This window comes from Acanthochromis polyacanthus, chromosome 16 (genome assembly GCF_021347895.1).
Source record: "Acanthochromis polyacanthus isolate Apoly-LR-REF ecotype Palm Island chromosome 16, KAUST_Apoly_ChrSc, whole genome shotgun sequence".
Classification (NCBI taxonomy): Eukaryota; Metazoa; Chordata; class Actinopteri; family Pomacentridae; genus Acanthochromis; species Acanthochromis polyacanthus.
The window spans coordinates 37,548,175-37,688,081 of NC_067128.1; the positions used below are offsets into that span (position 1 = coordinate 37,548,175).

General features: G+C 41.3%; 4 protein-coding genes across 6 annotated transcripts; 2 read left to right on the plus strand and 2 right to left on the minus strand.

Moving 5' to 3' along the window:
• Positions 1-13,036: 13,036 nt before the first annotated feature.
• tcf21 (transcription factor 21) lies at positions 13,037-15,335 on the plus strand. Its single transcript, XM_022221190.2, has 2 exons — positions 13,037-13,832; positions 15,015-15,335. The coding sequence occupies exons 1-2, from the start codon at positions 13,401-13,403 to the stop codon at positions 15,102-15,104; spliced, it is 522 nt and encodes a 173-aa protein (XP_022076882.1). The 5' UTR covers positions 13,037-13,400; the 3' UTR covers positions 15,105-15,335.
• A 35,391-nt stretch (positions 15,336-50,726) lies between these two features.
• Positions 50,727-109,833, plus strand: eya4 (EYA transcriptional coactivator and phosphatase 4). Of its 3 annotated transcripts, none has more exons than XM_051936940.1 (20): positions 50,727-51,031; positions 53,936-53,991; positions 80,283-80,332; positions 83,712-83,824; positions 86,541-86,624; positions 86,953-87,030; positions 89,215-89,281; positions 89,374-89,516; positions 89,667-89,810; positions 89,902-89,984; positions 93,739-93,913; positions 96,578-96,714; positions 98,005-98,088; positions 103,107-103,196; positions 103,928-103,986; positions 104,464-104,624; positions 104,701-104,815; positions 105,056-105,177; positions 106,587-106,687; positions 109,036-109,833. In XM_051936940.1, the coding sequence occupies exons 2-20, from the start codon at positions 53,959-53,961 to the stop codon at positions 109,114-109,116; spliced, it is 1,920 nt and encodes a 639-aa protein (XP_051792900.1). In that variant the 5' UTR covers positions 50,727-51,031; positions 53,936-53,958; the 3' UTR covers positions 109,117-109,833. The 3 variants fall into 3 exon arrangements, with proteins under 3 accessions (XP_051792900.1, XP_051792901.1, XP_051792902.1); XM_051936941.1 differs by lacking the exon at positions 106,587-106,687 and adding an exon at positions 106,758-106,858; XM_051936942.1 differs by lacking the exons at positions 86,541-86,624; positions 106,587-106,687 and adding an exon at positions 106,758-106,858.
• A 2,650-nt stretch (positions 109,834-112,483) lies between these two features.
• On the minus strand, positions 112,484-115,299 carry LOC127530334 (GTPase IMAP family member 9-like). Its single transcript, XM_051936975.1, has 2 exons — positions 115,275-115,299; positions 112,484-113,843 (listed from the first exon to the last, which is right to left on the minus strand). Exons 1-2 carry the CDS (start codon positions 115,297-115,299, stop codon positions 112,903-112,905), a joined length of 966 nt encoding a protein of 321 aa, XP_051792935.1. The 3' UTR covers positions 112,484-112,902.
• A 3,987-nt stretch (positions 115,300-119,286) lies between these two features.
• Positions 119,287-121,602, minus strand: LOC127530336 (GTPase IMAP family member 9-like). The gene is made up of 2 exons (XM_051936978.1): positions 121,578-121,602; positions 119,287-120,164 (listed from the first exon to the last, which is right to left on the minus strand). Exons 1-2 carry the CDS (start codon positions 121,600-121,602, stop codon positions 119,287-119,289), a joined length of 903 nt encoding a protein of 300 aa, XP_051792938.1.
• Between the last annotated feature and the right edge of the window lie 18,305 nt (positions 121,603-139,907).

Sequence of the window (139,907 nt, forward strand, 5' to 3'; positions counted from 1 at the left end):
AAAAGTACTGAAATTACCACAAAAACTGCCAAATTTAGCATGAAAACTACCCCAAAAGGAGTGAAATTACACCAGAAACTAAAATTTGGCACAAAAAACATGCAAAATATTTACAAATGCATCCATATTTACCACAAAAATGACCAAAACTACCATAAAGCAGGTGAAATTACGACAAACAAAAACTCAAATTTTGTGACAAAAATTCAGCTTTGGCCCCAAAAAACTCACAAAATTACCACAAAAAGAGCCAAGACTGGCCTGAAAGGTTCCAATATGCCAGGAGAAACACCGAAGATCACCAGAAAAAGAAGCAGAATTGCCACAAAACAGGTGAAATTGTGACAAAAACACAAATTTGGTACGAAAAAAATCACAAAAAGACACAAAATCATCCAGAAAAGAACCAAAACGACCTTGAAAGGTTCAAATATGCCAGGAAAACCACGCAAAATCACCACAAAAAGTACCAGAATTACTACAAAACAGATGAAATTGTGACAAAAATTCAATTTCAGCACAAAAACCAAAAAAAAGTGAAAATTACCCCAAAATCATCACGAAAGTGGCCAAACGTACCAGAAAAAAGCACCAAAACTGCCATAAAACAGCTGAAATTGCAACAAAAACTCAAATTGGGCCCAAAAAACATACAAAATCACCACAGAACAATCAAAGTTACCACAGACAGACACGAAACTACCTTCATTTCAGGAAAAACACCCAAAATCATCACAAAACTGGTGAAACTGCAACAAAAACTCAAATTCAGCACAAAAAAATCAACCAAATAGGACTAAAGTTCCTTTCTGACCTCCTCAGAACATCTTCATCTCCAGTAACCTGATCACTGATCAGAGACTTCAGACTGGAAATATTTCCAGAGTTCCAGGTCCTTGAAGTCCATAGAGGAGAACATCCCCTGGAGAAAGTTCTGGAGTAGAATCTCTAGAACTTTCTCCAGGTGTTGGTAGGTCTACTCTAGAACTTTCTCCAGTTATCAGTAGGTCTACTCTAGAACTTTCTCCAGTTGTCAGTAGGTCTACTCTAGAACTTTCTCCAGTTGTCAGTAGGTCTACTCTAGAACTTTCTCCAGGTGTCAGTAGGTCTACTCTAGAACTTTCTCCAGTTATCAGTAGGTCTACTCTAGAACTTTCTCCAGTTGTCAGTAGGTCTACTCTAGAACTTTCTCCAGTTGTCAGTAGTTCTACTCTAGAACTTTCTCCAGGTGTCAGTAGGTCTACTCTAGAACTTTCTCCAGGTGTCGGTAGGTCTACTCTAGAACTTTCTCCAGGTGTCAGTAGGTCTACTCTAGAACTTTTTCCTGGTGTCGGTAGGTCTACTCTAGAACTTTCTCCAGTTGTCAGTAGTTCTACTCTAGAACTTTCTCCAGGTGTCAGTAGGTCTACTCTAGAACTTTCTCCAGGTGTCGGTAGGTCTACTCTAAAACTTTCTCCAGGTGTCAGTAGGTCTACTCTAGAACTTTTTCCTGGTGTCGGTAGGTCTACTCTAGAACTTTCTCCAGTTGTCAGTAGTTCCACTCTAGAACTTTCTCCAGGTGTCGGTAGGTCTACTCTAGAACTTTCTCCAGGTGTCGGTAGGTCTACTCTAGAACTTTCTCCAGGTGTCAGTAGGTCTACTCTAGAACTTTCTCCAGGTGTCGGTAGGTCTACTCTAGAACTTTCTCCAGGTGTCGGTAGGTCTACTCTAGAACTTTCTCCTGGGGACATTCTCCTTTCCTGCTTCCAGTCTTTAAGTTTAGTCTCACTTAGAACGTTCAGAACTGGACTCTTTTACATGCCTCCAGGTGTCTTAGTCTTAACTTTTGGAATCATTTTAACAATTTTCATGCCGTCCATAACACATTTAGTCTTTTCAGATCAATTTTAAAGTCACTGTGGACGATTATTAAATCATCATGGATTATGTTTGGACAATCTTTGGTCATTTCTACAAATCTTGTGTCATTTTGGGAAATTTTTGAGCAACCAAATTAATTTCATATCATTCTGAGCAATTTTTCGTTCATTTTGGAGAAATCTTGAATGGGATGTGCGTGCAGCTTTGACAGTTTAAACAGGATTAAGTGTTTGGTGTGTTCTCGTTGTGAGTCTGTTTGTTTGCTCACTGAGCGACATGAAGCAGCAGAAACATGAAGAGCAGCTTCCATCTGTGTTAATGGAGACCAGAGTCCTGCTGATGTCTACCATCACAAACACAAACACACTCAGACTGCAGCTGCAACACGTCACAGGAACTTCAGACTGGAAGCTGGTTAGCAACACAACCAACACACAACACACTGAAAACACACAGTAACACAACCAACACACAACACACTGAAAACACACAGTAACACAACCAACACACAACACACTGAAAACACACAGTAACACAACCAACACACAACACACTGAAAACACACAGTAACACAACCAACACACAACACACTGAAAACACACAGTAACACAACCAACACACAACACACTGAAAACACACAGTAACACAACCAACACACAACACACTGAAAACACACAGTAACACAACCAACACACAACACACTGAAAACACACAGTAACACAGCCAACACACAACACACTGAAAACACACAGTAACACAACCAACACACAACACACTGAAAACACACAGTAACACAACCAACACACAACACACTGAAAACACACAGTAACACAACCAACACACAACACACTGAAAACACACAGTAACACAACCAACACACAACACACTGAAAACACACAGTAACACAGCCAACACACAACACACTGAAAACACACAGTAACACAACCAACACACAACACACTGAAAACACACAATAACACAACCAATACATAACACACTGAAAACACACAACCAAGTGCAGCTGATGATCCAGAGTTTCCATCCTCTATAAAGTCCATGTTCATCATCAGTCTTTAGTGACTCCTAGAACTCTGCATTTATGATGAACCATTGAAACGTGAATCTTTGTCACTGAAACAATCCTGTATTTTGGTTCTTTATAGATTTATTAAAGGTTTTCTGTAAATATGGATCATAAATAAACAAATGTTAATATTTGGTTAAATGTGTCCGTTTCCTCCTCAGTTCGTTCTTCTGGTTTCAGTCTTTTGGTTTATCTTTGACTCCTCTGGACTCTATACCTACCATCAGGCATGGAGGTGGCGGTATCATTATAATATCAGTTTAACTGACTCAAGTCTGAGACAGAAAGACCACAAATGTAGTGGAACGGCACCAATTCTGGTTCACTTCCACTACATGTGTGGTCTTTCTGACCTGGTTCTTCAGGTTCTTGATGGGTCTAAGTCAGGACTTTGGGGAGACCAGTCTAAAACCTTCATTCTAGAACCTTCATTCCAGCCTGATGGAACCATTTCTTTACCGCGTCTGATGTGTGTTTGGACTCATTGTCTGTTTGAAACATCCAACTGTGTTCAAGATCAACCTTCTGCTGATGGTTTTAGGTTCTCCTGAAGAACGTGGAGGTGATCCTCCTTCCTCATTATTCCATGTACTTTGTGGAAAGCTCCAGTTCCACAGGGCATGATGCTGCCTCCTCCATGCTTGATGGTAGGTTTGGTGTTCTTGGGGTTGAAGGTCTCACCTTCAGCTTTTGTTCCATCTGACCACAGAACTTCTTCAGATCTTTGCTGAGCTCCTCAGACTTTCCCCCTGTAGAGTTTGAGTCTAATGAGTGGATCTAATGGTTCTGTTTAAACTGGATCAGAGTCAGCAGCTGTAGTCAAATGGAATCACTCAGGAGAAGTTAAGAGGTCATGAAGCTCAGAAAACTAGATGAACACAACTTAAAGCATCAGTAACACTCATGATTGAAGTTACTGTTTGTTTATTAATGATCCACATGTTCAGAAGACCTTTAAAAAATCTATGAAGGAACCAAAATACTGGATTGTTTTAGTGACAAAGATTCACGTTTCAGTGAAGGTGTGATGTCTTTAGTTTTAGAAATGTAATTTTTCCATCATAAAGTTGTGATTTGATGATCAAATGTTCCAGTTTAGTCTCTGGTAGCTTTGGTTTGTTGTTTCCAGATGAACAGTTTTTCTGTTTTCTGGTTGATTCCGTATCTTAAAGAGGACTCCTGGCATTCCTTCATAGGATCACAACTTTAGCAGCTCAGTCTGGAAACACCCCGTCTCCATGGAAACAGCCCTCTGATTGGTCTGTCGGTGTCTGTGCATCCATCAGGTTGTGAAACTCCAGACCAGTGGTTCCTCCTCAAGGACTTCCAGGTCATTCACCTCCCAGTGACTCTGGATCAGCTTCATTCTGCTCCGGATGTCAGAAGATCACAGCTCAGAGTTCTCCTCAAAGTTCTTCTCCTCCTCCCAGAGAACTCCATAACTCCCTGTTAGTGTCATCTAAACGTGCACTCCCTCATCTAGACGTGCACTCCTTCATCTAAACGTGCACTCCTTCATCTAAACGTGCACTCTTTCATCTAAACGTGCACTCCCTCATCTAAACGTGCACTCCCTCATCTAAACGTGCACTCTTTCATCTAGACGTGCACTCCCTCATCTAAACGTGCACTCCTTCATCTAAACGTGCACTCCTTCATCTGAACGTGCACTCTTTCATCTAAACGTGCACTTCCTCATCTAGACGTGCACTCCTTCATCTAAACGTGCACTCCCTCATCTAGACGTGCACTCCTTCATCTAGACGTGCACTCCCTCATCTAGACGTGCACTCCCTCATCTAGACGTGCACTCTTTCATCTAGACGTGCACTCCCTCATCTAAACGTGCACTCCTTCATCTAAACGTGCACTCCCTCATCTAAACGTGCACTCCTTCATCTAAACGTGCACTCCTTCATCTGAACGTGCACTCTTTCATCTAAACGTGCACTTCCTCATCTAGACGTGCACTCCTTCATCTAAACGTGCACTCCTTCATCTAAACGTGCACTCCTTCATCTGAACGTGCACTCCCTCATCTAAACGTGCACTCCTTCATCTAAACGTGCACTCCTTCATCTAAACGTGCACTCTTTCATCTAGACGTGCACTCCCTCATCTAAACGTGCACTCCTTCATCTAAACGTGCACTCCTTCATCTGAACGTGCACTCCTTCATCTAAACGTGCACTCCCTCATCTAAACGTGCACTCCTTCATCTGAACGTGCACTCCTTCATCTAAACGTGCACTCCCTCATCTAAACGTGCACTCTTTCATCTAAACGTGCACTCCCTCATCTAAACGTGCACTCCCTCATCTAAACGTGCACTCTTTCATCTAGACGTGCACTCCCTCATCTAGACGTGCACTCCCTCATCTAAACGTGCACTCCTTCATCTAAACGTGCACTCCCTCATCTAAACGTGCACTCCTTCATCTGAACGTGCACTCCCTCATCTAAACGTGCACTCCCTCATCTAAACGTGCACTCCTTCATCTAAACGTGCACTCCTTCATCTGAACGTGCACTCTTTCATCTAAACGTGCACTCCCTCATCTAAACGTGCACTCCTTCATCTAAACGTGCACTCCTTCATCTAAACGTGCACTCCTTCATCTGAACGTGCACTCCCTCATCTAAACGTGCACTCCTTCATCTAAACGTGCACTCCTTCATCTAAACGTGCACTCCCTCATCTAAACGTGCACTCCTTCATCTAAACGTGCACTCCTTCATCTGAACGTGCACTCCTTCATCTAAACGTGCACTCCCTCATCTAAACGTGCACTCCTTCATCTGAACGTGCACTCCTTCATCTAAACGTGCACTCCCTCATCTAAACGTGCACTCTTTCATCTAAACGTGCACTCCCTCATCTAAACGTGCACTCCCTCATCTAAACGTGCACTCTTTCATCTAGACGTGCACTCCCTCATCTAGACGTGCACTCCCTCATCTAAACGTGCACTCCTTCATCTAAACGTGCACTCCCTCATCTAAACGTGCACTCCTTCATCTGAACGTGCACTCCCTCATCTAAACGTGCACTCCCTCATCTAAACGTGCACTCCTTCATCTAAACGTGCACTCCTTCATCTGAACGTGCACTCTTTCATCTAAACGTGCACTCCCTCATCTAAACGTGCACTCCTTCATCTAAACGTGCACTCCTTCATCTAAACGTGCACTCCTTCATCTGAACGTGCACTCCCTCATCTAAACGTGCACTCCTTCATCTAAACGTGCACTCCTTCATCTAAACGTGCACTCTTTCATCTAGACGTGCACTCCCTCATCTAAACGTGCACTCCCTCATCTAAACGTGCACTCCTTCATCTAAACGTGCACTCCTTCATCTGAACGTGCACTCCCTCATCTAAACGTGCACTCTTTCATCTAGACGTGCACTCCCTCATCTAAACGTGCACTCCCTCATCTAAACGTGCACTCCTTCATCTAAACGTGCACTCCCTCATCTAAACGTGCACTCCTTCATCTAGACGTGCACTCCTTCATCTAAACGTGCACTCCCTCATCTAAACGTGCACTCCTTCATCTGAACGTGCACTCCTTCATCTAAACGTGCACTCCCTCATCTAAACGTGCACTCTTTCATCTAAACGTGCACTCCCTCATCTAAACGTGCACTCCCTCATCTAAACGTGCACTCTTTCATCTAGACGTGCACTCCCTCATCTAGACGTGCACTCCCTCATCTAAACGTGCACTCCTTCATCTAAACGTGCACTCCCTCATCTAAACGTGCACTCCTTCATCTGAACGTGCACTCCCTCATCTAAACGTGCACTCCTTCATCTAAACGTGCACTCCTTCATCTGAACGTGCACTCTTTCATCTAAACGTGCACTCCCTCATCTAAACGTGCACTCCTTCATCTAAACGTGCACTCCTTCATCTAAACGTGCACTCCTTCATCTGAACGTGCACTCCCTCATCTAAACGTGCACTCCTTCATCTAAACGTGCACTCCTTCATCTAAACGTGCACTCTTTCATCTAGACGTGCACTCCCTCATCTAAACGTGCACTCCCTCATCTAAACGTGCACTCCTTCATCTAAACGTGCACTCCTTCATCTGAACGTGCACTCCCTCATCTAAACGTGCACTCTTTCATCTAGACGTGCACTCCCTCATCTAAACGTGCACTCCCTCATCTAAACGTGCACTCCTTCATCTAAACGTGCACTCCCTCATCTAAACGTGCACTCCTTCATCTAGACGTGCACTCCTTCATCTAAACGTGCACTCCCTCATCTAGACGTGCACTCCCTCATCTAAACGTGCACTCCTTCATCTAAACGTGCACTCCCTCATCTAAACGTGCACTCCTTCATCTAAACGTGCACTCTTTCATCTAGACGTGCACTCCCTCATCTAAACGTGCACTCCCTCATCTAAACGTGCACTCCCTCATCTAAACGTGCACTCCTTCATCTAAACGTGCACTCCCTCATCTAAACGTGCACTCCTTCATCTAGACGTGCACTCCCTCATCTAAACGTGCACTCCCTCATCTAAACGTGCACTCCTTCATCTAAACGTGCACTCCTTCATCTAGACGTGCACTCCTTCATCTAGACGTGCACTCCCTTATCTAAACGTGCACTCCCTCATCTAAACGTGCACTCCCTCATCTAAACGTGCACTCCTTCATCTAAACGTGCACTCCTTCATCTAAACGTGCACTTCCTCATCTGAACGTGCACTCCCTCATCTAAACGTGCACTCCTTCATCTAAACGTGCACTCCCTCATCTAAACGTGCACTCTTTCATCTAGACGTGCACTCCCTCATCTAAACGTGCACTCCCTCATCTAAACGTGCACTCTTTCATCTAGACGTGCACTCCCTCATCTAAACGTGCACTCCCTCATCTAGACGTGCACTCCTTCATCTAAACGTGCACTCCCTCATCGAGACGTGCACTCCCTCATCTAAACGTGCACTCCTTCATCTAAACGTGCACTCTTTCATCTAGACGTGCACTCCCTCATCTAGACGTGCACTCTTTCATCTAGACGTGCACTCCCTCATCTAAACGTGCACTCCTTCATCTAAACGTGCACTTGGTTTGATTTTAGTTTTTTCACAGGCACTTTAACTGAAGTGTCTGTTGTGTGTCTGTTGTGTAGTTGGGATGTGATGAGCTTCAGGGATCCGTCATAGTGTTACTGTGTTGTTAGGCTGTGTATCTGGAGCGCCTTCATAGTGTTGTTATTGTGTATCTGTTGTATAGTTGTGTAGTTGGGTTGTGTGTCTGTTGTGTATCTGTAGCTCTGTCGTTGTGTTATTATTTTGTATCTGTTGTATAGTTGTGTAGTTGGGTTGTGTGTCTGTTGTGTATCTGTAGCTCTGTCGTAGATTGATGATGTTTTTTTTCTCCTTCAGCTCAGAAACTTTGTGTTGTTTTTCTTCGTTCAGATTCTCCGTCTGGATGTTTGTCCTCTAAATAATCTTCATCAGTCAGACTTTAACGTGTCCTCCTGAACTAAATAATCTGGATTTATCTTCATACATCAGTCAGAGATTAATGTTTTCAGGAAACACAAAGTTCAGAACAACCGACTCGAGGAGCTGAAACTAAAACCAGCAGAAACTCACTGAAGCTGAGTCTTTAAACGAACAGGAGTTTATCTCACTTCTGTTTAAGGAACTATAATGTAGAATTTAACACACTTCTGTTCCTTTTGTGTTGTTATTGTGCTGTTATTGTGTGTCTGTTGGTTTCTGCTGGTTAATGGACGTCTGAACCGACTTTCCAAACACCTCCGGACCAGAAGATAAGAGCTGAGGGTTTGTTATGTTTGGAAAGACGGATGAAGAAAAAAATCCTGCAAAAAAAAAAAAATTGGCAGCAAAAACCACATAAATAAAAGCAGGGAGCTGTGAAGATCCCAGCAAATATCACTGAAATAATGTGTGATGTAAAAACACCAATAAATGCAGTAAAACACCGATTTTATCAAAGTTATTTACAGATTTGAGTTTTTTCAAAACCTGTTGGACCACAAATAACCAATAAGGAGCTGGAATCATCAGTTTATTCATGTACTAAGTTGTCTTAATCTAGTTTTCTGAGCTTCATGACCTCTTAACTTCTCCTGAGTGATTCCAGTTGACTACAGCTGCTGACTCCTCTGATCCAGTTTAAACAGAACCATTAGATCCACTCATTAGACTCAAACTCTACAGAGGGAAAGTCTGAGGAGCTCAGCAAAGATCTGAAGAAGAAGATCATTGACTTGAACTCAAACGTTGCCCAAGTTGAGGCAAAAATTGCCCAAAAATGTCCACATTGACTCTAGAACAGCCTAAACTGATTGAAAAGATGTCTATATGGACATAAATTCCCTCAACAATGATCCAAAGTGACCAAAAACACGTCTGAAATGATCAAAAACGCCCAGATTGATGCAAAAACTGTTAAAGTCGACTAAAAATGAGTCAACATTGTACACAGAACTTTTCCAAGGTGGCTGAAAACATTTCAATTATGATTCGAAACCTGCGGGAACTGATGCTAAAATTCACCAAATTATCTCAAATAAATGCTCAAATTGATTCAAAAATAGTCCAAGGTGGTTGGAAATATGTCTACAAATATTTAAAAGTTGCCTGAGATGATGCACAAATTGACCAAAACTGTTAAAATTGGCTCAAAAATGGTCCAAACTGACTGCAGAGAGGTCTACAATAACTCATAAATTCCCTCAACAATTGTCCAAATTGACTAACATATGTATACAATGTATAAAGACTTGCCCAAATTGACAAAAAAAATAGTCAAAGTTGCCCCAGAATTTGTCCAAATGTAAGCAAAACTGTTCCAAAGTGACTGAAAACATACAGAAAGACTCAAAAACTGCCCAAATTGATGCTAAAATTGTACAGATTGACTCCAGAATAGTCCAAGGAGGCTGGAAACGTGTCTGAAATGGCTCAGGTCAGAAAGTCACCTGGACCTGTTTGAAAGCAGTCATAAAAGCAAGTAAAGAAATGGTTCCATCAGGCTGGAATGAAGGTTCTGGAATGAAGGTTCTAGAATGAAGGTTCTAGACTGGTCTCCCCAAAGTCCTGACTTAGACCCATCAAGAACCTGAAGAACCAGGTCAGAAAGACAACACATGTAGTTGAAATGAACCAATTCTGGTTCCGTTCCACTACATTTGTGGTCTTTCTGAGTCAGACTTGAGTCAGTTAAACTGATATTATGATGATACCGCCACCTCCATGCCTGATGGTAGGTAGAGAGTCCAGAGGAGTCAAAGATAAACCAGAAGACTGAAACCAGAAGAATGAACTGAGGAGGAAACGGACACATTTAACCAAACATTAACATTTGTGTTTCCTGCATGGAGGTGGCGGTATTATAATGGAGGAGAACCTAAAAAAACAGTTGAATGTTTCAGATTCTCCTTGAGTCTCATTAAACTTCCTGTTTTGGTTTAAACTATGTCTAAAGTGACTCGGTTCTCGGGGGACAACATCTGGATCTCGTCCCTTGGAGGTGACATCATAGCGGTCTGACCTCTGACCCTGAATCGGCCAATTAGCAGCCTGTTGCCGGGCGGATCTCCGTCCACCTGTCGCCTCCCGTCAAGAACAAACTGAACATTTGAGATTGTGTTCCTGTGTGAATGAAGGCGCTCCTGCAGGTCTGGGTTTTTCTGTCGGAGCAGTTTTAGCTCCTCTGGTGGATCCGTGGATCTCCGAGGCGACCATCAATCTAACAGACTCTATTATTGCTTCTCCTCTAAGTGCTTTGATTCTCGGCCCACCCAGGAGATCTTTCCTCCCCCTCACCTCAGCCTCTCTCCAGTTTCTAAACTTTTCCACAGTTCACAGAGCTGGAAATCAAGTTTAATGCAGCTTGTTGAGCAGTTCCCTCTTTAGATGAAAAATACACGTTAGAAAACATCCAGCAGGAGGAAATACAGACCCAGACCCAGACCCAGGACCAGGACCAGGACCAGGACCAGGACCAGGACCAGGACCAGGACCTGACCCAGGACCAGGACCAGGACCAGGACCAGACCCAGGACCAGGACCAGGACCAGGACCAGGACCAGGACCAGGACCAGACCCAGACCCAGACCCAGACCCAGACCCAGACCCAGGACCAGACCCAGACCCAGACCCAGACCCAGGACCAGGACCAGGACCAGGACCAGGACCAGGACCAGAAAGATTTTACTGTTCCACAAACACAGGATGAAATCAGGAACAACTCTCTGAACAACAGACACACAACCTGTAAAGAAACAGTCTGATAATAAATAAAACACAAAGAATCCTGTGAACACCATGTTTATCAAAAAGAAACTGTTTTTAAAATGTAAACTATAAATTAATACTGACGTAAAACACTTCTAAACTGTTTTTGAACACTTTACTTTCTGCAGATTTTTTAAACATTAAAATCATTCATTTAATGACTGTTAGAAAAACCGTTTTTTGTACGTTACAAAGTTTCATCATTTACTTTTTTATGGCTCCCAGATTTCATATTTCTTTCAGTTTTTACATGCCTACACTTTTTCTTGTTAAATTACAGATAATATCTAGTTTTTTCATTTTTAATTCACATGATTGTAAATTATAAAATAAAATAAAAACAGGTGCAAACTGTGAATAACGTCCACATCAAAAATCTGCCTTTATTGAATCCCAGCCTTCAGTTTCCTTCTATATATATTGTTATTTTTATAATTCCCTCCCTGTAGTGTTCTGCAGGTCTCCTCTGAGGTTCTGCTGATAAATCAGATGAAGCTTGTTTAGACGCTCCGTGACTCCGGAAGCTCAGAGGTTAGAGGTCGACCCTCCAGAGACCCGATCTGATGCCTGCAGAGGACAGCACACTCCAGAAGAAACACCTTCACAAGAAACATCTCCAGAGTTCTGCTCCATCAGAGGTTCTGGTGGAGGTTCCTGAGTGGAACACTGATCCAGGACTGTAGAAGGATCTGTCCTTCAGATTCCAGCCTTACCCAGACCTCTGAGGTTCTCTGAGGTTCTCTGAGGTTCTCTGAGGTTCTCTGAAGAATCGTTTCCATCTGAGACCTGAAACCTCCAGAATCCTGTTTCTTCTTACGTGTTGAACGTTCTGAGCTCTAAGAGAAGAACCTGTCAGGGTTGGAACGTTCCCTCTGATCCAGAAAATAACAACTGACTGATTTAAAGAGCTGCTGGCAGAATAAACGCTGTCAGGCTTTAGATTTAAAGTCAGAATAAATAAATTCAGGCTGAAGAAACGTCATTAAAGCAGGTTCTTAATGTTCCTTCTTAAGTTTAAACTCGTTCTCAGAATTTAATCAAATCTTTTTATGCAAATCCTCTGAATAACTAGAAAATACTTCATTTTACAAGTAATTAACTTCAGTTTATGCTTCTAATCAATAAAAACACATGATTGGAGGAGAAAAGTTGATTCTTTAGTGGTTGGATCATTTATTAGAAGAAAGTGAAAGAATGAAAGCAAACATCATTTATTCTGTTAAACTGCCTCTAATTGATCTTTTTAATGAATGATTTGGTGAATTTCTGACACACTGACAAAGTGAATGTCATAAAACAAACTAACAGCTTCACTTCCAATTTAACTTCTGCTTTTATGAAGTCAGATGAACAGAAAACAAGTTTGAACCAAACAATGAAGAAATCTGAATTAATCTAAAGGAAAAGTCCACGACTATTTAAACTGAGTTCAAACAGCAGCTAAAAGAATAAATCAAACCAACGACAGACATTTAATGTTAAATGTTCAGTGAAACAAAAGAAGGTGAACTGAACTCAAAATGTTTTACTTTTAATTTGAAGGCAGAATATTAAAAACATCTCACATGTTAACGGTTATTAAAAGCTGAAATATATGAATTTAGGATTTATAGTGAAAAATATGACTTTATAAGATCCAAATGGAAACAATTTTATGTCCATAAATGATTTAAATATGAGCAGAATTATTTAAATTGAGTGAAAATGAGCTGAATCCAGTAATGACCCAGAATCTGTAAAATCACTTCAGATTTGTTCACAATGATGAGAAAATGTTTAAAATGCTGAAAAAAAGTTTTTTCTCTGATTTTGTTGATTTATTTGGTGGTAACTTTGCTATTTTCAGGTTTTTCTGCTGATTCTGAGCTTTGATCAGATGTTTGATCGTTTCTGTGATGATTTCTTAAAAATCTTTTTAGGATTTTATTTCATTTCCTGCGTGTTTGTAATTTTTATTCGTTTCACAGCTTTTTTTCTCGGTGATTCTGAAACTTTTCTCGCTCTTTCTGCAGCTTTCTGTCTTTCCTCCAGGCTCCTCTCCGGTTCTCCGGTTCTCCGGTGTCTCCTCCCAGCAGCAGGTTCCGCCTCTTTCGTTCCGCAGATAAAACTCCGCTGTCTGTGCGCTTTTCCCGCACAGGCGCGTCCCGGAGCTGCACCATGTCCACCGGATCTCTCAGCGACGTGGACGACGAGCTGCTGGACGGAATCCTGAAGTTCTCCTCCGGGAAGGACTCCACGGAGAGCACCGGGGAGAGCTCCAACTGCGAGGGCTCCGGAGCCGGCGAGGAGCGCGGCGACGCTCCGGGGAAACGGCGCAAAGCGGCGACCCGCAAATCCGCTCCGAAGGGCGCGGCGCAGCAGGAGGGCAAACAGGTGCAGAGGAACGCGGCCAACGCGCGGGAGCGAGCCCGGATGCGCGTGCTGTCCAAAGCCTTCTCCCGCCTGAAGACGTCCCTGCCCTGGGTGCCTCCGGACACCAAGCTGTCCAAGCTGGACACGCTGCGCCTCGCGTCCTCCTACATCGCTCATCTGCGCCAGATTCTGGCCAACGACAAATACGAGAACGGATTTATTCACCCGGTCAACCTGGTGAGGCCCGGGCGGGGATAGAGCGGTTCTTAAAGAGGGTCAAAATCCAGAGAAAAGAGGAGCCGTTAAAATGTTTCTTAAATGTGTGGAGCTGAAGAGGATCAGTTCAGAGTTTTAATGCGTAAAAAGGAAACAACAAGTTCAGTTGAAATGATTCCGCTGCTCTGAGGTCAGAATAGAAATCATTTACGGTCAGATTTTCATCATCTTCAGAAACAGGAGAAACTCTGAGCAGCTTCACTTCCGTTTGGAGCGTTTTTAGCACAAAGCAGGAAACAAAAAGCTGTTTAAAAACTTTAACACATGTCAGAGAATTATTCTTTATGAAGCTGATTTAATATTTACATTACAGAAAGTAAGAGAACAGCTTTGGAGCTCCGCAGATAAAAGTCCGTTTAATTTGCTGCAAAGTCATCAGGAGGTTTCTGATTCCAGCAGGAGAAACACTTTTAGTTCATTTATTGATCTGTGGATTCATTCATTTAATTATTGATCCTGTAGATTTATTAATTTAATTATTGATCTGTGGATTCATTCATTTAATTATTGATCCTGTAGATTTATTAATTTAATTATTGATCTGTGGATTCATTCATTTCTTTTTTCTTTACCCTCCCATTACTACTAATAATTAATGTTTCCTGATCCCTGACAGGAAACATTTTCTCTGCACCGTGACAGTGTAACCCTGAGTGTCTGTAGTTTATTTATTGATCTGTGGATTCATTTAATTATTGATCATGTGGATTTATGTAATTATTGATCCTGTAGATTAATTAATTTAATAATCACTTATTGATCGTGTGCATTAATTTAATAATCACTTATTGATCGTGTGCATTAATTAATTATCACTTATTGATCGTGTGCATTAATTAATTATCACTTATTGATCGTGTGCATTAATTAATTATCACTTATTGATCGTGTGCATTAATTAATTATCACTTATTGATCGTGTGCATTAATTAATTATCACTTATTGATCGTGTGCATTAATTAATTATCACTTATTGATCGTGTGCATTAATTTAATAATCACTTATTGATCGTGTGCATTAATTAATTATCACTTATTGATCGTGTGCATTAATTAATTATCACTTATTGATCGTGTGCATTAATTAATTATCACTTATTGATCGTGTGCATTAATTCTGACCTCTCTGTGTTTCTCTGCAGACGTGGCCCTTCATGGTTGCTGGTAAACCAGAGACGGATCTGAAGGAGATGCTGAACTCCACGCGGCTCTGTGGAACCACCGCGTCCTGATGGAACCTTTAGAACGCCTTAAAACGGAACCTTTAGAACCCTGTCCAGAGGAACATTTAGAACTTCTTAAACGGAACCTTTCTCTGTGCAGAACCCTGAAGAACCGTCTTCTGAGTGGAACCACCGCAGCTGAAGGACTTAACTTAATGAATCTTTGCTGGTCCAAAGATGATCTCATTTGTACAGTTTTTTTTCTATGATGAACTTCTGTGTATAAAATGTATTTGTTCAGAGCTGACTGCTGCTTCTTCATTGATCAACAGTTCTGATATGAAGGCGTTCGTTAAAACACATTAATTCACTTTAAACAGAAGAATTAACTTCATCTCGCTGCTCATTAAAGCAGAAAACATTCATTTAAGTTTATTTAAACAAACTGTTCCACAATAAAAGCAAAAATCTTTCAAAATAAATCACACTTTCTGCTTCAGATGATCTAAAAACAAACTTTATTTTAATGTTTGACAGAATAAATCTGCATTAAATTAATACTGTTTTCATTTAAACTGAAGTTTCTGCATAATTTGGTTTAAAACTAAATTCATTGACTTAATCAGTAAATTAACTTGAGAACTTTACATTTTTTCAGCTTGTCTTCAGGATTTCAGGACATTTTCAGACGATCGAACTAAAAAAAACAGAATTCAAGAATTAAATGAGGCAAATAAAATATGAAAAAACAGGAAAAATTTGAAAATTATTTAAAATATTGAATCAAAATAAAACTGGAATTTGACAGTAAATCATTTTTACTGACATTAAACTGAATTTTAATGTAAACATTATTGACAGTTTTGCTTTGTTTATTGTCATTAAAATTACAGCAACATTAATATTACATTATTTATGATTTTACCATCTACAGAAACATTATCTGCAATTTAACAAAGCAAGAAAAATCTGTAAAAAAAAACTATGTATAAAATCATTAGAATATAACAAATTATTCTATATTTATATTAGAATATAAATAGATTCAAATATTTTAAACATAATTTTCTTTCAAAAACAAAAAAATTTGTCAAATATCAGCAAAAAGAAAAAAACTTGTGAATTTAAATTCATTAAAAACAAAAAATAGATTTTTGATAAAATGCAGTAAAAGCATGAATTAAATGTTCCGTATTTATTTTCAATATTTAGTTTTGGTCTTTTATTTACAGTTAAAAAAATTAATTAGATTATTTTCTGTGATTTTAATCTGTAATTGAACAAAACATAATAAATCTATAAAATAACAGCAGTTTAAAACGTGTTTTTTTTACATCTTAATTAAAATATTTGTGATTTGTGGAGAAAAACTAAAAGCTTTGATGGTTCAACATCATTTAATGAGACATTTTCAGAGCTCAGACAGATTTAAGTTGTAAATAAACTGTTTCATCGTGTTCTGGTGCAGGAATCATAAATCAAATATTTTCATGTCATTATAAAAGTTCTTATTATCAGGTGAAGCTTTTATTTTGAAGAACTAAAACTCAACTTTACTGACTTCCTGTTTCCATCAATCAGAATTATTCAGCTTCAGCCAATCAGGAGCGAGGATGGAACCACGTCAGGTTTTAATAAGGTTGTCTAAAGGCTGTCTGTAGGTTTTATTAAGGGGGCCCAAAGGTTCCATTAAGGTTATTTTAAGGTTGTTTTGAGGTTTTACACTGCAGCTGCTCCGGTTCTGCAGACCGTCCACCAGGACCCGCAGATCGTCCACCGACAAGGACCGACCAGCTGGAGCTCCGGCTCTCTGGGATTCCCACACGCTGTAATTGTTTAGTTGGACCGCTGCCCGGGATGATGTGGAAAAGCTCTTCAGCCTGGAGGAGGAACCAGGAACCGACCCAGATGATCCATTCTGGTCCAGAAGATCCATTCTGGTCCAGATGATCCTTAAACTGGTCCAGATGATCCATTCTGGTCCAGATGGTCCTTAAACTGGTCCAGATGATCTCCTGGTTCATCTCTAGCTTCCTGTTTCCTGTCTGCAGCATAGTGATGCTGCCCCCTGCTGGACACTCATAAAACTTCAAACTCAGATAAACCCTGAACATGTTGAATGATTCAGACCAGCAGGGGGCAGCAGAGGAATGAAGAAAAGCTGGAATAAAAGAAGACCAACATCAGTCATTAAATCTGATGATTCTCATTCTAACATCACCTTTTCCTACACTGGATCTGAACATTGATTATTTATTGATTATTTATTGAGTCGTTTTGCTTTTTTTCTTTCCGTCTGTGGCACCAATCAGAGCAGCTCCTTTAACTTTGTTCCATTTTTGCTCAATAGAACGACAATAACAGCTTTGTGCTTCTTTTTTCTAAGCAGATGTTGTATAAATGTGATATTTTTGAACTATTAAGTGAATCATAAATAATAATTTTGCAGTTTTCACACACAGTTCTCAGTCTGCAGCAAACAAATAAATAAAAACTTACCAGCTTACATCAAATTTCTGGATGAAATTATGTTCAAACGACAAACTAAACTGAAAGGAATCAGTTCTTCCTCTGTGATCAAATACATATTGATTCATTTCATGATTAGTAGAATAAACACGTTTCAGTTGATTATTCTTAAAAAGAAATGAGTTTATCAGGAAGATTCCATTAAAGTTACACCAACTTAAATGGAGTTTAAATAAAAGAATATTAATCTGAAACAACTTTATGATAACAGTCATTAGAATTATGTCTGGAAATGAAAGGCTTTATGTAAATCATGCGTTTACATTTCATAGATATCATTTATACATTTCTTTATCTAATCTTACCTGATTATAAAGAACGGAGCAGGTTGTTGGAGACCCTTCCAGTATGGAGGAACATCTACTGATGGAGGAACATCTACTGATGGAGGAACATCTACTGATGGAGGAACATCTACTGATGGAGGAACATCTGCTGATGGAGAAACATCTGCTGATGGAGGAACATCTACTGATGGAGGAACATCTACTGATGGAGGAACATCTACTGATGGAGAAACATCTGCTGATGGAGGAACATCTACTGATGGAGGAACATCTACTGATGGAGGAACATCTGCTGATGGAGAAACATCTGCTGATGGAGGAACATCTGCTGATGGAGAAACATCTGCTGATGGAGGAACATCTACTGATGGAGGAACATCTGCTGATGGAGAAACATCTGCTGATGGAGGAACATCTACTGATGGAGGAACATCTACTGATGGAGGAACATCTGCTGATGGAGAAACATCTGCTGATGGAGGAACATCTACTGATGGAGGAACATCTACTGATGGAGGAACATCTACTGATGGAGAAACATCTGCTGATGGAGGAACATCTACTGATGGAGGAACATCTACTGATGGAGGAACATCTGCTGATGGAGAAACATCTGCTGATGGAGGAACATCTGCTGATGGAGAAACATCTGCTGATGGAGGAACATCTACTGATGGAGGAACATCTACTGATGGAGGAACATCTGCTGATGGAGGAACATCTGCTGATGGAGGAACATCTGCTGATGGAGAAACATCTGCTGATGGAGGAACATCTGCTGATGGAGGAACATCTGCTGATGGAGGAACATCTGCTGATGGAGGAACATCTGCTGATGGAGAAACATCTGCTGATGGAGGAACATCTGCTGATGGAGGAACATCTACTGATGGAGGAACATCTGCTGATGGAGAAACATCTGCTGATGGAGGAACATCTGCTGATGGAGGAACATCTACTGATGGAGGAACATCTACTGATGGAGGAACATCTGCTGATGGAGGAACATCTGCTGATGGAGGAACATCTACTGATGGAGGAACATCTGCTGATGGAGAAACATCTGCTGATGGAGGAACATCTGCTGATGGAGGAACATCTACTGATGGAGGAACATCTGCTGATGGAGAAACATCTGCTGATGGAGGAACATCTGCTGATGGAGGAACATCTACTGATGGAGGAACATCTCCTGATGGAGGAACATCTGCTGATGGAGGAACATCTGCTGATGGAGGAACATCTGCTGATGGAGGAACATCTGCTGATGGAGGAACATCTGCTGATGGAGGAACATCTACTGATGGAGAAACATCTGCTGATGGAGGAACATCTGCTGATGGAGGAACATCTACTGATGGAGAAACATCTACTGATGGAGGAACATCTGCTGATGATGAGCAGAAGAATGGAAACATGGAGATAAAAAATATCCATGAGGCACGAAATGAAAGAAACGGGACAGAAAAGGTAAAAAAGTAGACATAAAACCACAAAAAAACTGTCACAAAATGACCCAAATAAGACGCAAAATGACAAAAACTAGACCAAAAAAAAGACAAAAAACAGGGCAAAGTGACAGAAGCACGACAAAAAACACCACAAATTAGACTCACAATTACAAAATGAGACAGAGTGCCACAAAACAAAAAGAAAACTAGAGAAATGTGACACAAAGTGAGACAACAAAAAACACGACAAGCTGGCAAAAACAGACACACAATGACAAAAACTAGACAAAATGACAAAAACAGACACAAAATGAGATAAATGAGATACAAAACGGCAAAAGGAACATTCAGAAATGTGTATTTCATTTTTTATCCGTTCTCACTCAGCAGTATCCCCATAGTGGTATTTTACTGCTATCTGCAGCTGAACAGAGACAATAAATGTTCTAAATCTTAAACCAGTTAGATCTGCTCTTGCAGCAGCTCTCTGTATATTTATGACAGATTTAACTCTATAATAATAAAAGCAGCCACTGTCTGTCTTCATAATGGGTGTTTATTTCCTATTTATTCCTAATTTAACTGAAGTTCTTCCTGTTTTTACAGATTTATGAGTAAAGGATCATTAGTCTGTCAGACTGTAGTTCTGCTGCTTTCCTCTAGAGGACGCTGCAGATGAACAGAATCAGAGAGCATTAATAACAGACACAGCAGCGGATCACTGATGTTTTACTGGTTTAAATTCTCACTTTTCTGAAGTTAGTTTTCTTATTTCCTGACTGGATGTGAGCAGATGGAGCTGAACAGCTGGATGTGTGAAAACCTAAAACCTGCTGATTATCCAGGTCACACTGCTGTTAAAGAAGCAAAGAAAACCACTAAAAGGTCTCCGTTCATCAGATAGAAACCCTGAACACTGAAGCAACTTAACCCTGCTGCTGTCTTCATTTATGGGCACCAAAAACGTTGTTTCTTTGTCTGAAAATAGTCAAAAATTCAGCCAAAAACTCCCCATTTTCTGAAAATTTGCAAAACCTTCAGGAACAAAATTCCAATAACTCCTTAAAAGTTTCCCTTAAAAATTTTATTTTTAAAAAATCCCCTAAATTTGGCAAGAAAATTCTTGTAAATATTTTTTTAAATGAGTAAAAATCTTCCAAAAAAATCCTAAAAATATCTGAAGTGATTCCATATAGATCAGGAAAACTTCTAATGTTTTATTTGAGAACATTCACATGAATTTACTGGATTTTGGTTGATTTTCATGTGAATGTTCTTAAGAAACATTTTTAACATTTAGTTTTTTTCACCAAAAATATTCAATGATTTCCCAAAAATGTTGACATCAGAAGTTTCACTGTGAAAATACACATTTATATTTTCCACTTTCAAACTTTAAAGCAGATGAGTTTGAGCCAGAGGACGACACCAGGGTCAAACTGTCAGAGATATGAGGATGTTTTACTGACATGTTTAGCTTCACTGTGATGAAACCTGCAGCGATTTTCACTGGAACGAGTCTGTAGTTCTTTTAGCTTGGAAAGATCTAATGGAGGAGGAGATAATCACATCAAACATATAAAAGAAATGTCAAATAAAAACTGAAAAAGCAGTTTGTGTATTTTAAAGTGGAGGAAGTGCTGATATAGTTCTGCTGTGTTAGAAACTAGGAGGTCCACCCTGCAGACCTTCAGACCTTCAGCAGGAACATGGACCTGTTCATTCTGTTCTTCTGCTCAGCTTTCAGCTCCAGACTGAATGTTAAAGTTCAGTTTATCGTCTGGTTTCAGCTGCAGTTTGTTAAAAAGACGTTTAAAGACGTTTGACCTTCTTCCTCACAGCAGACATTTCATCCCGTCAAACAGGAAACAGCCTCAGAGCTGCTCTCTTATTGGCTCCCTGAGCAGGTGGACCTCAGGTGTGATTGGACGACAGCTGTGTCCTGATTGGTCAGTTTGAATGTAGGATGATGCAGGATGGTTTGTTCAGGAGAACTTCCAGCTGTTGCAGGACTTTTTTTGTAAGTTTTCTTCTAGTTTTTTTTCTCACTGTCTTTGTTTCTTTTGCTTCCTTTTAGTTTTATTATTTATTTGTTTACTGAAGAAAGATCAGACATCTTTCATCAAAATAGTTTTACATCTAAAGTGACTTCAGGAACCAGAAGCTGCTGGAAGACAAGAAACTGATCAAAACTAAGAACTACATTAAATCAAGGTTTAATACACAAACACATTTAAAACCAGATGAATTTACCAAAGTGCTGCACGTTCTAACAGTCAGGCAGCAACAGAAACACGTGTTCCTCTGGATGGTCCTGGATGAGGACTGGTTTCAGGCTGTTTTAGGAACAGTTTAGGTTTGGGTTTGGTCCTGATACTGTACTGGTGGTTGTCTTCTTTAGAACTGTATTCTCATTGGTTCTGGTTTAGATTTGATCTTAATCCTGGTTTTAAACCTTTTTCAGACTGGTTTAGGACTGGTCTCTGGTGGTGTTGGGTGGGTCTTTTTCTAACCCCAAGAACACCAAACCTACCATCAAGCATCATGCTCTGTGGCTTTCTAGAAGAGCTTCAAGAGGTTCATGCTTGGTTTCAGTCTCGTTTCTCCTGGTTTTGGATGTGATTTAAAGTTGGTTACTAACTTGGTGGTAAAGAAATGGTTTCATGAGGGTAGAATGAAGGTTCTAGACTGATCTCACCAAAGTTCTGACTAAAACCCATCAAGAACCTGAAGAACCAAGTCAGAATGTAGTGGAAGTGAACCAGAATCGGTGCCATTCCACTCCATTTGTTGTCTTTCTGTGACAAAAACGGGGCACAATGACAAAAAGGAGACACAAAGCAACAAAAGTGAGGCATAAAATAACAAACTACATTTGTTGTCATTCTGTTTTTGTTGCTGTGTGCCTCATTTTTGTAATTTTGACCCGTTTTGTTGTCTCGTTTTTGTCATTTTGTATCTTGTTTTTTAATTTCGTCTTGTTATTGTCATTTTGTGTCTCGTTTTTGTCATTTTGTATCTTGTTTTATGTCTCATTTTTGTTGCTTTCTGTCTTGATATTATCATTTTCTGTCTTGTTTTTGTCGTTTTCTGTCTTGTTTTGTGTTTTGTGTCTTGTATTTGTCATTTTGTGTCTAATTTTTGTCGTTTTGTGTCTCATTTTGTCACTTTATGTCTCGTTTTTGTTGCAGACAGACAACAAATGTCAGTATACTGCCCATTGTGGTGCCGTTTCACTGCATTTGTGGTCTTTCTGTCTCAGACTTCACTCAGTTAAATCGATACTATAGTAATACCACCACCTCCATGCTTTAGTTTTTGATTCAATTAATTCGCTGTTATTGGACAGATTCTCCCAGTTTTTCATCCATCACTACAGCACACTTCCATGATTTTCACGTGTTATTTCTTGCAGACAGACATCCTGAGGTTTGTTGTTTCAGAGTCTGTTAACCGTACAGTTGGTCTGAAACAGTCGGCCTGAAACGGTCGAACTGAAACGGTCGGACTGAAACGGTCGGCCTGAAACGGTCGAACTGAAACGGTCGGACTGAAACGGTCGGCCTGAAACGGTCGGCCTGAAACGGTCGGCCTGAAACGGTCGGCCTGAAACGGTCGGACTGAAACGGTCGGTCTGAAACGGTCGGTCTGAAACGGTCGGCCTGAAACGGTCGGCCTGAAACGGTCGGCCTGAAACGGTCGGCCTGAAACGGTCGGCCTGAAACGGTCGAACTGAAACGGTCGATCTGAAACGGTCGATCAAAAACGGTCGGTCTGAAACGGTCGGCCTGAAACGGTCGGCCTGAAACGGTCGGCCTGAAACGGTCGAACTGAAACGGTCGGCCTGAAACGGTCGGTCTGAAACGGTCGAACTGAAACGGTCGGTCTGAAACGGTCGGCCTGAAACGGTCGGTCTGAAACGGTCGAACTGAAACGGTCGGCCTGAAACGGTCGGTCTGAAACGGTCGATCAAAAACGGTCGGTCTGAAACGGTCGGTCTGAAACGGTCGGTCTGAAACGGTCGAACTGAAACGGTCGGCCTGAAACGGTCGGTCTGAAACGGTCGGCCTGAAACGGTCGGCCTGAAACGGTCGGTCTGAAACGGTCGATCAAAAACGGTCGGTCTGAAACGGTCGGTCTGAAACGGTCGGTCTGAAACGGTCGAACTGAAACGGTCGGCCTGAAACGGTCGGTCTGAAACGGTCGAACTGAAACGGTCGGTCTGAAACGGTCGGCCTGAAACGGTCGGCCTGAAACGGTCGGACTGAAACGGTCGGCCTGAAACGGTCGGACTGAAACGGTCGGACTGAAAAGGTCAGTCTGAAACGGTCGGTCTGAAACGGTCGAACTGAAACGGTCGGTCTGAAACGGTCGAACTGAAACGGTCGGTCTGAAACGGTCGAACTGAAACGGTCGGTCTGAAACGGTCGAACTGAAACGGTCGGTCTGAAACGGTCGAACTGAAACGGTCGAACTGAAACGGTCGGTCTGAAACGGTCGGTCTGAAACGGTCGGACTGAAACGGTCGGACTGAAACGGTCGGTCTGAAACGGTCGGACTGAAACGGTCGGACTGAAACGGTCGGACTGAAACGGTCGGACTGAAACGGTCGGACTGAAACGGTCGGACTGAAACGGTCGAACTGAAACGGTCGGACTGAAACGGTCGAACTGAAACGGTCGGACTGAAACGGTCGGACTGAAACGGTCGGACTGAAACGGTCGAACTGAAACGGTCGGACTGAAACGGTCGAACTGAAACAGTCGGACTGAAACGGTCGGACTGAAACGGTCGGACTGAAACGGTCGGTCTGAAACGGTCGGCCTGAAACGGTCGGCCTGAAACGGTCGGACTGAAACGGTCGGCCTGAAACGGTCGGCCTGAAACGGTCGGACTGAAACGGTCGGACTGAAACGGTCGGACTGAAACGGTCGGTCTGAAACGGTCGGACTGAAACGGTCGAACTGAAACGGTCGAACTGAAACGGTCGGTCTGAAACGGTCGGACTGAAACGGTCGGACTGAAACGGTCGAACTGAAACGGTCGAACTGAAACGGTCGGACTGAAACGGTCGGACTGAAACGGTCGAACTGAAACGGTCGGCCTGAAACGGTCGGCCTGAAACGGTCGGACTGAAACGGTCGAACTGAAACGGTCGGCCTGAAACGGTCGGACTGAAACGGTCGGACTGAAACGGTCGGCCTGAAACGGTCGGACTGAAACGGTCGGCCTGAAACGGTCGGTCTGAAACGGTCGAACTGAAACGGTCGGTCTGAAACGGTCGAACTGAAACGGTCGGTCTGAAACGGTCGGACTGAAACGGTCGGTCTGAAACGGTCGAACTGAAACGGTCGGTCTGAAACGGTCGGACTGAAACGGTCGGACTGAAACGGTCGAACTGAAACGGTTGAACTGAAACGGTCGGACTGAAACGGTCGGACTGAAACGGTCGAACTGAAACGGTCGGCCTGAAACGGTCGGCCTGAAACGGTCGGACTGAAACGGTCGAACTGAAACGGTCGGCCTGAAACGGTCGGACTGAAACGGTCGGACTGAAACGGTCGGCCTGAAACGGTCGGACTGAAACGGTCGGCCTGAAACGGTCGGTCTGAAACGGTCGAACTGAAACGGTCGGTCTGAAACGGTCGGACTGAAACGGTCGGCCTGAAACGGTCGGTCTGAAACGGTCGGACTGAAACGGTCGGCCTGAAACGGTCGGACTGAAACGGTCGGTCTGAAACGGTCGAACTGAAACGGTCGAACTGAAACGGTCGGTCTGAAACAGTCAGACTGAAACAGTCGGACTGAAACAGTCGGACTGAAACAGTCGGTCTCAAACAGTCGGTCTCAAACAGTCAGACTGAAACAGTCGGACTGAAACAGTCGGACTGAAACAGTCGAACTGAAACAGTCGGACTGAAACAGTCGGTCTCAAACAGTCGGTCTCAAACAGTCAGACTGAAACAGTCGGACTGAAACAGTCGGCCTGAAACAGTCGAACTGAAACGGTCGGACTGAAACGGTCGAACTGAAACAGTCGGCCTGAAACAGTCGGACTGAAACGGTCGAACTGAAACGGTCGGACTGAAACAGTCGGCCTGAAACAGTCGGACTGAAACGGTCGGACTGAAACGGTCGAACTGAAACGGTCGGACTGAAACAGTCGGCCTGAAACAGTCGGACTGAAACGGTCGGACTGAAACGGTCGGACTGAACGGTCGAACTGAAACAGTCGGCCTGAAACAGTCGAACTGAAACGGTCGGACTGAAATGGTCGGACTCAAATGGCCGGACTGAAACGGTCGAACTGAAACGGTCGGTCTGAAACGGTCGGACTGAAACGGTCGGTCTGAAACGGTCGGACTGAAACGGTCGGTCTGAAACGGTCGAACTGAAACGGTCGGTCTGAAACGGTCGGACTGAAACGGTCGGACTGAAACGGTCGAACTGAAACGGTCGGTCTGAAACGGTCGGACTGAAACGGTCGGTCTGAAACGGTCGAACTGAAACGGTCGGCCTGAAACGGTCGGTCTGAAACGGTCGGACTGAAACGGTCGGACTGAAACGGTCGGTCTGAAACGGTCGAACTGAAACGGTCGGTCTGAAACGGTCGAACTGAAACGGTCGGTCTGAAACGGTCGGACTGAAACGGTCGGACTGAAACGGTCGAACTGAAACGGTTGAACTGAAACGGTCGGACTGAAACGGTCGGACTGAAACGGTCGAACTGAAACGGTCGGCCTGAAACGGTCGGCCTGAAACGGTCGGACTGAAACGGTCGAACTGAAACGGTCGGCCTGAAACGGTCGGACTGAAACGGTCGGACTGAAACGGTCGGCCTGAAACGGTCGGACTGAAACGGTCGGCCTGAAACGGTCGGTCTGAAACGGTCGGTCTGAAACGGTCGGACTGAAACGGTCGGCCTGAAACGGTCGGTCTGAAACGGTCGGACTGAAACGGTCGGCCTGAAACGGTCGGACTGAAACGGTCGGTCTGAAACGGTCGAACTGAAACGGTCGAACTGAAACGGTCGGTCTGAAACAGTCAGACTGAAACAGTCGGACTGAAACAGTCGGACTGAAACAGTCGGTCTCAAACAGTCGGTCTCAAACAGTCAGACTGAAACAGTCGGACTGAAACAGTCGGACTGAAACAGTCGAACTGAAACAGTCGGACTGAAACAGTCGGTCTCAAACAGTCGGTCTCAAACAGTCAGACTGAAACAGTCGGACTGAAACAGTCGGCCTGAAACAGTCGAACTGAAACGGTCGGACTGAAACGGTCGAACTGAAACAGTCGGCCTGAAACAGTCGGACTGAAACGGTCGAACTGAAACGGTCGGACTGAAACAGTCGGCCTGAAACAGTCGGACTGAAACGGTCGGACTGAAACGGTCGAACTGAAACGGTCGGACTGAAACAGTCGGCCTGAAACAGTCGGACTGAAACGGTCGGACTGAAACGGTCGAACTGAAACAGTCGGCCTGAAACAGTCGAACTGAAACGGTCGGACTGAAATGGTCGGACTCAAATGGCCGGACTGAAACGGTCGAACTGAAACGGTCGGTCTGAAACGGTCGGTCTGAAACAGTCGGTCTCAAACAGTCGGTCTGAAACGCTCTGGAGGATGAAGAGCTGCAGGTCTTTGTTCTCCAACACTAATATCTGTCCTAACGTGATGAATCTCCAGTGAAACCAAACAGTGGCGTCTCCAGCCTTGAAGCTTCTGCAGATTGATGCGGCCTGAAGTGCTTCAGCTCCAGCCGACTGTGAAGGAATACCACCCCAACGCTGTGATTCTGTTTCAGTCATTAAATCCACCATTTTACAGGAAAACAACCGGTTAGTGTTGATGCTTTCATCTGCACTGCCGCTTCTCTGTCATCTTTATCTGATCGAGTGGAACTCCTGAGCTCTGAGCAGCTTCTGGATCATTTTTTTTTACTGAATGTAAAGTCCTGAACATCTGCAGAAACACAGCATTTACTGTACAGGTGGGTCATCCACACCTGGAGGTTTTCTGCTCCATATTCATCAATAATCTGCTTGTTAGTCCATGTTTTATTGTTGTTTTCTAACCTTTTTCTCAGCAGTAGAAGCTAGATATTTAGCTAGCTGTTACTGCTACCACTGATGGAAAACAGTCCAAAGAATGAGTCTGATCCTGATAATATGAGGCAGAGGGAGACATTCAATCAGGAAAGATGCTAAATAGAAGAGAGGACACAGCTTTGATCTACATATTCTTTAGGAACACAGACACAAAATGACAATAGCTAACAATAAAATGACAAAAACAAGACAAAAAACGACAAAGACGAGACACTGAATGACAAAAGCTTTTGAATCAGGTTTGAGTGTCAGACGGTGAAGTTACATGAATTATTCTGTCTCTGGATGTTCAGCAGGTTGCAGAAGCCTTGATCTGCTGAGTTTCTGAGGTCCTGGGCTGTAATTGGACGGTTGTTGGAGGTGAAATGCATTCTGGGATCAAAGAGCAAGAAAAGGTTTAAAACAGGTCAGAGGGAGAGTGTGTTAGTGGAAGGAAGAGGCCTCGAATAAATGATGTTTTCCCAGGTGGACGCAATTACCTGAGTGAGTGTGTGTGTGTGTGTGTACATGTGTGTGTGTGTGTGTACATGTGTGTGTGTGTGTGTGTGTGTGAAGACGTGAATCAAAGCTGGACTCAGATCAGCAGCGTCTGGATTCTCTTCTTATTTACAATAATAATGTTCAGAGTTCTGACTCTTCGCAGTGTGTCGGTTTATTTAAGAGGTTTTAACAGATTTATCACTTTTTAATGAACTTTTTCAGAACTTCTTCAGTCCAGTAGATAGAACCATGACATTTTGGAGGAGAAACATCTGAGTTCTGGGAAAAACTGCAACTAAAATAACTAAAAAGCTGAAAAATCACCACCAAAATGGCCAAAATTACTACAAAAAGACAAAAAATCACTCCAAAAAAATCCCTAAAAGATTAAAATATGCTCAGAAAAACACCCAAGGTCACCACAAAAGTACCAAAATTGCCACAAAACAGGCAAAATTGTGACAACAACTCAAATTTGGCACAAGAAACTTGCAAATTACCCCAAAATGAGTGAAAATTACCCAGAAATGTTCAAATATGCCAGGAAAGACATGGAAAACCACCCCAAAAATGGCCAAACGTACCACAAAAAGTACCAAAACTACCACAAAACCCATTACATTGCAACAAAAACTCAAATTTGGCACAATAAAACATGAAAAATCACCACAAAAGCAGCTAAAATTACCACAAATAACACAAAATCACCCTAAAAGATTCAAATACGCCAGAAAAAGTATCACACAAAGGACCAGAATTACCACAAAACAGGTGAAACTGCAACAAAAATTCAAATTTCACGCAAAAACAATCAACTAAATAGGACTAAAGCTCCTTCCTGATCTCCTCAAAACATCTGGCTCTTCATCTCCAGGAACTTCATCAATGATCAGAGTTCTACCTTCATACCGGTCAGTAGGTCTACTCTAGAACTTTCTCCAGGTTCTCTCTATAGACTTCAAGCACCTGTAACTCTGGAAATATTCCCAGTATGAAGGTAGAACTCTGATCATTGATAAAGTTACTGGAGATGAAGAACCAGATGTTCTGAGGAGGTCAGGAAGGAACTTTGTCTGATTTGGTTGATTTTTTGTGCTGAATTTGAGTTTCGGTCTGTGGTGATTCTGGTCCTTTTTGTGGTGATTTGGGTGTTTTTCCTGGAATATTTGTACCTTTCAATGTAGTTTTGGCTCTTTTGTCGGTGCTTTTTTGTCTTTTTGTTCTGATTTTGGGTGTTTTGTGGTAATTTTCCATCTTTTTACACATTTTGGTGTCAGTTTTTGCCAGAACTCAGATGTTTCTCCTCCTAAATGTCATGGTTCTATCTGCTGGACTGATGAAGTTCTGAGGCTCAGAAATGATGGAAAGCATCCATTAAAATGTGACACATCTGGGGGCACCTCTGTGGACTTCATGAAGGTAGAAGTTCCTGCAGATCATCAGCTGGTTCTGAGGAGGTTCTGGTTGAGTTTCCATGAATGACTCTCTGGGCTGAAATCACTCACAGCTGACTCTGTTTATTTGATCTCATTTAAACCTCCACCTCTTCCCTCATCCACGACCTGTTTGGAAAAAAGGAAAACCTTCTAATAATTCCAAACAACATTCCAGAGTCTGTGGTTAGAGGACGAAGAGGGAAAAAAACAGATTTATCAAACTGTGACGCCCCGACGGCTGCAGCAGAGTCCCGGTTTTATCCCGGACCCGGACCCAGAGCACACATGGGCTCAATTATTATCCTGCACAAAGTAGAGTCGGCAATAAGGAAAATATTCCTCTAATCTGGGGTCTTCCTCGTGCTGGGTGTGAAGGAAGTTTCGGGGGTCCCTGTTTTAATTGGGTCCAGATTGGACCACCGACTGAAGCAGGGCCAGGACGCTTTCTCAGCGCCACTATTTTGGCTGAACGTGAATAAATGTGTGATTTTTTGGAGGGCGTTTCTGCAGATCGGACCGTTATGGGAAGCAGATGGACACGACCGAGCTAAGAAAACACCGAGGCCATCAGAGAGGCTCAGAAACATTCAACAAACTGAGAAACAGCTCTGACATCATGAGGGGTCTCCTTTAAACCGTCCAGTTCTGGTTCTGACCCATGAAGCCTGAACAGAACCATAAAAGAACCCTACCATGTTCAATAAAAACCTTCGTATCCGTCACTTTTCCTCCTCTGAGCTGCAGATGATTCGCTGCTTCACTGGATAAACCTCAGAGACTCCAGGTGGTGGGAAGGAACTTCAACATTTGTTCCGACAGCAGGAAGCGTCCCTGTGGAACCTCTTAGGACGATGAAAGTTCCTACTCAAAGAGAATGACATTCCTGTAAAACCAAACTGCAACTGAATTCTGGATTTTCTGCTTGTAGTGTTTCTAATGGACCTTTAAGGGTAGTTTTGGCGCTTTTTACTTTAATTTTGACCATTTTTTTGGTGATTTTACAAGTTTTGTGCCAAATTGGAGCTTTTGTCACAATTTCATGGGTTTGTGGTAGTTTTGATTATTTTTTGTGGTAAATTTGGCTGTTTAATGGTGATTTCCATGTCTTCGCTGGCACATTTAAAGTTTCATGGGGATTTTGGCTCTTTTTGAGGTAATATTGCAATTTTTTGTGTTGAATTTCAGTTTTTGTTGCAATTTCATTTGTTTTGTGGTAATTTTAGTGCTTTTGGGGTGATTTGTTTGTTTTGTGGATAATTTTGGCCTTTCTTGTGGTGATTTTCCAGCTTTTTTAGATATTCTGGTTGCAGTTTTTCCCAGAACTCGGATGTGTTTCTCCTCCTAAATGTCATGGTTCTATCCGTTGGACTGAAAGAAGTTCTGAGGCTCACAAATGATGGAAAGCGTCCATTAAAAAGTGATAAATCTGGACCCACCTCGACGGACTTCAAGGACCTGGAACGTTCTAAGTGAGACTAAACTTAAAGACTGGAAGCAGGAAAGGAGAACGTCCCCTGGAGAAAGTTCTACAGTAGACCTACTGACAATTGGAGAAAGTTCTAGAGGAGAACCTACCGACAAGTGGAGAAAATTCTAGAGTAGAACCTACGACACCTGGAGAAAGTTCTAGAATAGACCTTCCCGTATTTAATATAACAAACCTCCACTGTTTCGCTTTCTACACAGAAAAGTTTAGATATTTTGGGGAATGTTAAGTGTTTTTGGACAACACTGAGTGCTTTTAGAACATTTTTGGAGTTATTCTGGACATGTGTGAAGTGATTTCAGACATTTAGTGTTTGTCAGGGATTGCCAGCTGCTGTTTGGTCCCTGCTACGTCTTCAAAGATAACATTTTAGTGTCGTCTTCATGTACAACAATATAAAATTCTTCCACTATTTTAACATAACAAACCTCCATTGTTTTGTTTTCTACACAGAAAGCTTTACATACTTTGGACAATGTTTGAGTCTTTTTGGAACATTCTGGAGTTATTCTGGACAGATTAGAAGTGATTTGGGACATTTAGTATTTGTCAGCTGCTTTGTGTTTCCTTCTACATCTTTAACATTTTAGTGTTGTTCATGTAGAACAACCTGATTTCTTCATGTATTCTACCATAACACACCTCCATTGTTCCGTTTCCTACATGGACTTCCTCTGAGTGGAACGTCGGTGGAAGCTGTTGGATTCTGTTCCGTTACAAACCGTCTGATGGATCTCTGTAATAACTCGGAGTGTTTCTGAGTGTGAACACGAGGAATGAAGGAGGTTGTCGAAGCTCAAACTCCATCAGTCGTCTGGGGGAGAACCCAACACCCTCCCTGTCGTCCCGGAGCTTCTCCTGGATGCCATTTGTCCAGCGAGGAGCTCCGGTGCCCTTCCGGAGAGCCGAGGATCAGCTTTCCCTCCACCATGCATTTTAATGGACACACTCGTGCAACGGACAAATGATTTTTATTTTTGACAGGGGAGGAGGGCTCCGGTTACATAGGGACGGGAGGGAGCGTGCACGTGAAGAATGCAGAGACACACACACACACACAACACACACACACACACACACACACACACACACACACACACACTCTATAAACGCTGATTAATCCGGGCCCTGCGCTGTGACGGGCCGACGTCCAGGCCGATGAAAGACTGGAGCTGCCCAGTAAACTGAACTTCATTAAACCAGGATTAGAGCCGAGCTAAATCCATTAACTCTGGATTTAAACCACTTTAATTCCAATCAAATCACTCTTGCTGCAGCGGCCGTAAACGGTCCGACTGAAAATCCTCCATCCATCCCATCCATGCTAACATGCAGCCAAAGCTCAACCTAAAAAAGGTGCAGTAGCAGCGCTGGTACCAGTATTTCACCAAAAGCCTGTGAATTGTTGAGATGTTGATGTTTTTTTAGCTCTATTCTTGGGTCAGGACTCAGCAACTGTAAACAGCCTGAACCTGATCAGTTCATAAAATCCACCCTGTAGCTCTACAGACCAGACTGAACCCGACCAATCTGTAGCATAAACAAAGAAAACAGCCGGCTAAAACTGACCACCACCTCAGAATTTAAACAGAAATAACACAGAATGAACACATAATCAAAAACATGTCATTAAAACAGAAATAAACAGTGAGGGGAACACAATGGACCACTTTTGAATATTTTAAGTCATGTGCACAACTTTGAGTATTTTGCCTGAATTTATTTATTTTTAGACAAATTTTTGGTCATTTATACAAGTTCTGAGTCATTTATGACAAATTCCTGTCTTATGGAGAAGATTTTTTCATTCTGGACACATTTTTATGTGACCTTGAACACGGTTCGAGTCATTCTAGTTCAATTTCAAGTCATATATGACAAGTTTCAAGTATTTTGAACAGACTTTAGTCATTTCTGACCAGTTTAAGGTGCGAGGCCTGAACGTTTCTCTCCAGCTTCATGCTTCTTTCTGTCCGATTCTGCTGAAAACTGTTCCTGAGCTGAAACACTGTGTGTGTGTGTGTGTTGTGTGTGTATGTGTGTGTGTGGTAATGTGAGAGTCTTTGTGACCACAGCAGTTGGCAGATAGAAAACACTGAGTTACCAAGATCCCTGGGGCATCGTCGCATTTTACCGGCTGTCTGGGTCCCCACAGTGGTATGTACAGTGTAGGTGTGTATGGTAGGTGTGTATGTGTAATGTGTATGTGTAGGTGTGTATATGTGTGTGTAGTGTAGGGTGTGTGCGCGCATGTGCACATGTTTTGAGCTGTGGTGTCTAACTTCCTGTTGCCAGCAAAAGCAATTCTTTAAAAAAAAGCATATTTCGCGTGTATCAAAGAAACGCTCCAGACACAAGGAGACACAATCCTTCATTTTCTTCCATCTTTTCTTTCTCTCTCTCTTTGCTTATTTCTTCAGGTTCTCCCTCTTTGTTTCCAGTCTGATGTTCTTGTTGTCTTCGGATGAACTCTGGAGATGTTTCTGCACCAGCAGCGTTTTCTTGCCTGTTTGTTGTTTATTCAGTTCATCCTTTTCTTGGATGACCTGGTTCATCATCTTCTTCTCCTCCTGGAGACTGGACAACTCAGTGTCCACCTCCTCCTGCCAGATGGACCACCGGTTCTCCAGCTCGACACCGGGTTGTCCTTGGAGGCCTTGTCCAGCAGAACTCGTTGGTGCTGTTCACCTCTAAGGAATGGCATTTCCTTATATATTTCACTCTTCCAGGTGGACTGGACCTTCTCAGTCTCTTTCTCCAGGATCTGAACACACTTCTGCTGGAACATCTGCTCCCACTCAGCTGGAGTCTGGGTCCCAGAACCTTCTCCAGGTTTCCTCTCTGTCCAGTTTGGTCTTCAGATGCCATCTGCTTTGACAGCCAAGATTTCTGCAACCAGCTTGTTTTCTGTTGGGAATCCACCAGCACTTCTCTACTGTCCTTCAGTTGCATGTCAGGATCCTGGTTCTGGTTCTGAACCTCCTGAACCTTACCTGGTTCTGTGGAAGAAGTATTTCTGGAATGTTAGCAAAGATGTAGTGATGAAGAACAATTCTAGAGTTCTTCTGTTGGGTTCTACAAGCAGAAAGTTGAAGTTGAAGTTGAAGTTTATTAATGGAATGCCCCTTGAGATGTAGCATCTCGTTTTCAAGGGGGTCCATAAACACATACATATATAAACACAATTTACAATGGCATACATACGTGCACACATTACACATAAACACACATACCACACACACACACACACACACACACAGGACAGACATGCTCCTTTGTTTCCTCACCCCCAATCCTCAATGAATTCAAAAACAGGTGCCACCAACTCGGTGCCAATGAGGCCAGATAGCCTTTTAGAGATGTGTTTGTTTTTTCATTGTCTGTCTTGCTCTTTATTTTTCTTCTACTTCCTCTCCCCTTTTCCTTCTCCCTTCCCTTCCCTCTTTATTCACCTCCCCCTTATCTACTCCTTCCTCTCTTCCCCTTCTTTTTCTTTTTCCCCCTTTTCTCTCTCACAACTTGGTGCTGCTGACAAACTAACCCTTGGCTTCCAAGATTGGTGATCCCTGGTCAGGAATATCAGCGGTTCACAAACCATGGTTCTTAAACCTATTCAGGTTTCATACAAAATAGAAAATGTCCTGAGGGACAAAGCTGAAGAACCACAGTTCAAGAATAACAAAGGATAATATGAAAATGCAAATAAATGATACAGCATTGACAGAAGTTCGAAGGAAAGACAAAAAAAAAACCAAAAACATGAGCAGGAAGTTTTAAGGTGTGAAAATAATAAGGATTGGAATTGACCAAAAGATGTTACATCCCGAATGAATAAAGGTAACCTATTCCAATCAGATGGAGCCCTATACTGGAAGGCTCTGCGACCAGTCTCTTTGTATATGGAACAGTAAAGTAAGACTGAGTGCTTCTTAAAGAATATACAGAAGTACTGGAACCAAAAGTCGCTTAAGATACAGAGGACAATAAAAATAAATACATTTGAAATGAATAGTGTCCAGTGATATTGGCGCCTTTCATATGGTTGCAACCAGTTCAGCTTCTCAAACAAAATACAATGATGAGTTCTATAAGGGCATTTAAGTATGAATCGACATAGAGAATTAAAGAGAGCATTTAAAGGCTTGAGATACAAGTCATGAGTGTTTGATAGATTGTGTCAGTAATCAACAACAGGACAAGTTGAATAATTATTGCTTCCTGACTTCTTGTGTAAAACAGTTTGCAGACCGAAAAAGAGGAGTTAAAGTAGCATATGTTCGTCTTATGATGTAATCTATGTGAGGTTTAAAGCTGAGTTCAGGATCAAACCAAAGTCCAAGATATTTAACAGAGAAAGTGGAAGGTTCTAATTTGTTGGTTCTGTGGTGTGTTGTTCTAATGATGTTGGTTCTGTGGTGCTGGTTCTGGTGGTGTTGCTCTGGTGGTGTTGGTTCTGGTGGTGTTGGTTGTAATGGTGTTGGTTCTAATGATGTTGTTCTGTGGTGCTGGTTGTAATGGTTGGTTCTAATAATGTTGGTTCTAATGATTGGTTCTGTGGTGTTGGTTGTAATGGTGTTGGTTCAATGTTGGTTCTAATGATTGGTTCTGGTGGTGTTGGTTCTGTGTGTTGGTTCTAATGATGTTGGTTCTGGTTGCTTTTGTGGTGTTCTGGTGGTGTTGTTGTAATGGTGTTGGTTCTAATAATGTTGTTCTAATGATGTTGTTCTGGTGGTGTTGGTTGTAATGGTGTTGGTTCTAATGATGTTTTTGGTGTGTTGGTTGTAATGTGTTGGTTCTAATAATTTGGTTCTAATGATGTTGTTCTGGTGGTGTTGTTAATGGTGTTTCTAATAATGTTGGTTCTAATGATGTTGTTCTGTGGTGTTTGTTCTGCTGATGTTGGTTCTGGTGGTGTGCATGACAAAACATAAATCAGTGTTAAACAGCCACATTCTGTTTTACTGTGATTCCTGCCACAGATTTTCAAGCTTTCATCCATCTGAAATGAGCCAATAACTGAGTGGCCTTGGAGGAGAACTGCGCTCTTAGGTTGCTTTCCCCGTTTGAATATTTTAATATCTATTGTAATTAACAGAGTTTATTGAAATGTGAAGGTGCTTCCAGTCGGAGTGAAACAACTACAGGATGGACGCTGGCAGATGTGGAGCTCCAGATCTGCTCTCTGATGGATTCTGAATGAACAAGCAGCAGATTTAAAGCCTGTTTCTACTCGTTGCTCCCTCCATAATCCCCCCCCCCCCCCCCCCCCCGGCTGCTCCATTCAGCCTGGCCTTGTTGTTTGAATGAGCAGATCGGACCACCCGGGGGAGGAACAGGGGGGATCACATTACCCCCAAAAATGTGGAGGGGCTACAATAGAGCCATGAGACACGAGGGAGAGGAGGAGAAACAGGAGAGCACATGAAAGAGTGCATTAGTGAGGGGGAGGAAGGGGAGAGATTGATTGGATGGAGGGATGGAGGGATGGAAGGATGGAGGAATGGAAGGATGGATGGATGGAAGGATGGATGGATGGAGGGATGGAAGGATGGAGGAATGGATGGATGGAGGGATGGAGGGATGGAGGGATGGAAGGATGGATGGATGGAAGGATGGAGGGATGGAAGGATGGAGGGATGGAAGGATGGAAGGATGGAGGGATGGAGGGATGGATGGATGGAAGGATGGAAGGATGGAGGGATGGAGGGATGAGGGATGGAAGGATGGAGGAATGGAAGGATGGATGGATGGATGGATGGAAGGGTGGAGGGATGAGGGAAGGAAGGATGGAGGAATGGAAGGATGAAGGAATGGAAGGATGGAGGAATGGAAGGATGGAGGGATGGAGGGATAGAAGGATGGAGGAAAGGAAGGATGGATGGATGGAAGGATGGAAGGATGGAAGGATGGAGGGATGGAAGGATGGAGGAATGGAAGGATGGAAGGATGGAGGGATGGAAGGATGGAAGGATGAAGGATGGAATAATGGAAGGATGGAGGTGAGAAACACCTCAGATCCTTTATTTTCCACCTCCAAGCTGGCCAGGATGGGACCTCCTCTGATTATGTTCATTAATTATCATGCTTCCAACTCTGATTTCATTTTGACTCTGAAACTGTCAAAATGAAATGTGCTAAAATATTAATAAAAATATTCCAAAATCGTTAAAAAAAATACATCAAAAATATTCAACAGAATGTTTTATAAAATTAACTGAATGTCCTAAAATATTCATAAAATGTTTTATTTTAATGCAACTTTTTTAAATATCTAAAAATAAGTGCTTATGTCTTCTCATCTTCATCACTGCAGCTGTAGTTTCCTCTCATTGTCCTCAGGGGGCGCTGTGACTTTAATCCTCACTGACATTTAGTGATCGTTACACAGACACACACACACACACACACACACACACACACACACACACACACACACACACACACACACACACACACCCTGCCTGGTTAATGAAGACTTTAGCAGAAATCTGAAACTGATTATTGATCTGATTAGGAATGTGTGTTGTGTGTCTGTGTCTGTGTCTGTGTGTGTGTGTGTGTCTCTGTGTGTGTGTGTGTGTGTGTGTGTGTGTGTGTGTGTGTGTGTGTGTGTGTGTGTGTCTGTGTCTGTGTGTGTGTGCTGTGTCTGTGTCTGTGTGTGTGTGTTAGAGAACAGAGGAGGCGGTTGTAACAAAGAGCTTTAATTTATTTCTAAAAACGTTTTCCTCCAGTATTTATTTTATAAAACAGGAAACAAATCAACAAACAAAATATGATAAAGAAATGAAAACAAAACTACATTAAAATATCACAAAATGAAACAGTTAAAATGACAACAATAGAATAAAATACAATAACCGATTAGTCCTCTTTAGGGTCGTGGGGGCAGAGTCTATCACAGGTTCACCTGTACAGGTAACAGCCAATCACAGGGCTGCACACAGAGACAAACATCCACACCTACAGATGATCTAGAATCACCACTTAACCTATCCTTCCTGCCTGCCTTCCTTCCTTCCTTCCTTCCTTCCTTCCTTCCTTCCTTCCTTCCTTCCTTCCTTCCTTCCTTCCTCCTCTCCTTCCTTCCTTCCTTCCTTCCTTCCTTCCTTCCTTCCTTCCTTCCTTCCTTCCTTCCTTCCTTCCTTCCTTCCTTCCTCCTCTCCTTCCTTCCTTCCTCATCTCCTTCCTTCTTGTGAGGTCCTATCTGACATTTTCAATCTGTATCTTTAATGTTATACAGACCAGAGTGAACACGAATCAGCTGTGTGTGTCACAGAGTGTGTGTTTCTGTAAGTGTGTGTGTTTCTATGTGTGTGTGTGCTATAAATAGTGTGTGTCTGTGTAAATGTGTGTGTTATAAAGAGTGTGTTTCTATGTATGTGTGTATCTTTAAGTGTGTGTTTCTATGTGTGTGTGTGTGTGTGTTTCTATGTGTGTGTCATAAAGGGTGTGTGTGTGTGTGTGTGTGTGTGTGTGTGTGTTCTTGTACTTGCTACATTGTGAGGACCATTTTCTGCATTTAACTATCAAAGTGAGGACATTTTTACAAAGTGAGGACATTTTGGCCGGTCCTCACTTTGAAACAGCCATGTTTGAGGGTGAAGACTTGTTTTTAGAGAACAGGTATGAATTGAGGTTTGGTTAGGGTTAGGGTAAGGATTAAGTTTAGGCAATCAGTTGTGATGGTTAAGGTTAGGGTAAGGCTCTAGGAAATGCATTACGCCTATGGATGTCCTCACTAAGATAGAAGTACAAACATGCGTGTGTGTGTGTGTGTGTGTGTGTGTGTGTGTGTGTGGTGTGTGTGTGTGTGTGTGTGTGTGTGTGTGTGTGTGTGTTGTGTGTGTGTGTGTGTAAATGTGTGTGTTGTGCTCCTGCAGGGACCTCCTGATGTGGACTGCTGACGACTCGTTCTGCTCACATTCCTCCATGGTTTCCTCCAAACCAAACACCGGAATCCTTCGGAGGGAGACATGGAGCTCGGCGTTGGTGGAGTCGTGTTTCTGAAGCTATCCAGACACAGAAACATGCTAAGAAGGGACGAGAACATGCGGCACACGGAGAAACAGACACACGTGTTCTTTTATCTCCATGTTCCTTCATGTGTGTGAACCTTCAGCGCTGATCTCTGATGTTAAACTCTCATTTATTTACATCCACAGAGCAGAGGATGGAGGATCAGAGGAACACCAGGACGGGTTCTTATCTGCTGGAGGAGATCAGCAACATGGACCAAACACAACAGACCTCAATCCATCCATGTTCTCACCTGTTTCTCCACAGTTGTGTCAAAGTCAGTCAGTCTGTAAATTGACCAGTCATCTGATCTCAGTATGCAGCTATGATTCAGCCGTAAAACAGCAACGGGTCACTAGTTCTACTGGAACTCCAGAGGTCAGCTGTTCCGGGGAACATCACAGTCCTTCCTTCCTTCCATCCTTCCTTCCTTCCTTCCTTCCTTCCTTCCTTCCTTCCTTCTATCCTTCCATCCTTCCTTCCTTCCTTCCTTCCTTCCTTCTATCCTTCCATCCTTCCTTCCTTCCTTACTTCAATCCTTCCTTCCTTCCCTCCTTCCTTCCATCCTTCCTTCCTTCCTTCCTTCCTTCCATCCTTCCTTCCTTCCATCTTTCCTTCCCCTTCTTCCCGCCTTCCTTCCATCCTTCCATCCATCCTTCCTTCCATCCTTCCTTCCATCCTTCCTTCCTTCATCCATCCTTCCTTCCTTCCTTCCTTCCATCCTTCCTTCCTTCCTTCCTTCCATCCTTCCTTCCTTCCTTCCTTCCTTCCTTCCTTCGTTCCTTCCTTCCTTCCTTCCTTCCCTCCTTCCTTCCATCCTTCCTTCCTTCCTTCCATCCTTCCATCCTTCCTTCCATCCTTCCATCCTTCCTTTCATCCTTCCATCCTTCCATCCATCCTTCCTTCCATCCTTCCTTCCTTCCATCCATCCTTCCTTCCTTCCTTCCTTCCATCCTTCCTTTCATCCTTCCATCCTTCCATCCATCCTTCCTTCCATCCTTCCTTCCTTCCATCCATCCTTCCTTCCTTCCTTCCTTCCATCCTTCCTTTCATCCTTCCTTCCATCCTTCCATCCTTCCTTTCATCCTTCCATCCTTCCTTCCATCCTTCTATCCATCCTTCCTTCCAACCTTCCTTCCTTCCTTCCATCCTTCAGGTGTTTAAATGTGTAGGTGTTTTAATGTGTAGGTGTTTTATTGTGTAAGTGTTTTAATGTCTAGGTGTTTTAATGCATAGGTCTTTTAATGTGTAGGTGTTTTAATGTGTAGGTGTTTTATTGTGTCGGTGTTTTAATGTGTAGGTGTTTTATTGTGTAGGTGTTTTACTGTGTAGGTGTTTTATTGTGTCGGTGTTTTAATGCGTAGGTGTTTTAATGTGTAGGTGTTTTATTGTGTAGGTGTTTTACTGTGTAGGTGTTTTATTGTGTCGGTGTTTTAATGCGTAGGTGTTTTAATGTGTAGGTGTTTAACTGTGTAGGTGTTTTAATGTGTAGGTGTTTTAATGCGTAGGTGTTTTAATGTGTAGGTGTTTTAATGCGTAGGTGTTTTACTGCGTAGGTGTTTTATTGTGTAAGTGTTTTAATGTGTAGGTGTTTTAATGTGTAGGTGTTTTATTGTGTAGGTGTTTTACTGTGTAGGTGTTTTATTGTGTAGCTGTTTTACTGCGTAGGTGTTTTACTGCGTAGGTGTTTTACTGCGTAGGTGTTTTACTGCGTAGGTGTTTTAATGTGTAGGTGTTTTACTGTGTAGGTGTTTTACTGTGTAGGTGTTTTAATGTGTAGGTGTTTTATTGTGTAAGTGTTTTAATGTGTAGGTGTTTTAATGTGTAGGTGTTTTATTGTGTAGGTGTTTTACTGTGTAGGTGTTTTATTGTGTAGGTGTTTTAATGCGTAGGTGTTTTAATGTGTAGGTGTTTTACTGTGTAGGTGTTTTAATGCGTAGGTGTTTAATGTGTAGGTGTTTTATTGTGTAGGTGTTTTACTGTGTAGGGTTTATTGTGTAAGTGTTTTAATGTGTAGGTGTTTTAATGTGTAGGTGTTTATTGTGTAGGTGTTTTACTGTGTAGGTGTTTATTGTGTAGGTGTTTAAATGCGTAGGTGTTTTAATGCGTAGTGTTTTACTGTGTAGGGTGTTTTATTGTGTAAGTGTTTTAATTATGTAGGTGTTTTAATGTGTAAGGTGGTTTTATGTGTAGGTGTTTTACTGTGTAGGTGTTTTATTGTGTAGGTGTTTAATGCGTAGGTGTTTTAATGTGTAGGTGTTTTACTGTGTAGGTGTTTTACTGTGTAGGTGTTTATTGTGTAGGTGTTTTAATGCGTAGGTGTTTTAATGTGTAGGTGTTTTAATGTGTAGGTGTTTTAATGTGTAGGTGTTTACTGTGTAGGTGTTTAATGTGTAGGTGTTTAATGTGTAGGTGTTTTATTGTGTAGGGTGTTTTACTGTGTAGGTGTTTTATGTGTAGGTGTTTTAATGCGTAGGTGTTTTAATGTGTAGGTGTTTACTGTGTAGGTGTTTTACTGTGTAGTGTTTAATGTGTAGGTGTTTTATTGTGTAGGTGTTTTACTGTGTAGGTGTTTTATTGTGTAGGTGTTTTAATGCGTAGGTGTTTTAATGTGTAGTGTTTTACTGTGTAGGTGTTTTACTGTGTAGGTGTTTTAATGTGTAGGTGTTTTACTGTGTAGGTGTTTTACTGTGTAGGTGTTTTACTGTGTAGGTGTTTTATGTGTAGGTGTTTTAATGTGTAGGTGTTTTTATTGTGTAGGTGTTTTACTGTGTAGGTGTTTTATTGTGTAGGTGTTTTAATTGCGTAGGTGTTTTAATGTGTAGGTGTTTTACTGTGTAGGTGTTTTAATGTGTAGGTGTTTTACTGTGTAGGTGTTTTACTGTGTAGGTGTTTTACTGTGTAAGGTGTTTTACTACGTAGGTGTTCATCCAGACAGACGGAGCTTCATCCCACATTCAGATCTATTTACTGTTCTGGCAGGACTTCAGAGGAACGTTCTGCTCCGTTCACCTCCTGCTCCTAAACTGTGATTGATGTTCTCAGACACTCAGATTATTTCTTGTGTCTTCATGAAAAATCAAAATCTAGTGTGATGGAGTCTCTCCGTAATGTTCTGGGATGAACTAAAACCAGAGAAGCTCTTTTGAAGCCGCTCAGCATTAATGAGTTTTATTCCAGATGATTGGAAGAGAAAACACAGAGTTCCACCGACGGCTCGGGTTCAGAACCCAAACTGATTTATTCTGGAAAACATCTGATCTGAGGAGAGTAAAGTGACATTAATGACCAGCTCTACTGCAAACCAACAAAGGAAAAGCTTTAAACGGAAATATAACTGTTGTTTACTGCATTTATTCTCAGTTTTAATTAGCTCGACAAATATAAAATCCACTTCAAACATTCTTAGTCCAGTAATCATGCTAAAACATTCCATGTTTCAAATGCCTCTAAGTTTAAAGAGACTAAATTTGACAGAAATAACTTGAAACCAGCGACCTGTCCAGGGTGTCCCCTGCCTTCACCCGAGTCAGCTGGGATAGACTCCAGCACCCCCATGACCCTAGTGAGGATAAAGCGGTGGATAGGAGATGGATGGATGAATGGATGGAGGTAGATGGATGGATGGATGGATGGAGGTAGATGGATGGATGGATGGATGGAGGTAGATGGATGGATGGATGGATGGATGGATGGATGGAGGTAGATGGATGGATGAATGGATGGAGGTAGATGGATGGATGGATGGATGGAGGTAGATGGATGGATGGATGGATGGATGGATGGATGGATGGATGGATGGAGGTAGATGGATGGATGGATGGAGGTAGATGGATGGATGGATGGATGGATGGATGGAGGTAGATGGATGGATGGATGGATGGATGGATGGATGGATGGATGGAGGTAGATGGATGGATGGATGGATGGAGGTAGATGGATGGATGGATGGATGGATGGATGGAGGTAGATGGATGGATGGATGGAGGTTGATGGATGGATGGATGATGGATGGAGGTAGATGGATGGATGGATGGATGGATGGATGGATGATGGAGGTAGATGGATGGATGGATGGATGGATGGAGGTAGATGGATGGGATGATGGATGGATGGATGGATGGATGGATGGAGGTAGTAAAATCACCCAACAAAAAAAGTAAAAATTTTAGATGTTGACCCAAAAAACAGATGAAAAACTGTGCATAACGTCTACATCAAAAGTCAGTATTTTGATATTTAATTACTGTTTTTTTTACAGGATTTGAAATTCTGCTGTTTTATTCTAACTAAATCAACCAAAACCGGTCTTTTTGCAGAAATTTGCTGCTATTTTTGCTGTTTTTTAGTTTATATTATTCCATGCTTTTTATGTAGATTCTAGTTTCCTCTGTTGTTTTTACAGTGAAGAAGATATTTGTCTAATTTCTGCTCATTTGCAGTCAGGTTTGCACTTTCAGGACTCAGATTTATGCCTTTATCTGTTTCTGAAGCTCTTTACAAATGATGTGTCAGCGGCCAACTCACACAAACGTCTAATTCTGAGTGTCAAAGCAGAAAAACACTCGTTCCTAATTGCATTAACGGAACAATAACGGGCTCAGACCACATGTGAGCAGATGTGGTGTTGGTCAGAGCTCAGGGTGTAAAACATGCAGAGGAAGATCTCCGTGTTTTCCTCTTTTAATTCGGCCCCTCTGTTTGTTTTCCTTCATTCTTTCATTAGCTGAACAAACATAGCAGACATTCCAGCTGTAAAACCGCCGAGGTTCAGGTCCAGAGGGTCGGAGAGATGAGGCAGAAACAGACGGAGAGAAATCAGTCAGGAAAAGACTGGATGTTGGATCATCAAGACTTTAACAGCAGAACTCAGATTGAAACCTGCTGGGAACACAGTCAAGAACAGGAAGTTTCCTGATTTTATTGTGTTTCCACATTGAGTCATGCTCAGTTTAATTTCAGTTTTGACAAAAAAATTACAAACAAAAGATTTCTACAGTGAAATATATAAACAGTACAAAAGAGATTTATCATTATTCAATCCCTTTAAAGTGATTATTGGAACTGAGCTGCAGCCAGTTGGTCCAGAAGTCTTAATGGATGATCTGAGGTCAGTGGTTGGAGGATAAAGATCCTGGATCTGAAGGTCAGTCTCTGGTGGATCAGAAGTCCTGGATAGAACTACACCATGAAGACTGAAGATCCAAGAAACTCTCAGGAAAGGATATTGAAAGCATCAGTCAGAACGATACAAGAACATTTAAAGTTCTCCTGGAGTCCAGTTAAATCCGTCATTAAGAAATGGAAGGAAGATGGAACATGAATAAATATGACTAGAGTAGGACGTCCTCAAGACCTGAGAGACTAGCAAGGGGGGCCACCAAGACTCTATGACTCCTCTGAAGGAGTTCCAGCTTCAGACTGTTCATCAACAACTGCTGTCTGTTCTTCACCAGTCAAAGCTTCATGGAGAAAAAGAGAAAGACTCTGATGGAAAAAGCTCCAATTAAATCTGGACTAGAGTTCACCAGAAGACATGTGGAGACTCTGAAGACACCTGGAAGAAGGTTCTTTGGTCTGAGGAGACCAAGATGGAGATTTATGTCCATCAGACTAGATGATATGTTTGATGGACACCAAACACTGAACATCATCACAAACACATCATCCCACTGAGAAGCACGGTGGAGGCAGCATCATAATGTTATATATCAGATAAACTCTGAGCTCCTTCCTCATATCCTTCCTTCCTTAGTTCCTTGTTTCCTTCCTCCTATCCTTCCGTCCTTCCTTCCTTAGTTCCTTGTTTCCTTCCTTCCTCCCTTCCTTCCTTAAATCCTTCCTTAGTTCCTTCCTTAGTTCCTTGTTTCCTTCCTTCCTCCTATCTTTCCTTCCTCCCTTCCTTCTCTCCTTCCTTCCTTCCTTAGTTCCTTCCTTAGTTCCTTGTTTCCTTCCTTTCTCCTATCTTTCCTTCCTCCCTTCTTTCTCTCCTTCCTTACTTCCTTAAATCCTTCCTTAGTTCCTTATTTCCTTCCTCCTATCCTTCCTTCCTTCCTTAGTTCCTTATTTCCTTCCTCCTATCCTTCCTTCTCTCCTTCCTTCCTTCCTTATTTCCTTAGTTCCTTCCTTAGTTCCTTGTTTCCTTCCTTCCTCGTATCTTTCCTTTCTCCTATCTTTCCTTCTTCTCTTCCTTCTCTCCTTCCTTCCTTCCTTCCTTCCTTCCTTCCTCCCTTCCTTCCTTCTCTACTTCCTTCCTTAAATCTTTCCTGAGTTCCTTATTTCTTTCCTCCTATCCTTCCTTCCTTCCTTAAATCCTTCCTTCCTTCCTTCCTAGATAAACTTCTAACCTCTGTATATTCCCTCCTCTACAGGTGATCCATCAGATGAACTGGTTTCCATAGCGCTGCTGTAATGACTCCTACTGGGAATAGTAGGAGAACTGTTCCTACCTTAAATATTACATCCATAACCATAAAACATTCGGTCCCCATAAAGCCGAGGGTTCTGGAGGAAGCCACAGAAGACTCCCTGAGGAGCAGTAGTAAAACAGAGGAGGAGATGGAAAACTAATTCTGCCGTTCCTGTTCCACTAGCAGGAATAAAATCACACTTCACTCCATCAAAGGAAGCATCAGGGACTGAAACTCCGCTTGCAGAGAAAAGAGAACAGAAGACAGAAAAATTAAAATTAAAACTAAGATTATCGCTAGGGATGTTCGAGATTGACTTTTTTTTTACCGATAATCGATATGCCGATATCATCCAACTCTCAATTTCTGATTCCGATATCAACCGATATCTGTGGGCTGTTTAACTAATTCTAGGTAACATCTCAGATCTCCTGTAACTCATCATTTTATTGTGCTGGATGCATTCTCAGATAAAACAAGGCTTTAAATGTAAACATGTCTGTAAAATAAGAAAACTACTTCAACTTCCTTCCTTCCTTCCTTCCTTTCTTATCTCCTTCCTTCCTTCCTTCCTTCCTTCCTTCCTTCCTTCCTTCCTTCCTTCCTTCCTTATCTCCTTCCTTCCTTCCTTCCTTTCTTATCTCCTTCCTTCCTTCCTTCCTTCCGTCCTTCCTTATCTCCTTCCTTCCTTCCTTCCTTCCTTCCTTACTTATCTCCTTCCTTCCTTCCTTCCTTCCTTCCTTAATATGGGCAAAATGCCATATTTTATTTATTTTTAATCTGCTCAAACAACAGTTCTCTCCCTCCCTATGTGTCGGTAAATGCCGGCTACCTTCAGGCTTTATTTTATCCATTTTCATGATAGGCAAAAAAACAATAATGATATTGACCGATATTCCATTTTTATGGCGATATCGGGCCGATAACATTGGATATTATGGTGATGTTAACTTTATCGTCATATCACATTACTGCTCGTATCGTCCCTCCTCGTTAACACTGAGCTTTAACACGTTCTGCAGTAAAAATCTGGAGTTCTTCTTTTCATATTTTACTCTTCAGTCTTTACGATTTTGCACCAGGAGTGAGAACGCCAGTTCTTCTGTTCTCCTCGCTAATGAAGACAAAACGTTGTAACCGGAGCAGCAGAACGTCGGAGGAATTTACGACGTGTTAAACGTTTCCTTTGTTGGTGTGCGGCCTCATTAGAGCCTCAGAGCCAGTCCTCCTGCAGGATCACTGACTGATGGATGTTCTCCTGTTGACAGAAACACGGGGGAACGTTCTTTCAGCGTTCCTTCAGCGTTCCTTCAGCGTTGTGGTCCAACCTGAGCCTCGCCGTGGCTCTCTGCCAAACAGTTTTCTTCTGTGAGGACTCTCTCCCTGAAATAAACTCGGTCGGTGTGGCGGGGTGTCGGTTAGCGGTAGTAATCATCATAAATCAGTCACATGCCACCCCGCCACTAATGACCAGCCCATCCTTCAGCGGGTATTTTTATCTGACACTCTGCTTCTGGAAGCGTCCTCTCGTTTTACGTCGTCAGCACCTCGCACAAGTTCCTCACATATCTATTAATACCGGCCAGCTAAATGGCATTTTCTCTGGCAGCAGCTCCAGCTCCAAACATCTTCAGGCTTAGCGTCAGAACAGCTGGCCAGAAAAATAGATCCGTCTGCCACCGCCGTCTCATTCCAGCACCGTCGCCGCTTAATTAAAAAATCTGCTATTAGCTTTCTGTAGAATGCAGCGAACATTAAACCTCGTGAGTTTAGAGCAGAACCTCTCCAACACCTGGACGTTCTCCTCTGAGCTCGATGTTCTGCCAAGTTCTGACATGTGGCTCTGGAGGCTGCAGGTCAGACGAATTCCTGCTATTTTAGGCCGAGTCACAGCTTGAGCTTTTAATTTATTTATTTATAACGAGTCAATCAGTTATCAGCGTTCAGAGGAAACCAGGAGGAAACCAGCAGGAAACCAGGAAGAAACCAGGAGGAAACCAGGAAGAAACCAGCAGGAAACTTGGACGAAAAAGACCAGGAGGAAAGCATCAGGAAACCAGGATCAAACAAAACCAGCAGGAAACTAGGAGGAAACCAGGCAGAAACCAGCAGGAAACCAGGAAGAAACCAGGAGGAAACCAGCAGGAAACCAGGAAGAATCCAACCAGAAACCAGGTGGAAACCAGGAGAAAATCAACAGGAATGTCATGGTTCTATCTGCTGAACTGATGAAGTTCTGAAGCTCAGAAATGATGGAAAGCGTCCATTAAAAACTGATAAATCTGGACCTATCTCTATGGACTTCATGGACATGGAATGTTCTAAGTGAGACTGAACTTAAAGACTGGAAGCAGAAAAGAGAACATCTCCTGGAGAAAGTTCTAGAGTAGACCTACTGAAAACTGGAGAAAGTTCTAGAGTAGACCTACCGACAACTGGAGAAAGTTCTAGAGTAGATCTACCGACACCTGGAGAAAGTTCTAGAGTAGACCTACCGACAACTGGAGAAAGTTCTAGAGTAGACCTACCGACAACTGGAGAAAGTTCTAGAGTAGACCTACCGTCAACTGGAGAAAGTTCTAGAGTAGACCTACCGACAACTGGAGAAAGTTCTAGAGTAGACCTACCGACACCTAGTTCTAGAGTAGACCTACCGACAACTGGAGAAAGTTCTAGAATAGACCTACCGACACCTGGAGAAAGTTCTAGAATAGACCTACGAGACGTTCTCCTCTATGGACTTCAAGGACCTGAAACTCTGGAAATATTCCCAGTCTGAAGGTGGAACTTGAAAGAAACTAGAAAGGTAGAACATTAAAGATGTGATCCAGGAGTTGTTCTGTTGACTTTAAATTTCTTCACATTTTGGTGAAACTGTCGTCCTTAAAAGTTTCTGAGTTTTCTGTTTTCAGCTGATGTTTGTTGTGAATCCGTTTCTGTAAACAAATAAATAATTTTAATAAATAGATGTCACTGATTCACTGAGGAGAACCTAAAAATGGGAGAACTTTCTCTCCGGTTCTGGTTCTGATGTTTCTGGTTGTTTGTTGGACTTCAGTGGAAGTTTCTGCTGAACAGAACCGAGTCGATCCGATGTTTGTGTTCTGGACATTCAGCTGTGGGGAGTCACCAGAAATAAAGGGACATCATGAAATCAGATGGAACCGGTTCTGATCCGAGTCCAGCAGCATCCAGCACCCAGAGAACCCTGATCCCAAACAAGAACCCTGATCAGAACCCTGATCCCAAACAAACAGAACATTTTCAGATGAACAGCTGACAGATCCAGAGCTGCTGGGTTCTGATTGGTCCAGAGCAGACAAAGCAGCACCGGTTCTGGTTCTGGTTCTGGTTCTGAGGTTCTGCTTTAAGATTTGCTTCTTAAAGGAACCTTTGCCACAGATTCCTTAGAAGAACTCTGGTTTGAAATCTGTGGAGTTTCTGCAGCAGGGAATGAATTCTGGTTTGTGATAAAAAAAATATCATTAAATTATTAATCAGCAGAGTTCAGATTCTTGTATTTAACAGAAAGAACAGAGTTTAAATCTGGTTTTATTAAAATGTTTATTAGGAGAAACTGATTCTTTCTCCTCCTCAGACCTGCAGCAGATTATTTAAAATCATAAAACGTCGAGGTTCAGACAGAAAACATCAGATTAGCGCTCATGATTAAATGAACTGTTAGTGAACAGAGCAGACGCTTTAGGAGGAAGAAAAGCAGTTTATCAGCTAAAAAGCAGAAACAGTTCAAGTGAAATGAGATTAGAGATAAAACATCATGTTCAGATGGTTCTGTTCTGATGCTGCATTAACGGCCTGTAGAAGAATCAACGTGTTTTTACACCGTTTTACTCATTTTGGTTCAGAATCATCACGAGTTTTATTGTTTGTTTCATATTTTTTTCCACACAAGAGTGGTTTTATATTTGAAATGTGTTTATTTTTCACTTTCTAACAGATTTGGAACATTTGGATGATTGAAAACAGAAGATTATTAGCAGTAGAAGAACGTCAGCATCCATTTAGTTTTCCTTCATCCCTCCTTCACCTCTGTTTGATTTGATCAGTGATAAAGAGTTCAGGGTGATAAAGCAAATATTACAGTTCATTTAAAAGTATAAAAGGTAAGTTAGAAATGTAAATGAATGAGATCAGAAACATGTTTTCTGAGGAACAGCTGGAAAATGAAACAATAAAAACCTTTCATTTCAAACATATCGCCAGAAAATGACCCACGGATGCATCTAAGAGTTCATAAAAAAGCTTCAAACTGCAAATAAAACAGATTTTATTCAGAGTTACTGCAGCTGTGATCAGTCCAGAAGCAACACAGAACAGAAAACTCCTCGTCTGTGGTGAAAAATGATCCAAACCTCAGATTTTAAAAAAAAAGCTCTTTATTCTACATCTCATTTCAGAGAAAATCCACAGAAACAAAGCAATTGATTGAACCATCCATCATTTATACACCCTTAGTCCTCATGAGGGCCGTGGGGGGCGGAGTCTATCACAGGTTCACCTGTACAGGTAACAGCCAATCACAGGGACAGAGACAAACATCCACACCGATGATCTAGAATCACTGATTAAGCTCAGCATGTTTCTGGAGTGGTCTGCTCAGTGGGGTAGTGGTTAGTACTTTGGCCTTACAGCAAGAAGATCCCGGTTCAAATCCCGGCCTGGGATCTTTCTGCATGGAGTTTGCATGTTCTCCCTGTGCATGCGTGGGTTTTCTCCGGGTACTCCGGCTTCCTCCCACAGTCCAAAAACATGCTGAGGTTAATTGGTTACTCTAAATTGTCCGTAGGTGTGAATGTGAGTGTGATTGTGTGTCTGTATATGTAGCCCTGTGACAGACTGGTGACCTGTCCAGGGTGTCCCCTGCCTTCACCCGAGTCAGCTGGGATGGACTCCAGCACCCCCCATGACCCTAGTGAGGATGGATGGATGGATGGATGGATGTTTGTGGACTGTGGGAGGAAGCTGGAGAACCTGGAGAGTCCATGCAGAAAGACCAGGCTGGGATAAGAACCGGGGATCTTCCAGCTGTGAGGCCTTAAAACTAACCATTGATCACTGGACCGTAAAACAAACTAATCAGAGGCGTCCTCCTCCTGCCTGTACGGTTCTGTTTTTTTTTTTTTTTTTGCCTGTACGTTCTATCATCACCCTGATCTAGTTCATCTTCTCCAGGAGGTTCTAGATCATGCTGCTGTTTTAAAATTAAACTGTAGAATGTTTTTACTGTCAGATGAAGAAAGTTTTTGATAAATTAAACTGTAGCTTTTTAAAAAATTAAACTCTGGAAGTGATCAGAGACCTTTGTTGTTTCTCTGCTGATATTTAAACTCTGAGGCGTCATTTGGACCAAACTATTAATAAATACCCCCTCTCTACCCCTCTCTACCCCCTCTAACCTCCTCCATTACTTCTTTGGGCACGCGCCCAGTAGTGTGCTCCTGGCAGCTGTGCGCATGCGCAGCGTCGGTCCTGTGATGGCTGTTCGCTGCCCGGAGCTCAGAGTTCCTCCGCGGCCCCAGAGCCATGTTGGTACCGGAGACCGGACAGCAGCACCGGGACTCCGGCCTGAGCCTGTGAGCCGAACCGAGCCGCGCTAAAGACTCCTGGACCGGTTCGTGGACGGTAACGAGCAGCGGCGGCGGCGGGAGTTCCGATCCGGTAGACGGCGGCCTGCAGGCGGCGGAGAGGGGAGCGGAGAGCCGGGGATGGTCCCGGTGGTCCGGTCCGAACCGTGAAGCAATCCAGAGATCACCTGGAGGCTCAGGACAGGTGAGTTCAGTGGTTTAATAAACTTTATTTAAACTCAGGTGAGTTCAGTCTTTAAATAAACTTTCTTCAGGTTTGGGTTCTAAAGAGTCCAGAGACCGACTGGAGACATAGAAATAAAACTGAAGTGAATTTAAAGCCACGGCTTAAATTCAACTTTATTTAAACTGCAGGTGAGTTTGGTGGTTTAAATAAAGTTTATTTAAAGGGTTCTGTTTAATTCAGAGCAGCAGCTGAACGGTTCAAACATTCAGAAATAAATGGACTTTAAACGCTCTGGATTAAAATGTTTTCTGCTCCAACAGTTCAAATATTTAGATTAAATGTTTAATAATTAAAACCTGGATAGTTTGACTCTGGTCCATTTATTGACTCCAGTCTGTTCTGATTAAATCTCCTGAAATAAATAAAGTCCAGATTTAAGGTTTGATTTTATAAACTGATAAAATTTCTGACTTTATCCGGATGAATTTCTACACGAAGCTTTTAGTTTTCTTTCTGGAATCCCTAAATGTTCTGTATGTTCTGGGTTCTTTTCCTCCACGTGGACTTTGTGTTTAAATGTGATCTGCTGGAAACTGGAACCTTCTTGGCTCAGAACATCTGACAGGTTCCACCAGAACCTGAGAACCCGCAGCACAAATAAAAACTATTATTCCTCCTGATTTATTCAAACCAGCTGCTCTCACATTTGTTCTAAAATTAGGAGTTTAAAATGGAAAAAGTCTGAAAATGTTTGAGTTTTCTTCTTAATAACGGATCATTTGCTCCTTTAAATTCCGTTTTTCCGCTTTTATTTAACATTTTCCATTTGTCTTTGTCCTGTTAATTTTAAATGTGATTTTAATTTTGCTGGTTAATTTTCAGAATTAATAAAAAACATTTTCAAAGAAGATTCTGCAAAACGCAGCGAATGTATTAAATATAATAAATACGTGCCGTTTACGGAGTGAAGAAAAGCTTTGATTAAATTAGTTTCAGTCTTAAAATAAGCAGCTTATTCTGAAGCTCACCTATTAAATGTTTTATTTTTAAACTCCAGAATCCTAAAGATGAAAACCTGAACGAGTCCTCAGAGGAACGTTTTTCTGCTCCGTGTTCTCTAGAAGCTCTCATTTAAGGCGGGCTTGTTGCGGTTTCAGGTGGCTTTGTGCCGCAGTCTGCGGTTTGTTCTGCGCTCGGATCCGCAGAAACTTAATTCTGCCTTTAGAAGGAAACGGAGAAACGATCGATCTGAGCTCAGAGTCACTGCTGGAGGCTCAGAGCTCTTAGAGACACGGAGTTTATTTGAGCTGCGACGCTTTAAAGATGATCTAACTTCATGAATCTCAGCTTTTTACGCACAAACTGCTGCGTAAAGCGCTGCGTAAATTCACCTCTGCGGGGTTTTCAGCGCAGTAAAGAGAACAAATCCTGCAGGGAGGAGTGAAACCGGCCAGATAGAGACTGATTATGTCCTCCACAAAGGTGAGAGGGGGTGAGAGGGGTGAGGCGGAGGGTGAGGGAGGCTCAGCCACAAATCAATTCACCTGAGAGACGCATTATTGTCTTCGGTTTCAGGCCGGGAGGAGCTGAGCGCGATGAAAAATTAAAAGGATGCCAGTTAGTTTGAAAGATCGAGCCAGAAAGCTTCACCGCAGGGACACACACATGCACGCACGGACATGCACGCGCACTCAGACAGACTGAAGACTGGCCTGGTTTCGGATCAGAGCTGCAGCAGACTAAAGGTTCAGATCAAAGAGGATAAAATGCTTCAGTTTGATTAGTTGATCCAGTTTAAGTAAACATGTTAACCAGTTTAAATCAGCTTCAGTTATTTGGTTTGCTGCAGACTGAATTTAAGGAAATCAACTTAAAGTATTTAACTTAGCCAAAAGTAAAACTTGATTTTCTTCTTAGATTTTCTGTTTTACTTTCAGAAAACTGTTGGAGTTGCAGCAGAAGTTACTCTGCTTTGGTGGTACTTTTAATCTCCACTAACTAGTAATCAGATTACTGATGTGTTCAGTTAAAATGTGGATTAAATTTCAAAATAAAAGTCCAGACACCAGAACACTCTTCAGTAAAGTCTCTGTACTGATACTTGGTTTTGCTGTAATCCAGCAGAAGCAGAGTAATCAGATTACCCTTATTGGGATTGAGCAGGTAATCGATTACCTTAGTTACAGGTAATCAGATTACATTGAAAGCTTCTCGGGCTGCTGCATTGTTGTCCATTGAGGCGCAGAGAACCATGAAATCCATGTTTTACTGAGAGCTTCCTTTATTTCTGTGTTGGTGCAACGTGCATGAACACGTGCACATACTCACACTCGTACTCTGATGCAGCTGCTTGTTCTGCTAAAATCCTTTATTTAACTGTGCAGATGCAGATAAATTAAACTGTATTCTAAGTGAAGCTCCTCGTTTCCCCTCAGATCCTCTGAAGTGTTTCGTGTTGCTCTGCTGTCGGACTGTCAGAGTGCCTCTGCTGGGTTCTGGATGCTTCCTTTGTTTCTGCTGTTTTCAGGCCTTTTGTTGCAGCGTCTCTGCGTGACAACAACACACTCAGAGTGTAGTTTGAGTCTTCTTAGCTCCTCGTCCTGCTGCAGACAATCGTCTCCTGTCTGGCATTAAAGGCTCTGCAGCCAGCAGCCGGATCGCTTACGCAGCTCCGCTTTCATTGTTGATATTTACTTCTGCAATTATCTCTCCACTTCACCCTCAGCTGAAGATGATACGCTGAAGTTAGCGCTGCAGCTTCCCTCCTCCGGCTCCCGCTGCTCATAAACACACAGAATGACACAAAAACCAAACTTCATGGAAACCAAACGGCCCGAAAACCAAAGGCCCGCCGGCCTCCGTCCACTCAGGACAGCCTTCTTGTTGTGTTCCTGTAAATAAACCCTCCTTTGTCTCTTGCAGTTCGTCGGATCGCAGCAGCAGCCATGGAGGCCTCACAGGACCTCAGCGAGCAGATGGTGAGTTAAAGCTACTGTATCCATGTGTGGGCCACACAGTGAGCTGAGGGTGTGTGTCGGTAACACGCAGCAGATGTGCTTCAGAGTGTTCGCTCACCATATGTCCGCTGCAGCAGCACGAGGAACAGCCAGGTCAGAACCTGAACCAGAACCTGGACCTGAACCAGAACCTGCCCACAGGATGGAGAGGATCCCTGCCTTTAAATAAAATCACCAGAGAGACTGAATTTATCAGACAGGAGCCGTAAAAACAGAAAGATCCCACTGACTTCCATCTTTCCCACAGTCCTTGAAGGTATCAGCTGAGACTCATGATTCCATCAGCAGGAAAAAAAAATCACCAAATCATGATTAGATTAAAATCCTGAAACATTTACTGGAACAGATCATCTGCTGTTAACTCGCTGATCAGTTTAATTTCTTAATAACTTCTGTGATTCCAGCTCCTTAAATGTGAATATTTTCTGGTTTCTTTCCTCTGTGACGGTAAACTGAAGATCTTTGGACTAAACCAGGAAACTCTGACCCACATTTTGAACATTTTCTGACATTTTTGACCAAACAGCTGATTGAGAAAATAACCAGCAGAAGAATAAACAATAAAAATAATAAACTGCAGCAGTACCGCCTGAAGAAACAAGTTCATCAAGAAATAATGAAACATTTCAGTTTTTCACAAGAAGACACCAAATTAGAACTCAAATCCCAAAATACTGACACAAAACAAGGAATGGAACAGCAAAAATACGACACAAGAGGACTACAATGAGACACAAACCTACAAAAATGAGACGAAATCAAAAAGATAAGAGACTAATCAAATTTATTTCTAAAACACTTTAAAACAATCAGAGTTGACCAAGGTGCTGTACAGAAACGACAAAAACAAGAAATAAAATGGCAAAAATTGGACAAAAATGGCAAAAACAAGACAGAAAATGACAAACATGACACACAAACTAGACCAGACTGTCAGCTGAATGCAGTGTGCTTCAGAACAGCAGATAAATGGGACTGCAGCAGATGTTGAGGCCTTCATGAAGCCTCGGTGGGTAGAGCGTTTAGGAGTTTACCGTCTGGGTGTTTCTGTCTCAGTCCTTTCAGCCCTTCACATTAAGAGCCTCGGGCGTCTCGTCAGCGTCCCACTTGTGCTTGTTTAAAGATCAGCCGTATTGTTGGGAAAATGATTCTGGCGGCCAGTGAGCGGCCTCACATTTCAAAGCTGTTAGTCAGACTCCAGATCAGCTGAAATTTCATCTGCTGAAGAACACTGGACAGGAACCGCTGCTTTCTGCTGCTTTCTGTGTCACAACTGGGCCGGCTCAGTTACAGCCGGGTCGGTCCACGTACACAAAAACAACTACACAGGACAGATACACAACTACTACACACATGCAGGCATGAACCAAAGTCTACATCTACTAGTAAAGACCTAGATCAGGACGGGACAGTCTTTGGTCTCCAGTGACTCGTAGAACTCTGCATTTATGATGGAACCATTGAAACATGAATCTTTGTCACTGAAACAATCCTGTATTTTGGTTCTTTATAGATTTATTAAAGGTTTTCTGTAAATATGGATCATAAATAAACAAATGTTAATATTTGGTTAAATGTGTCCGTTTCCTCCTCAGTTCGTTCTTCTGGTTTCAGTCTTCTGGTTTATCTTTGACTCCTCTGGACTCTATACCTACCATCAGGCATGGAGGTGGCGGTATCATTATAATATCAGTTTAACTGACTCAAGTCTGAGACAGAAAGACCACAAATGTAGTGGAACGGCACCAATTCTGGTTCACTTCCACTACATGTGTGGTCTTTCTGACCTGGTTCTTCAGGTTCTTGATGGGTCTAAGTCAGGACTTTGGGGAGACCAGTCTAAAACCTTCATTCTAGAACCTTCATTCCAGCCTGATGGAACCATTTCTTTACCGCGTCTGATGTGTGTTTGGACTCATTGTCTGTTTGAAACATCCAACTGTGTTCAAGATCAACCTTCTGCTGATGGTTTTAGGTTCTCCTGAAGAACGTGGAGGTGATCCTCCTTCCTCATTATTCCATGTACTTTGTGGAAAGCTCCAGTTCCACAGGGCATGATGCTGCCACCTCCATGCTTGATGGTAGATTTGGTGTTCTTCGAGTTGAAGGCCTCACCTTCAGCTTTTGTTCCATCTGACCACAGAACTTCTTCAGATCTCTGCTGAGCTCCTCAGACTTTCCCCCTGTAGAGTTTGAGTCTAATGAGTGGATCTAATGGTTCTGTTTAAACTGGATCAGAGGAGTCAGCAGCTGTAGTCAAATGGAATCACTCAGGAGAAGTTAAGAGGTCATGAAGCTCAGAAAACTAGATGAACACAACTTAAAGCATCAGTAACACTCATGATTAAAATTACTGTTTGTTTATTAATGATCCATACTTCCACAAGAACTTCAATAAATCTATGAATTAACCAAAATTCAGGATTGTTTTAGTGTCAAAGATTCACGTTTCATTGATTCGAGCACAAATATAAAAACAAATGTGGACAGGATGAAGTAATGGCTGAAGAAAAAGCAGGATGGAATAGATGAAGCAGCATCTCTCTGGTCTGCACAGATCAAATATTGATGTCATGTTCCTTCACCTGCTTTAAATAGTTCTCTGGTATCATTTATTCTGTGAATCTGAGCTGCAGCTCAGACATTGATTAATTGTTCAGGTTGGAAATGAGATCGCAGAGGAAGGACACAGATTTTAATCACGTGTCAGACCTCACAAACATTCATTCTTTGCTTTTCTCTCTGCTGGAAATGTTCAAGTTTATTTAGTAAAATCATTCACACAGTTTAGACTTAACATGAATCCATCGGTTGGTTGACTCTAAAATGGTCAAAATGTGGATCAGAGTTTCCTAAAATGTGTGGTTTAGTCCAAAGATCTTCAGTTTACTGTCACAGAGGACAGAAACCAGAAAATGTTCACACTGAAGAAACTGGAATCACAGAATTTAGACTGATTTTTACTAAAATCTAGTCATTCTGAATCTAAAATCTGCTGAAGGTGACCGAGCTTAGAGCTAAAAATCTAGATTTGTTCATGAAAATTCAGTTTGGATTAAAATGTGAACATTTTTGAATGGAATTTGGTTTAAAAAAAGATTTAAGAGCTAAAACTAAAGATTATTAAAATTTTGATTAATATAACTTTTTTTGGTCTCTAAAATATCATAAGATGTTCAAAATGTGGATCGGAGTTTCATCAAATGTGTGGTTTAGTCCAAAGATCTTCAGTTTACTGTCAGAAAATATTCACATTTAAGGAGCTGGAATCACTAAAGTGAGATGATTTTTCTTTAGAAATCATCAAAGTGTTGCTGACTAAGTATCTGACCTTATTTTGTGTCTTTTTTTAGGTACGTTCACCCATTTCTGTGGTGATTTGTGGTCATTTTATGGTAGTTTTGGCCGTTTTGTGGTCAGTTTGCCTCATTTTTATGCTGATTTTTGTGTCTTTTTGTGGTAGTTTGGATCCTGTTTGTGGTGATTTTGCTTGTTTTTTTGTGCCACATTTGTGTTTTCGTCCCAATTTCACCTGTTCTGTGGTAATTCTGGTCGTCTCTGTGGTGATCTTGGGTGTTTTATCTGGCATGTTTGAATCCTTTAGGCTTGTTTTGGTTCTTTTTGTGTCTTTGTGTTGATTGTGGCCATTTTAGTGATGATAGGAGGAACTTTTATGTTTATCAGAAATAGTAAAAAAAATATAAATCTGGCCTGTCTGCAGATGTTTTAAACTAAACACATTGTGAAGCTCTTTAAAAAGGTGGAAGCAGTGAACGTTTAGGAATAAGCGACATTAAAGGCTGATCTTCTGGTTAATATTTAAAGTGAAAGCTGCTGATGAGGTTCTCTGGAGGTTCTGTCACCGGACACCTCCTCCATCCTCCACGTCATCTGGGCGGCGGTCAGGCGTCCTCGCTGGCCGCCTGCCGTCTGGGGTCCTCAGAGCGCTGCAGCAGGTTAGCGCGCTAGGCTACTTTTAGCTTGTTGAAGCGCGTCTCCACCTGTTGTCACGTCCTCCATTAGCCGCGGAGAAAAGGCGCTAACAGTTTCTGAGAGATTCAGATTCGGTCTGATCTGGAACTCATGAAATCTACAAGAAGTTCTTCAGTTTGTCCAACAGAACCTCAATGAAGTCTGACGGCTGCTCACAGAAAATAACGGTTCTTTAATGGTTCTGTGTGGAACTAAAAGCGGTTCCTCTGTGACGTCAATGTGAATAAACTGTTCTTATGGTTCTATAAGGTATACTTGGGGTAAATCACTTCGTCCTTAAAGTTTTTTCTGTTTTTTGTGGCACTGCAATGTTTTTTTATGGCGTCACTGCAAAGAACCATTTCTGATGGTTCTTAAAAGCACGTTTGGGGTTCTTTAAAGAACATTCTGAATAAATGTTCTTTAAAGAACCTCTTGCTTAGAGGATCTTTGCAAAAGCAGAAATGGTTCTTCTATAGCATCACTACAAAAAAACATGTTTTGAGTTTTTCTTTTTAAATATTTTTTGGAAGTTCTTTAAAGAACTTTGCTTGAAGGTTCTATGTGGAACTGAAAGTGGTTCTCTGGCATCACTGCAAAGAAACACTTCTGATGGTTCTGTGAAGTGTGTTTGGGTTTTCTGTAAAGAACCTGTTGCTCAAAGGATCTTTGCAGAACTAGAAAGGGTTCTTGTGGATATTTTGAGGCACTTTTGAGGGTTCTTAAGACTTATTTGAAAATCTTGATCTTTAAAGAACCTCTTACTTTAAAGTTCTCTAAGGAACTAACAGTGACTCCTATGTGGTATCACTACTCAGAAGTATTTGTTTGATGGTTCTTTGAAGCAGCTTTGGGGGTTCTTGAGAGAACTGTCTGAAGAAATGGATCTTTGAAGAACCTCTTTCTTAGAGGATCGTTGTGGAACCAGAAATAGTTCTTCTATGGCATCACCCCAACCACCCGTAATCCTGTAGGGGTTCTTGTAAAAACTGTGACGCTCTCTAAGAATCTTTGCAGAACTAGAAATGGTTCTTCTATAGCATCACCTTTGGTGGTTCTTGAGAGAACTGTTTGAAAAATTTGATCTTTGTGACCTGCTGGATCATAAATAAATGAACAGAAATGTTAATATTTGGTTAAATTTGTCTGTTTCCTCCTCAGTTCGTTCTTCTGGTTTCAGTCTTCTGGTTTATCTTTGACTCCTCTGGACTCTATACCTACCATCAGGCATGGAGGTGGCGGTATCATCATAATATCAGTTTAACTGATTCAAGTCTGAGTCAAAGACCACAGAACTGGTGCCGTTCCACTACATTTGTTGTCTTTCTGACTCAGACTTGTTTCTTCATCAGTCCACAGGTTCTCTGAGGAACCTCCTCTGTGGTATTTCTGGTTAGTTCTTGGATGCAGCTTTGTGGGTTCTTGAAAGAACATTCTGAGGAACAGAACAGTCATTTTTGGTTCTGTTAGCGCCTTTTCTTCCCTCCGGTGGGTTGGTGTCCTCTTGGAACCACCTGAAGACGACGTGATGAAGAAGGTTCTGTAGCTGCAGCCCTTTCCTGTGGAGCTCTGGGAGAGAACGTGGAGAGAACGTGGCAGCTGTCCCAGCCGGAGGAGGCCGGCTCGGGTTGCAGCCTCTTTCACCCTGACAGCCCCATACAGACACGTTCACACCAACGTACATGCAGCAGCCCTGCCCCGATCGCTAACACCGCGCTGCCGTCATACAATTCAAAATCTGCCCGGCAACAGGGCGTGTTGTGGTGTAACAGCTACCCTGGCATCCTGCAGCCTGGCATCCTGGCACCGCTTCGGTTTCAGCTGCAGCTCAGTGATTCTCAAAGATTTATGTTTAGCTGACAGCTGAGAGTTTCTGCTCAGACAGACCGATGTGAAGGAAGGAGCTGACCCGGTCCACGTTCTGCTGCTAGACACCAAAAGAAATGGGTTAATTCTACCAGAACATTTAGGTTTGGTGAGAAACTGTGAAAAGGAAGATTTGGCTACGAAAAAACAAATAAACCCTCTGTTGTAGAGCTGCACGGTTACTAGGAATCAAGGATTTGTCTTTCCACAGTCAAATGAACACTATCAGCTGTGGTAATATGTAGAATTTTAATTAATTTTTAAAATGTTCTGCTCAGTGTTTCATAACCACATGACAGTGGCTGGAAACGTTTTTTGTGTCAAATTGTTCAAAACTTGTCCAGAGTTCCTCCAAAATGTTCCACAATGACTTTGAACAGATTGACTGCAGACCTGCCCAGAGTTACACAAAAGCTAACGTTACAGATAAAGTCCAAAATGACACAAAAACAGTTCAAAATGACAGAAAAGCTGTTCAAAGTTACACAACGCCATTCAAAGTGACTGAAAAATTGTTCAGAATGATTAAATTTGTCCAAAATTACCCAGATTTGTCCAAAAGTACTTGATAATTAGAACTGTGAAGTTGAAGTGCATTTTTCTAAGCTCTGCTGGGAGTTCTGCTGCAGGAGTTAAACCAGGAAGTCTGCTCTGAATATTTATAGGAACTATACAGAACCTGGACATAAGACACAACGAGAGAAAATGTGTCCAGATAGTGTCTGGTTCTAGTGGTGGTTCTGTCTGGTCCAGCTGGTCTGTAGTTGTGGTTCTGGTTCTGTAGTTGTGGTTCTGGTTCTGTCTGGTCCAGCTGGTCTGTAGTTCTGTAGCTGTGGTTCTGGTTCTGTAGCTGTGGTTCTGGTTCTGTCTGGTCCAGCTGGTCTGTACTTCTGTAGCTGTGGTTCTGGTTCTGTAGCTGTGGTTCTGGATCTGTAGCTGTGGTTCTGGTTCTGTCTGGTCCAGCTGGTCTGTAGTTCTGTAGCTGTGGTTCTGGTTCTGTAGCTGTGGTTCTGGTTCTGTCTGGTCCAGCTGGTCTGTACTTCTGTAGCTGTGGTTCTGGTTCTGTAGCTGTGGTTCTGGTTCTGTCTGGTCCAGCTGGTCTGTACTTCTGTAGCTGTGGTTCTGGTTCTGTAGCTGTGGTTCTGGATCTGTAGCTGTGGTTCTGGTTCTGTCTGGTCCAGCTGGTCTGTACTTCTGTAGCTGTGGTTCTGGTTCTGTCTGGTCCAGCTGGTCTGTAGTTGTGGTTCTGGTTCTGTAGTTGTGGTTCTGGTTCTAGTGGTGGTTCTGTCTGGTCCAGCTGGTCTGTAGTTCTGTAGCTGTGGTTCTGGTTCTGTCTGGTCCAGCTGGTCTGTACTTCTGTAGCTGTGGTTCTGGTTCTGTAGTTGTGGTTCTGGTTCTGTCTGGTCCAGCTGGTCTGTACTTCTGTAGCTGTGGTTCTGGTTCTGTCTGGTCCAGCTGGTCTGTAGTTGTGGTTCTGGTTCTGTAGTTGTGGTTCTGGTTCTAGTGGTGGTTCTGTCTGGTCCAGCTGGTCTGTAGTTCTGTAGCTGTGGTTCTGGTTCTGTCTGGTCCAGCTGGTCTGTACTTCTGTAGCTGTGGTTCTGGTTCTGTAGCTGTGGTTCTGGTTCTGTCTGGTCCAGCTGGTCTGTACTTCTGTAGCTGTGGTTCTGGTTCTGTAGCTGTGGTTCTGGTTCTGTCTGGTCCAGCTGGTCTGTACTTCTGTAGCTGTGGTTCTGGTTCTGTAGCTGTGGTTCTGGATCTGTAGCTGTGGTTCTGGTTCTGTCTGGTCCAGCTGGTCTGTACTTCTGTAGCTGTGGTTCTGGTTCTGTAGCTGTGGTTCTGGATCTGTAGCTGTGGTTCTGGTTCTGTCTGGTCCAGCTGGTCTGTAGTTCTGTAGCTGTGGTTCTGGTTCTGTAGCTGTGGTTCTGGTTCTGTCTGGTCCAGCTGGTCTGTACTTCTGTAGCTGTGGTTCTGGTTCTGTAGCTGTGGTTCTGGATCTGTAGCTGTGGTTCTGGTTCTGTCTGGTCCAGCTGGTCTGTACTTCTGTAGCTGTGGTTCTGGTTCTGTAGCTGTGGTTCTGGTTCTGTCTGGTCCAGCTGGTCTGTACTTCTGTAGCTGTGGTTCTGGTTCTGTCTGGTCCAGCTGGTCTGTACTTCTGTAGCTGTGGTTCTGGTTCTGTAGCTGTGGTTCTGGTTCTGTCTGGTCCAGCTGGTCTGTACTTCTGTAGCTGTGGTTCTGGTTCTGTAGCTGTGGTTCTGGTTCTGTAGTTGTGGTTCTGGTTCTGTCTGGTCCAGCTGGTCTGTACTTCTGTAGCTGTGGTTCTGGTTCTGTAGCTGTGGTTCTGGTTCTGTAGCTGTGGTTCTGGTTCTGTCTGGTCCAGCTGGTCTGTACTTCTGTAGCTGTGGTTCTGGTTCTGTAGCTGTGGTTCTGGAGGTGTGAGGTGAGCAGGTCAGACTGGGATCTCGCTGCAGAATCCATCCGATCCGGAGCAGCGTGGGCTGAGCTCAGACAGGAAACCACAGCAGTGTGGAGGTGTTCTGTCTGGTTTTCCCATCACACTGGGAGCTGTGGGAGCTGAGGTCATCTGAGCGGAGAACGTCTCACACTGAGGCCTCCATGGTTAAATGAAGTCAGAGTGAAGCTTCTCTTCATGTTCCTCAGTTTATTGATCAAAGAAAAGCAGACGAGAAGACTGAGGCCAGATGTTACACAACCAGGCGCTTCTTTAAAAAGTCTCTGCAGAAGTCAGTAAACTTGTAGAGTTCCACCAGAACCGTTCTGCTGCTGCTTACAGAAAAATGCTTCCTCTTTCTTCTGGGAAGGAAATTAAAGTGCAACAGTTGAGCTTCGGTTACGGAGAACCTGCCGACCGCCAGAACTTCCTCTGCTGCTGGATTGGGTTTCTGTTTCTGCAGCCGAGGAGAGAACGGTCTGACTGCACCTCAGAACCGTTCAGATGAAACCTGTAAACAATACCGTGACTTTTAACTGGTTTACTTCAGAAAGTGCAGCAAAGAAAACAAACAACCTTTAATCAGAATGTGGAACGTAGAAATGAAGAACCTCTGGACAGGAACTAAACGCTGTAAAAACAACAAAACGACCACGAAGCCAGAAGGTTTGTTCTGTTTAGATTCAGCTCAGTAAGCTAAGCTAAGCTAGCTCTGATCTTTAACAGCTGAACTCATGTTTCTTTACTGTCTAAGGAACAGCAGAGTTCTGTGATGATCAGTGTCTGTCAGTGACCTTATCATCCCGGTAGTTCACGCTGCATTGATTGATCGATTGATTGAACTATCAGAGGTTTCCTGCTGGGTTGAACCGGATCAGACGTTGAACGGAGACTTTTCTGATGATCGTCCTCAATTCTTCGTCTCTTTGTCTCTTGCCTCATTGCTTCTTTGTGTCTCTTGCCTCTTTGTCTCTTGTCTCTTTGTCTCTGTGTTTGCAGTGATGGCTTGGTTCTGTTGTCGTCCAGGAATCTGATCCAGATTCAGCCCAGTTCTCTAGAGGAGAACCAGGAGGGGTTCTGGGAGTTTTTTATGGCAGCCTCCCCCGTCCTCCCCCGTCCTCCCCTGTCCTCCCCTTCACCTGCTGCTCTCATTCTCTGCTCCATTCTCACACCCAGGTTCTCCTCAGCAGAACATCTGGAGCAGCCAGAGGTTTTATTAGGAACATGAGATGAAGTGTTGCTGCTTCAGACGGAGACAGTTCTCTGATGGAAAGCAAGAACAGTGCTAGCAGAATAAGACAAGACAATACAGAATAATAATAATACAGAATAATCCTGGACCTGAGAGCAGAGCGAGTGTTGGTGTGTGTTTGTGCGGCTACCTGCTGTGATGTCATGCCTGTGGCTATGATGTCGTGGCTATGATGTCGTGCCTGTGGCTGTGATGTCGTGCCTGTGGCTGTGATGTCGTGCCTGTGGCTGTGATGTCGTGCCTGTGGCTGTGATGTCGTGGCTGTGATGTCGTGCCTGTGGCTGTGATGTCGTGCCTGTGGCTATGATGTCGTGGCTATGATGTCGTGCCTGTGGCTGTGATGTCGTGCCTGTGGCTATGATGTCGTGGCTATGATGTCGTGCCTGTGGCTGTGATGTCGTGCCTGTGGCTGTGATGTCGTGGCTGTGATGTCGTGCCTGTGGCTGTGATGTCGTGGCTATGATGTCGTGTCTGGCTATGATGTCGTGCCTGTGGCTGTGATGTCGTAGCTATGATGTCGTGGCTGTGATGTCGTGCCTGTGGCTGTGATGTCGTGGCTGTGATGTCGTGGCTGTGGCTGTGATGTCGTGGCTGTGATGTCGTGCCTGTGGCTGTGATGTCGTGGCTGTGATGTCGTGGCTGTGATGTCGTGGCTGTGATGTCGTGGCTGTGGCTGTGATGTCGTGGCTGTGATGTCGTGCCTGTGGCTGTGATGTCGTGGCTATGATGTCGTGGCTGTGATGTCGTGGCTGTGATGTCGTGCCTGTGGCTGTGATGTCGTGGCTGTGGCTGTGATGTCGTGGCTGTGATGTCGTGCCTGTGGCTGTGATGTCGTGGCTGTGATGTCGTGCCTGTGGCTGTGATGTCGTGGCTGTGATGTCGTGCCTGTGGCTGTGATGTCGTGGCTGTGATGTCGTGGCTGTGATGTCGTGCCTGTGGCTGTGATGTCGTGGCTGTGATGTCGTGGCTGTGATGTCGTGGCTGTGATGTCGTGGCTGTGATGTCGTGGCTGTGGCTGTGATGTCGTGGCTGTGATGTCGTGCCTGTGGCTGTGATGTCGTGGCTGTGATGTCGTGCCTGTGGCTGTGATGTCGTGGCTGTGATGTCGTGGCTGTGGCTGTGATGTCGTGGCTGTGATGTCGTGGCTGTGGCTGTGATGTCGTGGCTGTGGCTGTGATGTCATGAGCAGCATTATTTAACAGGCAGCTGGGAGCCATTCATCATTTAATTAAAAGCGTCTGAAAGTGATCTGAGGCCCCTAATGAGATTAGCTTTAATTATTGATGAACACACTCTGCTGGTTTCTTGCTGCTCTGCTTCATGATGGGATGTGGAGCTGATCCAGGCTGGAGGTTCTGGAGGTTCTTGGTGAGGTTCTGGGTCGGGTTCAGACTGTTCTGTCTCTGTGGTCGGGGTGGAGGACGGTTTTCAGGACGTCGGTGTCGTGTTTCCTCCCAGCAGCAGAGAAAAGCTGCTCCAGTTTTTTGTGAACCTTCATGTTCAGTCTGCTGGTTTAACTGTGAAGTATATGATCTAAAAACATATAAAACACGTCACACATGTTTTATTTTTGCTCCTTCAGTCGTCTTACACGCTAAAAAAACCAAAGTTCTTTATACACTTTTTAACAGTCATTTTATAAACTGTTTGCTGTTATTCTACAGATTTTCCCAAAATTGAGCCAATTAATTAAAAAGTTACTGTATTTTCTAAATATAAATGGGGATGCTTCCAGACCTGGAGGACGTTTTCCATCCCATAATAATCCACGTATTAAACCCTAAAACATCAGCAGTGTGTACATGTTCTATAAAAACTAGGAGAAAAGAATGTTTAGAATATTTTAAATACCAAATCAGTCTGGAGTTCTCCTAAAATCCCATTTTTCTCTTTTACCCCCCGATGACAAACTGGACCTCTGATAAAACCGTTACAATCTGATTTTATGTTTTTTTTTCATTCATGTCTGTAATTGTGGGAACATTTTTTAATGAACATAATATTTTAAATAATTATTATTCATGGAACGTTTCCCACAACATGCTAGCAGAACCTGTAGAAGATGTTTCTGTCGTTTCCATCCATCAGTGTTCCTACAGAATGTGTAGATCAAAGCTGTGTCCTCTCTTCTGTTTAACATCTTTCCTGATTGAATGTCTCTACCTCATATTATCAGGATCAGACTCATTCTTTGGACTGTTTTCCATCAGTGGTAGCAGTAACAGCTAGCTAAATATCTAGCTTCTACTGCTGCGATAAATGACCTCCTGATGAGTAAAAACCAGACAGAAGCAGAAAACAACCAGAATCTGTAGGATAAAAACAACGGTTTGATACTGGGGGACAAATTCACGGTAACGAGGTGGACGGTGAGGAAACTCGTCTAAGTTTCTCAAAAAACTGTTGAAAATAAAATGACATAAAATCTGATCTGTACGGAATCTTTCTAAATTTGTTCAAAATAAAGAAAATCTGTCCCAAATCTATTTAAAAAAGTCCAAAATTACTCAGACTTCATCCATAACGACCCAGCAGGAGTTGAATATGAAAAACATGAATCATTTTTTATTGTTGTACTGTAAATGCATCACTCAGTAGCAGAAAGGAATAAAATATAACTTAATTTGGAATGAAAGGAAGAGGAAACGTCCGTACAGATTTATTTACGGTTTTATTTTCTCCACAGATTCACAATTAACAACCAGAAGACTTAGAATTAAAAGGCAAGAAATTTTATTTAATATGCAGAAAACATCTTTTTCTCTTAATATTCTAATTATTTTTTACTACAGGCTCCGTTAAACTAGTTATTGTGGACACATTTTTAAAAATATCAGATTCATCCTTTTGAATCACAGAAAATGGAAGAAATATTTATTTGTTTCAATTTTGAATTACAGGACGATGAGAATTTCTTTAATTTAAATGTTTTACAGTGTCTGAATGTAAAAGCTGAACATTCATATTAATGTGTGTGTGTGTGTGTGTGTGTGTGTGTGTGTGTGTGTGTGTGTGTGTGTGTGTGTGTGTGTGTGTGTGTGTGTGTGTGTGTGTGTGTGTGTGTGTGTGTGTGTGTGTGTTCTGGTGTCAGCTTCTGCAGTTGTTTTTTTTTTTTTTTTAATCACTCATCAGATTAGCAGAGCCGGGGCAGTGGAGGACAAACGCACAATTAACAGCGCAGAACACACACACACAGTAACGCAGAACACACACACACACACACACACACACACACACACACACACACACACACACACACACACACACACACACACACACACACACACAGTAACGCAGAACACACACACACCTACACACACACACATCCATCAGTGACTTCTCATTTGTGTCTCCAAAGCTGCATTAAATCATGTCGGTTAAAGACGGAGGCCACCGGAGACGATTCAGCTGCTAAACTCCTCAACATCTGCACATTAATAATAATAATAATAATAATGAGATAATCCTGTAAAAATCTGAAGAGAATCTGACAGAAAATACACATAAAATACTGTCTGGTTTATAAAGTATTAAACTGAAAACAAAAAGTTGTAGGAGATCATCCAGCATGGTGGAACATCTGTCTGCAGAGTAGAGAGGACACATGGAGATGAGGAGATGTTGGGAGAACCTCCATCACTTCATCTGCTGGTTCAGAGATCTGAAAGCCAGGCGGTGCTCAGCACATGAACTCAACAGAAAGGAACCGTGCATCTCCTCAGAGAAAGGTGTCGCAGGGAGCCGACTGGCATCATCAGTCAGTGGTCTCCAGGTTAGAAGTTCTCAGAAGAACCTCTCTGAGACATTTAATGTTCTCCGGTCTGAGGAGGTGCATGACGTCCTGAATGGGAAAGAGGCCTTCCAGAAAAAAAGGGTTTTCTGCTGTGATCAGAGAGGTGAAGGCCAGAGCAGTGTTGTGTTCTTCTGGAGGTTTACCTCATGTTCTACAGGAGGACATGGAGTTCAGTTCTCCTTAAAGAGGTCAGGTTGGAAAAACACTAACAGAAGTTAGTCAGTTTGGGACGGATTTTCATCTTTAAATAAGAATTATTCCTCTGGTTTCCATCATTCTGAGTCCTACAGCTAGAAGACATCTGTGGTTCTTCCTCATGGTGTTCTGGTTCTTCATGATGTTCTGGTTCTTCCTCATGGTGTTCTGGTTCTTCATGATGTTCTGGTTCTTCTTCATGATGTTCTGGTTCTTCCTCATGATGTTCTGGTTCTTCATGGTGTTTTGGTTCTTCTCCATGTTGTTCTGGTTCTTCTTCATGATGTTCTGGTTCTTCCTCATGATGTTCTGGTTCTTCATGATGTTCTGGTTCTTCTTCATGGTGTTCTGGTTCTTCTCCATGATGTTCTGGTTCTTCTTCATGATGTTCTGGTTCTTCTTCATGATGTTCTGGTTCTTCCTCATGGTGTTCTGGTTCTTCATGATGTTCTGGTTCTTCTCCGTGATGTTCTGGTTCTTCCTCATGATGTTCTGGTTCTTCTTCATGATGTTTTGGTTCTTCTCCATGATGTTCTGGTTCTTCTTCATGGTGTTTTGGTTCTTCTTCATGGTGTTCTGGTTCTTCTTTATGATGTTCTGGTTCTTCTCCATGATGTTCTGGTTCTTCCTCATGATGTTTTGGTTCTTCTCCGTGATGTTCTGGTTCTTCTCCATGATGTTCTGGTTCTTCTTCATGATGTTTTGGTTCTTCTCCATGATGTTCTGGTTCTTCTTCATGGTGTTTTGGTTCTTCTTCATGATGTTCTGGTTCTTCTCCATGATGTTCTGGTTCTTCCTCATGATGTTCTGGTTCTTCTTCATGATGTTTTGGTTCTTCTCCATGATGTTCTGGTTCTTTCTCATGATGTTCTGGTTCTTCATGATGTTTTGGTTCTTCTCCATGATGTTCTGGTTCTTCTTCATGGTGTTTTGGTTCTTCTTCATGGTGTTCTGGTTCTTCTTCATGGTGTTCTGGTTCTTTTTCATGATGTTCTGGTTCTTCTTCATGATGTTCTGGTTCTTCCTCATGATGTTCTGGTTCTTCTCCATGATGTTCTGGTTCTTCCTCATGGTGTTCTGGTTCTTCCTCATGGTGTTCTGGTTCTTCATGGTGTTCTGGTTCTTCTTCATGATGTTCTGGTTCTTCTTCATGATGTTCTGATTCTTCCTCATGGTGTTCTGGTTCTTCCTCATGGTGTTCTGGTTCTTCCTCATGGTGTTCTGGTTCTTCATGGTGTTCTGGTTCTTCCTCATGATGTTCTGGTTCTTCTCCATGATGTTCTGGTTCTTCCTCATGGTGTTCTGGTTCTTCCTCATGATGTTCTGGTTCTTCATGATGTTCTGGTTCTTCTTCATGGTGTTTTGGTTCTTCTTCATGATGTTCTGGTTCTTCCTCATGGTGTTCTGGTTCTTCATGATGTTCTGGTTCTTCTCCGTGATGTTCTGGTTCTTCCTCATGATGTTCTGGTTCTTCTCCATGATGTTCTGGTTCTTCTTCATGGTGTTTTGGTTCTTCTTCATGGTGTTCTGGTTCTTCTCCATGATGTTCTGGTTCTTCCTCATGATGTTCTGGTTCTTCTTCATGATGTTTTGGTTCTTCTCCATGATGTTCTGGTTCTTTCTCATGATGTTCTGGTTCTTCATGATGTTCTGGTTCTTCTTCATGATGTTCTGGTTCTTCTCCATGATGTTCTGGTTCTTCCTCATGATCTTCTGGTTCTTCTTCATGATGTTTTGGTTCTTCTCCATGATGTTCTGGTTCTTCTTCATGGTGTTTTGGTTCTTCTTCATGGTGTTCTGGTTCTTCTTCATGGTGTTCTGGTTCTTCTTCATGATGTTCTGGTTCTTCTTCATGGTGTTCTGGTTCTTCTTCATGATGTTCTGGTTCTTCTTCATGATGTTCTGGTTCTTCCTCATGATGTTCTGGTTCTTCTCCATGATGTTCTGGTGCTTCCTCATGGTGTTCTGGTTCTTCCTCATGGTGTTCTGGTTCTTCATGGTGTTCTGGTTCTTCTTCATGATGTTCTGGTTCTTCTTCATGATGTTCTGGTTCTTCCTCATGGTGTTCTGGTTCTTCCTCATGGTGTTCTGGTTCTTCATGGTGTTCTGGTTCTTCTTCATGATGTTCTGGTTCTTCTCCATGATGTTCTGGTTCTTCCTCATGATGTTTTGGTTCTTCTCCGTGATGTTCTGGTTCTTCTCCATGATGTTCTGGTTCTTCTTCATGATGTTTTGGTTCTTCTCCATGATGTTCTGGTTCTTCTTCATGGTGTTTTGGTTCTTCTTCATGATGTTCTGGTTCTTCCTCATGATGTTCTGGTTCTTCTCCATGATGTTCTGGTTCTTCTTCATGGTGTTTTGGTTCTTCTTCATGGTGTTCTGGTTCTTCTCCATGATGTTCTGGTTCTTCCTCATGATGTTCTGGTTCTTCTTCATGATGTTTTGGTTCTTCTCCATGATGTTCTGGTTCTTTCTCATGATGTTCTGGTTCTTCATGATGTTCTGGTTCTTCCTCATGATCTTCTGGTTCTTCTTCATGATGTTTTGGTTCTTCTCCATGATGTTCTGGTTCTTCTTCATGGTGTTTTGGTTCTTCTTCATGGTGTTCTGGTTCTTCCTCATGATGTTCTGGTTCTTCTCCATGATGTTCTGGTTCTTCCTCATGGTGTTCTGGTTCTTCCTCATGATGTTCTGGTTCTTCATGATGTTCTGGTTCTTCTTCATGGTGTTTTGGTTCTTCTCCATGATGTTCTGGTTCTTCTTCATGGTGTTCTGGTTCTTCTTCATGATGTTCTGGTTCTTCTTCATGATGTTCTGGTTCTTCCTCATGATGTTCTGGTTCTTCTTCATGATGTTCTGGTTCTTCTCCATGATGTTCTGGTTCTTCTCCATGATGTTCTGGTTCTTCCTCATGGTGTTCTGGTTCTTCATGGTGTTCTGGTTCTTCCTCATGATGTTCTGGTTCTTCTCCATGATGTTCTGGTTCTTCCTCATGGTGTTCTGGTTCTTCCTCATGATGTTCTGGTTCTTCATGATGTTCTGGTTCTTCTCCATGATGTTCTGGTTCTTCTCCATGATGTTCTGGTTCTTCCTCATGATGTTCTGGTTCTTCCTCATGGTGTTCTGGTTCTTCATGGTGTTCTGGTTCTTCATGGTGTTCTGGTTCTTCCTCATGGTGTTCTGGTTCTTCCTCATGGTGTTCTGGTTCTTCATGGTGTTCTGGTTCTTCATGGTGTTCTGGTTCTTCCTCATGATGTTCTGGTTCTTCTTCATGATGTTCTGGTTCTTCTCCATGATGTTCTGGTTCCTCAGACCTGCAGGACTTTAACATGAACCACAGTGAAGAACAATGAGACAGAAGTTAAAAACCTCCAGAGAGAGTTAATTCTGACCAGTCGACTGATGTAAACACATCTGAGTTTAAACTGGTTTAGAGTCATTGTAGAGCGTTTTGGAGGAATTCTGGAGAAGGTTTTATAATTTTGGATCAGTTGCAGGTCATTTAGGACAATTTCTTGAGTCATTTTTTGTCTCATTTTCTTGTTTTGTGTCTTGTTTGTCATTTTTCATCCATCTTTGGAACCATTTTGTGTCTTTGTGGTGTTTTCCTGGAGTTTTTTTTACATTTAAAACGTAACTTTGAAACACTAATAATGAAAACAAGCAAAGAAGTTTCATTTTAAACTGATTCTGAGGTGTTTTAGGCAATCTGTTAGTCATTCTGGATGACTTTATTTGGTCATTTTAGACCATCCATCCATCCATCCATCCATCCGTCCATCCATCCTCTACACACCGCTTTATCCTCTCTAGGGTCATGGGGGGTGCTGGAGTCTATCCCAGCTGACTCGGGTGAAGGCAGGGGACACCCTGGACAGGTCACCAGTCTGTCACAGGGCTACATATACAGACACACAATCACACTCACATTCACACCTACGGACAATTTAGAGTAACCAATTAACCTGAGCATGTTTTTGGACTGTGGGAGGAAGCCGGAGTACCCGGAGAAAACCCACGCATGCACAGGGAGAACATGCAGACTCCATGCAGAAAGATCCCAGGCCCACCCCATTGTAGACTAATTTAATTTAATTTAAGACAATTTTTGTATTTATCAAAATTTTAAGTAAGTTTTTAAGTAATTCTGGGGAATGTTTTGCAATGTTGGATCAGTTTCAGGTCATTCTTGAGTCATTTTTTGGCAAATGGTGCCATTTTTCACAAGTTTTGAGTAATTTATCGATAATTTCCCAGTAATTCTGGATGTTTTGTCATTCTAGATCCGTTTTGTGTCATTTTAAACAGTTGTTTGTCCTATTAAGCAAATTTGAGTCATTTTTTGAGAAATCTTAGCATGTTAAAGCAGTCTGCAGTGAATTTTTGATCATTCGGAGGTAGTTTTGGATGAATTTTTGAAATTTCAGACACTTTTCAGTCATTTTAAGCACATTTTGGTCATGAAAATAATAGTTGAGAAATTTCAGGAAAAAGTTTTGATATTTTGTCATTTCAAGCAGAGTCGTTTTTGGACAAATTTTTCTCCTTTTAAACAATTCTGACTTCATTTAAGACACATATTTTATGTTTTTGTTCCAGTTTTTACTGTAAATCCTAAAAAAACTACTAGAAATGTGAAGTAGTTTGTTGCAGACATCTTAAATCCACCTCACATTTAAACCTGGCTGTCCATCCGTGTATCCCAGGCTTTAAATCGGAGGTATAGTAATGGTAGTACTGCGTGTAGTACTACCTGTAGTACTGCGTGTAGTACTACTTGTAGTACTGTGTGTAGTACTACTGCAGTAGTGAGCAGCAGGAGGGCTTCTCTCTGCTCCACAGACTCTGCCTTCTCTCCTTTCACCTCTTTCTTCCTCCACAGCTTCCTAGCAGCTGAAAAAGAGGCATTTTGGAGCATAAAGGGAGGGATGGAGTTACACCTCCCCAGGCCGGGGGAGGAGGGGGAGGCACAATGTATTTTACATGAAAGGAGCTGGATAGGGTTACCACGGCGATAACCACTCATACAAATGGAGGGTGTGTGTGTGAGTGTGGATGATCACGTTGCACAGGTGTGTGTGTGTGTGGGTGCAAAGACTTTCTATGAATTTGGTTAGCAATGTGCTAACATGCTACACGGCTAAACGCTAAAGGAACTACAAGTAATAAATCAGCTGTTTGGTTCTAAAATGTTACAAATGTGGATCAGGTGTGAGGTTTACAGGTGTGTAAATGTGAGGTTTACAGGTGTGTAAATGTGAGGTTTACAGGTGTGTAAATGTGAGGTTTACAGGTGTGTAAACGTGAGGTTTACAGGTGTGTAAACGTGAGGTTTACAGGCGTGTAAACGTGAGGTTTACAGGCATGTAAACGTGAGGTTTACAGGCGTGTAAACGTGAGGTTTACAGGCGTGTAAACGTGAGGTTTACAGGCGTGTAAATGTGAGGTTTACAGGCGTGTAAATGTGAGGTTTACAGGCGTGTAAACGTGAGGTTTACAGGCGTGTAAATGTGAGGTTTACAGGCGTGTAAATGTGAGGTTTACAGGTGTGTAAATGTGAGGTTTACACGCGTCTAAATGTGAGGTTTACAGGTGTGTAAATGTGAGGTTTACAGGCGTGTAAATGTGAGGTTTACAGGTGTGTAAATGTGAGGTTTACAGGCGTGTAAATGTGAGGTTTACAGGCGTGTAAATGTGAGGTTTACAGGTGTGTAAATGTGAGGTTTACACGCGTGTAAATGTGAGGTTTACAGGTGTGTAAATGTGAGGTTTACAGGTGTGTAAATGTGAGGTTTACAGGCGTGTAAATGTGAGGTTTACAGGCGTGTAAATGTGAGGTTTACAGGTGTGTAAATGTGAGGTTTACAGGCGTGTAAATGTGAGGTTTACAGGCGTGTAAATGTGAGGTTTACAGGCGTGTAAATATGAGGTTTACAGGTGTGTAAATGTGAGGTTTACAGGCGTGTAAATGTGAGGTTTACAGGTGTGTATGGAACACATCGAGCATGTTGGTTAGAATATAAAAAAGATTTAAATAACCAGAAAAACCTCTAAGAGCTCATTAGGTTCGTTATGAAACAGAATATCCAGCATTTGTCATTTTATTTCATCTTTTATATCTATTTTATAGCTTTATTTCTCTTAACATTTAATTTTTTAGTCTTTTCTATGTTTTCTAGTTCAGGCTTCAGCTTTTACCAGTAAAGACGCTGAACAAAGAAAGTTTTCACTGTTTAAAGTGGATTCTTCATTCAAATGTGACACTAAATACAATTGTACATTTTTGTCGAAAAAGCAAAAATATCCAAAGTTTATTTAAATAGTTCTAGAGTTCTGTGAGATAAAATAATTAATAGTGATTGTTAATGAGGATAAAATCCAGTCAAATCTGTAAATAATGACCTCATCAATGATCTGTTTCTACAAATAGTGTTTTAAACTGGTTTATTATGAGTTCATAACCAGTTTAAACCGGTTTATTATGAGTTCATAACCAGTTTAAACCGGTTTATTGTGAGTTCATAACCAGTTTAAACCGGTTTATTATGAGTTCATAACCAGTTTAAACCGGTTTATTATGAGTTCATAACCAGTTTAAACTTTTTTTATTGAGTTCATAACCAGTTTAAACCGGTTTATTATGAGTTCATAACCAGTTTAAACCGGTTTATTATGAGTTCTTAACCAGTTTAAACTGGTTTATTGTGAGTTCATAACCAGTTTAAACCGGTTTATTATGAGCTGTTCAGTGAATCCAGATTATTTCTTGTTTTGACTGTTTGCAGTTCTCTTTGTTCTGAATATAATAAATATGAACATTAAACATTTTAACTTCTTTAAATTCTTTGTCGCACATTTAGCATTTTATATTTTATTGTTGTTTATATTTATTTGCTGCATGTTTTTGTTTTTTATCTGAACTCAGTTTGTGGCTCAGAACTAGTTCATGTTTGTCCTGAAAACACCTCCAGAGTGTTAATGTGTGTGTTAGTGTATTAGTGTGTGTGTGTATTAATGTGTGTGTGTGTGTGTGTGTGTTACTGTTAGTGTGTGTATTAGTGTATTAGTGTGTGTGTGTTTTAGCTCCAACTGGACGTCAGTCGGATGTTTCAGTGGAATTCAGTTTATTTGTGTTTTGGTGTGAAAGACGGAGGTTTAGAGGTTTCTTGAGGTTTCTTGAGGTTTCTTGAGGTCTGATGGTAGATCTGAGGAGGAGATTGGAGTGTTGGAGGTTTAGGAGGAGGATGGAGGTGTAGAGGTTCAGAGTGTACAGGTTTTGAGGCTGATGGTGGTAGGAGGAGGAGGAGGAGGAGGAGGAGGAGGTTCAGACGTCCTGAGGAGGAGGAGCAGCAGCAGGACGACTGAAGCTTCACATTTCTGTCAGACAGCAGCCGAGTGAGGACGGAGCTGGAGCTGCTGAAGGACTAAACAGGATGAGTTCCCTGTAGAAGGAACACCTGGACAGGTAGACGGAGATGTTGTGGAGCTGTGATCCGGTTCCACCTCCAGGTAGGAACCCAGAACCGTCGCTTCTCCAGGAACTAAACCTGTAAACAGGATAAAGATCTTCTTCTGAGCGCTGAAGCTCCTCAGGCTGCTGATGTTTTAGTTTGACTTCAGGACCAGGAGGAACATGAAGTTTAATCTCAGAAGATCTGTGAAGTAGAACCGTTCTAATTTACCTCAGACTCAGAGTTCCTGTCAGAACAGAGCACATTTTTCTGCTTTAATTCTCCTCACATGGAGTTTGGTTCTTGTGGTTTTCAGAAATGTCGGCGTTTCTTCTGCTTTCTGAGGTTAGATGTGAAACGTTCTGTTGGTTCTGTGAGGTTCTCCTGGGTTCTCCTGGTTCTGGTTGTGAGCGTGTAGCTGTGCTGAGTGTCTTTGTGTTCGTGCAGCGCTGCAGCGTATCGGATGTCCTGCTGCAGATGGGTTGGGTTATTACAGGAACACAGAACGCTATTCTTCAGCACAGACCCGGTTCTGTCGCCTCTCCGGTTCTAGTTTTAGCTTTAAGAACCGCAGAACCAGAACCAGGAGCTGCAGTTTAACATTCTTCTTATTTTGCTGTCATTCTAATTGTTGATCATCAGTTTAATCCTTTCATCTCATCTCTGTTTGTCAAACTGACCTGTTTTTAAGGTTTCATGTGGAAAAAAATCTGCTTTCTCAGTGAAACTTCTGATGTCCACATTTTCTACGTTTCTGGGAAATCTTTGAACGTTTTTTAGTGAAAAAAAATCAACCAAAATCCAGTGACATTCACTGGACAGAAGTTTACTTAACCTTCATCCAGAATAAAACAATCATTTCCAACTGTAAGCTCCTGATCAACCAAAGAATAAACACGAAGAACCAAGAATAAACATGAAGAACAAAGAATAAACACGAAGAACCAAAGAATAAACACGAAGAACAAAGAATAAACATGAAGAACCAAAGAATAAACATGAAGAACCAAAGAATAAACACGAAGAACAAAGAATAAACATGAAGAACCAAAGAATAAACATGAAGAACCAAGAATAAACACGAAGAACCAAAGAATAAACATGAAGAACAAAGAATAAACATGAAGAACCAAAGAATAAACATGAAGAACCAAAGAATAAACACGAAGAACCAAAGAATAAACACGAAGAACCAAAGAATAAACATGAAGAACCAAGAATAAACACGAAGAACCAAAGAATAAACACAAAGAACCAAAGAATAAACACAAAGAACCAAAGAATAAACACGAAGAACCAAAGAATAAACACGAAGAACCAAAGAATAAACACGAAGAACCAAAGAATAAACACGAAGAACCAAAGAATAAACACGAAGAACCAAAGAATAAACACGAAGAACCAAAGAATAAACACGAAGAACAAAGAATAAACATGAAGAACCAAAGAATAAACATGAAGAACCAAAGAATAAACACGAAGAACAAAGAATAAACATGAAGAACCAAAGAATAAACATGAAGAACCAAGAATAAACACGAAGAACCAAAGAATAAACATGAAGAACCAAAGAATAAACATGAAGAACCAAAGAATAAACATGAAGAACCAAAGAATAAACATGAAGAACCAAAGAATAAACACAAAGAACCAAAGAATAAACATGAAGAACCAAGAATAAACACGAAGAACCAAAGAATAAACACGAAGAACCAAAGAATAAACACGAAGAACCAAAGAATAAACACGAAGAACCAAAGAATAAACACGAAGAACCAAAGAATAAACACGAAGAACCAAAGAATAAACACGAAGAACCAAAGAATAAACACGAAGAACCAAAGAATAAACACGAAGAACAAAGAATAAACACGAAGAACAAAGAATAAACACGAAGAACCAAAGAATAAACACGAAGAACCAAAGAATAAACACGAAGAACCAAAGAATAAACACGAAGAACCAAGAATAAACATGAAGAACAAAGAATAAACATGAAGAACCAAAGAATAAACATGAAGAACCAAAGAATAAACATGAAGAACCAAAGAATAAACACGAAGAACAAAGAATAAACACGAAGAACCAAAGAATAAACATGAAGAACCAAAGAATAAACATGAAGAACAAAGAATAAACATGAAGAACCAAAGAATAAACACGAAGAACCAAAGAATAAACACAAAGAACCAAAGAATAAACATGAAGAACCAAGAATAAACACGAAGAACCAAAGAATAAACATGAAGAACAAAGAATAAACATGAAGAACAAAGAATAAACACAAAGAACCAAAGAATAAACACAAAGAACCAAAGAATAAACACAAAGAACCAAAGAATAAACACGAAGAACCAAAGAATAAACACGAAGAACCAAAGAATAAACACGAAGAACAAAGAATAAACACGAAGAACCAAAGAATAAACACGAAGAACCAAAGAATAAACACGAAGAACAAAGAATAAACACGAAGAACCAAAGAATAAACATGAAGAACCTCCAGAGAACCTCAGGATGAGGAACCGTATCTCTGCAGTTCTCTGGGTGTTCTTCAGATTTTAATAATGTTTTATGGGATCACAGACCTCTTTGTGTAGATTAATGATCTGACAGATTTATGTTTTTATTAAGAATCAGATGAACTGAGATGAAGTTCTGAGCAGATAGAAGATGAGACTGAGATGACAAAAGATGAGACTGAGATGACAAAAGATGAGACTGAGATGACAAAAGATGAGACTCTGATGATAGAAGAAAAAAATCTGAGACTGATAGTTACTGCAGCTATTGTTATTCTTTTCTAAAATGATGATTTATTTACATCTAATTATCTGCAGCTGTGAATCAGAAGCAGGAACTTTATCAGAGGATCTGAACCTGGACCTGGATCTTCTGGGTCCTGCTGCTCTGACTGATACCCCCACGTGTCCGTCGGCCTCCAGACTCGAGGCTCCGGCGACTCGTTTACGGTGACGACCTGAGGTGACCCCGTGACCTCTGACCTCTGACTGCAGCAGAGAAAGTTCAGATCGGCCACTTGGAGTCCGTTTAGCTGCTGTCAGACTCGAGTTTATCGAGTCCAGCAGCTCCAGTCATGTTCTAGTCTTTGGGTTTTACTTTGGTTTAACGCCAGGAAAGAATCACAGATGACTTCTAAACCATCCAAATGACAGAAATATGAAGAAAAAAAGAAAAAAAATTAGATTTATTTTCACAAAATGATGAAAACCTGGAACCAACGTGTGGAACTCATGTTCTCCTCATTCTGCAGATATTTATTAATTTATAGTTTTAGTCTCATTTCCTGTCAGTTTTTCTTCTTATAGTGATTTTATGTCTTTGTCGTTCACCGTCTTCATCTAGTTTGTGTCTAATATTGGTCATTTCATGTTGTTTTGTCTTTTTGTGGTGATTTTGTGTCTCATTTTCCTCCTTTTATATTTTTCTATCTCCAGACTTTTCCTCTTCCTTGTTTTTTTCCCATTCTGGGTCATTTTTTGGTCTCATTTTAGTCATTTTGTGTCTATTTTTGGTTGTTTTCTGTCTCATGCAGTGTCTTGTTTGTCATTTTGTTGTGTTTTTTGTGGTTTTGTGTCACATTTCTGTTGTTTTTTTCTTGTTTTATGGATTTCTGTCTCGTTTCTGTCATTTTGAGTGTGATTTGTGGTGTTTCATGACTGTTTTTTTCCATTTTATGTCTCATTTTTTACGTTTTATGTCACATTGTGCCTCGCTTTTGATGTTTTTTTTTTGTAAAGCTTGTCTCGTTTTTGTCATTTTGTGTGTCTTTGGAATGGTTTTCTGTTATTTCGTGTCTCGTTTTTGTTGATTTGTGTCCAACTTGTGTCATTTTTGCCATTTTGTGTCTCTTTGTGGTGTTTTTTTTATCCCCTCATCCTGCAGATGTTCTAGCTCCATGCTCCTTTCTCACTGTTTCTGCTGCATTTATTTATTGACATTTGTATCATTGTAGACATTGAGAAAATCATTTTGAATAAAGTTTGAGGCATTTTGGGCAATTTTACAATGTTTTTGGACAAATTTTGAACCATTTTATGTAAATTTTGGTCGACTTGGGCTCGTTTCGTGGACATTATCGTCTCTTTTCTCTTATTTTTTGTCTCGTTTTTTGTTTTATGTCTCATTCTGGTCATATTTTGTCTTGGTTTTCTTGTTGTTTGTCTGTTTCGTGTCTCTTTACAATCATTTTTCCTCATCATCCTGTAGATTTTTCTGTCTCCACCCCGTCTCCTGAGATGTTAAACTCTGAACTAATGTTGTCTGCTCAGACTTCTGTGGAGGTTCTCAGTCATCAGGTTCTGGACATGGTTGGAGCTTCAAAAGGTTCTAGAAGGCGTTTCTAGAAATGGGTGGGGGGGCGGGTGGTCGTGGGGGAAGTGGGGCTGTGGGCCGGTGGGGCGCCGTGGGGGTCCGCTATGGCCCGTTCTGCTGCCCGGGCCTTGGGGCTCTGGCTGTGTCGGGGGGGGGTCGCTCCGGTCTCCTGGGCTGGGTCTCCGCTTGGTGGCTCCTGCGGGGGGGCTGTGTGGACCTCCTTGGGCTGGAGGGGACAGCTCCCTCCTTTTGGTGGAGGTTTTCATGCATGCCAGACCCACCACACCGGCACCTACCAAAACTCAATAGAGTGTGTTCCTCCGGTTGCTGAGTCAGTGGAGGTTGCTGGGTTAGTGTCTGTGGATCTCACTCTGCTCTATCTATCCTTCTTGTGGCCTCCTGACATCTTCATGATTGATCCAGTTGGGACTTTGTTGTATTAGGTGTTTGTGAAGGGTTTTAGATTTGTAAATGGTTTTAAGGTATGAATTAAAGAGTACAAACAAATAAAATGCACCTTTTCTCTTAGAACACTGTCTATGCCTCACCTTTCTGTCTGTCCTGTGTTTGTTTTATGTTTCACTTGGGTGTGCACAGCCCTCAATGGCATAATGTAGAAAACAGCTTGAAATAAACATGATAGGTTAATTTGCCATGAGGGCAGGTGATGGTCACAGTCACAAAGAAGAGAAAAAAATTGCACATGAAGCTTAAGCAGTGGCACCATGAGTGGTTGGTGTCATTTTTGAGCGGACTTGCAGACAAAAAAAAGAAAAAAAAGAATGATAATGTTCTAATATCAGTGTAGTAGTGTTAGAATAATATTAGAATGATAGTGTTCAAATATCAGTTTAGTAATAATGATAATGTTCTAATAACAATAATGATGATGATAATAATGTATTAATATTAATAAAGTTCTCTCTGCCTCCTGTTCAGGTGAAGAAATGTCTCAGTGAATCTCATGTTCCAGAATCTGCAGACGCCAGGTGAGCTCACCTGTTGGACAGCTGGTGTGTGTGTGTGTGTGTGTGTGTGTCTGTGTGTGTCTCGTGATTTTCTGATTCATGTTGATGATGTCATCCATCCCCGTTCACTGAAAAGAAACTTCACCTCAATGCAACATCAACACTCTCTCTCTCTCTCTCTCTCACTCACTCACTCACTCACTCTCACACACACACACACACAGACACACACACACACACACACACACACACACACACACACACACACACACACACACACACACACACACACACAGCTGAACACTCTGTCAGAGCAGAAACCATCAATAAAGGATCAATAAAGCAGCTCTGATGATTGATAGTAATTAATAATACGGATTAATAATGATAATTAATATTCTGATGGTGAAACAAACTTTGTGTTTTAGAGTTTATGGATATTAAAATATGTTCATCTGGGAAATCATCTTTTATTATTATTATTATTGATTTATGTTTAGTAATATTTATTATGTCAAATCTGCAGTGATGGAAAGTAACTGTAGTTAAGTACAGTTTAAGTTACTTTACTCGAGTATTTTCCATGTCAGATACTTTCTCCTACACCATTTAATTCCAATATATTACTATTATTATTCAGTAATGGAGGACTTTTACTCTGCTGTACAGGTACTTTTACTTTTTACTGTCTAGTAGGTAATCAGATTACTCATATATTTAGTTAAAATGTGGATTAAATTTCAAAATAAAAGTCCAGACATCCCAGAACACTCTTCAGTAATCCAGCAGAAGCAGAGTAATCAGATTACCTTTATTGGGCCCTAACGGGTACCGGGTAACTTTTATTACCAGGTAATCAGATTACATTGGTCCATTGAAGCGTTCGCAGGCTGCAGCAGCATTTTTCTCCAGTGAGCGTCTGATGATAAAACCAGAGCAGAGTTTATGAAACACCAACGGAACGACAGAAGAGAAAAAAACTGAGGACAGAAAAAAGAACAGAATCTGTAGAAAGTCTTCAGACTGAAAAAATATTATTTACAGGTTTTAACTGATGAACCGTTTATCACAGATTTTATTAAAACTCCAGATACTAACGAGTACAACCACAGAAAAATGTCTTTATGTTCATAAATGTAACTAAAGTCTGCATCAAAAATCAGTATTTCTACAAAAACGGATTCTTTCCTTTACATCTGACCTTAAGTTACTTTTTTACTGTATTTAAATTATTTACATTTTACACATTATTTGAGGATAAAGATTCATTTTTAACTGTTAATTTACAGATTTTATTTATTAAATTACAGATAAATAAAATAACAGAATAAAAGTATTAATTTACATATCTGTTTAAAAAAAGCTGAAAAATCCATTTAAAATCTGTTTCTACAAAAAGTAGTTATTTCTTTGAACCGTGGCCTTAAAATTTATTTTTAACTCTAAATTAGCAAAATTCCTTATTGACACATATCTGCTGCTGTTTGAAATAAAATGCACGGATATAAGACAAAGAATGACTTTTAACTGTTACAGATTTGTTATTTAGTTGCAGATTATAAATCACAGTTAAACGGTACATATGCTTAAAATGCATCATTTTCTTTGAAATAACTAATATCTGCAGAAATAATTTGTTTTCTGTTGTTTTCAGTTCCAGTAAATGTTGAATGTTGGTCAATCATATTTCTGATGTTTTGTCTCTCAGTCATCAGATAATTCTTTGTTTTCTCATTAAAGAATTCAGGATCTCTGAAACTAAACAGCTCTGATCATCTTCATGGTTCGGCTTAAAAATCCACATTTCTGCTGTTTGTTAAATCACTTCTTAATTTTTATTTAATCAACCCTCAGCAATAATTAACATTTTCTGATTAATCAATCAGCTGATGGGTTAAAAATGTTCAAAATGTGGATCAGAGTTTCCTCACACGTCTTCAGTTTTCTGTCAGAGGACACAAACAGAATCTTCCCCCAGACCGATTCATTTAATAACAGACATCTATTTATTATGTTTAATCCTTCACATCATAAAAACGTTTCCGTCGTCAAACGGGGCAGAAAACAGGCAAAGTTCTCCAGAACCTCCAGACTCCTCACTTCATAGGAGCAGAAATAAAACCCGGCACACGCATGAACATTTATTAAACACGTCTGAGGAGGTGTCGCCACGGCAACGGCTGATAGGAATCCAAATAAACGCCGATACACGAAACTCTCACCCCACCGTAAACACACACCCTGCAGTCTGGTCAGGACTCACACACACACACACACACACACACACACACACACAGTAACACACACACACACACACACACACACACACACACACACACACACACACACACACACACACACACACACACACACTAACACACACTAACACACAGTAACACACACAGTAACACACACAGTAACACACACACACACAGTAACACACACACAGTAACACACACACAGTAACACACACACAGTAACACACACAGTAACACACACACACACACACACACAGTAACACACACACACACACACACACACACACACACACACTAACACACACTAACACACAGTAACACACACACACACACACACACACACAGTAACACACACACAGTAACACACACAGTAACACACACACACACACAGTAACACACACACACACACACACACACACAGTAACACACACACAGTAACACACACAGTAACACACACACACACACAGTAACACACACACACACACACACACACACACACACACACACACACACAGTAACACACACACACACACAGTAACACACACACACACACAGTAACACACACACAGTAACACACACACACACACAGTAACACACACACACACACAGTAACACACACACAGTAACACACACACACACACAGTAACACACACACAGTAACACACACACACACACACACAGTAACACACACACAGTAACACACCACACACACACACACACACAGTAACACACACACACACACAGTAACACACACACAGTAACACACACACACACACACACACACACACACAGTAACACACACACACACACACACACAGTAACACACACACACACACACACAGTAACACTCTCTCTCACTTTACCACCCGTGTGCTTCGTCCGGTCATGCGTGTGGAACACATTGTTAAACTGAAACATGTTGGCAGACTGAGGGTTAGTGTTGGAGCACACACACACACTCAGACAGTAATACACACACATACACCTACACTCACTCAGACACTTACACAGTAACACACACAGTTACACACACACAGTTACACACACACACTCCATAAACCAGTTGTGTAGTTCCTGTGAATGCTAAGCTAGCTGTAGCTGGTCTGTATGTTAACATAATGATAATAACTGATCCTCTGCAGGTCTATGGACATGCAGGACCTAACCAGTCCTCAGAACCGGGTCGGAGAGTCGACAGGCTCCAAACTGGAGAAGAGCCTGGACAGCCCGTCCATCACCACCAATGGAACCGGAGGTGAGCCACTGCAGACAAACACCACTTACTGATCATTAGCTTCATCTGCAGTCATGGAAAAATCATCAGACCACCTTTGTTTTCTTCTTGTTCATTTTAATGCCTGCTACCACTGAAGGTTTATTACCTGAAGAACACAATGAACAGGACTTTAGATGCAGCTGGTTCCAGAATACTTTGTCCTATCTGACCTGCTTCAGCTTCATTGTGTTCTAGGGACTATAGGAGGACATTTCAAAGGTCTAGAGTGGTTTCCTGCTGACATTCAAGCCGTAGAACAACTCAGAAGCTGTCAGCTCTCACATAATGCCTAAAACTAAAGAATTCTGTGAAGCCACAAAGGCAGCCATCATCAGTAAGAGACAGGTAGAGAAAAAACTGAAGATCTCAAGACAGACGTTCATCACACCAAGAAAAACAAACCCAGCATGGTTCTACCAAACTGCTAGCTGGTCAGGAAACGTCTTTCTACCACCAGATGACCGTCACTCATCTGTTCCTGTCAGGAATCATCCTCAGACCTCCTCAGTCATCCAGGATGACTGAGAACCTCCAGAAGTCTGAGGAGACGCCCTTAGTTCAGAGTTTGACACATTAATTCTAATTTCTTACACTGTTTGTGCAACAAATAATCAAAGAAAGTCACATTTGAATCTTTCTTCTCTCTGGTTTCCATCGTTCTGAGTTCTACTGCCAGAAGACGTCTCTGAGTTCTCTTCTTCATGATGTTCTGGTTCTTCTTCATGATGTTCTGGTTCTTCTTCATGATGTTCTGGTTCTTCTTCATGATGTTCTGGTTCTTCTTCATGATGTTCTGGTTCCTCAGAGCTGCAGGACTTTAAAATGAACCACAGTGAGACAGGAACTACTCAGAGTTCAGAGATTTAAAACCGCCTGAATGTCTGTTTGGTTCATAAACCTCCAACAGAACATGTTGATGTTCATGAGTCACTTTGAACGTCTTTAGTGTTTCAGAATCATCAGAAGGTCTCCAGAAGATCAAAACTTTGGAGTTTTTGGATGAAATAAAACAAAACAAACACAGTGAAGCTCTTAGCTGACCACTAACAGACAGACTGGAGACTATTGACAGGATGAGAACCCTAAAACCTCACCGAGATGTCAACACCAGCAAGACCACTACTGCTTCTTCTTCTTCTTTCTTCTTCCTTCTTTATTTTTCTTATTCCAATCCTGCTTCTCTTCTCCTTCTCCTCTTCTTCTTCCTGTCTCTCTCTTCCTCCATCCTATGGTTCCTCCATCCTCTGGCTCCTCTCTCTGACAGCTGGCTGTATTGAGTCCTCAGATGTTTATTTGATTCTCTGATCTTCTCTGGAACTGTTTTTTTCCTTGGTGCTTCAGTGGAAACAGTGATCTTGTGGATTTTAGTGTCAACAGTCAGTAAATCTCTCTTGATGAGCTCAGAGTTAATGCTTTCAGCAGACTCAGCCCAGAGAACTACATACCCAGCATTCCCTTCACATGACATCATCGGCCCTCCGGCCGTCGCCATGGCGACTCATTAGTCTTCATTACAGCAGCTCCCAGAGGCCTTAATGAGGCGGCTTCAGTTCCAATCAGAGGACAGACTCTGAACGCTGCATGTGGAGCTTTAGGAGGTGAAAGAATTCACTTTAACTGTTTTACTACCCTAAAAAAATCTAAAAATGATGATGGGGATGGTTCCTTAAACATCTGCAGAATCTCATCTGAAGGGCAGAACATCTCTGGAGCTCCTCAGAGCTTCTTTATGAAGATGTGTTTGGGAACATTTTATTTATAAATTACCAGACTGATTTACCAGAATGAGTCAATGAGTTGTTCAGTCCAGCAGGTTCAGATAATAACCAACAAACTGAACATGTTCCACAGATGATCAGGGATTTAGAGGAGAACCTCACCATCTGGGGAAGCAGAACATCATCAGATTCATCTCATCTCTCTGTTAAAGCAGATAAAACATTTTATCTTCAAGCATCTCCTCCAGTAAACAGATAAGTCTGGATCTGAAGATCTGGAGAGACTGAAAACATGACATCTGCTCTCTAAAGGATCTTCTTGGTTCTACCCACAGAACGTTCTGAGACTGTCCACCAACAGTCCACTTATTTTAGTTTAACTTGTCAGACGTCCTCAATCAGTTTTAAAAGGTCAATGAAAACAACTTTAGTTTCATTTCTGTCTCCAAATATTCCATATTTTAGAGGAAAGAAAACTGGAGGTTGATTACAAAATCAACAGAAATGGTCAGATGGACGTTTCTGGAAGAGAAGTCCAGAGAAGACGAACAGACAAATGGAGGGACAGCCAGATGGAAAGAAAGGACGGACAAACCAACGGCAATCGTCACATAACTCCGCCTCATTCCTTAGTGGAGTAAAATTATGAATTTTAGAGGATAGACAACTGGAAGTTGTGTGGAGAAACAACAGGATGAGAGGCGGAACATCTTCAAGAACCTACAAGAGGTTCCTGAAGACGTTCTTGTGGTTCTTGTGGTTCTTGTGGTCCTTGTGCTGTTTCTGACTTTCACAAGATGTTTTTCCAAACAGACTCAGGTGGTTTTTAAAATGTTTGACCTGAAGGTGTTTCATCCATGAAGCTGAACCTTCTCAGATATGTTGATTATGATGAATGAATGATGAGACGGACCAGTCGTCCTCTCTGAGGCCTCTGATTGGCCGTCAGTCCTCACCTGCCTCCACTTCGCCCCCAGGTGAGAGCATGACTGTTCTAAACACGGCTGATTGGCTGCTGGGCTGCAGCAGCCCGCCCCCTGGCGCCGCCTCCAAGGACTATGGTACAGAGGTGCATGAGTGTGACGGAACCGGCCGGGTTCTGAGGTTCTGCTGTGTTCTCTGTGCTCTGGTTGGCTTTGGTTTGCTGTGTTCTGCTTGTTCTCCTGCAGGGTTCCACCACTCAACCTCCTGATTGTTAAACAGAACCAGTTTGTGGTTTTTATATTCCTGAGCTTAAAGAACCTCAGAGGAGTAAAGGTGGAACCAGGAACCCTGCATCAGCGTTGTGTTCTCCGGCTGGAGCTGCATGGATTTTGTTCTTCAGGTGTTGTTTGTTGAAGGTTCTTCTGCTGGTTCCACCTTAACTCTGGTTCTTTCTGCCTCTCAAAGTGAAAACAGAGCCGATGAACAGCAGCGAAACCGTGACGACGACGGGCGACACGGCGCTGGACACGTACGCAGGTTCAGGTAGGAACACCTTCAGACCTTCACCTGTTGGTCCTCTGATGTTCTGGAGGTTCCTCTCTGCTGACTTCTCTTTGGTTCTGTTTGAGCTCTAAAGCTTCAGATTCTGGGTCTGGATCAACTCCAGAGGTTCTGCTGCTCAGGAGCTTAAAGGAAGCAGAAGACTGGGAGAGATGATAGCTGACTGGAGAGTTTGACCAAAGAAGTGACTCAGAATTTATACAAAATGACACAGAATTGTCCAGAATCATTAAATATGTGTCAAAAATGACTGAAAACCTCCCAGAGTTAATAAAAATATGTCCAGAATGAGCGAAAAATGGTTGAAATTGACTCAAACTGTGTCCAGAATAGCTTGCCTGGAAAATCCAGACTGACTTTATTTATGTATTAATATAAATACAAATAAAGGCAGTCTGGCATTGTGATGATAGGAGATGATTTCAAAAAGGAGGGGCTAACGAATACAGCTTGAACGAGAAAGAACCAATCAGCGTAACACGGATGTGACGCACAAACAAATCGACCTTGAAGTCCATGTAGTCCAAACAACAATGGCATGCAGCCGAGAAAGCGTCGCGGTGAATGATTACTGCCGTTTTTGTCACAAAAATCTGTGAATACATGGGGTACTGTCAAGTACAACACTTATTTTTGAAAAGGCTACGCAACAAAAGACTCCTTAGAACGATTAGCGGTGTTAGGAATAACTTTAAATCGGAGCCAAACCAAGTCAGTGCGTATGTGTAAAAGTTGCTTAAATTTACTCACACGTTTGGAACGGGATTTTCCTCTGTACAAACAATGGCAAGAAGCCGAAAGTAACGAGCCATCCACTGCCTCCTCATCGTCGGAAATGTCAAGTGAAAAGAGGCAACGACTAACGCCATCCAAAACGCCAAGAGACCACAAAAAGATTCGCTTTGGCCCCCCTCCTCCTCCTCCTCCAGCATCATCTTTATGGGTAATCCAGGCGCTGAAGATGACGCAGCATTAACTCCCGCCTCCCGTGCTATGATTGGTCGTACCAAACTGTACCGGGAGGGAAACGCGATTCAATTCGCCCAATGCCAAACTGATTCTCCTGTATCTCCTAACATGGAGATAGGAGATTACATGGAGATTCAGTTTGGATTTTCCAAGCTACAGAATAGCAGAAATTCATCCAACATAAAAAACATCCAAAATGGTAAAAAAAAATTGTTCAAACATCGTTGGGGTCCCCCAAGATTGTTTTTCCTTTGGACCATTAGCTTCAGTTAGCAGCTATTTCTGCTAAGCTAAGCTAACAAAGGATTGTTTTCCTTTTGGACTGCTAGCCTTGGTTGGCAGCTGTTTATGCTAAGCTAATCTAACAGAGGATTGTTTCCCTTTGGACCGTTAGCTTCAGTTAGTAGCTATTTCTGCTAAGCTAATGTCCAAAATGATGAAGAAAAGACCAAAAATTTGTTCAAACTTCGTTGGGGTCCACCAGGATTGTTTTCCCTTTGGACTGTTAGCTTCAGTTAGCAGCTCTTTATGCTAAGCTAACAATCCTGTTGTCAACCAATGAGAGGAGGCAAAAACAGTGATGTCATCATGCAACAGGAAAGAAAAACAATCATTCGAAAAAGCTGAAACTTGTTAGGAGAAGAATTTTTAAAATAATGCAATGATTCATGTTGATGTAGAACACACTCACCTCCAACCTGTTGGTTCCTTTTGTTCTCCGTTCTCCCTGCTGGTTCCTGGATCTTCCTGTTGGTTCCTGGATGTTCCTGTTGCTCCCTGGATGTTCCTGCTGGTTCCTGTTGGTTCCTGGTTGTTCTGGTTGGTTCTTTCTGGTTTCTGTTGGTTCATGGATGTTCCTACTTACTGGTTCCTGCTGATTCCTGCTGGTTCATGGTTGTTCCTGCTGGTTCCTGTTGGTTCCTGCTGGTTCCTGGATGTTCCTGCTGGCTCCCGTTGGTTCCTTTTGGTTCTTCCTGCTGGTTCCTGGATCTTCCTGTTGGTTCCTGGATGTTCCTGCTGGTTCCTACTGGTTCCTGGTTCTCCCCGTTGGTTCCTGCTGGTTCCTGGTTTTTCCTGCTGGTTCCTGTTGGTTCCTGGATGTTCCTACTGATTCCTCGTTCTTCCCGCTGGTTCCTGGATGTTCCTGGTTCTTCCTGCTGGTTCCTGGTTCTCCCCGTTGGTTCCTGCTGGTTCCAGTCATCACCAGCAGTGGTTACAGCCCTCGATCATCCCATCAGTACTCTCCTCCTCTCTACCCTTCAAAGTGAGTCAGAGTCCTGCACTGGTTGTCCACATTTTACCTGCAGAGTTCCTCACCTGTCCCCCTCACCTGTCCTTCTCACCTGTCCTCTCCAGGCCTTACCCCCACATCCTGTCCACGCCGGCTGCCCCTCCGATGCCGTCCTATGCCGGTCAGCCTCAGTTCAGCAGCATGCAGCAGTCCACCGTCTACACGGCGTATTCTCAGAGCGGACAGGCATACGGACTGTCCACCTACGGTACCAGAACCTCTGTGTCTACAGAGAACATTTATACCTGTAGAGAACCTCTGTGTCTGCAAAGAACCTCTGTGTCTGCAGAGGGTCTACAGGGTCTGCTGTAGATATATATAATATTTATAATATATAATCTCTATATTGTTATTTCAGACCTGGGTGTGATGCTTCCTGGTATTAAAACTGAAGGAGGACTGACCCAGAGTCAGTCTCCTCTCCAGACTGGACTGAGCTACAGTCCTGGATTCACCACACCTCAACCTGGACAGACGGCCTACTCACCCTATCAGATGCCAGGTCAGCTCCCCGGCAGCCAATCACAGCACAGGAAAAGTGTTGTCATCATTTTAAACCTTGAATAACCCTGAAGAGTTCCTTCTGTTCTCAGGTTCCAGTTTCACTCCGTCTTCAGGCCTCTACGCCTCCAACAACTCAGTGTCCAACCCCGCCAACTACACCGCCACACAGCAGGTATTTATGTACTGTAAAACAAAATAATAATATATAAAACTACCTACAGGTACTCAGGTTTATGTATTACAATATAATACTACAGGGGGCTGCACAGTGGTCTAGTGGTTAGCACTTTGGCCTTGCAGCAAGAAGATCCCCGGTTCAAATCCCAGCCTGGGATCTTTCTGCATGGAGTTTGCATGTTCTCCCTGTGCATGCGTGGGTTTTCTCCGGGTACTCCGGCTTCCTCCCACAGTCCAAAAACATGCTGAGGTTAACTGGTTACTCTAAATTGTCCGTAGGTGTGAATGTGAGTGTGATTGTGTGTCTGTATATGTAGCCCTGTGACAGACTGGTGACCTGTCCAGGGTGTCCCCTGCCTTCACCCGAGTCAGCTGGGATAGACTCCAGCACCCCCCATGACCCTAGAGAGGATAAAGCGGTGTATAGAGAATGGATGGATGGAATATAATAATACACCGCCGCACAGCAGGTATTTATGTACTGTAAATTAATATATAAAACTACCAACAGGTACTCAGGTTTATATATTCAAATATAATACAACAACTCAGTGTCCAACCCGCCACTCATCAGGTACTAGAATAATACACGGTTCTGTAATACAATAAAACACAGAACTGGCAGCAGGTACACAGGCTTATATACTGTAATAAAATAAAAATAACAAACTACTGCAACCAATCAAACATGGATCAGGGGGTAGAGTGGCCGTCTTGTAACTGGAAGGTTGTCGGTTCGATCCTCAGCCCGTCGTGCTCATGTTGAGGTGTCCCTGAGCAAGACATCTAACCCCTAATTGCTCCTGGTGGGTCATGGTTAGCGCCTTGCATGGCAGCTTCATCAGTGTGTGAATGAGTGAATGTACAGGGGGGCTGTACCGCGGCTGACCCTGTGCTCTGACCCCCCCTCCCCCCCAGATGGGGGGATATGCGAAAATCTGAATTTCCCCTCGTGGGATTAATGAGGGATATAAAATAAAAACATGAAATAATAATCATCAGGTTTCCTGTAGATGAACTAAACGTTTCACAGTGATCTAAATGAGTCTTTATCAGCTCATGATTTTACATCTGTCTGCTGGTTTTACATCTTTTTATGGCTGTTTTACATCTTTTTTTGGTTACTTTACATCTTTTTATGGCTATTTTACATCTTTTTATGGTTACTTTACATCTTTTTATGGCTGTTTTACATCTTTTTATGGTTACTTTATATCATTTTATGGCTGTTTTACATCTTTTTTTGGTTACTTTACATCTTTTTATGGCTGTTTTACATCTTTTTATGGTTACTTTACATCATTTTATGGCTGTTTTACATCTTTTTATGGCTGTTTTAAATTTTTATGGCTGTTTTACATCTTTTTATGGTTACTTTATATCATTTTATGGCTGTTTCACATCTTTTTATGGCTGTTTTACATCTTTTTATGGTTACTTTACATCTTTTTATGGCTGCTTTACATGTTTTTTTGGTTACTTTACATCATTTTATGGCTGTTTTACATCTTTTTATGGTTACTTTACATCTTTTTATGGCTGCTTTACATGTTTTTTTGGTTACTTTACATCATTTTATGGCTGTTTTACATCTTTTTATGGTTACTTTACATCTTTTTATGGCTGTTTTACATATTTTTATGGCTGTTTTACATCTTTTTATGGCTGTTTTACATCTTTTTATGGTTATTTTACATCTTGTTGTGGTTACTTTACATCTTTTTATGGCTATTTTACATCTTTTTATGGTTACTTTAAATCTTTTCATGGTTATTTTACATCTTTTTATGGCTGTTTTACATCTTTTTATGGTTATTTTACATCTTTTTATGGTTACTTTACATCTTTTTATGGCTGTTTTGCATCTTTTTATGGCTGTTTATATCATTTTATGGTTACTTTCAGATTTTTGGTTGGATTTTTTTGTCTTTTTGTCGAAGTTTTCCAATGTTTTTGTGGTAATTTTGCATCTTTTCACCCTTGTTTTGACTTTTATTGTAATTTTGCATCTTTTTGTGGTAATTTGTGTTTTTTGTGGATACTTGCACAGCTTTGTGTTGATCTGACTTTTTTTTTTCTGGTGGTTTTGCATTTTTTCATGGCTATTTCAAATGTTTTTGCATAGATTTTGTGTCTTTTTTGAGGCTTTCCAGCTGTTTGTGGTGATTCTGCATGCCTTAGTTGCAGTTCTGCAGCTTTTCACGGTGGTTTTAAGTCTTATTGTCGTGGTTTTTCATCTTTTAGTGGTAATTTGTATCTTTTTCTGGACATTTTACAGCTTCTAGTGGTGTTCACACATCTTTGTGTTGATTTTGCATTTTCTTTTCTGGTTTGTTTGTATTTTTTCTTGATTATTTCAAATGTTTTTGTGCAGATTTTGTGTCTTTTGGTTGCGATTTGTCTTTTCGTCAAGGCTTTCCATCTATTTGTGGTGATTTCTGTGTTTTTGTGGATCTTTCACAGTTTTCTGTTGATTTTACGTCTTTTTCTCATGGTTTTGCATTTTTTCGTGGTTACTTCAAATCTTTTTGTCTGGATTTTGTGCATTTTTGTTGTAATTTGTGTCTTATTGCAGTTTTCATCTACTTGTGGTAATTTAGCATCTTTTTGTGGTTTTTACATCTTTTCAGGTGGTTTTCCATGTTTTTGTGTAGATTCTCCATCTTTTTGTGGTTATTTTATGTCTTTTCATCGAGGTTTTCCATCTGTTTGTGGTTATTTTTCAGGTTCTAGTGGCGGTTCTGCATCTTTTCACTGGTTTTGAGTCTTATTATTGTGGTTTTGCATCTTTTGATGGATGCTTCACAGGTTTTTGAATGTTATGCTGATACGATGAGAGCATAATCCTGTACGCTGTTGATGTAGAACTTCATGGTGGAAGCAGTGATAAGAGCAGATCCACCAGAACACCTGTAGAACATCTGTAGAACATCTGTAGAACATATATTGTTGTTTGTAGGCTTCTTCTTCAGATGCTTTCCTCCAGATCAGACCATGCTAACACGTTTCTGGTCCAGTAAAATCCATTTTCAGTCTTTTTCTGGCGCTATCAGTCATTTTTTCCACAGCCGTTCCCACGCAGCTCTCAGAAATAAAACCCCAAACACACAATTAGTCTCCGTGAAAGAGCGTTCTGTTCAGAACGTTGCTCCACGTCCACATGATGGATTGTATTGTGGCAGTAAAATACTTAGAGGGGATTTGAGTGTCTGGCTGTGATAGATGTGGCTGTTTACAGGAAGATCGTCCAGGTTTGGAACCAGATCCTGGATTTAGAGTGCGTGTTAGAGCTGTGTTAGTCATGTTGTGGGGACATAAATCTGGTTAAACAGTCACTCTGTGAGGACTGAAGCTGGTCTGTAGCACTCACCGTTGGGTTTAAGTCAGGTTTAAGGGCTAGTAATGGTTTAGAAATAACTGCAGCCCAATGGGAGCATTCTCCTAAGTGATAGAACAGAAGAAAGCAGCAGAATCTATGGGAACAGAATCAGTATCAGAGTCTGTCTCCAGCTCTGGTTTATGAGGACCAGAGATGGTTCTAGTGACAGCTTTAGAGCGCCGTCTCGTAAAAACATCCTTCTCCTCCGTCCGTAAAACACTGCAGCACACAGCTTTGATTGTTCCACAGATATAAAAGACGGAACAGAGGAGATAAAAGCCCAGCAATGAGGGGGAACCTTGTAAATGTGTCCCGGACCTTTTCACAGAACCAAAAACTCTCAATGTTCTGCTTGACGTTCTCTCTGCAGGACTATCCTTCCTACACCACGTTCGGCCAAAACCAGTACGCCCAGTATTACTCCGCCTCCACCTACGGAACCTACATGACCTCCAACAGCGTGGACGGAACCGGTTCCACGGCCGCCTACCAGCTGCAGGACCCGAGCCCCGCCATGACCGGACAGGCCGCCGAGCTGCACCCAGGTTAGTGACGGAACCAGAACTTCAATAAGATCGAAAGAAACGCTGGGGTTCCGTAAATAAACACCAAACCTTAGATGTTCCACGGCCACCTGCGTCTCAGAAAAATAACGGTTCCTAAATGGTGCTTTAGAACTCCAAGAACATCTGTATTTAGAGAAGGTTCTTCATTTTGTGGTTCTCTAAAGGTTCTTCATGTTCGTTGGAGTGGTTCCCCTTGGTGGCAGGTAACAGCATGAAATCAGTATTTTATTCTGGACAAAACATCGGTAAACAGAGAAATATTCATCTAAGATTCACAGAATCCCAAACTAGCATCTTAGAACATGATGCTCTGTCCGACCTACAGTCCAGAACCCAAAATATTACAGATGTTCTAATGGAAGGAACCCAGAAATACTGCAAATTCATACTTTTCTGCTTAAAAACACTTACCGGTACATGATTATCAAGTCCTTTTATCAAAGTAGAGCCAGGTGGACCAGCAAAGAACTGTCTGGAAATGGTTCCTCAAAGAACTTATTTAGTCTACAGTTCTTTAGAGTGGCATTAATGGTACCCAAAGGAACCGTTTTTGACGGTTGAGGCAACTTTGGGGAAGCAGTGTTCAATGAAATGGTTCTTTAAGGAACAGATTTTTGTTAATCTGGTTTCTCTTGGAACCATTTCTTGATAGGAAATGTTTGAGTTCCTTTAAAGATTGTTTAAAAATAGTTCTTTAAAAAAATCTTTGTTAAAGTTCTTTGGAGCTCCGTATATGACCCCTAAAGGAACATTTTTTGTGATGATTCTCTGAGTCACCGTTGGGAGAGCACTGCTATAAAAATGGTTCTAAAAGAACGTGTTTTTGCTCTTTGGAGCTCCATTCATGGTTTCTAGAAGAACCATTTCTTGATGGTTCTTTGAAGCAACATTGGGGTTCTTTAAAGAAGTTTCTACAGAAATAATTCTTTGAAGAGTCCATTTTACTGAAGTTTTTTGGAACACAGATTTTGGTCCCTAAAGGAACCGTTCTTTAAAGGTACTTTTTCAGGAACCTATTTTTGCTTCAGTTCTTTGGTCTCTTATAGCCCAAAGGAACCATTTTAATGTTCTCTGATGCACCAAAAGAGGTTGTTTCAAGAACTGAGTTAAACAGGAACTTGTTTTTGTTAGTTATTGGGGCCATTTGTGGTTTTTGGATGGTTCTTGAGGTGTTTTTCAGGTTTCTTTGAAGAAAATCTTGCTCAAAGGTTCTATGTGGATATAAAATGGTTCTTGTATGTCTCAGTGAAGAACCTTTCCATTTGTTCTGACTGGTTCCCTGCTGTTCTCTGATTGGAGGATCAAAGTGTTTACATGAAGCTCAGAGACTCTGATTGAATTTTACACTTTTATAGACAAAGAGAGAAAATAACGGAGTGAGACCAGAACCAGCTTCATGTTCTGTTTCTGCTCTTTGTTCTTGTTTTTGTTCTGTTTATTCTGGCTCTAGCTCAGGAGGCTGATTAAAGCACATCATCGTTCTTCCTGTTGCTTTTCCTCTACATGACTTTATCGCTTTTTCCTTTTTCTTTTATCATCACTCACATGTTTGAGTCTTTATCCTGAAAATCTGAAAACTTTCAGGTCAAATATCACCAATAAAGATCTAAGTAAGCGAGGTTTTATTCTACAGTTCCCTAAACATATAGTCAGACTGAATGGTGTCTCCAGATGATCCAGGTTTCTTCTTCCATGGTCTCTAATAGTTGTCACCAACCTCCTACCAACATTAAAGTTTACCCAGAATCCAATCCAACTTTATTTTTAAAGCACCTTAAAAACAACACTGTCGACCAAAGTGCTGTACACATTAAAACAAAATAAAGAAATAAATAAAATAATGAATGAGCTTTTAAAGTTTCTCTGGTGAATTATCAGAAACCAGGAACCAGTGATTGCTTCTAGGATACATCCCATAATACCGATAATCACAGCTGGTTATAGAAGAAAATTACTCAAAATTTGTTGAGTAGTTTACAGGATTTGTTAAACTGACTAAATCCAGTCCACAGTGTCTCAAAATTTGTTCAAAATTGTCAAAAATGATTCAAGAACTTTCTAAATTGAACCAAAATTTGTCCAGAGTTACATGAAATTTGCTAAGAATGATATGAAAATATATGTTCAGACTGAGACCCCTGGATCGATGTAAAACTGATCTGGAGTCAGTTTTTCCCAGAACTCAGATGTTTCTCCTCCTAAATGTCATGGTTCTATCTGCTGGACTGATGAAGTTCTGAGGCTCAGAAATGTTCCGTCTTTGTATTGGGTGTTTCTGCCTCTTTGTTCTTTTTTTTTTGGTTTATTTTGGTTAAAACTCTGGAGGCTGATTAAAGCCGATCATTCCTGTTTTCTCCTGGGTTCTGCTGTGGGTTCCAGAGTTCTCGTGGCTCTCTATCTGATTGAGACGTTAGAATATGAGAAGTGAAGCTGAGTCTGGTTCTGGTTACTGAGCAGTTATCCATCCAGTATCTCAGATTACTGACGGTGATTTACGACTCCATCCTCCTCACTCTGTGCTGCTTTTCTCTGTTGTCAATTAAGCTGAATTATTAAAGCAGACGTCTTATTACCGTAACGGTGTGACTAATGGTTCCTCCTGCAGCGCTAAAGTTTAGATGAAATGTGCTGTTTGTTCTTCAGGAGACTTTGACACGGTACAGAGTCCGTCCACACCCATCAAGGAGCTGGAGGACCGAGCCTGCAGGGGTGGAGGCTCCAAGTCCAGGGGCCGGGGCCGCAAGAACAACCCGTCCCCTCCACCAGACAGCGACCTGGAGGTAGGAGGACCAGGAAAGACCTGCAGTTAGTCAGCAGTGTGCATCAACCGTCCAGTTGTCAGTAGGTACAGTACTCTAGAACGTTCTCCAGTTGACGGTAGGTCTACTCTAGAACTTTCTCCAGTTGTTGGTAGGTCTACTCTAGAACTTTCTCCAGTTGACGGTAGGTCTACTCTAGAACTTTCTCCAGTTGTTGGTAGGTCTACTCTAGAACTTTCTCCAGTTGACGGTAGGTCTACTCTAGAACTTTCTCCAGTTGTTGGTAGGTCTCCTCTAGAACTTTCTCCAGTTGACGGTAGGTCTGCTCTAGAACTTTCTCCAGTTGTTGGTAGGTCTCCTCTAGAACTTTCTCCAGTTGTCGGTAGGTCTGCTCTAGAACTTTCTCCAGTTGTCGATAGGTCTACTCTAGAACTTTCTCCAGTTGTCTGTAGGTCTGCTCTAGAACTTTCTCCAGTTGTCGGTAGGTCTGCTCTAGAACTTTCTCCAGTCGTCGGTAGTTCTACTCTAGAACTTTCTCCAGTTGTCAGTAGGCCTGCTCTAGAGCTTTCTCCAGTTGAGAAACGTCTAAGTGGACAAACACGTCTACAACAACAAAACCTTGTCCATAATGAGTCAAAATTCGTCCAGAATGAATAAAACTCACTTTAATTGGCTTAAAAATTGTTCAAAAGGATTTAAAATGTCTCAATGGACAAAAACTTGATCCAAATGAAAAAAGCTCATTTAAAATTTCTCAAAAACTGTTGAAAATGAGAAAAAACCTAAAAGTGACTCAGTTTTTAAACATTTTACTCAAAATTTGTCGAAGTGGACATACACTTTTTCCACAATGACTTGAAATTTGTCCAAAAAGATTCTGAAAAAAGAAATTCACATAATTGACTTGAAACTTTGTCTCCATTGGCTTAAAATTGTCCAAAATGACCTGAAACCTGTCCAGTTGAGTCCAAATTTGTCCAAATAAATGAATTTACGCCCAAAATGACAAAACCTTGTCCACCATGATTCCAAATTCATACAGAATGACTAAAAATTGATCAAAATGAAAAGAGCCTATTGAAAACAACCTATATAGCAAAGTCAGTCAAAACTTCTCTAAAATCAGTCAAAATTGGTCTAAATGGACAAAAATATGTCCGAAATGTCTCCAGAAAGTTGTTCCACATCATCTAAAATAGACAGAATGTGTCTATAAAGTAGTCCAGAGGACGACCTGCAGGCTGATGGAGATGTCTCGGTCCGTTTGTGCTTCTGTATGAACTAACTTATGGGGTTTTTTTTGTCCTTCAGAGAGTGTTTGTGTGGGATCTGGATGAAACCATCATCGTCTTCCATTCTCTGCTCACTGGTTCCTACGCTCAGAAGTATGGGAAGGTAAGACACTGATCCAACCAGCTGTCTTTACTGAGATGTCTTCAGTTCCTGCTGGGAGCATCTCTACGTCCAAGAAGAAAGCATTGATTGTCTTGTTGTGGACAGAAACTGTTGATCAGCTCAGACTGCTGGAGCAAAAGTTCAGAATCTGTCCTAAATAACAAACAAATGTCCAACACAAGTCCAAACACGTCAAAAATTACTGAAAGTGTTGTCAAAATTATTTAAAATTGATCATAAATGATTGAAGATTTGTTCAAAATGGCTCAAAATTGGTTAAAAATGACAAAAATGGAATTACTCTGAATTGTTCAAAATAACAAAAATTGAACCCAATGACTCAAAATTTGCCCGCAGTCAGTTAAAAATTACTAAAGTTGTCAAAAGAGAGAATTAATCTGATCCTGATATTATGAGGTAGAGTGAGACATTCAATTGAGAAATATGAGAAATAGAAGAGAGGACATAGCTTTGTCTTTAGGACAATTGCTGGATGATGGAAATGATGAAAACAAGACAGAAAATGACAAAAACGAGATACAAAACAACCATAACAAGACATCAAATGACAAAAAGGAGACACAAATTGACAGAAAACAACAGACAGACAGACAACAGATGTAGTTTACGTCTGTTGTCTGTCTCTCTCAGACTTGAGTTGAATGTGGTGGGTGGGACGTAGAATGTCCTCCAGTTCTGGAGCGACCCAAACCGTGTTGGAGACATCGTTGTGTTTTAAATTGAAACCTGAAGCTTTTATTCAGGATTAGAACATCTCCAACACGTTTTAACTCCAGCAGCTCCTCCTCTTCTCTCAGATTATTCCCATCCTGAATGTTTGTGATCCGTCTCTTTGGTTCTGAATAACGGTCTCTGGGTGGTGGATGATGTTGATTCCAGCTCCTCTGAACCGGTCCGGTGGTCTCTGCTGTTTATGGGTCCCTGTACTTTAACGGTTCTTGGCTCGGGTCGGATCAGCCGCCGCCAAGGCTGCACATTTTTATTGGGTGATGTCGTTTCCTGTGGGCACCGGCTCGGTTCTGCTTCCTGAAGCCGTCCTGATCTTGGTGTTTGGCAGCTCTGGGTCGGCTTTGTGGCTGTGATTGGGTTCCTCTGGATGTTTGGCAGCTTTGGAGGGTGAAGAAAAGCCCGGCTGAGCTGTAAATCTGAGTGGGGGAGACTCGGAACACATGAGGTTCTACAGCTCCGGTTCTGTTTACTGCTCAGAACCCAAATGAAGGTTCTGTGTTTGTCATCACTTTGAAACTGATAATGAATGAGAAGTTTTCACCGACTCAGATTTAATCTGATGACAAACTTCACCCAGCATCAGAACACCATAGAGTTCTTCATCTGCAGCTTTGGAACGATTACTGGACCTCCAAATGTTCCACTCAGCGTCTTCAACACGGATCGTTTATCTTTAATTTGATCAACAGTAGTTAAATAATCACAGCATCTTGTAAAAATATGGCAAAAAAAATTTCAAGAAAATGTTTTAAAAATCTCCAAAATGACAAAATGTTTTACATTTTTAATTGTTTAGTTGAAAGAACTCAAGTTCAGTTTTCATTCTTTGGCTTTCAAGGATGGAGACGAGAAGTTCTGTCTTGGTTTGTTAGTTTTCAAGCACCAAAAGGAGAACTTCAGTTCTGCAGTTGGTGTTTAAGAACCAATTAAAGAAGTCCAGTTTTGGTTCTTCAGTTTCCAAGAAGCTTAATGAGAAGTTTAGTTTTAGTTTGTTGGTTGTGAAGAACCAATGAGACAAGTCCACTGTTAGTTCTTTGGTTCAGAAGGAACTAAAAGAGAACTTCAGTTTTGGTTCTTTGGCTTTCAAGAACCAGTAATAGAACTTTGGTTCCATTCTCAGGAATGCAGGAAATACTAACAACAGTAATAATTATATTTCAGATGGTCTCTCGTAAAACCTACAAAGATAACCAGAATCTGCAGCATTAAATCTACGTCTGGTTTTATTGGTCACGTTCTTGCATAAAAATCACCAGATCTAGCGGTTCACTCGTCATTTCTACAGGTTTAAAGCTTCAGTGTTTGAAATGATGAATTAAACTCTAAATATCTGCAGCTCTGAGAAGTTTGGTGGCAGCTGAGTCTGTTCACACCTTAGCTTAAAATAGTGTTTACACCATCGGCACACAAACCAGAGCCGAGGAGACTCAACTGGCATCAATACCTGAACACACACTCTTATTATAACTATATATCCACCACATTTATATAATAAATACATGAACACATACATTATATCAGGAGGGACTCTAAACAGGACGTTGGTGCATTGAATAAAGTCACATCTGAACGAGTCAAACACTGTTTTCTGCATTGTGTTCTTCTTTCTGCATCAGTTTTTGGTGGAAACGTGTTTATTCAACTACATTAATGACTCTTTTCTTCAGGGTTCTTTACATGTGCAGCTTTTTGTAGCTTAAAGCTAAAATCAATGATTTATTTAATGTATATTTTTCTGTGAGGGACAGATGCATGTGTTGTTAATATTAGGAGAGCCTGAAATCTGCAGCTTTAGCTGGTTGTAGATCTCAGATGTTAACAGGTTAAGGCCAAAGTAATATTTAAAGGTTGTTGCTAGAGGTACGGACCCGTACCCGTAGCCTGTGGACTACGGATACGGCACTTGCCATTTGCCAATCAGATACGCGAGATCTGGTCACGTGACTCCCGGTAGACGCTAGCGGTACGGACCCATACCATCGGTACTACAGGTACGGACCCTAAACCTGACCCTAACACTAACCCTAACCTTAACCTTAACCTTTGCTTACCTTTCAACAGTTTGCAGTGGTTAGCAGCTTCTTGACTCGCGAGACTCGCTTACAGGTCCGTATCTGTCTGGCAAATTGGAAAGTGCCGTATCTGTAGCCCACAGGCTACAGATACAGACCCGTATCTGTCGACACTACCGTATTTAAAACCAACACCTAGACCTCCGTGAACACCTAGACCTCTGTGAACACCTAGACCTCTGTGAACACCTAGACCTCCATGAACACCTAGACCTCTGTGAACACCTAGACCTCCATGAACACCTAGACCTCCATGAACACCTAGACCTCTATGAACACCTAGACCTCCATGAACACCTAGACCTCCGTGAACACCTAGACCTCTGTGAACACCTAGACCTCTGTGAACACCTAGACCTCCATGAACACCTAGACCTCCATGAACACCTAGACCTCTATGAACACCTAGACCTCTGTGAACACCTCGACCTCTGTGAACACCTAGACCTCTGTGAACACCTAGACCTCCATGAACACCTAGACCTCTATGAACACCTAGACCTCTAACCAGCATTAGCTTCATTTAAACACTGATGATTTTATAACATCGTCTGACCACAAACCCAGCTGTTAAAAGCAACGATTTATTCCCAGTGTTTGATGCTAAAGTTTGTACCACCATCAGGAGAAATGTTTGTACAACATGAACTGAAACGATCAGATTGTATTTCTGGAGGGAAATTAATGCTTTAGATCAGTAATGTCCAACATGAGGCCCGTGGTCCAAAAGTGGTCCTCCAGAGGGTCCAATCCGGTCCTCAAAGTGTAAAAATTACAGAGAAGACATTAACTGCAGATTGTAAATTAGTAAAACTATAAATTTAAAATCATTTCTAGACCATGACAAGTTGTTTGGATCAGAAAGTAAAATACTAGATTGTTCTTTGTTCTTTTGTATCTCATTTTTGTAATATTTTTCTCTTGTTTTTGTCTTTTTTTTGTCTGATTTTTTTTAAAATCCTCCAGTAAATCCTCCATGGTTCAGGTCCAGGTGACTAAATGTTGTGTTCCTTTGTAGACACTCTGTGATCTGGAAGTTGTAATGAGGAAATGATAAACTGAGGATGAATGTTGATGAAACTGAATTTATTTTTCTTCATAAATTCCAGGTTGTTCATGATGTTTTGTAGAAATATAATTCCTTAAATGTGAACATTAGGAACCATGAGGAGCTGTGGTTATTTACAGGTTATCATGCTGTGGTTTTACTGGTTTTACTGGTTTTACTGCAGATCAGACTGGACTAGAATAATTTTGACATCTCTACTTCAGATGAACCTTTAAAGCTTCAGGTTGAGTTTAGTTTCAGTTTCTTCTTCTTCATCTCTCTTCTTCCCTCCATCAGACCCCTCTCTCTCTCCCTCCTTATGTCAGTGTGTCCTCGCTCGCCCACTTTCACTCCTTCCTGTTAGCTCGATGCTATTCTGGTCGTCTGACTGCATCAGCGAATCGTGCGGCGAGCTGTCGACCCTCACTGACCTATTACAGATGATGGTTTTTGCAGCTGAGCCTCCACACACCATACACACACACACACACACACACACACACACACATGCACACACACAAACACACACACACACACACACAGTAACACACACATGTCTGGTTCTTATATCCCCATGGGGAATTACCATTGACTCCCATTCATATCTAACCCCTTACCCTAACCCTAACCCTAACCCTAACTAACCCTAACCCTAACCTTGACCAACACCAAAACAATGTCTAACCCTAAAGAAACGTTTTTGCACTTTTACTTTTTTCAGTAACAACAACATGGCCAAGAAAACACTGTTTAAACTTGTGGGGACCTCATTTTTGGTCCCCACCGTGACACGAGTCCCCACCGAGATAGCATGGAGTCAGGTCAAAGTCCCCACCGGGTAGCAAAAACAAGACCACAGTAACACACACACACACACACACACACACACACACAGTAACACACACACACACAGTAACACACACACCGTAACACACACACACACACAGTAACACACTCCCCCCCCCCCCCCAGCAGGAGGAATGTTGATGGGACTGAACAAGTGCAGCCCGTCTGTCAGCATCTGGATCGTACCAAGTGTGCAGACGGGGGTGTGAAGGGACCCTGGACCTGGTCTGGTCTTTGGGGTGTTGAACAGGTATGCTGTGGGTGTGTTGCCATGGTGATGATGTGGTCTGTCTCCTGGTCAGGACCCTCCCATGGCGGTGACGCTGGGCCTGAGGATGGAGGAGATGATCTTCAACCTGGCCGACACGCATTTATTCTTCAACGACCTGGAGGTGGGAAGAGCTCATGTTTTTCTCCAAAAAATTCCCAATTTGGTGTCATATTTTCTTGTTTTATGGCTGTTTTTGTGGTGATTTTTGAATGCGTTTGTGGTGATTTTGGATTTTTTTTTTTTATTTTGTAACTAAGTGCAGAAGTTTTGTCATTTAGTGTGGATATTTGATGGGGTTTTTGGTGATTTTTGATCTTTTTATCAAAAAAATTCACAATTTTGTGGATATTTCTGTTTTTCTGTGGCCATGTTTTGTGTTTTTGTGTTAATTTTTTGATGGTTTTTGCCTCTGTTTGTGCTGAGTTTACATGTTTTGTGATTCTTTGGGTTGTTTTATGATCGTTTTTTGTGTTTTTCTGGTGTCAGTTTGTGGTGGTTTGGATTTTTTTATGGTGATTTTGTAATTAAATGCAGAGGTTGTGTCATTTCGTGTGGATTTCTGATGTTTCTATTGTGATTTTTCATCTTTTGCTTAATAAAATTACCAATTTTCTGATTTTCGATGTTTTTCTTTTAAAAAAAAAAGCATCATTTTATGTCAATTTTCTTCCTTTTGGTACATTTTTTTGTGTTTTTCTGGGGATTTGGCACCTCTTTGTAATGTTTTTTTTTGCATCTATGGTGTAATGTACAAGAAGCTTCCAGTTAAAAGCTCCTACTGCCCCCTAGTGGAGCTGCATCCTGTCTACATCCTGATAACTGAGGTTCTAACTGAGGTTCTGTCGTTAACAGGAATGTGATCAGGTCCATATTGATGATGTGTCATCAGACGACAACGGCCAGGACTTAAGGTGATTATCTTTCATTTAATACTTTGGTAAAATATTCAAAAGATTATTTAAAACATGCGTAAACAATCTGAGCAACTTCAGTTTGTTCTGTAAAATATTTAGACAAAATCTGCAGAATTAAAACTACCATCCATGAAATGTGGTGAGAACAGACAGAATAGTTTCATAAGATCAGAATGACTGAATGGACCCAACAGAGGATGAAAGTTTCAATATTGTCATTCAAAATGGAAAATAAATTGGAGAAAATTTCCAAAATTGGCAACCTTTGGTTGTCAAGTGTCTCCATAAAGTTCCTGTAATGGATGGATCCATGTTTCTACTAAAATACAGTCTTTGGTCCACATTTCAACTGTTGAGGCTCTAACATCAGTAGAACCTGATGTGTGGAAAATGGAACTCCAACATCTAGACCTCTATTTTGTATTTTTTTATCTTGTTTCTTTTTTAAAATAAATCTGACTATTATTGTTCCAGTACTTACAGTTTTGCGACTGATGGCTTCCATGAAGCTGCGACCAGCGCCAACCTCTGCCTGGCCACGGGGGTCCGAGGAGGGGTGGACTGGATGAGGAAACTGGCCTTCCGCTATCGACGGGTCAAAGAGCTGTACAGCTCCTACAAGAACAACGTGGGCGGTGAGCCAATCAGAAGGCAGCTTACTGCCCAGAGGGAGGCGGAGAACGTTCAGGTCTTCATGATGTTTGTGTTCAGGTCTGCTGGGTCCGGCTAAGAGGGACGCCTGGCTGCAGCTCAGAGCAGAAGTAGAAGCTCTGACCGACTCCTGGCTCACCCACGCTCTGAAGTCCCTGTCCATCATCAGCTCCAGGTGAAGCTTCAGCGCTGCAGAGGTTACTAGAGTCCTCCACCCAGAACCTCCTCAGAACATCAGAGGAACCATCTGGTTCTTCATCTCCAGTAACTTCATCAGCGATCAGAGTTCTAGAACCAGATGTTGTGAGGAGGTTCTGGGGGGGACTTTGATCCAATTTAGTTCATTTTACAGCTAAAGATCTTTATTTATTGTGTTTTCTGTGTGTCCTCTCTACGTTCTCTGCGTGTTCTCCAGGAGTAACTGTGTCAATGTGTTGGTGACGACGACGCAGCTCATCCCAGCTCTAGCTAAGGTTCTCCTGTACAGTCTGGGTTCCGTGTTTCCCATCGAGAACATCTACAGCGCAACAAAAATAGGTAAGAGAAGGACATGGATCCATAAATCCAGACTAAAACCATGACATTATTGGAACCAACAGGGACTGATGTGGAACCGTTAGACCAGGGGTGGGGAACCTTTTTGACCGAGAGCCATGAGAGCCACATAAGCCGTTTGATACAGATCGACCCACAAAGTATTGCCTTGCATGAGCACAGACGTGTTGTTCATGTGTACGTTATGTCAGACAGATACTGAACTGTGTGACCTAAATATGGAACGGGTCGAGTGAATTGATGCAGACAGCTGATGTAGTGTTCACTGGTTGTCATGGTTACAGTGACACTGTGCTGCTATCTGACAGTGATGCAGAAATCTGTAACCAATCCATGGATCCAGACTATAAGCTGCATCACTGCCAGAATCTAATGAGGGAGTTCTTGTGTCATTTCTGACCTTACCTGGAAATTTCATCCAAATCTGTTGTTCTGTTGATGAGTAATGTGACAGACAGACAGACAGACAGACAGACAGACAGACAGACAGACAGACAGACAGACAGACAGACAGCTGATCATCACATAACTCCTCTACGTTCCTCGGTGGAGTATGAAGTCTCTGAATGTGTTCTTTTTAGTAACTTTGTTATTCTGAAGCTGACCAATAATAAATAAATACTTCTCACCATTCATAGGTGGATCTTCTGTCCATTCGTTCTAAATGTTTGATGCTCCTCATCGTTTGTTCTTTTCTCCATCTTCTTCATCTAAAGGGTTTGCTCTGCTTTAATTAGCTGACTGTTTAATTAAAAGGAGGGAAGTTTCCTTCTTGACCTCACATCGACCCGTGTAACTACCGCATTATCCAATAGAAACAGAGTTTTGGTGTCAGACCCTCCTGATTGGCTCCAGCCACCTGAACAGGAGCGGTAGAAAATGGATTAAAATGTATGAGAATGTTTTATATTTTTAATACTGTGATTTCTGTGATGTTTGACTTTAAAATGTCTGCAGAATTATTCATTACTTCTCGTGTTAAGAAATGTCGGCTACGATTTATCTGTGAGCCAGATGCAGTCATCAGAAGAGCCTCATGTGGCTGCAGAGCTGTAGGTTAAGAACCCTGGTTTAGACTAGAAACAACCTGATGGAACTTTACTACATGATGGTGTTTGGAAAGAAAAGATGAACCCAGACTGATCAGATGTACCCATCCCTGATAGATCTGTGTGTGTTTGTGTGAGTCATTGTGTTATTTTTCCACCTATAAAGTGTGTCTGTGTGTGTATTTATATATGTGTGGCTGTATATGTTGTTGTTATTTTTCGACCAATCAGAAGCCTGTAAAGTGTGTGTCTGTGTGTGTATTTATATATGTGTGTCTATATATTTTATTGTTATTTTTCGACCAATCAGAAGCCTGTAAAGCGTGTGTCTGCTGTCTCCAGGCAAAGAAAGCTGTTTTGAGCGTATAGTCTCCCGCTTTGGCACTAACATTACGTATGTTGTGGTGGGCGATGGGAAGGATGAAGAGCATGCGGCCGGACAGGTAAACACTCACCTGTGACCATGTGACCTCTGACCATGTGACCTCCTCCCTGTGATTCTGTTCTCTGCAGGAAAAGAGAGTTGCTTTGAGCGCATAATGCAAAGGTTTGGCAGGAAAGTAGTGTATGTAGTGGTGGGTGACGGTGTGGAAGAGGAGCAGGCGGCCAAAAAGGTAAAGGACCGTGATGTCACCGCCACGCCGCCTCTGATTGGACCAGCCTGCCTCTCTGTGCTCTGGCACTTTGTGTTGGTTTTTACTTTCTCTGCTTCGTTTTCTGGTTTTGTCTTAGTTCAGCTGTTAGACTGGAAGATATTTAACGAATAATCAGAACCTGAGTGGAACCACAGGAACCCTCTGGACCCCAGACACAACAGAGTCACATTTTCTGTTCAAGTAATCACCAAAATGACACCATTTATCAGCCAGAAAGCAGAAAACAGAAGGAAGAATCAGAATTTTAGCCTTCAGTCTGAGAACAAGTTTTAGCTCAAATATTCAGCAGATCTGAACTTAAAATCTGAATATTTTAAGAAAATCATTTTATTCCAAAAAAATAATGTGCTTGCTCTAATGGAATCTGCAAAAACACTATGATAAACGAGGAAAAATAACAAATGAAATGGAGAAAAAAATGAGACAGAAAATAAAGGAAAAATAAGAAATAAAATGAGGAAATAGAATACAGAAAATAAGGAAAATATTAGACAAAAATATGAGGACAAAAAAACTGAGTGAAGACAAATAAGACACAAAAATAAAGAAAAATAAGATAAATACATTTAAAAATTTGACAAAATTAAGAAAAATAAAGAAAGTCAGAGGCAAAATGAAGAGAAATAAGACAGAAAATGAGGAAAAATAAGAAATAAAATGAGGAAATAGAATACAGAAAATAAGGAAAATATTAGATCAAAATATGAGGATCAACAAACTGAAAGTGAAGACAAATAAGACATAAAAATAAAGAAAAAATAAGACATAAAATGAGGAAAAATAAGAAAATAAATAAATTTTAAAATTTGACAAAATTAACAAAAATAAAGAAAAAGTCGGAGCCAAAATGAAGAGAAATAAGACAGAAAATGAGGAAAAAATAAGACAAAATAAAAAAGTGGACATTAAAAGAAGAAAAATAAACAAAAAAATAAGACAATATAAGGAAAAATTTGACAGAAAATGGAGAATAATAAGACACAAAATGACAGGAGAGAAAAGAACCAGAATCAGTTTTATTGTCATTATACAATATTTAATGAAACTGCAGAAAGAGAAGAGAGATAAAAAACTGAGATCAGAGCCAGAAAGCAGCCTGTAAACTGTTCAGTCTCTCCATATCTCTGATAAACTCTTGGTGGGGTTCAGAGGGTTTTTTCAGAGCTGCTGCTGCTTTTATCCTCATTAGTTATTCATTCTGATTCATTCCTTCAGAACATGAATCCTCTTCTCTGCAGCTTTGGGTTTCATTCGTGATGCTGGGATTTAAAGACGCCTCAAACATTCTGGGACGTTTGCTTCAGCGCCGTTAGCTTAGCTTAGCATAAAGACTGGGAAACAATGGAAACCGTTAGCATGAAGATCCTTTAAAACTCTGATTTTTACAGAACGTTTAAATCGTTTCCAGCAGAGAAACAAGATGAAGGTTCATAAACAGGTTTAAATATTAAAGTTTAGACTCCACAACGGTATTAAATATACAAATATAGCTGAAGAATTAAATAAAAAGGTCAGAAAACTACTGGACTGTTTGATTTCTGCAGTTAAAATGTTTTAGATTCAGCTTTAAGGTGAGTTTGTGGTTTCAGAATATTCCAGGTAAAGATTAGATCCACATTTAGGGTTTTTATGTAGAAATGTAAAAAAAAAAAGACATTTGAAAGTGATTAACTGTTCAGCCAGACCGTTTGCTCTCAAATGTAAATCAGATATTTTTAATAAAAGTAAATGTTTGAGCATCCACAGAATCCCTGGATTTATATGTTTAATCATTCAGATTAATCTCCATAATTAAAAACACTGTAAACTTGTATTACATATTTCTGAGGGGTTTTAATCCTTAATATTTAAATGACTCCAGTAAATTAAGGTAAATGACAGTGTGGGGTCATGAAGAAAATTAAACTCATTGGAATCATTGAAATCTTGTTTTTCTGCTGGTTTTGGTTTGTTGGTTTAAATGATGATGCTGATTAATCGGGTGCTTCTGGAGCCGGTCTTTATGCTAAGCTAACGGTGGAGCCTACGTTTCCCAGAATGCTGCATGTCAGAGTGGTTGCAGTGCTGCTGTAGCTGCATGTCTGGTGGCGGCTTCTGCTGCGACTCTGCAGCTTTAACCTGTTTCCCCTCCGCAGCACAACATGCCGTTCTGGAGGATATCCAGCCACTCGGACCTGCTGGCGCTGCACCAGGCCCTGGAGTTCGAGTACCTGTAACCGTGGTAACCGTGGTAACCGTGACGACAGCAGGACTCGGGGAACGGAGCTTTTTTCTACGACTATTTAAGAACAAACTGCAGCTTTCTGTCTGTTTTCTGTCTTTTTTTTTCTGAATGTCTGGATTTACAAACTCTGAACGGTCTTAAAGAGGACGTCCTGGTCCTGGTCCTGGAGTTCTGACTCCCAAAAGACTCGGAGGACTTGGCTGAACTCAGAGGATTCGACTGATGGACTCATAAGACTCAGCTGAATTCTGAAGACTCATCTGATGAACTTGGAGGACTCGTCTGGACACTGAGGAGTCGTCTGAAGAACTCTGAGGACTTGGAGTACTCGTCTGAACTGGTCCTGCTGGTCCGTCTCTGTATGGAGCTCCTCCTGTATCTGGGCTGGTGTTTCTTCCTGCTGGACTCTGAGGACTTTGATGAACTCTGAAGACTTTGAACTCTGAGGACTGGTCTGGACTTGGACTGGTCTGAAGCTCCTCCTGTATCTGGACTGGTGTTTCTTCCTCTGAACTTTGTGTAAATTATTTCCTGACGGACGGTGGAGGAAGCTTTAGGAGGACGTTGTTGTTTTTGTTAATTTGAGGTTTTTCTATTTGGTTTTCTCTAAGGAGCAGGTGGAGGATGGAGATGTGACGTGTTGTGCCTTAATGTGTTTGAATGTTTTTCTTTAATCTGTCTGTAGATATAAAGGAGGAATCCAACACCACACACCTGGACTTCTTATTTCATCAGACTACAAACCATCCAAACTTCTGCTGTTTAATCTCAGTTATCTGACGATGTTTCTGCTTCACTGAAACTGAAACTAACTGATCAATCTGGTTGGTTTGGTCTCTGACATCAGAAAATGGTGACAAACATCCATCAGTAGGGGGGCTGTGATTCTAGAAAAGACCAGTAATGAGTTCAAATTAACCACATATCCATAAAAACTCCATTTTTCACCTTTGTTTTGTATTTAGAGTCGGCTTCTCTTGGCTACTGGCAGATATGTGAAAACTGCAGATAAACACACTGAGAGTTTATCATCAGCATCATGTCAGTCATTATGAGGCCAAACTGAATACACGTAATCAATGACTGACTGATGAACGTCTAGAAGATCTGAAGGAAAACCTGTCACCAGATAGACCATAAACAATGATAAGTTACTGTAAGACCGCTCACTAAACCCAGAGTTCTCCATGGATTACATTCCTTGCATTGTTGGAGTCACTAGTGGTGGTTAAAGCAGCATTTTCTAAGCATTTTGTCCATTCCACAGACTAGCTACTATATTTGTGGACTGGAGTTCCTGATTGTACTCAGGATAAAAACAGCAGTGGTCAACTGTTGCCTTCTTCAGCTGCAGTGTCCATACTGGAACCCTGGATGTTGATCTATGGACTCCTCTGCCCAGCAGTGTGGTTATAAAACCATAAATTCACTTTAACTGAAGCTGCTTCTACAATCATCCATCATATCCAACACAAAGTGCAGCCATGAGATAAAACAACAAAATTACTGAAGAACAACCAATAGAACGAGGCTCAGACAGGGATGTGTCACCTGACCTGTTCTCCTCTGCAGTGGAAGCATCAAGAGGAAAATACAATAAGGCTGACTGGGAGCATCCATCAGAGGTTATAACATAAATATCAAACATTATGCAGATGACACAGTGCTGATAGACAAAAAGTAGTCTTAGCTTTGGATATTTAACCTCCAATCTGTGCTCTTCATTACTTTTTTTAAAGGTGAGTTGAAGTCCTTCATTTCATTCCTTCTTGGATACTTTGCAAGTTCATTTTTGCTTTATTTTCAGGTAATTTGAACATCATGGAGAGCAAGAACATCACCCAAGAAGCAGAGGCAACGTCTATGACACTGTTATTTCTGAAGTTTCTCCTCTGGCTGAGAATTTTTTTTTCTACAGGGTGTCCTTAAAGTCTGGACACACAGGAAGTCTCATTAACTGTAATGTTTTTGCCTCCACAGATTAAATATGACTTTGTGTAAAGAAGAAAGAGTTGAACTGATACTTCTCAATGGACGAGATGGATGGACTTAGTGAAAGATACGGTTGAGATTCATAGGGTTAGGAGAAATAGGGTTCGTAGGGTTAAGGTTAGAATCCTCACATGTGTGACATTAAATCTTGTGTTCAGAAACAAATCTGCTCATTTCAGGCCTTAAATGAGCCTAAAAACCAAAGAGTCAGAAATGTAAAGCTGCTTCAGACTGGATGATCAGAGAAGAACCAGAACCAAGAACCTTGTTGTTGTTGAGCAGCAGCTGCAGTGTCCAGGTTTGACCAGCAGGAGGCAACAGAGGACCAATCACAGACAGCTGTACAGCCCATAATAAGGTGAGTACAGTCAGCCCGATCTCACGAGGATTCGTGAAACTGTTACGTAAATTTTTGTTTCGGTTTCGTGCGCACCAACACGATTTCGTCATGTTTTTCGTGCCGCTCACCACGAAATGCGCACCAATGTATTTTAAATGGCGGACTTTTCGTGCCACCCAGAACGTATTTCAAACGAATGTGTGTATTATATTTTTAATGTAAAACCATGGCGAATCCAACGCTATATTTTGCATGACATCGTCCCTAACCATAACCTAACCATAACCCGGTGGTACACTTACCAATTTGCATAGGAATTTAAAGAATGTCCGGCGGCCGGCGGCCGCAAACGCAATCACACAAGCAGTATACGCCGATGGACAGCTTAGATCGTCATGAATCCGCTGGTATAAACCACTTTCAGATGTGATTACCACAGCGGGTTTCGTTGTGAGCAACACGAAAAACATTTCGTGGTGAGCGGCACGAAAAACATGACGAAATCGTGTTGGTGCGCACGAAAAAGAAACAAAAAATTTACGTAACAGTTTCACGAATCCCCGTGAGACCGTGTTGGTACAGTCTGTTCATTCTTTCTCTCTGTTCACATACTCACCTGTCTCTGAACCAATCAGAGTGGAGTCCAGCTAACTTCCACTCTTTGGACTCTGGTGTAGTTTTCTGTTGCTGCTTTTCTTCTTCTTCCATCACCAGGATGAGTTTCAGTAAACATGACATTTATTGTGGTGTTGAATCGTCATCAGTTTCTCTCTTCACTCTTTATTTCCTTTATCTGTTAGGAAACATTCAGTAAAATCAGCTTCATGTTGTTGTTGAATGAAACATGAAGACAACATGAAGCATCTGGTAGCTCTGCTCATCGACCACCATCATCTATACCTCTGTGAACACCTGGACCTCTATGAACTCCAGGTTCTGGTTCCTACCAATGAGTCCACATCAACATTTAATCTGAACATCTAAAAACTGGATCCTTGTCTGGTTTTTACTTCTTCACAGAATCTCATGAGAAGAAACAGTTTATTCATGGAGATGTTTTTATTGCAGCATGGTTTAGTTCCTCTGATGACAGAATACATTTCTTTATATTGATTATGAGATAAAAACAGCAGATACATGAAGCAAAGTGTCTCACTAGAACCAGCACCAACGTCTCATTTTCTCTACAGCAAAATAAAATCTGTGCTCAAGAACAGAAGCTGGATTAATGTTCTTTATGATTCAGGATATCAACGTTCAGCAAATCAGTCTGAACGTTTCTTCATTGGTCATTAACAGCAGCTGGTAGTAAAGACGATGCATTTAATGAAAGCACAGAAAGCAGAAAAGATCAGGAAGCTGCAGCCTGTTCCTGAGATTATTTAATAGAATCTGTTTGTTAAACTGGTTTTAATGAGCTGCAGACAGCTGAAGGTTCCACTGAAATCACTGAATAACACATTTATTCTTCTTCTTTACTGCAGTTATACCTGCCACTGCAAGTCCAAGCCCCACACCAGCTCCAACTGCAGCTCCAACTGCAGCTCCAACCGGACCCCCCACAAGACCAGCAGTTGCTCCAACAACAGCACTTTCAATTGCAATTCCAGCAAAAACTCCACCAACAGCTCCACCAGCAGCTCCAACAGTACCTCCTAGAGCAGCTAGAACCTCCTTAATGAACCTGTTTTTTCTCTCAGCCTGTCTTCTTGCTTCTTTAGGCCTCATATCTGGATCTTCTCTCAGGAGTCGCATCATCTCTTCTTTAATCGCAATCTCAACCTCCTCGAACATCTCGCTGGTGTAGAACCTTCCTCCATTTCTCTGAACCATGGTGTTGATCTTCTCCAGCAGCTCTCTGACCTGAGAGGGATCCTGGTTTCTGTTGTTGAAGACGTGATATCTTCCACGACACTGACGGATAAAGTCACAGAGATCATCATTTTTTTTGATGAATTCTTCCATGGTGACTCCTTCAGCCTCCAGATCATCACCACGGGTGAACAGAACCATCGTGTAACGTTCTGCCTGTTCTCCAAAAATGGTCTGGATGATTTTGATGGTGTCTTGTTCTTCTTTGGTGAATCTGCCGGATTGGATCACCACCAGGAACACATGAGGACCAGGAGCAGACAAGGAGATGCACTGAACGATCTCTTTGTTGATCTCCTGTGGAGGATTGTTGGTGTCAAACAGACCTGGAGTATCAACCACAGCCAGAAGTTTATCATCAAACTCTGCTTCCTCCTTCTGACACTCTGATGTGACTGTGGAGGCAGATAATGTAGATGTAAAGGCTCTTCTGCCTAAGATGGTGTTTCCTGCTGCACTCTTCCCAGCTCCAGTTTTCCCAACCAGCACCATCCTGAAGTCTGGTTCTGCTAGTTCTGCTGGTTCTTCTGGTTCTGTGGAGAAGTTAACCAACATGTTAGTGATGATAACGGAGTACATGGAACACCTGAACATTTCATTTCTATCATAGAACATGAAACCCTGAGAACCAAGCATGAGCTGGAGATCTGCAGCCAAACAGTGATGGAACAGTCAACAACCACAGAACCAGACTGATGGACGGACAGGATGAAGACACAAAGTTCACAGACTGTTTCTGTCCATATCAAGACTCTGATTGAATCTTAACCTCCTTCCCCATCAGCAGTCTGTGCAGTGATCTCTGCTCCCAGAACTCCCTGATTTTAATGTTGGGGACAAAGAACACATGGACATAAATATGGAATGAGGACACATGGACTATGTTGTTGAGGACAGGAAAACTTGTCCTGGAGCTGAGTCTCCACCATGCCATTGTTTGACAGTTCAGGTGGTCTGAATGTTTCCTTCCAGTAGAACTCTGTGGTGACAGTCTGACTGATGGGGATGAATTCATGGAAACAACCAGGAGAATGTTGAAGGATGATGGAGGTGTTTATTTTGGTTCTACGTCTCTGTGCAGCTGATTTCTGTCTCTTTGTGGTCATTTTGTGTCTGTGAATTTCTGATAACCTGTTAGTTAAGAACTAACCCTTATTTGCACAACAAAGACTGTCGAAAGATGTTTCTCCGTGCTGTTCATGAGAACTTTTACAGACAGAAGTTGTTTCACAGCTCTATGATGTTTGACGTCTCCTGGAGCACCAGTTGATTTGTGTGTTTATGCAACAAACTGCTGCTGATTGGAGGACGCCGCCTTCACAGAGACACCTGATTGGCTGCTGCTGGTCGCTGCAGCAGGTTTTTTAATGCCACCAGTTTATGATGATGCAGCACTATTATCTGCTGATGGATACCAGCCGGCTGGTTTCTGACCATTAAAGGAAGTTTGTGGGTTTTTCTCATGATTCTGTGAAGTTTTGTCCTGATATGAGGAAGTCATCTCACAGCAGAGCAACAATCATCACACTGACATCAAGTTTTAGAAATTTTATCAACTCTAGAAAACTCTGGGAGCCCAGAAAACTCATCTGGCTGAATGGGTGACTCATAAACAGGAGCTATAGCCCCCAACACAGTGGTCATAGGTTTGAATCCAGCTCATGTTCAGTAATGCATGTGATTACCCCTCTCATCTACCCATGTTTACTGTCTCTCTCTCTCTTCTCTGTCCTATATAACAAAGGAAAGAAGGGTCCAAAAAAACATTTACCTTTAGAAAATTCTGCAGTGTTTACGTCTAAAACTGTAAAATACAGACTTTGACAACAAGTCCAACAACAATCAGGTAAAGTCTTTAACTTCATGACTTCTTATCTGAGCTGAATCTAAAGCTGAATGTATCAGAGTGTGAACAGTCAGAGGGTGAACGCTGTAGATGTACTCACCAAGCAGGGCGTATTTGGAGGCCATGTTGGTTTTTACAGGAGGTTGAAGTGTTGCTGCTGATGTTCTGATGCTGAATGTTTCTGTTTTCACCTCAGCTCTGTTTTAATCTGCTTCCAGACTCCTCCCTGTCAGGTCAGCTGATGTTCTCATAGAAAGCTTCACTACAGACGTTACTCAGGCTCGTAGTACAGATTCAGAAGTCTGGACTCCACAGAACACAAGATCACATCGAGGTTAATGTAGAATTGGAACATCAGTGTACTTTGTTATGTCATCACCTCTGTTCATCTGCTCTGATTATCTTCACCATGAAAAACAACAAATGGAATCAGATATAATAACACAGCCCTGCATGTTCACATTTTAATATAAAATCAGTTTATATACATATATACACACTACCAGTCCAAAGTGTGGACACACCTTCTCATTCAGTTTATTTTTACTACTTTCTACATTGTAGATACAGACTGAAGACATCAGAACTTTGAAGCAAGATTTATGGAATTATGTAGTAAAGAAACAACTGTGAAATAAGTCAGAGCATGTTTTATATTTTAGATTATTTGATTCCTGCTTTGAACACTCTTGTTATTCTCTGGATGAGCTTCATGAGGTACAACCTGAAATGGTTCCACTTCACAGCTGTTCCTTGTCAAGGTCCATTTTGTTATGATCCCTGTTCCAGCTCGTGCACTTCTTTCTCCTTCTTCCGCTTTTCCCATTTCTTCCTCCTGTCCCATATCATCTTCTCTCTCTCCCTGCTCCCTGCATCTCCTGCCTGCCTGCAGTCTGAGACAATGTAATTCAGCTGTGACAGTCAGACAGTTCAACCCACCTGCAGACCTTGTTCATTCACTGACATTCCCCTGGATCATAGACTACGTTTATATGCAGTCAATAAAAACCCTTTCATAACCGGAATATTAGCAATAACCCGGTTGCGTACGGCCATGTAAACACCCACAAAAACCCAAATATGTTCATATTCCGGTTCTTAAAAACCCGAATAAGACCCCTGGGTTACTCCTTTTCTAACCCGAATATCTCGTAATATAAACGCGCATCGGAATATCCCGATAGAAAGAAACATTAATTTGTATTCTGCGCATGTTTCATCCGAAAGGAATCTTGGTCTTTTGAGTACGGCAACTACTTGTATGCTGCGTCTGGCACGCGACCCACCGGAAAAACGCAAGGAGAGGTAAACAGACATGGCGAAACCCACACGTGGCAGCACAGCGCCACACTTTTGGAGCGAGGAGGAAACAGACTACTACGGTTTGGATGGGAATATCCCAATTGATTACGCTGATCATGTAAACAGGAGTAACTCTGTCTGTTTAGGCATGTAAACGGGTTATTCCAAATGTTTCAGAAACCGGAATATTGACCTTAATCTGAATATTAATGGCATACAAACGTAGTCATAGACTCACATCCCTTCACAGATTCTGCTCCCCTCTTGGATTCTGTTCTCCCCACCAAGCCCTGTTCCTCATGACTGCTTCAGCCAGCATGGACTCTGCTCTTCTCCCCCTGGATTTCCTGAGACTGCTTCCCTGCTCTCTCCGTCTAGTTACCGCCTGGCAAAACTGCGTTTGCCGGAAGGTATTGTTTTAGGCTGCATGGTCTTGCTTGCTTGCTTGCTTGCTTGTTTGTCTGTAACAAGTTGGTTTCCGTACGATAACTCCATAAAATATTGATGTAGCCTCACCATATTTGGTACACAGGTGTACCATAATAAGACACAGGTCAAGTTCAGATTTGGTGACCGTGACCTCATTTTCAAGGTCACAGGGGTCATCTTTGTCGCCGGGCGGTCCAAGTTTGGTAAAACTTCTAGTTTTTCCCCCTGGTTCTGTTTGCTTCGTGTAGTTGTTGGTGTTTGAGTTTTTTTCCTGTGGACTTTGTTGTTGGATTTAATTGTTTTGTTTTAGATTTGCAAATTCTATATTTAGTTAGATTTGGTTCTCCCCTCAATCCGGGTTCCTTTTTGTATACTCTTAGTTGTTTTATTTTGTTAAAAAAAAAGCCCTTTCCGAATTTCCTCCCATCATCCCGTTTCTGTGTCTGCACCTGGCTTCTCCTACCCCCTGTAACACATTTGTGGAACTTCTTCCTTCTTAATGGGGTTGGACCATCAGAAGTCAGGTTGGTCCACAGTCCTATTGGACAACTGTGAGAATTCATATTATAGGGAGAACCAATCAGCTAAGAGAAATGACAGTCCATCATTATTATAAGAACTGAAGGTCAGTCAGTCCAGAAAACTACAAGATCTTTGAATGTATCCTTAAGGAACCATCTAGGAACTTCCCAGGAACCATCTCGGAACTACCAAGGTGTCTTATTGTGGTGCTGAATCGTCACCCGGACCTCTATGAACATCTGGACCTCTATGAACATCTAGACCTCTATGGACACCTAGACCTCTATGGACACCTAGACCTCTATGAGCACCTAGACCTCTATGGACACCTAGACCTCTATGGACACCTAGACCTCTGTGAACACCTAGACCTCTGTGAACATCTAGACCTCTGTGAACACCTAGACCTCTGTGAACACCAAGACCTCTATGAGCACCCAGATCTCTATGGACACCCAGACCTCTGTGAACATCTAGACCTCTGTGAACACCTAGACCTCTATGAACACCTAGACCTCTATGAACACCCAGACCTCTATGGACACCTAGACCTCTATGGACACCTAGACCTCTATGAACATCTAGACCTCTATGAACACCTAGACCTCGATGAACACCGAGACCTCTATGAACACCTAGACCTCTATGAACATTTAGACCTCTATGAACACCTAGACCTCTATGAACATTTAGACCTCTATGAACACCTAGACCTCCATGAACATTTAGACCTCTATGAACATCTAGACCTCTATGAACACCTAGACCTCTATGAACATCTAGACCTCTATAAACACCCAGACCTCCGTGAACACCTAGACCTCCGTGAACACCCAGACCTCCATGAACATCTGGACCTCCATGAACACCTAGACCTCTATGAACACCTAGACCTCTATGAACATCTAGACCTCTATGAACATCTAGACCTCTATAAACACCCAGACCTCCGTGAACACCTAGACCTCCGTGAACACCCAGACCTCCATGAACATCTGGACCTCCATGAACACCTAGACCTCTATGAACACCCAGACCTCCATAACTCCAGGTTCTGGTTCCTACCAGTGAGTCCACATCAACATTTAATCTGAACATCTAAAAACTGGAACCTTGTCTGGTCTTTAGTTCTTCACAGAATCTCATGAGAGGAAACAGTTTATGTGTGGAGATGTTTTTATTGAAACATGGTTTAGTTTCTCTGATGACAGAATACATTTCTACAGAGCCCCTCTGATGACATGGTAAAAAAATAAATTGTGGCCACGACATCGCTATAACGTGCGCACTAAATACTACTTCGTTCCCACGAAATACTAATTCGTTCGCTTGATTTGCTTACCCAGCTGTCCAGGAATGATATTAATAGTATTAGTTAGTATTTCGTGGGCACATTATACCTATTTCGTGGGAACGAATTAGTATTTAGTGCGCACGTTATAGCTATGTCGTGGCCACAATTTATTTATTTTTTTACCATGTCATCAGAGGGGCTCTGTACATTTCTTTATATTGATTATGAGATAATTTTAAAAAAAAACAGCAGATACATGAAGCAAAGTGTCTCACTAGAACCAGCACCAACGTCTCATTTTCTCTAATGCAAAATAAAATCTGTGCTCAAGAACAGAAGCTGGATTAATGTTCTTTAGGATTCAGGATATCAACATTCAGCAAATCAGTCTGAACGTTTCTTCATTGGTCATTAACAGCAGCTGGTAGTAAAGACGATGCATTTAATGAAAGCACAGAAAGCAGAAAAGATCAGGAAGCTGCAGCCTGTTGCTGTGATTATTTAATAGAATCTGTTTGTTAAATTGGTTTTAATGAGCTGCAGAAAGCTGAAGGTTCCACTGAAATCACTGAATAACACATTTCTTCTTCTTCTTTACTGCAGCTATAGCAGCCACTGCAAGTCCAAGCCCCACACCAGCTCCAACTGCAGCTCCAACTGGACCTCCTACAAGACCAATAGTTGCGCCAACAGCAGCTCCACCAACACCTCCTAGAGCAGCTAGACCTGCCTGAATGAACTTATTTTTTCTCTCTGCCCATCTTCTTGCTTCTTCAGGCTTCATACCTGGATTTTCTCTCAGGAATCGCTTCATCTCTTCTTGAATCGCACTCTCAGGCTTCCCTAACATGTCACTGGTGTAGAACCTTCCTCCATTTCTCTGAAGCATTTCGTTGATCTTCTCCAGCAGCTCTCTGACCTGAGAGGGATCCTGTTTTTTGTTGTTGAAGACGTGATATCTTTCACCACACTGAAGGATGAAGTCACGGAGATCTTTGTTTGTCTGGATGAATTCTTCCATGGTGACTCCTTCAGCCTCCAGATCATCACCACGGGTGAACAGAACCATCGTGTAACGTTCTGCCTGTTCTCCAAAAATGGTCTGGATGATTTTGATGGTTTCTTCTTCTTCTTTGGTGAATCTGTTCAGTTGGATCACCACCAGGAACACATGAGGACCAGGAGCAATGTAGGAGATGCACCAAAGGATCTCTTTTTCGATCTCCTCTTGAGTTTTGTTGGTGTCAAACAGACCTGGAGTATCGACCACAGCCAGAAGTTTACCATCAAACTCTGCTTCCTCCTTCTGACACTCTGATGTGACTGTGGATGCAGATAATGTAGATGTAAAGGCTCTTCTGCCTAAGATGGTGTTTCCTGCTGCACTCTTCCCAGTTCGAGTTTTCCCAACCAGCACCATCCTGAAGTCTGGTTCTTTTGGTTCTGTGGAGAAGTTAACCAACATGTTAGTGATGATAACGGAGCACATGGAACATGTGAACATTTCATTTCTATCATAGAACATGAAACCCTGAGAACCAAGCATGAGCGGGAGATCTGCAGCCAAACAGTGATGGAACAGTCAACAACCACAGAACCAGACTGATGGACGGACAGGATGAAGACACAAAGTTCACAGACTGTTTCTGTCCATATCAGAATTCTGACTGAATCTTAACCTCCTTCCCCATCAGCAGTCTGTGCAGTGATCTCTGCTCCCAGAACTCCCTGATTTTAATGTTGGGGACAAAGAACACATGGACATAAATATGGAATGAGGACACATGGACTATGTTGTTGAGGACAGGAAAACTTGTCCTGGAGCTGAGTCTCCACCATGCCATTGTTTGACAGTTCAGGTGGTCTGAATGTTTCCTTCCAGTAGAACTCTGTGGTGACAGTCTGACTGATGGGGATGAATTCATGGAAACAACCAGGAGAATGTTGAAGGATGATGGAGGTGTTTATTTTGGTTCTACGTCTCTGTGCAGCTGATTTCTGTCTCTTTGTGGTCATTTTGTGTCTGTGAATTTCTGATAACCTGTTAGTTAAGAACTAACCCTTATTTGCACAACAAAGACTGTCGAAAGATGTTTCTCCGTGCTGTTCATGAGAACTTTTACAGACAGAAGTTGTTTCACAGCTCTATGATGTTTGACGTCTCCTGGAGCACCAGTTGATTTGTGTGTTTATGCAACAAACTGCTGCTGATTGGAGGACGCCGCCTTCACAGAAACACCTGATTGGCTGCTGCTGGTCGCTGCAGCAGGTTTTTTAATGCCACCAGTTTATGATGATGCAGCACTATTATCTGCTGATGGATACCAGCCGGCTGGTTTCTGACCATTAAAGGAAGTTTGTGGGTTTTTCTCATGATTCTGTGAAGTTTTGTCCTGATATGAGGAAGTCATCTCACAGCAGAGCAACAATCATCACACTGACATCAAGTTTTAGAAATTTTATCAACTCTGGAAAACTCTGGGAGCCCAGAAAACTCATCTGGCTGAATGGGTGACTCATAAACAGGAGCTATAGCCCCCAACACAGTGGTCATAGGTTTGAATCCAGCTCATGTTCAGTAATGCATGTGATTACCCCTCTCATCTACCCATGTTTACTGTCTCTCTCTCTCTTCTCTGTCCTATATAACAAAGGAAAGAAGGGTCCAAAAAAACATTTACCTTTAGAAAATTCTGCAGTGTTTACGTCTAAAACTGTAAAATACAGACTTTGACAACAAGTCCAACAACAATCAGGTAAAGTCTTTAACTTCATGACTTCTTATCTGAGCTGAATCTAAAGCTGAATGTATCAGAGTGTGAACAGTCAGAGGGTGAACGCTGTAGATGTACTCACCAAGCAGGGCGTATTTGGAGGCCATGTTGGTTTTTACAGGAGGTTGAAGTGTTGCTGCTGATGTTCTGATGCTGAATGTTTCTGTTTTCACCTCAGCTCTGTTTTAATCTGCTTCCAGACTCCTCCCTGTCAGGTCAGCTGATGTTCTCATAGAAAGCTTCACTACAGACGTTACTCAGGCTCGTAGTACAGATTCAGAAGTCTGGACTCCACAGAACACAAGATCACATCGAGGTTAATGTAGAATTGGAACATCAGTGTACTTTGTTATGTCATCACCTCTGTTCATCTGCTCTGATTATCTTCACCATGAAAAACAACAAATGGAATCAGATATAATAACACAGCCCTGCATGTTCACATTTTAATATAAAATCAGTTTATATACATATATACACACTACCAGTCCAAAGTGTGGACACACCTTCTCATTCAGTTTATTTTTACTACTTTCTACATTGTAGATACAGACTGAAGACATCAGAACTTTGAAGCAAGATTTATGGAATTATGTAGTAAAGAAACAACTGTGAAATAAGTCAGAGCATGTTTTATATTTTAGATTCTTTGATTCCTGCTTTGAACACTCTTGTTATTCTCTGGATGAGCTTCATGAGGTAGAACCTGGAATGGTTCCACTTCACAGCTGTTCCTTGTCAAGGTTCATTAGTGGAGTTTTTTCCTTCTTAATGGGGTTGGTCCATCAGAAGTCAGGTTGGTCCACAGTTAACAGCTCTATTGGACAACTGTTAGAATTCATATGATGGCAAGAACCAATCAGCTCAGAGAAACCACAGTCCATCTTTTCTTTAAGAACTGAAGGTCAGTCAGTCCAGAAAACTGGAAAAAATTTGAGTGAATCCTCAAAGAACCATCTAGGAACTACCCAGAAACGTTGAAAATACGATGTCATATCGGGGAAATAAGCACCGAGAGTTTTTTTTTCCTGTCGATATGAGCACGAGCTGTGTGTGTACGTGCGTGTGTGACATTAAGTGGTACGCAAAATATTTCGCCAAGGTTGGCAGGTCTGCTACCAGGAACCATCTAGGAACCATGTAGGAACGTCTGGTGTATGATCACTAAATGTTGCTAAATCTGAGAATCTTCTCTTAAGATCCTGCTAATTTAGATCTTTATGGACAGAAATCTCTTCCTCCTTTCCTATCAGACATCCCGATATACCTCTGCCATACACCAGTGCCACTCTCTTGGTGAAAACATCGCTGGTACCAGGGTAAGCATAGCGGGTGTCTGGTGAGGCTGAGGGCTGGTTGGTGCTCACTGTTCATGGTGGATGTGGAGCGGTACCTTGATGTCTCCTGATGTTGGCTGGATCCTTCTGCTGTCTGCTTGGTACCAGTGACCGGCTCGGATGACATGTTTCTGCCCTGTGGCCCCGGCTCTCCTCATCCTGCTGGCGTGGGGTGGATCCGCAGGTTCCTCTGTAGGAACCCACTGTCAGCTGTTCATCCAGACCCACCAGCTCCTGCCAGGTTTGGCCCGGATAATGCAAGATCGTCTGCGAATAAAACATTCATCCTGAAGAATTTCTTCACTTCTTGAGAACTGGACTTCCTCTTTGTTATGGAGACGTGGCTGAGTGTTGGTGAGTCCAGGGCCTTCACAGAATTTGTTGCTTTTTAATTGTCCTTGGACATCTGATCAAGGAGGAGGAATTGCAGCTGTTTTAAAAAGTGATTTTAAATGTAAGCAGATCTTCTTGTCATCGACCTTCTCCAGCTGTGAATTAAGTCTGTTTGAGCTGGTAAGTTCTCACACAGTGCTGTGTGCTGTTAGCCTAGCTGCACTAGACAACCCACGGCAACGAATTTAATTCTCTGCCAGGGTGGGTCCCCAGATAGCAGACGGATGTGGGCCACTTCCGGCAACAATCTGGCACTCTTGGCGTTCTTCTGGCCTGGATTAAACAGATGTGAACCTAAGCTGGACCATGTGCTAAATGCCTCATTTGGCCCAAACATCACAAAACATATCTGGCCCACCTTTGGCTGAAATATGGCAAACATTATGCCGGGTCATCCGGATGTGAGCCTAAAGTGGCCCACATATAAGGAGGCACATGTGGCCCACCTTTGTTGAACATATCTGGGCTAGTTTTGGCTGAAAAACAGATGTGGACAACAATGTTACCCTTCCGCTGAAGAAAGAGAAAACCACATGGTCACTGAATATCTTGAAACTGACAAAAGTAATAACAAATGGAAATTTATGAAAATCAGACATGCTTTTGAATTGTGGTTCAACAGAATAATTTCATGAAAACTACATAATGAAACTGGCCTGGACAAAAGTGATGGTAACCCAAGATAAGATTGAAAATGATTTGACCATAGGGACATGTCAAACTAAGGTGTGTCCTGTAATTAGTATCTGAGATGTCTTCAAGCTTGTAATCAGTCAGTCTGACTGTTTATAGGCTGAAAAGTAGTTACTGTGCTGTTGTCTCAGATTTGTTGGATCACATATATGTATGTGACCCCCAAGTGTTCTGTGAAGCATCACCATAAATCATAACCACCAAAAATGGTTCATCTTCTTGAGGTTTTTATTGTGTTTTATTGCGTGTTGTTTTATCTATTTGATCTTATTTATTCTACTGATCCATGCTGTTATATATGGTGAAACACTGAGCACTTTATGCCTTGTCACTTTGACCAAATATCTGCCAATTGTTTATTGTCTGTGTGGTTTGTGTAGTGGAATGTAATCACTCTGTCTACAAGACAAATCTACCCTCGGGTATAAATTATAAAGTAATCTGAACCTGAATCTGAATCTGGTTCACTTTTAATCTGTGAAAATGCAGCCAGGTTCTTGATTTGATCTTCAGCCACTCTAGAACACGTTTGAGCAAGATGTCACAGTTACTGATGAGAAAGTGGCACCTTGAAGCTTCTTCTTCATTTCACTTCACCTCAGTTCTCTCCCATTATGTCCCATTAAGGGCAAGTACACCGGTAAAAGGATCAGATAAAAACATTATTCAGACCATGATGGTTAAAAACCGTTAACCCTAACCAAGTCCTTTAAGGCTCTAATGGAGACTTGGATGAAGGAAATTTTATATCTATTTTTAGTAGCTTTGTAAAAAATAACCTGCTTATTACAAATATGATTCAGACCAGAGGACTGTATCTTACTTGCCATCTCCACAATCTGGTCAAGTGCGTTCCCTAGGTTATCTTACAAGCAAGTAATTAAAAAGGATATAATGGATTCAATAAAAGCAGAATAAAACAGCGACATCAGAGACTTGTCAGTTTGAATTTGGATGAGTATTCTTAGACAAAAGTCGCTGCTGGCCTTTCTTCACAGCATTTGTGGTTGGTGTTACATTTAAATGCATTAATATGTATGTATGTTAACCACTGCTCTAAGGTTTTGAGTACAGATTGGACAATGATGAATTTACCAATTTTTTATTTATTTTTGTGCACAAGTTTTTATTGCAAACCATGGCCAAGGGGTGAACATACAGAACCCATACCATAAAGCCCTCACCCACCTTGAATTTTAGCAATACATCCCACAGATATTACCACTCAACTCTATCAAAGGCTTTGGCAAAGTTGACAGACAGCACAGACCTCTTGGAGTTGATCTGAATCTTCTATCACATGTAACAAATGCACAACATTGTCTGCCACAGGTTGGTCTCTCATGGATCCAGTGCCCAGCACATGTAGGCTATCTTGATGTATAAAAAGTGCTGTATTGTAAATACTGTAATAAAGATTGGTTTTACTTGATATAAAATGATTTTTTTTCCAGAAATAAAAAAATAATAATCAGAAATTGTATTTCCCTTACTTTAGAGTTATACATGGTCCTTTGTATATGTATGTGTGAATAATTGTATTTGTATGAATTTTGTGCTTTTTCCCACTGTTCACCATTGTCACAGAGTGTCAAACCTCATGTTTGATTAATGGAACCAACATAAAATCAAAAAGGGCATGAAGTTTTAATAACATATACTCAGTTTACATGGAAAAAAATGCAATCAACATTATTAAGTCTGCATGTTGGGAAGGATTTTATTTAACCCTGAATCCCAAGCAGTTTCTGGTCGTTTTGTGCTTATCTCACATTTTTCTCTGCAATATGAAGTCCAGCACCTCTATAGATTCAGGACAACCATGGCTATAGGCTGATGTAACTCAATTATGTCTTTATGCAGTGTAACAATATTTAAAAGCTGCAAATCATTAGATAAAAGAAAAACAAACATACATCTAAATATTTATAACATTTATCATATCATTAATATTTATAATAAATATTAATTATCATTAAAAATCATTATATTAATATTATCAATTCACAGTCTACACTGCAGAGGCAATCTGCAAAGCACTCTTTCTTTTGTAAAAGCGACAGTTTGCTGGTAAAAGTTTGCCCTGTAACAGGTCTTTAAGGCACTGCAGCAGGTGTCCAGCTCAGCACTTATTAATGCTGAATTGCTCTGAGTAGGACTATGAGCCTGCAAAACACTGTGTGGGACGGAAATTCAATGATCTTTTAATCAGGAAGTATGTGATCATTCAGGTCTTGTTGAACACAGTAAGAAGCTTAGACTTATTTATTTATTTATTTATTTATTTCTTAAGTTATTTCTTTTTAAAAATTTTTTTACAGAATTTAGCCAAAGCAAACGGTTAATTTCTGCAAATTGTCAAAGAAGACATAAGAATTAAAGCAAAGTGGAGGAAATCTTAGAAAATTTGTCGCTGACATTACTTATGATACATTCAGGTACCCTCGGAAACTTGAAAATCAAACAATTACAGTAGGACAAATGGTTTGTAAATGCCAGTCATTTCAATATAACTGTTTTTTGATCCCGTCGGCGGGATCGGATAGCAGCGGGTTAAACTATATTTGCCGTTATTTCTTTGCTATTGATGGGTTTTTGTCTCTTTAAGCTGGAGTTTCCCAAATTACAGAATCTATTGAACGCAGCTTCTTCAAACTGAGGAAAGGCAGCAGAAGGCGCGCTGCGTTCTCTTGCCGACCATTAGCCGAATAACTGATATCGCATCCTGAGACCTGAGGATGTCCTAAAATTACACCGTACAGCTGGCATATTGATAAATTCGTACTCGCCAGCGGCACAGAAAGTGAAAGCTCACCAATTCCAACATGGTTAAGTTTTGGGGCAGTGGTAAATTTGTAGACTGGTGGAGCAGTGTGTGCACATCACACACATTAACTGACATTTATATGAGTTCCAATTTTCAAATGAGAAAAGGGAGACTCGATCTTTTCCTGAGTTTTGTCTACCATCATCCAAATGAACTTCATGGTCCCACAGGGGAGACATTTACCAGCTCACATCTCAGAGCACTCAGAAAAAAATTAGCTGATGTGTTTGGTGGAAGCTGGACTCGTCTATGGTTAAACTACTCCATGCCTCTCTCCTCCCTCTTTACCGTTTGCACCAGTGGGAAGGACTGAGATGGGAAGTTGTGCCCCACTGCGCAGCTCACCAATGTGCAGAATGGGCTCAAAATCCACACTCGGTGAGGTGGACCTGATTTGCGCTGGATTTGCGCCTTGCCGCCGACGAGTCACAAATATAGAGCCCAGTATGTTTAACCTAAGACCACACAATTGTTATACCAGTATTTCATGCCTTTATTGAACATTAACCATTAAACATTCAAAGTACTGACAGAGAAAGTCAGACAGTATAAGACAATAGTGGACAAAATAAGAACTGAACAGAACTGTCTCAGTTCTGCAATATTTTTATGACGCCGTGGGTGAATTGCTCTCTTCATGTCATGAGATGGATTTGCTTCCAACTGACAGCCTTGGCCATATTCTTATAGAGTATAGTGCTTACTTTGGCATAATATTAGAAATTAATCACCATCTACCCCTGTAGATCAGACAATCTGATATAGCATGATATAACAGACATAATATTTACTATAGCTGCAGATTAATTGTAATTTAAAACAAGCTATGGATTTTTTTGAAAAACATCAATACAGTATTGTAGAATGTTTATATTATTCTTCAGGGGCTTTTTTGCTTGGTGTCCTGATATGCTTATTGTGTACTTCACTGCCACCATGTTTAATAGCCATAGTACTGCTGTACAGTGTCAAAGTGTGAACTTCTTGTTTTTTCTTTGTAAAGGGCCAAGGCCAAGAGAAGACAAGCCAGATGAGTGATTTTTCCCTTTTAATTGGTCCAGTCTTCTACTGTTTCATCTTATTACCTCCACCAAGGAGGTTATGTTTTTGCCAGTTGTGTGTTTGTTTGTGCTTTTATAGTTCATATTTTTTCAGTCCACTCCACTGACTTTGTTTGAACTGTTTTACTTTTAGAATAAAAATAAATAAAAATTGTTGTCCTCTACTGTCACCAGTTGTTTCTTGAGTTTGATCATTTCTCCAGTTCTTCAGTAGGTTTCTTCGTCATTGATGCAGCATCTTAGACCCCCTGATGTGTCCCAACAAGATGCAACCACTGACAAGCCGGCATTCACACTCTGTCTGAGGGTAACTTAATGGCAAATAGCCACAAATTCGGATTTATTCTATTTGTTCATATTTTTAAATTTGACATAAAACATTGTAATGGTTTAATTGTGACTCATGAGGTGTGCAGGTTAGACAAGGTCATAGAATGTGTTCCAGTTATGGCTGAAACTAAACACTAACTGTCTTTAATTTGGATGAGTTGGCCAGCTGTTGATCTGTAGCATTATGGCTAGGCAAGTGTTAACACCCAAGTGCCATTATTCAGTGTGGTGTGTGGGCCAGAATACAAATGTACAATGGCCCAAATCAGGTCGAGGTTTTGGTAATTTGGTATGCTTTTGGGTTTACATCTGGCAATGTGATGGCTTGGTTTTGGCCAACTTCTGGCAAACAAGAGTGGACCGCCCAAGTGCCATCATACCAAACGGAATGTGGCCCAGATGAACATGTCAAGTTTGGGCCAGATATAGGCCAGAAAGAAGATGTACAGTGGCCCATGTCTGGTTGTATGCTGGGTCATTTGGCATGCTTCTGGTTTACATCTGGCAATGTGATGGCTTGGTTTTGGCCAACTTCTGGCAAACAAGAGAGGACCGCCCAAGTGCCATCATTCCAAACGGAATGTGGGCCAGATGAACGTGTCAAGTTTGGGCCAGATATGGGCCAGAAGAATTTTGCTATCTGGGTCTCGTTACCCTCCATAAGGCTCGAGGCTGGATGCTCCTAAAACTGGCCGGACCAATCACCATGAAGTGTAGAGTCAGAAGGCGGGCGTAACTAAGTGACGACAGAGGCGCGACGATTCTGACAGAAACAACCGGAAACAATAAACAGTTATCTTTGGACTCGGCTTTGGCCACAGCCCTTAAAGATTTGAAGCTAAAATTCAACTTGAAAGATAAACAAAGGACGGCACTGAAGTGTTTCATTGAGAAGAAAGACGTATTTGGACTTATGCCGACGGGATATGGCAAATCCTTAATATACCAGTTGGCTCCGCTGGTTGGGAAGCTAATGGGACTTAGCCACAATCCGCCGGTGCTCTCGGAACTACGTCAGCCTATTCGTTGCATTGATTGGTTGTATACCTACCCAATTGCTGCAGAGGGATTGTCGGTGATTTTAATATTCATGTATGTTGTCCGGAAATCCTCTGGGCGAGGGATTTATTAAATGTAATTGACTCTTTTAATCTTGTTCAGTCTGTACTGGGTTCCACACATGATCGTGGTCACACACTTGATCTTGTTTTATCGTATGGTCTGCCTGTTTTTAACTTGGAGATCTGTGAAGCATTTTTCTCTGATCATATGCCTGTACTTTTTGAAGCTGTTGTAGATGATAACACAGTTAAACCTTGCGCTGCTGCTCACAGACGTTGGGTTTTTAACTCTTCCACTGCTGCTCGCTTCAGTCAGAACTGTGTGTGATGATACAGAGGCTCTGAGCTCTCAGTTTCTTGTTCTCTGTCAAACTGCAGCCCCATTAAAGAGCAGGAAGCATAAAGTTCTACCAGAGCCTTGGTTGAATGAAACAACCCTCACTGCCAGACGGGAGTGTGGCAGAGCTGAGCACAAGTGGAAAAAAGATCAACTGGAAGTGTCTTTTTAATGGTTGAGGGATTGTTGGCATCTTTATCAGTCCTCTGTGAAAGAGGCTAAAAGGAAATATTTTTCTGATATTGTTTTCTCAAACTGTCACAAACCTCGTGTTCTGTTTAAGGTGATTAACTCTGCTCTGAATGCACAGCATACTGTGGGAAGTGAGCCCTCCTCTAGTGTCTGTGAAAACTTTCTGCACTTCTTCATTGCTAAGTCACTTCTACCAGAGCACTTATTTCACCTCCTACTTATGACCCCTCTGTGTTTGTTCCTTGTTCTGCTGTGTTTGACTCCTTTGAGACTATGGATCATTTAAAGCCATCAGGTTCCTCCTCCACTCTTTAAGGAGCTTTTCTCTACATCTAACAGCATCATTACCAGCAGTCTATCCTCTGGAGTGGTCCCTGTGAATTTTAAACATGCGGTTGTTCAACCCCTGATTAAAAAACCTGGACTGGATCCTGCTGTTATTGAAAACTTTAGTCCCATTTCTAAACTGTCTTTGCTCTCCAAAATCTTAGGGAAGTTTGTGTACTAACAGCTCATGGACTTTTTAAATGAACAAAATGTTCTGGAGATTTTCCAGTCTGGTTTTAAAAGATTGCACAGCACAGAGTCTGCCCTTTAAAGAGTTTTTAACAACATTTATTTAGCTACTGACTCTGGTCACTGCGTAATCCTTGTTCTTTTAGATCTAACTGCAGCATTTGACACAGTGGACCACGACATCCTGGTTCTGGTCTGGAGCAGTGGGGGGGCATCAGCGGCTCTGAAATGGTTCAGGTCCTCGGTCTCACATCGGACTTTCTGTGCCAGAGCTGTTCTCTCCGATCAGCTGACCAGCTGCTCCTCAGGGTCCCAAAACGAGGCTAAAGCTCAGAGGGGATCCAGCGTTTTCTGTTGCAGCTCCAAAACTTTGGAATGAACTAGCGCTGCACATAGACAGGAATCCTCACTGTGGAATTTTAAATGTTTCTTAAAACCCACCTCTTTTCTTTGGCTTTTCACGTCACCTAGATTTGTTGTTCCACGTGCTCATATATTATATCAGGGATGGGTAGTACAGTCTGTTTAGTCTATTTATTGTTATACATTTTATTATGTATTTTGTTTTAGTTCTATTACTTTAATTTAGTTCCAGTGTTTTTACCTAGTGTTATTATTTTTAACACTTGATCACGTTTTTACTCCTCTGTACAGCACCTTGGTCAACTCTGGGTGCTTTAAAGTGCTTTAAAGTAAATTTGATTTGATTTGAAACCTACCAGGAACCATCTAGAACTACCCTGGAACCTACCAGGACTTTGAATGTACAGTGCCTTGTGAAAGTATTCGGCCCCCTTGAACTTTTCAACCTTTCACCACATTTCAGGCTTCAAACATAAAAATATAAAATTTTAATTTTTTGTCAAGAATCAACAACAAGTGGGACACAATCGTGAAGTGGAACGAAATTTATTGGATATTTTAAACTTTTTTAACAAATAAAAACCTAAAAAGTGGGGAGTGCAATATTATTGGGCCCCTTTACTTTCAGTGCAGCAAACTCACTCCAGAAGTTCAGTGAGGATCTCTGAATGATCCAATGTTGTCCTAAATGACTGATGATGATAAATAGAATCCACCTGTGTGTAATCAAGTCTCCGTATAAATGCACCTGCTCTGTGATAGTCTCAGGGTTCTGTTTAAAGTGCAGAGAGCATCATGAAGACCAAGGAACACACCAGGCAGGTCCCAGATACTGTTGTGGAGAAGTTTAAAGCCGGATTTGGATACAAAAAAATTTCCCAAGCTTTAAACATCTCAAGGAGCACTGTGCAAGCATCATATTGAAATGAAAGGAGTATCAGACCACTGCAAATCTACCAAGACCCGGCCGTCCCTCTAAACTTTCACCTGGAACAAGGAGAAGACTGATCAGAGATGCAGCCAAGAGGCCCATGATCACTCTGGATGAACTGCAGAGATCTACAGCTGAGGTGGGAGAGTCTGTCCATAGGACAACAATCAGTCGTACACTGCACAAATCTGGCCTTTATGGAAGAGTGGCAAGAAGAAAGCCATTTCTCAAAGATATCCATAAAAAGTCTGGTTTGAAGTTTGCCACAAGCCACCTGGGAGACACACCAAACATGTGGAAGAAGGTGCTCTGGTCAGATGGAACCAAAATCCAACTTTTTGGCCACAATGCAAAACGATATGTTTGGTGTAAAAGCAACACAGCTCATCACCCTGAACACACCATCCCCACTGTCAAACATGGTGGTGGCAGCCTCATGGTTTGGGCCTGCTTTTCTTCAGCAGGGACAGGGAAGATGGTTAAAATTGATGGGAAGATGAATGGAGCCAAATACAGGAGCATTCTGGAAGAAAACCTGTTGGAGTCTGCAAAAGACCTGAGACTGGGACGGACATTTATCTTCCAACAGGACAATGATCCAAAACATAAAGCCAAATCTAAAATGGAAGGGTTCACAAATAAACGTATCCAGGTGTTAGAATGGCCAAGTCAAAGTCCAGACCTGAATCCAATGGAGAATCTGTGGGCAGAGCTGAAGACTGCTGTTCACAAACGCTCTCCATCCAACCTCACTGAGCTCCAGCTGTTTTGCAAAGAAGAATGGGCAAGAATTTCATTCTCTCGATGTGCAAAACTGATAGAGACATACCCCAAGCGACTTGCAGCTGTAATTGCAGCAAAAGGTGGCGCTACAAAGTATTAATGCAAGGGGGCCCAATAATATTGCACGCCCCACTTTTCAGGTTTTTATTTGTTAAAAAAGTTTAAAATATCCAATAAATTTCGTTCCACTTCACGATTGTGTCCCACTTGTTGTTGATTCTTGACAAAAAATTACAATTTTATATCTTTATGTTTGAAGCCTGAAATGTGGCGAAAGGTTGAAAAGTTCAAGGCGGCCGAATACTTTCGCAAGGCACTGTATCTCCAAGTTCAGTCTCTAAAACCATCCAGCTCTACGACCAACTGTCCCCATGGGAACCTCCCCAGGAAAGGAAGACCAGAAGTCTCCTCTGCTGCTGAGGAGAAGTTCATCCGAGTCTCCAGCCTCAGAAATGTCCAGTTAACAGCAGCTCAGATTAGAGCCCAGATAAATGCCACCCAGAGTTCAAGCAGCAGACACATCTCTACATCAACTGTTCAGAGGAGACGGAACCAATCAGGACTTTATAGTCCAATAGCTGCTAACGAACCACTACGGAAGAAAAGCAACAAGCAGAAGAGATTAGTTTGGACCCAGAAACACCAGGAATGGACATTAGACCAGTGGAGATCTGGGCTTTGGTCTGATGAGTCCAAATCTGAGATGTTTGGTTACAACTGCCGTGTCTTTGTGAGACCAGAAAATGGGAATAGATGGTCTTTACATGCATGGTTCCACCATGAAGCATGGAGGAGAAGGTGTGATGGTCACTGTTGGGGATTTATTTCCAACAAAAGACACATTTTAGACGACATACTAAATTATGACGTTTTTTTCCATATTTTGGACGACATACGAAACTAAGACATTTTTTGCCATGTTTTGGACGACATACTAAACTATGACGTTTTTGTCACATTTTGGACGACAAACTAAACTATGACGTTTTTGTCACATTTTGGACGACAAACTAAACTATGACGTTTTTGTCACATTTTGGACGACATACTAAACTATGACGTTTTTTTGACATTTTGGATGACATACTAAACTGACGTTTTTTTTGTCAAATTTTGGACGACATACTAAACTGACGTTTTTTTTGTCAAATTTTGGACGACATACTAAACTATGACGTTTTTTTGTCACATTTTGGACGACATACTAAACTATGACGTTTTTGTTGTCATATTTTGGACAACATACTAAACTGACGTTTTTTTGTCACATTTTGGACGACATACTAAACTATGACGTTTTTTGTCACATTTTGGACGACATACTAAACTATGACGTTTTTTTTTGTCACATTTTGGACGACATACTAAACTATGACGTTTTTTGCCATGTTTTGGACGACATACTAAACTATGACGTTTTTTGCCATGTTTTGGACGACATACTAAACTATGACATTTTTTTTGACATTTTGGACGACATACTAAACTATGACGTTTTTTGCCATGTTTTGGACGACATACTAAACTATGACGTTTTTTACCATGTTTTGGACGACATACTAAACTATGACGTTTTTTACCATGTTTTGGACGACATACTAAACTATGACATTTTTTTTGACATTTTGGACGACATACTAAACTATGACGTTTTTTGCCATGTTTTGGACGACATACTAAACTATGACGTTTTTTACCATGTTTTGGACGACATACTAAACTATGACATTTTTTTTGACATTTTGGACGACATACTAAACTATGACGTTTTTTGCCATGTTTTGGACGACATACTAAACTATGACGTTTTTGTCACATTTTGGACGACAAACTAAACTATGACGTTTTTGTCACATTTTGGACGACATACTAAACTATGACATTTTTTAGACATTTTGGACGACATACTAAACTATGACGTTTATTGTCATATTTTGGACGACATACTAAACTATGACATTTTTTTGACATTTTGGACGACATACTAAACTATGACGTTTTTGTCACATTTTGGACGACAAACTAAACTATGACTTTTTTGTCACATTTTGGACGACATACTAAACTATGACGTTTTTTGCCATGTTTTGGACGACATACTAAACTATGACGTTTTTGTCATATTTTGGACGACATACTAAACTATGACATTCTTTTGACATTTTGGACGACATACTAAACTATGACGTTTTTTGCCATGTTTTGGACGACATACTAAACTATGACGTTTTTTGCCATGTTTTGGACGACATACTAAACTATGACGTTTTTTGCCATGTTTTGGACGACATACTAAACTATGACATTTTTTTTGACATTTTGGACGACATACTAAACTATGACGTTTTTTGCCATGTTTTGGACGACATACTAAACTATGACGTTTTTTACCATGTTTTGGACGACATACTAAACTATGACGTTTTTTACCATGTTTTGGACGACATACTAAACTATGACATTTTTTTTGACATTTTGGACGACATACTAAACTATGACGTTTTTTGCCATGTTTTGGACGACATACTAAACTATGACGTTTTTGTCACATTTTGGACGACAAACTAAACTATGACGTTTTTGTCACATTTTGGACGACATACTAAACTATGACATTTTTTAGACATTTTGGACGACATACTAAACTATGACGTTTATTGTCATATTTTGGACGACATACTAAACTATGACGTTTTTGTCACATTTTGGACGACAAACTAAACTATGACGTTTTTTGCCATGTTTTGGACGACATACTAAACTATGACGTTTTTGTCACATTTTGGACGACAAACTAAACTATGACTTTTTTGTCACATTTTGGACGACATACTAAACTATGACGTTTTTTGCCATGTTTTGGACGACATACTAAACTATGACGTTTTTGTCACATTTTGGACGACATACTAAACTATGACGTTTTTGTCATATTTTGGACGACAAACTAAACTATGACTTTTTTGTCACATTTTGGACGACATACTAAACTATGACGTTTTTGTCATATTTTGGACGACAAACTAAACTATGACTTTTTTGTCACATTTTGGACGACATACTAAACTATGACGTTTTTGCCATATTTTGGACGACATACTAAACTATGACATTTTTTAGACATTTTGGACGACATACTAAACTATGATGTTTTTTGCCATGTTTTGGACAACATACTAAACTATGACGTTTATTGTCATATTTTGGACGACATACTAAACTATGACGTTTTTGTCACATTTTGGACGACATACTAAACTATGACATTTTTTTGACATTTTGGGCGACAAACTAAACTGACATTTTTTTGACATTTTGGACGACAAACTAAACTATGATGTTTTTGTCACATTTTGGAAGACATACTAAACTATGACGTTTTTTGCCATGTTTTTGTAGCAAGACTGCAAAGGCCCTGGAATTCCTGAGCTGATCAAAACTCAGATAAGCTCTCCCTCTCCAGCACTGACCAACACCCATCTCTATAGGAGGATTGAGACATTTGTATTTCTGTAGGTTTTCATTCACAGAAGGATGGAGCACATGTGAACATTTAAACCCCTGGAATAACTTCTTCTTTTTAAAAGACAATGACTTTCAATTATATGCTATGGATGTTTGTTTAATGAACTTTCATGCTAAAATCCCTTTTCAGCTTTAGGAGACCCTCAGCCGGAGACGTCTCTGCATTCCACAGATCAGATAACAAGTCGTAAAACTTTATGGCTGAAGGCTGGAGTCACCCTCTCACTCTCTTTGACTGAAACAAAGAGACTGGAACTGAACTTAAACAAAAACACTTGCCAAATTAATATTTCTATATGCATTTGGTTTTTCCAGATTTACCACAGTTACTCACAGTGTTTCATCTATGTCATATTTGAAGATCATATTTGCATGTCTGATAGAAGTCGATTTATTAATTTGTGATGTTAATCATTTCTTCCCCAGGATACTATGATTTTGGAATGAATTCCAGTATTAACCTCTGAATTTCCTCTCCATTTAGGTTGAATGATGACCATTGTATTTACCTGTTACCAAATCTCTGACTTGTTGTTATATTTTCACTGTGATACATATTTTTAATGTCATAAACATAAACATATAGTTATGAATGAAATGATTCACATCATATGAACATATGTATTAATCTACACATTTCACTTTCACACAACTGAATATGGTGGAGAGATAGACAGATCGTGTTTTGCGCGTTTAATATCATATTTTAATCCATTCTGGATTCCTCTTTCTTCTCTACTCTGTGAGAACAAAGAGATTCCAAATTCCACCAGACTCGCGCCTAAAAGTTCTCTCTCTGCCCAGGTCCTCCCCTTAGCTGGACCCACAGATAAAGTCAGCCGTAGCCCACATCATCACTCTCTCTTACCCTCTTACTGACCCTCTCTCTTACCCCTCTCTTCCTGAGAGGCCAACCAAAGTCTCTCTCATTATTTTCTTACCTAAAACGCGTTTTTCCTATCTTCGAAATTCCCTCACCATCTAACTTTGTTAACTATTTATCTTTTAACATTTTTGTAACTTAAGGAGACATTTTGCTCGTTATTCGTTTTAATCTGAAGAACCGATTCAGAACCAGCATTTATTTTTCTTAATTTTGACAATTTTTCATCAACACCCGTTTTTCTTGGCTAAAGCCTGAGAACCATCATTTTTAAGCCAAGCAACACTCAGCTGAGACCTGTCGAACCAGGTCCATGTGCACAGAACCGATCAACCCGCGGCAGGACATCTAGGCCACCACAACGACGACGCACCGTTCCGAACCCGCAGGTCCAGACCGTGTGCTGCGAATCTGAAGGCCTCGCAAGTCCCAGCCCCATGACGGTTCACTTCAATAACTCCAGCCGAGTTTGCTCTGATTCCATTCTATGGGTGATGTACTAACCGCTTGGTCAATTAATTCATTTAATCAATTTATTCTTTTACAAATCATTAGAATTCTTAATCCAAATTACCGGTTACCTCGTCAGGTTAGCTCTGGCTAATCCTCACCATATTTCCTTCTCTCTCACACCAACTTCCACATCTCTCACACATGCACACACCACACACACACTCCTACATTCCACACATTCACGCACGCACACACGTAGTCCTGCACGCACACACACACACCATATCTACATTGTACATAGTTCACTTGTAATTATTTTCATAGAATAGTTAATAAATATCTCATTATAGACCAAATTACAGTCTTGTGTTTCTTTGTGTAGAATGTGGTCAATTTAAACGAGGATTCAAGACTTTTTGATTTGAGATTGATCAAAATTTTTATGAATATTAATTTTTTATTAATATTAATTTCTTCCCCAGAGATCTAGGGTGGTGCCCCAATTATTAATAACGAGAGCTATAAATCATAACATAGTACCGCTACATTTTGGACAACATACTAAACTATGACGTTTTTTGTCATATTTTGGACGACATACTAAACTATGACTTTTTTGCCATGTTTTGGACAACATACTAAACTATGACGTTTATTGTCATATTTTGGACGACAAACTAAACTATGACTTTTTTGTCATATTTTGGACGACATACTAAACTATGACTTTTTTGCCATGTTTTGGACAACATACTAAACTATGACGTTTATTGTCATATTTTGGACGACAAACTAAACTATGACTTTTTTGTCATATTTTGGACGACATACTAAACTATGACTTTTTTGTCACATTTTGGACGACATACTAAACTATGACGTTTGTTGCCATGTTTTGGACAACATACTAAACTATGACGCTTTTTGCCATGTTTTGGACAACATACTAAACTATGACGTTTACTGTCATATTTTGGACGACATACTAAACTATGACATTTCATTTGACATTTTGGACGACAAACTAAACTGACATTTTTTGACATTTTGGACGACATACTAAACTATGACGTTTTCGTCACATTTTGGAAGACATACTAAACTATGACATTTTTGTCACATTTTGGACGACATACTAAAATATGACGTTTTTTGTCACATTTTGGACGACAAACTAAACTATAACGTTTCTTGTCATATTTTGGACAACAAAACTAAACTGTGACTTTTTTGTCATATTTTGGACGACATACTAAACTATGACATTTTTTTGACATTTTGGACGACATACTAAACTATGACGCTTTTTGCCATGTTTTGGACAACATACTAAACTATGACGCTTTTTGCCATGTTTTGGACAACATACTAAACTATGACGTTTATTGTCATATTTTGGACGACATACTAAACTATGACATTTTTTTGACATTTTGGACGACATACTAAACTATGACGTTTTTTGCCATGTTTTGGACGACATACTGAACTATGACGTTTTTGTCATATTTTGGACGACAAACTAAACTATAACATTTTTTGCCATGTTTTGGACGACATACTAAACTATGACATTTCATTTGACATTTTGGACGACAAACTAAACTGACATTTTTTTGACATTTTGGACGACATACTAAACTATGACGTTTTCGTCACATTTTGGAAGACATACTAAACTATGACATTTTTGTCACATTTTGGACGACATACTAAAATATGACGTTTTTTGTCACATTTTGGACGACAAACTAAACTATAACGTTTCTTGTCATATTTTGGACAACAAAACTAAACTGTGACTTTTTTGTCATATTTTGGACGACATACTAAACTATGACGTTTTTGTCACATTTTGGAAGACATACTAAACTATGACGTTTTTTGCCATGTTTTGGACAACATACTAAACTATGACGTTTATTGTCATATTTTGGACGACAAACTAAACTATGACTTTTTTGTCATATTTTGAACGACATACTAAACTATGATGTTTTTGTCATATTTTGGACAACATACTAAACTATGACGTTTATTGTCATATTTTGGACGACATACTAAACTATGACATTTTTTGACATTTTGGACGACATACTAAACTATGACGTTTTTTGCCATGTTTTGGACGACATACTGAACTATGACGTTTTTGTCATATTTTGGACGACAAACTAAACTATAACATTTTTTGCCATGTTTTGGACGACATACTAAACTATGACATTTCATTTGACATTTTGGACGACAAACTAAACTGACATTTTTTTGACATTTTGGACGACATACTAAACTATGACGTTTTCGTCACATTTTGGAAGACATACTAAACTATGACATTTTTGTCACATTTTGGACGACATACTAAAATATGACGTTTTTTGTCACATTTTGGACGACAAACTAAACTATAACGTTTCTTGTCATATTTTGGACAACAAAACTAAACTGTGACTTTTTTGTCATATTTTGGACGACATACTAAACTATGACGTTTTTGTCACATTTTGGAAGACATACTAAACTATGACGTTTTTTGCCATGTTTTGGACAACATACTAAACTATGACGTTTATTGTCATATTTTGGACGACAAACTAAACTATGACTTTTTTGTCATATTTTGAACGACATACTAAACTATGACGTTTTTTGTCATATTTTGGACAACATACTAAACTATGACGTTTTTTGTCACATTTTGGACGACATACTAAACTATGACGT

Excerpts from the sequence above, each read along its gene's own strand:
- tcf21 (XM_022221190.2), top strand. The coding sequence starts at position 13,401 with ATGTCCACCGGATCTCTCAGCGACGTGGACGACGAGCTGCTGGACGGA. Across the intron at positions 13,833-15,014 it reads TTATTCACCCGGTCAACCTG|ACGTGGCCCTTCATGGTTGC; the intron begins GTGAGGCCCGGG and ends GTTTCTCTGCAG.
- eya4 (XM_051936940.1), top strand. The coding sequence starts at position 53,959 with ATGGAGGCCTCACAGGACCTCAGCGAGCAGATG. Across the intron at positions 80,333-83,711 it reads CCAGAATCTGCAGACGCCAG|GTCTATGGACATGCAGGACC; the intron begins GTGAGCTCACCT and ends GATCCTCTGCAG. Across the intron at positions 89,517-89,666 it reads ATACGGACTGTCCACCTACG|ACCTGGGTGTGATGCTTCCT; the intron begins GTACCAGAACCT and ends TTGTTATTTCAG.
- LOC127530334 (XM_051936975.1), bottom strand. The coding sequence starts at position 115,299 with ATGGCCTCCAAATACGCCCTGCTTG. Across the intron at positions 113,844-115,274 it reads CTCCAAATACGCCCTGCTTG|AACTAGCAGAACCAGACTTC; the intron begins GTGAGTACATCT and ends AAGAACCAGCAG.
- LOC127530336 (XM_051936978.1), bottom strand. The coding sequence starts at position 121,602 with ATGGCCTCCAAATACGCCCTGCTTG. Across the intron at positions 120,165-121,577 it reads CTCCAAATACGCCCTGCTTG|AACCAAAAGAACCAGACTTC; the intron begins GTGAGTACATCT and ends ACTTCTCCACAG.